This window comes from Schistocerca gregaria, chromosome 3, assembly GCF_023897955.1.
Source record: "Schistocerca gregaria isolate iqSchGreg1 chromosome 3, iqSchGreg1.2, whole genome shotgun sequence".
Classification (NCBI taxonomy): domain Eukaryota; kingdom Metazoa; phylum Arthropoda; class Insecta; order Orthoptera; family Acrididae; genus Schistocerca; species Schistocerca gregaria.
The window spans coordinates 897915140-898059318 of NC_064922.1; the positions used below are offsets into that span (position 1 = coordinate 897915140).

General features: G+C 42.7%; 1 protein-coding gene across 1 annotated transcript; it reads right to left on the reverse strand.

Moving 5' to 3' along the window:
- Positions 1–48387: 48387 nt before the first annotated feature.
- Positions 48388–105731, reverse strand: LOC126355665 (uncharacterized). The gene is made up of 4 exons (XM_050006029.1): positions 105530–105731; positions 77700–77740; positions 62260–62748; positions 48388–49085 (listed from the first exon to the last, which is right to left on the reverse strand). Exons 1-4 carry the CDS (start codon positions 105729–105731, stop codon positions 48717–48719), a joined length of 1101 nt encoding a protein of 366 aa, XP_049861986.1. The 3' UTR covers positions 48388–48716.
- Between the last annotated feature and the right edge of the window lie 38448 nt (positions 105732–144179).

Sequence of the window (144179 nt, forward strand, 5' to 3'; positions counted from 1 at the left end):
TAAATGTTTAAAACTATAATTCAATGAAATCGATCAAGTCAGGTTGCAAACACGTCAACAGAGAAAACGGTAGGGCAGTTTTTAGAGTAGGAAATGCAACAGCAACTATCAGTGAAATAAACGAGTATCAGTTGGGACGCTACATTCCATTTGCAGAGACTTACAAAAATAGCCAGTGCCTAAGTCTGTTTAGAGCTAAAAACGACGACGTCACACTGTGCATCAATTTCAGCATTCACAACGAAAATCAAGCGAAGCGACAACCTATCAAGTGATCAATGATGTAATGAATCAAGACGAAACTGTCAATTATCCAGCGTAACTCTTGAATTCTCTTGATTTGTCGCCAGGTAAGCCACCGTGTATTAACATGCCTATGAGTCTTCTCTGAAACATAAAGCCACTGAGACTTTGCAACGATACAAAGCTTTCAGTGAGAAGAATGATGAATAGCATTATCCATGCTACACAAATAAAAAAAAGGTTTTCATCACCTCAGTCCCGAGAGTTCCGGAACCTGTACATAAAACTGGAATAGAGATCAACATATGCGACACTCATCGGTGAAGAGAACTTGATGCCAATCCTGAGCGGTCCATGGTCGTTGTTGGACTCATCTGTACCGCGCTGCATGGTTTCGTGGTTGCAAAAGTAACTCTCTCCCTAGACGTCGGGAGTGAAGTTGCGCATCATGCAGCCTACTGAGCACAGTTTGAGTCGTAACACGACGTCCTGTGGCTGCACGAAAAGCATTATTCAAAATGGTGGCGTTGCTGTCAGTATTCCTCCGAAAAATAATCCGTAAGTAGCGGTCATCCACTGCAGTAGTAGCCCTTGGGTGGACTGTGCGAGGCAGTCATTGATAGTTCCTGCCTCTCTGTATCTCCTCCATGTCAAAACAGCATCGCTTTGGTTCACTCCGAGATGCGTCCGCTGTTGAGAGCCCTTCCTGATACAAAGTAACAATGCGAACGCGACCGAACCGCGGTATTGACCGTCTAGGCATGTTTGAACTCCAGATAACACGAGCCGTGTACCTCTTTCTTGGCGGAATTACTGGAACTGATCGGCTGTCGGACCCCCTCCGTCTAATAGGCGCTGCTCATGCATGGTTGTTTACATCTTTGGGCAAGCATCGCGAAAGCATCTGATTGATTTGTGTACTCAGCAGACAGAAAAAGAAAACAAAAGTATGATGCATCCGAAAAACCTCAGGTAAGAGAATTTAAACTTCATTGTATGGCATTGCAACGCATGCCGGATAGTTGCTAATAAAGTATATAACTACACGTAGGAGGGGTTTCCAAAACTAAGTTACGCGTTATTACTGCAAGCCAAGTAACTATTATTGAATGCTGAACTACACTTAAAAGAGATACCAACACATGACACTAATTTTGAATACAGTGTCCAAGTCTCTAGAACGAATGGTCGAAACGTTCTACCAGTTATTCAGTTCATCAACGACAGAGATTCGCTCTTTAGTCACGGAGCCATCGACAACCGCTGTGTGAAAGTCCTCATCATTGAAAAGCTCTCGCCTCTACGATTGCTGCTAATCAATTCCTCGACTACCTGGTCCTCGCCATCCGTTTCTGTATGTCCATCCTTGTGCCTGGAGGTCTGGGGGAGCACGGCCGCTCACTATCGTAAAAAAATGAAACCACCTACAACCGTCCTTATGTTGTAATTTATTGTGTAGCTACCAGTTTCGGCGCTTCGTTGCACCTTCTTCAAGCCCGTATGCAGAAACGGTAATGGTAGCATTACCAGTTTATCAATTACGCAATACAAAGGCAGATTAAAAACAGAATAAGAATCGAGGTCGAGGCTTTACAAGTGAATTTACAGTAATCATTTCGTAGAACGAACAGATATCCACTGTCACATACCTAAAGTACAGCACAATGAATTTTCACTCATTACATTGTACATGTATACTATTTATAAATAACTATATTAAAGAAATATTTCATCGTGTTTGTTGGCCAGTCGGATGATACATTATCGGCACAGCACTGAAATAACCTACTGAACGACAAAATAACTGTGGACAATTATAAATGTATGAAGGAGACTACAACCTCAGAAACCAGTAAAGCGAAGAAACATGATCTATGTGTTGTATCAAAGTACAGAATGTTGAGGGTTTAAACCGTTGAGAGGCACACTAACATCACACTCATGAAATTAATGTCCAAGACGTGTCAGAGGACCAAATATAGGACACCACCTATGACCATAACATATGTAGAACATACACTCCTGGAAATGGAAAAAAGAACACATTGACACCGGTGTGTCAGACCCACCATACTTGCTCCGGACACTGCGAGAGGGCTGTACAAGCAATGATCACACGCACGGCACAGCGGACACACCAGGAACCGCGGTGTTGGCCGTCGAATGGCGCTAGCTGCGCAGCATTTGTGCACCGCATGCCGCGACAGCGTGGACGTGAACCATATGTGCAGTTGACGGACTTTGAGCGAGGGCGTATAGTGGGCATGCGGGAGGCCGGGTGGACGTACCGCCGAATTGCTCAACACGTGGGGCGTGAGGCCTCCACAGTACATCGATGTTGTCGCCAGTGGTCGGCGGAAGGTGCACGTGCCCGTCGACCTGGGACCGGACCGCAGCGACGCACGGATGCACGCCAAGACCGTAGGATCCTACGCAGTGCCGTAGGGGACCGCACCGCCACTTCCCAGCAAATTAGGGACACTGTTGCTCCTGGGGTATCGGCGAGGACCATTCGCAACCGTCTCCATGAAGCTGGGCTACGGTCCCACACACCGTTAGGCTGTCTTCCGCTGACGCCCCAACATCGTGCAGCCCGCCTCCAGTGGTGTCGCGACAGGCGTGAATGGAGAGACGAATGGAGACGTGTCGTCTTCAGCGATGAGAGTCGCTTCTGCCTTGGTGCCAATGATGGTCGTATGCGTGTTTGGCGCCGTGCAGGTGAGCGCCACAATCAGGACTGAATACGACCGAAGCACACAGGGCCAACACCCGGCATCATGGTGTGGGGAGCGATCTCCTACACTGGCCGTACACATCTGGTGATCGTCGAGGGGACACTGAATAGTGCACGGTACATACAAACCGTCATCGAACCCATCGTCCTACCATTCCTAGACCGGCAAGGGAACTTGCTGTTCCAACAGAACAATGCACGTCCGCATGTATCCCGTGCCACCCAACGTGTTCTAGAAGGTGTAAGTCAACTACCCTGGCCAGCAAGATCTCCGGATCTGTCCCCCATTGAGCATGTTTGGGACTGGATGAAGCGTCGTCTCACGCGGTCTGCACGTGCAGCACGAACGCTGGTCCAACTGAGGCGCCAGGTGGAAATGGCATGGCAAGCCGTTCCACAGGACTACATCCAGCATCTCTACGATCGTCTCCATGGGCGAATAGCAGCCTGCATTGCTGCGAAAGGTGGATATACACTGTACTAGTGCCGACATTGTGGATGCTCTGTTGCCTGTGTCTATGTGCCTGTGGTTCTGTCACTGTGATCATGCGGTGTATCTGACCCCAGGAATGTGTCAATAAAGTTTCCCCTTCCTGGGACAATGAATTCACGGTGTTCTTATTTCAGTTTCCAGGAGTGTATGTACAACTCTCACAGAAATTGTCCACTCTGAATAACATTCATGTTCGACTGCGCCCATATATCATGTACTACACACACGAGGGCTCTAAGTAGCATTTGAGGATGCAGTACACCATAAAGGATGACTCAACGGTATCTATTCATGAAGTATCAGAATACTTTCAGACTAGCGAACCACTCAAAAAGACTCATTTGTATTGAAGACAAGTAAACACAAAAAAGAAAATGAATTTTTAAGTTACATAAAGTTATGAATAAATTTACTGTACAAGAACGCACATTTGTCTTTCCATATCCTGGCCATACGTATCGTCTAAAAGACAAACCACATTATTAACTGGCTAGTGAGGGGTCCACACAATCTGTAATCAGATCACAGGTAAATCCAATACGTCTGTTACAGGTAACACTACGAACACGTGAAAGCAATGTAGAGGTTGGCAATACATACACTATTACAACAAAAATACTGGCAATGACGCAAGTAATGTCCAGCGAAACTTAGGTGAGGGTAGTGCAAATCTATGTAAAATAGAAGACTGGTACATAACCACTAAATGTGTCACACATGACTAAAATAATTGCGTGTTAAAGAGAAGAAGACATTCGAGGATATCTTGTTATAATTCTAAATAATTGGGTGTTAAAGAGAAGGAGATGTTCAAAGATATTTAGTTATAATTCTAGGACTAACATAAACAGTTCTACTACCAAGCTCCTCACTAGAGGCCAATGACAGCCACGTTCACTTCAGCTAACTTCCTGACTAACAACCACTCAAAAGGTACTCATATGTATTACACAAAAGTGAACACACAAAGAAAGAAAATGAAATTTAAAATTACTTATACTCATGAGCAGATGTACTGTAACCAGCACACATATTGGTCTTACAACAACATCAAAACCAAAAGCCATTACATCCAAGCACCACATTTCAAAAGAATCATACTGGCCATAAATACGAACCACATTATTAATTGACCACTGAGGAGGCCACACAACATGCAAATAATTAAATTGTTAGTAAATCCAATTCTTCTGTTAATGTAAGACTATGAGCTTGTAACAGCAATCTATTAGTTGACATTACATCCACCATTACAACAAAAACATTGGCAATGCTGTAACCCATGTCCAATGGAACCTGACTGAGAGTAAATGCAAACTCATGTAAAATTAAAGATGGATGCACATTTGTAGATATCTAGTAGTAATTCTAGGTCTCACACAGGCAGTTCTACCACTGAGCACGGAACTGGAGGCCAATGACAACAACGTACACGGCAGCATAGATGATTACTCGACAAGCCCCCTAAAGTATGCTACGAACTACTTACCTTACACGAAACAAAGCATCGTCAGATAACCCACACTAAGTCTGGTAACAATTGAATCACGGAACGACCAACTACCAATGATAGTGGATAAGAGCTACGTAACTTTTACAGGTCGTGTTTCCGACCATTTATAACTGTTACAGCATTGACTAGGTACGTGCCTTTTACCCACTCTCACTGGTACTTGGTCGTTCCATGACACAATTGTTACTAGAGTCAGTTTGGGTTATCTGATCGCGCTTAGAAACAAGCAAAAGATCATGTTTCTTCGCTTTACTTGTTTCTGAGGTTGTAGTCTCCTTCATACACTTATCATTTTCTACCGGTATTTTGTCGTTCAGTGGGTTATTCCAGGGTTGTGCAGATAATGTATCATCCGACTGGCCAATATCCGACTGGCCAACATATATATTTATTTATGAATAGTGTACTTGTACAACGTAATGAGTGGGAATTCGTTGTGGTATAGTTTAGGTATGTGACAATGGACATATCTGTTCGTTCTACCAAACGATCACTGTCAATTCCCTTGTAGAGTCTTGTCCTTGAGTCTTACTCCGTTTTTAATCTGTCTTTGTATTGCTTTGTTGATAAGTTGATAATGCTAACGTAACTATTACTGCATACAGGCCTGAAGATGGTGCACTGAAGCCCTAAACTAGTACCACATAATAAATGCAAAGATAAGGCCGACTGTAAGTGTTTCATTTTCTTACGACTCGTAATCTGTGGTCAATGTCGGATAGCTTTCCTTCCCGATTTCCCTCATCCGTGTTTGTGTGTTCATGATCATATTATCATCATCTGACTATGGCTGGACGCAACTTGCATTTGTTACATATACCACCAGAGTTTGAGGGTGAATCTTTGTGCAATTTACGTTTTTAGCTCACAATAATCGTGCTGTGCCACGTAAATCAACTTGGAAGTATGTTCCCAGATGCTGCAACATTTTACTCTCACACTGTGACGCATCTTCTGTCGGTACTGCAACAGAACTGTGTCTGCAGCAAACCAAGAAGATTTGCTCTCTTCTGACAATGCGCGACTCATGCTGCGCAGTATTTTTAGCGTGGGACGATGTATACGAACCCGGTCGTTGTGGCCGAGCAGTTCTAGGCGCTTCAGTCTGGAACCGCGCGACCGCTAAGGTCGCAGGTTCGAATCCTGCCTCGGGCAGTGATGTGTGTGATGTCCTTAGGTTGGTTAGGTCTAATTAGTTCTAAGTTCTAGGGGACTGATGACCCCAGATATTAAATCCGATAGTGCTCAGAGCCATTTGAACCATTTGGAAAGTAAGTTCCAACACCTCGCGGAATGGAAACGACAGTGAAAATCCGATGAAGCTTTGCACAGATGTGTTGGGCAGTGCCTGTGGTATGTCTGTCGGTAGCGTCAGCTCGCTCTTTTCTGTTCTGAGCACACAATGAGCCATTATTAGCGGATGGCAAAACAGCGTCAATTACTTCAGAACAGAATAGATACGGATATTGGAATGACATAAGAGTGACGGTGGTGAAAGACATGGGACTGCTGTTGAAATACTGAGATAATTAATGGTTTACGTAGAGTACTGAGGGTACAGGTTAGGTGTGACTGTTCTATAAGAAAATTACCGAACGAGTTTTGTCTGAAATAATGTGGTGGAAGAAACGGTAAGGTTGTATGATAACGGTGCTGGAAACAAACGTGTTCAAATGGTTCTGAGCACTATGGGACTTAACATCTATGGTCATCAGTCCCCTAGATCTTAGAACTACTTAAACCTAACTAACCTAAGGACATCACACAACACCCAGTCATCACGAGGCAGAGAAAATCCCTGACCCCGCCGGAAAAAACAAACGGGAAGTAATGAGTAAAAACTCAAAATGAATAATGGTTGGTCTATTATTTCATTTAATCACGTACCTACGAATCAACAGCAAGAAAAGATCGTCACCTCTCAAACTGAATTCTTCATCTTCTTAAGGATCACACAGAGCAGACTACAGGCTTGTGTAACAGAACACTGTTTCAAGATGAACACTTTGGAATTTCGACGACACTTGTATCAGATGCTTTCACAAGCATCGCGTAGCAGTCAGATTACATCTTATAAGCACATACCAATGTACTTTGTGCAAATAAACATTCAAAAACGAAGACCTACAAGATAAAATAAATAAAAAGCAGAGAAATCCAGCAGCAGGAACTTTATACTTGACTTTCCGTGCAAGAATTTTAACTGACAGAAACAATTCAAACAGTTAAAAGTAAAACAACTGCAGCCCAAGACCGCGAAAATAAAGTCTTTTTGACCTAGGTTTCGGCCACTTCTAAGAGTGCCTTCATCAGAAATAAAACATTTAAAACTGGCGTGTCACGTGTAAAATAACTATGAAGCGATCACGCTTTAGTCACAAAATATTAAAATAGAACACATAGAGGCAGGCCACTAAAGGCTGCACCACATGTCGAGCTGCGGTAGCATCTGACTGAGGCGCCCTCGTTAGCAGTTGCGGGCAGGCGAATGTTATACCAAAAGTGTAAAATATAAACTTTCACGGCCGGAACTGTCATGATTAATAAAATTCTTTTCCGGGCTATTATGCCGTGGTCTGATGGATTTCGCATTGTAACCCGACGTTTCGTCCCCATCTGCGGAGGACATCTTCAAGGGGGTTCGTGGCTTCTGTTAACTTCCGAAACACACACTGTCTCACTACTGACTGCAGCAAATTTTTGTTTTTGCGTGCTCCCGCGCATAGGCGTGACGTCACATGTTTTGAATACGCGAGCGCAATTGGCCGTTGTCGGTTGCCGCCGTCCGCTGTTGCTATCATCCCATGGCGGAAGACTGGTACACATCTTCTTCAGCACCGGCATCCAGATGTCATTCAATTTCACGCCCTCCTCCTTCCTATTAAAATTCCTGGGGTGTTTCATAATCTCTATAGCCTCTCTGTAAAGCCTTTCATGATATCCGCTTGTGGCTGCCAGTACTTGAGTTCTATCAAAATAAATGTGGTAGTCTCCTGACTGCAAAGCGTGTTCCGCAACAGCTGATCTATCAGTCTCTCCCCTTCTACAATTGCCCTTGTGCTCTTCTAGTCGTATTTTGACCGTTCTTTTTGTGGTACCCACATATACCTCCCCACAGCTACACGGGATCCTGTAAATTCCTGCTTTTTGCAGCGGTTTACGAGCATCCTTAGCCAATCTCAGGTGTTCTTGTATCTTCCGGGTAGGTTTGTAAATCACCGCGATATTCCGTTTTTTCAATATTTTCCCTATGCGGTCAGTGACGTCCTTAATAAAAGGCAGGAAAACTTTCGATTTTGCAAGCGCTTGTGCATTGCTATGATTTTCACGCGGCGGTCTTAACGCTCTTTTTATCTCAGCAGCCGAGTAACCATTCCTGAGTAATGCATCAGTGAGGTGTTCCAGTTCCGTATCCAGTAGCCCAGGTTCACAGATGTTCCTCGCTCTATCCGCCAACGTTTTTATTATGCCTCGCTTTTGTTGTGGGTGGTGGTTCGAATCCCGGTGTAGATAACGATCCGTGTGCGTGGGTTTCCGGTAAACTGTATGGCCTAAGCTACCATCCTGTTTCTTGTAAACTAGCACATCCAGAAAATTTAGTCTCCCTTCTGCCTCCTCCTCGATGGTAAACTGAATCTTCGGATTAATACCGTTTAGATGTTTGTGAAAACGGCCTAGTTCCTCTCTGCCATGCCTCCACAACACAAACGTATCATCTACGTAGCGGAACCAGATATTTGGTTTTTTGTTGGCAGTTTCTAGAGCCTGCGCCTCGAATTTTTCCATGAAAAAGTTAGCTATAACCGGGCTTAAGGGGCTCCCCATTGCCACGCCATCAGTCTGTTCGTAGAACTCATCGTTCCATTTGAAATAAGTGGTCGTAAGGCAATATTTAAATAGTTCTGCAATGTCGGGAGGAAAAATTCTATTCAGCTGTTGCAACACCTCATTGAGAGGAACCATAGTAAATAGCGATGCCACATCGAAACTGACTAACATTTCCTCCGGCTGGACCACTATGCCGCTTAATTTACTGATGAAATGTGCAGAATTCCTCTATCGAACAGAACGTTCAATTCAGTTGCGCTGCCACCAAGACTCTATGGCTTGCCGAAGGTTCATAAACAACTTGTTCCTCTGAGACCTATAGTGAGTGCCATTGGTTCGCCCACCTATTCTATTGCCAAGTTTTTGACAACGCTATTACTGCCGCATGTGGGACGATCGAACTCCTATATCAAGAATTTATTAAGGACGTCACTGACCGCATAGGGAAAATATTGAAAAAACGGAATATCGCGGTGATTTACAAACCTACCCGGAAGATACAAGAACACCTGAGATTGGCTAAGGATGCTCGTAAACCGCTGGAAAAAGCAGGAATTTACAGGATCCCGTGTAGCTGTGGGGAGGTATATGTGGGTACCACAAAACGAACGGTCAAAAAACGACTAGAAGAGCACAAGGGCAATTGTAGAAGGGGGAGACTGATAGATCAGCTGTTGCGGAACACGCTTTGCAGTCAGGAGACTACCACATTTATTTTGATAGAACTCAAGTACTGGCAGCCACAAGCGGATATCATGAAAGGCTTTACAGAGAGGCTATAGAGATTATGAAACACCCCAGGAATTTTAATAGGAAGGAGGAGGGCGTGAAATTGAATGACATCTGGATGCCGGTGCTGAAGAAGATGTGTACCAGTCTTCCGCCATGGGATGATAGCAACAGCGGACGGCGGCAACCGACAACGGCCAATTGCGCTCGCGTATTCAAAACATGTGACGTCACGCCTATGCGCGGGAGCACGCGAAAACAAAAATTTGCTGCAGTCAGTAGTGAGACAGTGTGTGTTTCGGAAGTTAACAGAAGCCACGAACCCCCTTGAAGATGTCCTCCGCAGATGAGGACGAAACGTCGGGTTACAATGCGAAATCCATCAGACCACGGCATAATAGCCCGGAAAAGGATTTTATTAATTATACCAAAAGTGCCATCTAGGAGCCGCAAATACAAACTGGCTACTCAACTTTCCAAATATAGACAGGTGAAATGTGTAATACATGAAGTTAGAGGCTATATTTTTATCTGACAGCAGCAGATATGGTAACAATTTGTCTACATAAGAGCTTAGAAGTACAGGTTAAAGGCTGGAAAACGCCGTTGCAGAATTACAGAAGGAGCTGAATAACTTAGCCAATATAACATGACTTGTAGTTAATATAAACCATTTAGTGAACAAACAGTTATGAATCGACTTAAATAAAAGAAATATTTCGGTAACTGCACGAGGGAACACGAAATCAAATATCAAGTAATGGTTTTATACCGAGACGAAGCTTTTATTACGTAATTGTAGCTGCTCATTAAGAATGAGGCCATCATTTCGAGAAAAATGTTTAAAAATTTCTAATTATTCGAGAACATCTAATCCACGCCCTTTCTTCTCAGTGTGCAAAATGTTGATATCGTGATCAGTTTTAGGCGCGTGACTTGTAATTAGAAGGTGGTCAGCAAAAGACGAATTTTGGTTGTTAGTACCATTTTTTCTTGAAAGATGTTCTTTATATGTGATTGTAGAGGCACGTCCTGTTTCTCCTATGCAGTAAGAAGAGCAGGTGTCGCAAACGATCTTATAAATACCAGAGTTTTTCAAAGGGGAATGGGTCGATTTTAAACTGTGAATAATTTTTTTTTCAAGCATTATTGGTTGAAAAGGCGATATTAGAGTTGTATTCGTTACGGAGAAGGCGTTGGAGCTGATAGGAGATGGGCTCCAAGAAAGTAATAAAAAGAAAACTACTTCTTTAGGCTGGACTCAATGATAGAGGTGCCGAGTGTGGTAACTCTTTTTACAGTTTTCGTTTTAAGGATGTTATCCACGATTGCAGTTTAGTATTCGTTATTAATTGGTATCGTTTTTATTATATTAATTTCTTCCTCGAATTTCTCTTTCAAGAGTGGAATAGTAGTAGCTCTGTGAATAGCAAAGTGAAAGAAAGCGTTCTTATGAGACTGTGGGTGTATAGAAGATGCAGGTACGACCTGATCGGTATATGTTTCTTTACGAAAAACATGACATGAGATTTTATTATCTTCTACTGTAAGCGTCAAATCATAAAAATACAATTAACGGGCCTCGTTTTCGAGTTCGCTGGTGAAGGATATTTTCTCGTTAAGATCATTGAAGAGATTGAAAATACGGTCAATGGCATCAACAGATCCTTTGTAGATGACTAGAATATTATCGACACATCTGAAATAGGACAGAATGCCTAGCGCTGTAACTGAGAAACAGTTGAAGAACTTTTCTTCTAGAGAGTTAATGAAAACGTCAGCAATGATACCAGCTAAGGGATTTACCATAGCGAGATCGTCGGGTTGCTGATACAATTGTTCAATAAATTCAAAATAGTTGTATTTGACTACGACTGTAATTACATTCATAAAGTCAGTGATTTTTTGAAAGTGGGTAATTTTTTTCCATGACTGTAAGCGTTTCTTCTACGGGAACGTTTGTATATAAAGATTATTGATGTTTAGTGAAAACAATTTGGTATCTGGGCTGCATTCTAAATCTTCTATTTTATGGACTATGGCGCGACTATTTGGGATGGAATAATTTTTCTCGAAAGCGAACGATTTTTTTCAGAGTTTCATGAAGGAATTTGGCTAAATCGTGGTACGCGCTACTCATACTAATAGAAACCAGGCGTATTGGATGGTTAGGTTTTTGGGTGCCGAGGGTTCATGCTGATAAGTATTTTCTTATGTAAAGGGTTGATTAAAATTTTTGCGTCATTCATAGCTGACCTGACTTCCTTTTTTTTCCAGAGTCGGATCCTCATGCATTTCCGAAATATTATTTTCGATAAAAATCTAATGTATTAGAAATATATTCAGAATTGTAGGCAATAACCAAAGAGCAACCTTTGTCAGACTTCGTTATTAAAGCGCCATTTCTTTAAGTTTATTATTGATAGATTTAATCAATTTCCTCTTGTTACATTTTGAAAATAGGCCGTGTTTTTGCTAAGAATGTTAGCTATGTCACAGGTAATTCTAGTTTGACATGAATTATCATCCATTTTTATACATTAAAGGTCAGTTTTTAGGTCGACAAGCATATTTTCTATTACATTTTTGTGTGCAAAGTCCCCTAGAACTTAGAACTACTTAAACCTAACTAACCTAAGGACATCACACTCAGCCATGCCCGACGCAGGATTCCAACCTGCGACCGTAGCGGTCGTACAGTTCCAGACTGAAGCGCCTAGAACCGCTCGGGCACCCCGGCCGGCGAGATCGGCATGACATTGTACTTTAGGCCTTTCTCGAGTAAGACAGTTTCATTCTGTATAAAAGTAATGTTAGTCTTATTTAAAATTCTTTTGTAAAATACATGGCTGCTTTTCTTAAAGGTACTTTGAGGACATTTTAGAGCAAGATAGAGACAAAAAAGTTTACTAAGTTTCTTTTCGTGCTCAAGCAATATACCTTTTTTAAGGAACTTTTAGAAATTTGCAAACAACTGGTTTTGTTCTTGTCTATGGGTAACTAAAAAAAGAAATAAAGATACAAATAAAAAACGAAATAGATGTAGTCACCAGGCTTTTCTCCAACCTTATGCTTTGTCTGTGTCTCAAGCGAAACCACTGTGGCTTCCTGGAAAGTTGTGTGATTTCTCGATCCGCGCAGTGCCGGGCCGCTGCTGCCTGTCTGCGTGGCAACGCCGCCTGAGGGCTGGAGCCACCCCTGCCCGGGCCACGCCCTCTGGCGCCCCCTGCACCTGTCCTGCCGCGCTGCCGCTGCCGCTGCCGCTGCTGCTCTCTCCCACTATCTATCATTCACGTGTCTCTCCGCGAGTGCAGTCGTAAAGCCACCTCGCCTCTAACTACAATAGTTCATAGGCTAATCGCCAGGAATTGTTTCATTTTCGGAACAGGTTAACCGTCTACGTCTGCTTATACACACTAGATCGTCAGCGTTCCGGTTGGCTGGCGATTAAGCCTGAGAAGGAAAAACCTACGTTTGTACCATTTATAGATTTGTAGATGTTGAACGGAAATACCGTTTAATATCTTTATGTTTCGGCTATGAAATACACGTAGCGGAAGGTTATCTGAAACATTTGCTTCTACAGAAACCAGACTGCAGGTCTAAGAAGCTAAATACGTGAAAGGAAAGCAGCAACTGAGAACGGAGGGATGATTAACCTCTCTGTACACTAAGTAGAGGAAACGAAAGAAAAATTGGAAAAAGAACTTCAGATTCAGAAAGAAGAGAAATAAACTTTGAAGTTTTCCCGTAATATTGTAGGTCTGCCAGAGACAACAAATGACTTGCACGATAAGTTGAACGGAATGTGTGTCGTCTTTAAAACAGGCTGTAAGCCCAGCGTCAGCACAAGTAAAACAAGTATAGCGGAATGTAGTCGATGCCAAGAGAATTAGATTATATTAGATAATGTAACACTAAAACAAGCAGTTTAGTTTTGCTAATAGTAGTAAAATAACTGACGGTAGCTGAAGTGAAGAGGGTATAAAATACAGACTGGCAATGGCAGAGGGAATGTTCCTAACAAAAAGAAATATTTCAACATAAATTTGGAGTTACGAAGTCTTTTTTTAAGGTTTCTGTGTGAAATATAGACTTGGATGGAACAGAAAGGTGGACGAAGAACATGCTGAAGATTAGACAATACAAGAAGACATGAACAGGCTATGAAACGTAGTGCCACAGATAGACGGCTAGATGGTATGACCATCGAAGTGGTACTGATACAGACTCGAAAGTGAAGAGCTTTATGGTACAAATTAACTAAAAGAAGGGATGTTGATAGGCATCTAGCAATAGTTGAACTGATGATAGAGAGACGTGCCCAAGTGAACCCTATACGACAAGATCGGGGCCAGAATACAGGAAGCAGGTTCAAGAAGATGCAGAATCTATGTGAAGATGAAGAAACCTGCACAAACAAACATGGAGAACTGCATCAAAGTAGTTTTTGGATTGCAGACACCACCACCTCCCATCACCCCGACCACGACCACCACCGGTACGCCACCATCACCATCGAAACGACGATGCCGACAACAACAACAACACCAACAAGATTGCCGTAGATGTTTCAAATATATAAGATATACGTAACATATAAAATACAAGATGAAGTATGCAAAAGATCGACTGTAGCGAAACGGTATGATTTTCATACACGAGAAGTGAACGGTAACTTTAAGAGAACTTGGAAGACTGTTTACTGCGAAGCGCCCTCATAGTAGACGTCCGACGCATGTTTCCGGGACTCTTCTGGCAGTTAGGCAAACAGAGCTGGTGCTGCCACAACACGGCGACGGAGGAGGAGGAAATGTAAGTATGAGACTTTTCAAGTCTCATACATCTATGACGTAGCGCTGACCACCACATTGTACCACAAAAGTGGCTCGTAGTGAACTTGCGTGCTTATTGAATATCGTCTCAGTTATGTGACTGGATTTGCGATTTCCTGTCAGAGGGTCGCGGTTCGTAGTAATTGACGGAAAGTCATCGAGTAAAACAGAAGTGATTTCCGGCGTTCCCCGAGGTACTGTTAGAGGCCCTTTGCTGTTCGTTATCTATATAAACGATTTGGGAGATAATCTGAGCAGACGTCGTCGGTTGCTTGCAGATTACGTTTATCGACTACTAAAGTCATCAGAACATCAAAACAAACTGCAAAACGATTTAGAAATAAATATCTGAATGGTGCGAAACGTGGCAGTTGACCCTAAATAACGAAAAGTGTGAGGTCATCCACATAAGTGCTAAAAGGAACTCGTTGAACTTCGGTTACACGATAAATCAGTCTAATCTAAAAGCCGTTAATTCAACTAAATACCTAGGTATTACAATTACGAACAACTTAAATTGGAAAGAACACATAGAAAATGTTGTGGTGGAGGCTAACCAAAGGCTGCATTTTATTGGCAGGATACTTAGAAAATGTAACAGACCTATTAAGAAGACTGCCTGCACTACGCTTGTCCGTTCTCTTTTAGAATACAGCTGCGCGGTGTGGGATCCTTACCAGGTAGAACTGACGGAGTACATCGAAAAGTTCAAAGAAAGGCAGCACGTTTTGTACTATCGCGAAATATGGGAGAGAGTGTCACAGAAATGATACAAAATTTGGGCTTTAAATCATTAAAAGGAAGGCGTTGTTCGTTGAGACGGAATCTTCTCACGAAATTCCAATCACCAACTTTCTTCTCCGAATGTGAAAATATTTTGTTGACACCGACCAACACAGATAAAATAATGGAAATAAGAGCTTGTACGGAAAGATATAGGTGTTCATTCTTTCCGCGCGCTGTACGAGATTGGAATAATGGAGAATAGTGGAGGTGGTTTGATGAACCCTCTGCCAGGCACTTAAATGTGATTTGCAGAGTATCGATGTAGCTGAAGATCTAGATGTAGATGTACAATATGACCTCTGTGTTCCCCTAATGCTGCAAGAGTAGTTTCTACAGCAAAAATGTGTCTAATTGAATTTTGTCATTGTCAGTTGCAATTATATTTAATAAATGTACTTTTGATTGAATCAAAAATGCTTTATAAAACAATGGTATCAGCGTGGTGCCTTAGCGTTAGAAAATTCATATACCGTATAAAACGAAGGAGAACAATGTGGGGCTTAGGAACACTACAAGACAATCCACTAACATAATCTTTTTCTTGTGTCTTTGTCACATGTCGGTGCAGCGTCGGCACGGTTATTAAAGGCTTCCTGTTGTCACCCCGTTACCTATCTTCCTGTTACCCCTCCCCTCCGCGGGACAGTCGGACTGTCTGTGTGGGAGTGAGCGGAAGTTTCCTGTTTGCCAATCGTGTAACTGAGGCTGGATTCGGTACCAGTCCGGTATTCGCCAAGTGAGATTTGGGAAAACACCTGAGAAACCACATCCGGGCTGGCTGGTACACTGCCTCTCGTCCGTAATCCGAGGCTGACGCACCTCCCCGTCCTGGAAGCGGCGCTTTAACACGCACGAGTATACGGGTAGGTTTATAACAACACTACAAGACCAAAAGTAAATTTCAAATTTCCTCATTTTCGAAGATGACTTCTGGCGCAGTCGTTTCATCATCAGTATCATCACCGTCGTTTTCGTCGTCGTCGTAGTAGTAATAGTCAAGGGAAAAGACTTAATACACAGCGAACCACTACGAGGTGCAAGACAGATAAAGTCTCTGTGCCATCTGGAATATATGCTCTATGTGTTCATCAAAGGCACTTGGTGCCAAACGTATAAATGGTTGTTGTTAAGTGGTGGGAAGTTTGCATGTATCAGCTATCAGTTTCGATACAGGTTCAAAGTGTGTTAGGTAGCGCCTATGACAAAACACAGGTTAGCAACAATTTGCAACTATTTATTGACAGAAGTTTTCAATACTTAACTGCGGTATGAAGATTATGCATTCTAATGTATGTAGTTCACTGTTCATTTGTATTGATCTGTCTTTGAACACTGAACGATGACCATCATCATTTGTGTAATGTCCGTTTTAGCTCTTCTTAACGGAGGCTTTAGGTAAGTTCTGAGACACTGTCGTCACAATGTTCCGACGTTGCCTTGGACTGTTCTGGAGTGGAGTCAAGTGTCTGCTTATATTCGCGTTTGTGAATGGAATGCTATTTGTGTGCCGTCGGGCGGATACGTAACGTAGTCCCGTTCGTGTGCGTCCTCTCTGGAGTCTAACATTAACTATGTTGCGCCTGAGCCGTAGGCAACTCGGCGATCTTATATGTAGGCTGTGTCCCGTATCGTCTGGAGCTTTCCCCACCTGCGACTCTTTCCGAAACTTTCGCGGTAGGTGCTGCTTCATGAAGGTATTTTGAGCGTAGGATGCTACCTTAGAGCAGTTGTATCGCTACTGCTGTTTTTTTCTTTTGTCTGATGGACATGAGGCATTCGTCATTTGGTTTTTGGTAGCCAAACAAGGAGGATACATGATAAAACTTGAGTCTTATTAACGTTTAGAAATCCCCAAAGCGACGTAGATGAGGATGAGACAAGCAGTTTAATATAACACATAGGGTCGCAAATGCGGGAAAATATCCCAAAAATGGATGATAAATCTTGAACATGTTTCGGCGCGAAGGGATGATTGAGCGATACAATACCTGCATTCGAACAAAAGGTACAAATTTCGAACATCTTTTGTAATTGTGCTCTGTTGCAAACGTTTAAGTTACAAAATTATCGTCCTCGCTGTGACCAAGTGAAAGCTGTTTTTATTTTATGTTTCTTTCCTTTTGTCCCTTCTTTTTTTGATTACAGGCAGTATTTAGTAAAGAAAGAGTAGGATATTTACTGGTAACGATGCGATCTGGAAGCTTATACTCATTTACTTGTGGTGACGCAATACGGCAGGTTTTTGTTCTACTGTACTTTGCAATAAACCAGCGGAGATTGCGAGATCGGTAAACAGAATAATTCAACTTACCTCAACGTAAAAAAAAAAAAAAAAAAAATCAAGTTGCTGTCTGAAGCAATAAAGGAAAAATACTACCAGTTGGACTCGAACTCAGATCCCCACGCACTAAAGTCGCGTAACGATGTGAATAATTGACTTGGGTTAGGAAGATTAGGTGCGATAGAGCGACAGGCTCAACCACTCCGAGTGGAGCGAGGTACGACATTTGGTGATGTCATACGTTCAACATGTCATCTACTTTCGGGGTGTATCCTAAAATTTCCCGTGTCTTATATTAAATTACTTGTGGGATTGCCGGCAGCGGTGGCCGAGCGGATATAGGCGCTTCAGTGCGGAACCAGACAGCTGCTGCGGTCGCAGGTTCGAATCCTGCCTCGGGCAAGGATGTGTGTGATGTCCTTAGGTTAGTTAGGTTTAAGTAGTTCTAAGTCTAGGGGACTGATTACCTCAGATGTTAAGTCCCTTAGTGCTAAGAGCCATTTGAACCAATTGAACTTACGGGATTCTGTCCATTCATTTCTTATAGGGTGCCTACACAACATACAAGCAAATCATTTTAATGGAGTTTATTATAGTAATTAAATTGACAATACTTTACTTTCTACATGATGGGTCGCAATCAATTGGCGACATGCAAATAATCCGTGTCCTTTGATAGATACAATTTCCATGCAAACTAATCACACAGTTTCATAAGTCACTGCGGCTCTTCCAGTGCGACTCTTCTAGGTCAAATCAAATGACTCTGAGCACTATGGGACTCAACATCTGAGGTGATCAGTCCCCTAGAACTTAGAACTACTTCAACATAAGTAACCTAAGGACATCACACACATACATGTCCGAGGCAGGATTCGAACCTGCGACCGTAGCGGTCGCGCGGTTCCAGACTGAAACGCCTAGAACCGCTAGGCCACTCCGGCCGGCGATTCTTCTAATGCTCTCTCCTATTGCGTCCGAGGCTAGGCGGTGCGTCGCTTTTATTCTCTTCGTGTGGAGGCCGCTCCTGTCATGGTGACGTCCTAGTGAGCGTGCCATTGGCTGACGTCGCCTTACAGCCTTCTTTGCTGTATCGCTCTTGATCTTCGTGCCGGCGCTTGACGTTACTGCCGAAGATTACTTGTCTCATTATGATCAACGTCACTCGGGAGGTTTTTAAACATTAGTAACTATTGCCCTGTATATATGTTGGAGCGCCAGTACGCCTTATTCTCGATTGTAACTGTTGTTGTTGTTGATGTTGTTGTGGTCTTCAGTCCTGAGACTGGTTTGATGCAGCTCTCCATGCTTCTCTATCCTGTGCAAGCTTCTTCATCTCCCAGTACCTACTGCAACCTACATCCTTCTGAATCTGCTTAGTGTATTCATATCTTGGTCTCCCTCCACAATTTCTATCCTCCACACTACCCTCCAGTGCTAAATTTGTAATCCCGTGGTGCCCCAGAACATGTCCTACCAACTGGTCCCTTCTTCGTGCCACAAACTCCTCTTCTCCCCAATTCTATTCAATACCTCCTCATTAATTATGTGATCTACCCATCTAAACTTCAGCATTCTTCTGTAGCACCACATTTCGAAAGCTTCAATTCTCTTCTTGTCCAAACTACTTATCGTCCATGTTTCACTTCCATACATCGCTACACTCCATACAAATGCTTTCAGAAACGAATTCCTGACACTTAAATCTATACTCGATGTTAACAAATTTATCTTCTTCAGAAACACTTTCCTTGCCATTGCCACTCTACATTTTATATCCTCTCTACTTCGACTATCAGCAGTTATTTTGCTCCCCAAATAGCAAAACTACTTTACTACTTTATTGTCTCATTTCCTAATCTAATTCCCTACCACCGCTTCCCTTTCACGTCCCGTGACTCTTATAACTGCCATCTGGTTTCTGTAGAAATTGTAAATAGCCTTTCGCTCCCTGTATTTTACCCCTGCCACCTTTAGAATTTGAAAGAGAGTATTCCAGTCAACATTGCCAAAAGCTTTCTCTAAGTCCCTTAATCTTTCTTCTAAGATACTTCATAAGGCCAGTATTGCTTCACGTGTTCCAACATTTCTACGGTATCCAAATTTATCTTTCCCGAGGTCGGCTTCTACCAGTTTTTCCATTCGTCTGTAAATAATTCGCCTTAGTGTTTGCAACTGTGACTTATTAAATTGATAGTTCGCTAATTTTCACATCTGTCAACACCTGCTTTCTTTGGGATTGGAATTATTGTATTCTTCTTGAAGTCTGAGGGTATTTCGCCTGACTCATACATCTTGCTCACCAGATGGTAGAGTTTTGTCAGGACTGGCTCTCCCAAGGCCGTCAGTAGTTCTAATGGAATGTTGTCTACTCCCGGGTTCTTGTTTCGACATAGGTCTTTCAGTGTTCTGTCAAACTCTTCACGCAGTATCATACCTCCTATTTCATCTGCATATACATTCTCTTCCGTTCCTATAATATTGTCCTCAAGAACATCGCCCTTGTATAGACTCTCTATATACTCCTTCCACCTTTCTCCTTTCCCTTCTTTGCTTAGAACTGGGTTTCCATTTGAGCTCTTGATATTCATACAAGTGCCTCTCTTCTCTCCCAAAGTCCCTTTTATTTTCCTGTAGGCAGTATATATCTTGCCCCTAGTGAGATAAGCCTCTACATCCTTACATTTGTCCTCTAGCCATCCCTGCTTAGCCAATTTGCAGTTCTTGTCGATCTCATTTTTGAGACGTTTGTATTCCTTTTTGCCTGCTTCATTTACTGCATTTTTATATTTTCTTCTTTCATCAATTAAATTCAATATTTCTTCTGTTACCCAAGGATTTCTACTAGCCACGTCTTTTTACCTACTTGATCCTCTGCTGCCTTCACTACTTCATCCCTCAAAGCTACCCATTCTTCTTCTACTGTATTTTTTCCCCACATGCCTGTCAATTGTTCCCTTATACTCTCCCTGAAACTGTACAATCTCTGGTTCTTTCAGTTTATCTAGGTCCCATCTTCTTAAATTCCCACCTTTTTGCAGTTTCTTCAGTTTTAATCTACAGTTCATACCCAATAGATTGTGGTCAGAGTCAACATCTGCCGCTGGCAATGTCTTACAATTTAAAACCTGGTTCATAAGTCTCTGTCTTACCATTATATAATCTACCGGATACCTTCTAGTATCTCCAGGATTCTTCCATATATACAACCTTCTTTTATGATTCTTATACCAAGTGTTAGCTATGATTAAGTTACGCTCTGTGCAAAATTCTACCAGGCGGCTTCCTCTTTCATTTCTTGCTCCCAATCCATATTCATCTACTATGTTTCCTTCTCTCTCTCTTCCTACTTTCGAATTCAAGTCACCAATGACTAATAAATTTTCGTCTCCCTTCACTACCTGCATAATTTCTTTCATCTCATCATACATTTCATCAATCTCTTAGTCATCAGCGGAGCTAGTTGGCATGTAAACTTGTACTACTGTAGTAGGCATGGACTTCGTGTCTATCTTGGCCTCAATAATGCGTTCACTCTGCTGTTTGTAGTAGCTTACCCGCACTCCTATTTTTTTTATTCAGTATTAAACCTACTCTCGCATTACCCCTATTTGATTTTGTATTTATAACCCTGTATTCACCTGACCAAAAGTCTTGTTCCTCCTGCCACCGAACTTCAATAATTCCCACTATATCTATCTTTAACCTATCCATTTCCCTTTTTAATATGTCTAACCTACCTGCCCGATTAAGGGATCTGACATTCCACGCTCCGATCCGTAGAACGCCAGTTTTCTTTCTCCTGATAACGACGTCCTCTTGAGTAGTCCCCGTCCGGAGATTTTACCCCCGGAATATTTTACCCAAGAGGACGCAATCATCATTTAACCATACAGTAAAGCTGCATGCCCTCGGGAAAAATTACGGTTGTAGTTTCCCCTTGCTTTCAGCCGTTCGCAGTACCAGCACTGCAAGGCCGTATTGGTTAGTTACAAGGCCAGATCAGTCAATCATCCAAACTGTTGCCCCTGTAACTACTGAAAAGGCTGCTGCCGCTCTTCAGGAACCACACGTTTGTCTGGCCTCTCAACAGATACCCCTACGTTGTGGTAGCGCCTAAGGTACGGCCATCTGTATCGCTGAGGCACGCAAGCCTCCCCACCAACGGCAAGGTCCATGGTTCGTGGAGAGGGGATTGAAACTGTTCCTCTGAATAAATAATTAGCTCTTATTCTAAATACAGCTTTCTTTTATTGTACTAATCAAAATCTGCATACTTGTTACCTCTACATTTATGCACACATTCCGCTAGCTACAGTATGATGTATGGCGGAGGGTATCTTGTACCACTAGTAATGGTTTCCTTTCCTATTCCACTCGGGATTGGAGCGAAGGAATAATGAGTGTCTACATAATTCCGTGAGAATCCTAATTTCTCTTATTCTGTCTTCTCGGTCCTTACGTGAGATACAACGCTGACAGCAGTAGAGTCGTTGTGCAGTCAGTTCAAAATGTCCGCTCTCTAAACCTCGCGAAAAGAATGCAGTCTTCCCTCCAGTGACTCCCATCTGAGTTCACGCAGCATCTCCGTAGCACTTGAGTGTTGATCAGACTATACGTAATAAATCTAACAGCACGTTTCTGTATTGCTCCGATGTTTTCTTCGAATCCGACCTTGTGGCGATGTCAGACACTGGAGCAGTATTAAAAAAATACGTCGCACAAGTTTTCTAAAGCGGATTCCTTTGTAGATGAGCTACGCTTTCCTCAAGTCTTCTAATGAACGAAAGTCGACCACTGATACTGCATTCGAGTGTTACAGGGTGGTTTCTCCTACCACTTTTGGATTAACATACATTTCTCTACATTTAGAGCAAACTGCTGTTCGTCACACCAAAGGGTAAATATGTTTAAATCATCTTGAATCCTTTTGCAGTCACTCAACGACGATACTTCTCCACAGCAATCAGTGTCAGACTGCTGCTCACCATATCCGTCAGATAATTTATGTTTATACAGAACCAGAACGGTCCTATCACATTTCCCTGAGGCACTGCTGACGATGCCGTTTATCCCCGACGAACACAGGCCGTCGAGAACAACCTACTTAAGAACTCTTCGAGGCACTCAGATACCTGGGGTCCTAGTCTGCATGCTCGCACCTTAGTTGACAGTCTGCAGTGGGGCACCGTATCAAACAATTTCGTAAATCTAGGAATACGGACTCTGGCTGTTGCCCTTCGTCAATGGTTCGCAAGATGTTATCCGAGAACAGGGCACGCTGAGTTCAGCATGAGCTACGCGTTTACATCCTTGCTGATCTGTAGAAAGAAACTTTTCTGTCTCTAGGAAATGTGTTATAATCAAGAATTCTGCATATCGACGTTAACGATATGGGTCTGCAGTTTTGCGGTTCCATTCTTTTGCTCTTCTTGTGTACAGGCATGGCATACACTTTTCTTCAGCGTTTTATTGTTTTCTAAAAAAAGTCTGAAGGTAAATATCGGGCATTTATTTGATGACGTCATCATTTTGCTATTTTCTTGGAGTGAAGCAAAATAGGGAAGACTGGTAAATAATTACAGATATTGTACACCCATTAGTGTTTCTTTGCTTTACATTCACAATGTTAGGTCGCTGCGAGAGGATTTTTGTGTGTGTGTGTGTGGGGGGGGGGGGGGGGGGGAAGAGAACTGAAGAACATTCGAATGTTCTGCATGGATAAGTTGTTCGTGTAAGTGGGGACTTCTCTCTAATATGCACTCTAATGAGCTTTATTTCTGTAGCTCTCCCCCACCGGGCAAACAAACCTGGGAGCGCTCGGGCTGCTCTTCTTCGGATACGCCCTGTATCCCCTGACTGTCTGATATGGGTTCCAGACACACAGTTAGTATTCCAGGACAATCTGTTCAAGCGTTTTACGTGCCCCAGATTTGTCTGTTCCCGAACATCCTGCTGATAAGTCGAAGCCTGCCATTCGCATTTACTTACATCTGGACTGCCATGATGGTTCCATTTCATACTGTTGGTCACAGGTATTTGCATGATTTCACTGACACTAGCTACTGTTTAATAGCTTTTTTGGTAAGAATTGCTGCATTTTTAGTGTATACATTAAATCCTCGGCCATGAAACACGTCTGCCTAGTACCACGACGGATACCAGAGTGGGACACAGTGGCGATAGACTTTCATGAACCTAGACACTGACTATGCACTGATGTAGGCTCATGGATGTTAAATACGTACAGTGTGTATTTGGGTCTCCGTTGTGCAGAATTCATACAATGCTTGCCGCTTATGTGGCCTCACAGAAATGAGCCTTGGTGAGAACGATTAACAGTTACACGTACACTGCACTAGGGCTAGTGATGCTTATAACCGAAAGCTTCAAGGAATCGAGTACCAAAATAAATCGGCAAACATTCGACATCTGAAAACTTTCTCGAGTATGAGCGTCTGCATGGCCAAAGCGCGCGCTTAGCTTTCAGTCCCCCTGTCCCCCTTTATAGCTACGGTCTGTGATGGTCACCTAGCGTTTTTTTTTCTTTTTAAACTGCTAAACCGCTCCTGACGGGAAGGAGATTTATTATGTCACCGAAATGTCCTAATTGCCATATCTGGTAGAATAATTTTTCATATGCACTACTTTTCCGCCATTTCTTGGTAAAAAATTTCTAATTTAAGGTTGAAAAACAATAAAAAAGGCAGTTAATTTTTCGACCTTATCAAAATTACTTCCCTACTGAATACATTCATATTTTTCGATTTACCAGATTTAGCCTTACCTATTGCTCATATTCGGATCAGTTTGCAACACAGGATGGTTGTACATTGTAAGGAGTGAATACGTTTCGCCTGACTTGCGACTGACGAGATAAAAATTTCGACTAACAACTAGCAATTATAGTGCTGCAAACAGACGAAATGGTACTAGTTTAGAAACGAGTGTTCATTATCACGTCTCAGAGGATTTTTGTTAAAACTTCCTGGCAGACTGACACTCTGGGTCGGTCTGGGACCCGAGCCCGGGACTTTTGTCTTCTTGTTATACGACGGAGAATAAAAAATTCAAAGAAAATAGTAATAGTTTTCCGTTCTAAATTGCTAGTATCACTGAAAGAAGAATGAATACAAATTAATGGGCATTTGTGAGGCACTCACGTTCCTCTGATGGTATTGTAGCCTACAGTATGCCGTAAGAGCTGGTAAAGTTCAACGAAGAACAGAAGAACGTTGTAGAGCAAGTGTGGCGGTAGCTTCGAAACCTACTACAATCACACTACAACATGTTTAAGTTCTTACATGTAGGGCAGTTGAAGTCAGTCACTGCATGCTTCGGGAAAGCACTTGATTACTTCCGCGACGAGGCCCAGAGGGCCGCTCGGAGCACTAGCTCCCTCCCTGCTTTCTGCCGCCAGTCACCTTCTGTGCAGGTCTGCAGCAAGTTATCATGGATTCCGTCTCGCTACCTTTTCTTTGGCCTGCCTAGTGGTCTTCTCTAACAGGGAGTAAAATCTGTAGATTTCAAAGTCTATCAACTTTAGTACCTCCGAGCGACATGACTTCTCCACACGAACCGTTTGATTTTCATCGGGGCTACGATGTGCGGGCTGTTGCAATTTTCGTCCAGTTCAGAATTACACCGGATCCTTCCTTCACAAATGATCTCATCTTGTACTGGATCACAGATCTTTCTTAAAACTTTCCACTCAGAAACGAAAAAAAATAATTAAGCCCTTTTTCTGAATACTCGAAATTTCACATCCATACAGCCCAAAGTGTAGAATCACTGTTGTTTACAGCTAGAATTTCAAATTCGTTCATAATCTGCGAGAAATTAACGGACGAATAAAACTACGTAGATAACTTTCGATAAAAATAAATAAGCTTTCGACTTTTCCGAGAAGGAGAGATTCCGATCAAAACCTGAGAGTTTTTCGGCGAACAATGGAGAGATTCACGTCGCCAATGTAGTAGGAGTTGCAGGAAAACAAACAAATAAATCAGGGAACAGGCTGCAGTGGAAGATGTAATCATTGCCAAGAAAATGAAACGTTGGTGGGCGCGACGTGCAGTCGCGCGAATGTATGATAAATGGACCATAGAAGCTCTTTGCTGTTTTCCAAGAGACGGGAAAAGACTGAGACATTGAGTTGATAGAAGATGATTTAACAGTTTTGGCCAGTATCGAGCATAGCTATGTCATGTAACTTCTTTGCTTTATTACGCGTAATGTGACATCTGCTTCACCATGTTCCTGTTTTAAGCGTCTATGTAAATGTTTATTCATATCTCACTGTAATTAATCTGTGAATGTAATTTTCAAACCCATGCCATATTTAAATGATGTTATATCGAAACAGTACTTGTAGTAGTGGTTCATGCATAGGGCACGTAGGTTTTTACTTATGTAAGTCCTGGAGGTAAGTCCTGCCGCTACGAAACCCACGTAGCAGGAATAGGAAAAATTAATTTGGCAGTAAAACTGCAAGGAGTCTTTGTAATACAGACTGTCGGTGGCTACCATGCAACTTGTTGACGTCTTGTGTGATGGGGAATGAGGCTATGAAAACAGTAAAACCTATTAAAAATATCTCGGTTGTGGAAAATAATTGGATAATTATTCATGGAATTTATTGGTTAGCTCTGAATCACAAAAAAATACCGATGCCAAGAGCCAAGAAGATAATTTTTAGAGCCTTTACACAGCAAGAGCCACGAGTAAAATTGTCGCCTTTACTTTAGCAACAGAAGATCGCCACTTCCATTACCAGCATCTCAAGTATAAAATTAGTGCTGTACTTACTCGTATGGTCCAGTTACTTGCTTTATTTGGAAATAGTAATTGGTTTTAGTTCAACTTGGTGTCGATAATCTTGAGTCACTCTGCAGTCATTCACCTAGACAGGATCCTTATCCTAACAATGCAGTACATCCGACTGTGCTGTTTTACTGAACTGCAGACCATTTACTGCTTTAATAGTGCCCATTAACTTTTGTGCAGAAGAAAATCTCTTAAGTGCAGTTAGTTTTGTTTACGAAATATTCCACGTAAACTTGCATAGGTGGATAGTTCAAGTTTTGTAACAGTGGGAATGTACAGAAAAGAACTAATTACTTTGCTTAGATTTAATTTTTGCCAAAAACTTAATTTAGTATTAAAAGTAACTGAATAAAACAGTGATCATAATAAGCGATTATTGGTCTTTGCAGTTTAAGGTCCAACGTGATGAATACCTGATGCACAGTTTTGTTCAAATGGTACAAATGGCTTAAAGCACTGTGGAGCTTAACAGCTGAGGTCATCAGTCCTCTAAACATAGAACTACTTAAATCTAACTAACCTTAGGACATCACACACATCCATGCACGAGTCAAGATTCGAAATTGCGACCATAGCAGCAGCGTGGTTCCGAACTGAAGCGCCTAGAACCGCTCGGCCACCGAGGCCAGCCACAGTTTGGTGGAAGTGTTTAAATTCTTGAATTTGCGTTTAAAAATGTTTCCTCTTTTTGTCAGACCAGATGCATTTGGTTCTGATGTCAATCAGTTATACTCTATATTGCTTACCACTTCTAAGCAACATTTCGCCACCAGACCTCAGACGACAGAACGTCCTCCTCAAGGAATACCAAAAATTACTTAAAATTCCGGAGCTTCCAATGCACTCTGACGTTCCGCCTTCCGAATAAATCGATTAAAGCCGGCCTATGTGGCTGAGCGGTTCTAGGCGCTTCAGTCTGGAACCGCTCGACCGCTACGGTCGCAGGTTCGAATCCTGCCTCGGTCATGGATGTGTATGATGTCCTTAGGTTAGTTAGGTTTAAGTAGTTCTAAGTTCTAGGGGACTGATGACCATAGATGCCATTTGAACCATATGAATCGATTAAAATCTTGGCAGCCATCTGTCTTACTGCCAGGTTCGCTACAGTCAGCTACTTTCAGTATCAACAAAAAATGGACAGAAATCACTATTGCTCTTGAGGAACATCAGACCCTCCGAAGACCTGACACAAGACCAGCCGATGTGGAACTAACGCGGCGTGCCTGGAAAACAATTAATCGGATCCGTACAGGCTACGGCATCTGTGCTGGAAACCTCTACCGATGGGGAAGGGCTTCATCCTCTCAGTGTGGCCATGGAAATGAACACTAGACGATCCTTCACACTGTGACAAGCTGTAGCAAAAAAAGCCTACCATGGAAACTTGGAAGTTTTCTTTGAAGAGACAGAGGCAGCCCTTGAATCGATCGACAAAGTAGATATTAATTTAGAGATTTATTTTTTAAACTATCAATTATGAAATTAATATATTTTTGTAAAATTTTGTAAAACTATGTAATCCACAATTGCTCGTCGCTGTTCGTATGTAATGCCATACGCTAAATAATAAATATGCATAACTTCGTTATCTACCGTGTTATTCCATTAACTAGAGACTTTTTCCATGAAATAATGTAATTTTTAAGGGCCATCGATGACTGTTGAAACGAGAAATGCTATGGGTTTTGTAACAACGTAAGTGAAGACATTAGACGTTTTTTTTGAACCGAGGATGTGCTTTTGTCATAAGCTACTGAGCTTACTTTCCCTCAGTGCCTCACTTATTAAACTTAATAAAGCAATGTTTGAGGATTCTCTCGCACTTGCGTCTGCACGACATGTTAGTGAGGTAACACTGTGTAAACTACTCTGCGTTTCGGCAGAAGGTGCAAATTTTAACATCGTACAAGAGAAATGTGTTTGTTTCACTCAAAATTCGCCTCTCCTGGCGCTTCCATGAAAATTACAAATGGTTAACAAGCAAGGCGAAAATAAATCGCTGCTTTTGTTGCATTTTGAGTGGAATTACTACTAGATACTAATCAAAACAGAGGTGATGGATATTCATCTAGGGGTTAAAAGTCATTTTCCGCGTGCTTACTTTAACAATATATATATAGATATTTTTGAACATTCACCACGCAAGTGTGGGTGTGGAGGGGCTCCACTTAATAACTGCAAAACATGTGAGCGTAGGCTTCAGCTTAGAACGACACTTCCCGTGCAGCGTTCGCCATTTGGCCCCACAATCACCGCTGTCCCCCGCGTGCCTTGCTGACTGCGTATCCACCGGCCACGTTATTCTGCACGGACTCTTACTTGCTGGAGTGCCGGTAGCACTGTGGACTTCACAAGCGATTCCCTCCGCTAACTTAATGCAACTTTTGACAACCACTAACCACAATGATCGACTGTCCCTGTTGGACAGTACATGAGTTCTCCTTGGCCTCGGTTTAACTCTGGTTGTTTCCACTTCACAATGACATCATCAACAGTCGACTTGGCAGATTTACAAGGGATGACAGGTCGCTAATTGATACGTTACTCAGGTTGATCTTATAAAATAAATAAATAAATAAAATAAAATATTAATTATTACTTATGTATTATAGTGATTGGTTGTAATTAATATTTGCTTATCTGGAACGTGGACGTTTAATTATTTAGCATCAGACGCTTGACAATGGCTTTTTCGTAAATGCAATGTTATTCGTAGTTGACCGTGAAATAAGACTCAAATAATCGGACTTCGTATTTAAATCGTTTCCAAAGACTGCTGCGGTAGGTGCGGACTCAAAATCTAAATCTCAATATTAGAATAATTTGCCAGCCATGTCAATACGTCGTACAGAGGTATGATCTCGTTAGGTGTGTAATTTGTATGATAAATATTTAAGTTATTGTGTACGTCTTCGAAAAGACTTAGGTAGGACACCCAATTAGTATGTTTTGATGAAATATAGGTCCTCATGAATCGGTTTAGTTCTCGGAAAAGTCTCTCAGTCCGTTACATTGCGGACTAAACCTTGAAATAAATATACTTTTAATGTTATTGTCCTTCAAGAAATTTCTCCATCTGTACCCAGAGTAGTATGCTGCATAATCTGACAGAATTGCTTTGCCAAACACTTTTTCGTCCCATAATGACCCCAAACTAAGTGTGTGTGCCAAATCAAATTACGTGCAGACTCTTTGGGAATGCATACACATCAGTTAGTAGCATTTGGATGTCGTCGATAAAATAATACATCATTGTGTAACCTGTAATACTTAGTCAAAGGATGATTGTGTTTTTCTACCAATAATGTTATTATCTTATACCAGTGAGGATCAGATTTTTGTAATTTAGCCATCTTTCTGCACATAGCAATATAATATTGGTGATGCTGCTTGTCTTGCATTAAGAGAATCCTGTAGTCAATTATATTTTGAAATTCACTGTTGGTTTCATTCATACCTTGTGGAAGTCTAGACAAAGCGTCGGCAATGGTGTTGTCCTTACCTTTTATGTACTTAATTTCAAAAGAGTAGTTTTGAAGAGTAACTGCCCATCGTGATAGTCTAGGATGTACAAGTTTACAAATTAACAAAAATGTTAGGGCATGGTGATCGGCATAAATTACTGTATGTTTGCCAAATAAATAATAATTGAATTTCTCGAATGCCCAGACAATGGAAAGTGTTTCTAACTCAGTAGTGGAGTATGTACGCTCACATTCACTTAGAGTACGACTTGCAAAACCAATAATTCTTATCTGTTCCTTTTCTTTATTCTTTACAATTTGAAATAAGCAACAGCCCAAGCCAGAACATGAAGCGTCACAAGTCATACAAAAATCTAAATTGAAATATGGATGGCTCAATATGTTTGCATTCACTAAAGCATGTTTAATTGTATTAAAGTCATTCTGTCACTGTTCCGACCAGATCCAAACTTGATTCTTTCTGAGTAGATTTAACAGATGTTTACTGTTCAAAAGTGGTTGTGGTAAAAAACGTCTGAAAAATGAACAGAGCCCAAGGAATGATTTTAACTGCTATTTTGTTCGAGGGCTAGGAAAGTTTCTGATAGCATCTAACTTACTGGGATCAGGACGTATGCCCTGTGAATTAATGATATGTCCTAAACATTTTATCTCACTGCAACCAAATTTTGATTTTCTAAGATTGGCTGTGACTCCAGCTTGTGCAAATTTTTCTAAAATTCTTTGAAGTGTGTCAATGTATTCATTCCAAGACTGTGTAGCTATCAGTATATCATCTACATAGTGTGTGACTGTCTCATCTAAATCATCGCCAAGCATGTTATCCAGGGCTGTAATGAATACTCCAGAACTGACATTCAATCCGAAGGGTAGAACACAAAACTGACAGGTTCGCCCCCCGAACATAAATACAGTACATTTCCGAGAATCAGGAGTGATACCTACTTGCCAAAATGAATTAGCTAGATCTATTGTGGAAAAATATTTTGCATCTAGAAATTTCTGAAATTGCTCTTCTAAATTCTCGGGTTTTGTGTGAACTGGTAAAATTATTTCATTTATTGCTCGTGCGTCTAACACTAGCCTAATGTTGCCGTTTGGTTTTTGTGACAACTAGTAGAGGACTACAGTAGGGTGAGGTGGATAGTTCGATGACTTTCCAGTCTAACATTTGTTTTAGTTCTTGCCACACAGCAGGTCGTTGAGATAACGGTACGTTATATGTCTTCTGGTAGAAGATCTTGTGAGGCTTAACTTCAATTTTGTAGACATACGTGTTGATAACACCTAATCGTTTGGTGAAAACTTGTAAATATTTGGGTAGCACTTCATGTAGTTTCATAGGTTCATGTACACTGAGAGCTGTAGCTTATGATCAATCAATGTTTTGAAGTCCATTAGCTCTGCGTCAGATGAGTGTGTGTGCGTGTCTTGAATGTCAATGTCAACTACTAACTGAACCTTGTACCCTGTACAGTGTTTGTCATGCTTTAGAGTTCTCCTGTCCAAATCAAAAATAATTACACTGCCTTTATCATTTAAAATACATTTACCTTTGGAGAAGTCTATAATGCAGTCCTTCTCGCTCATAATATCTAATCCTAATATGCAATTTGTCACAAGGTTTTGTACAACCAGGAATGGCCATTGTACGGTTCCATTACCTATTTTAATGTTTACAAAAACTTGCTTCTTAACCCTACATGACTTATTACCTAGAGCAGTAGTTATTTTACAATTTTGGGCAGGAAACTCAGGCACAGGCTCCAATTCACACATCTTTTTACAGAAATTAAAAGACAAAACGCTCACAGCTGCACCTGTATCTAAGATAATAGTAGTTGGAATCCCACCTACTACACCAGTAGTAGACGCTAAAACAATTTCATTTGTGTTTGAACGACATTGTGTACTGTCTTGCAAAAGTTCATCTGATATATTGAGGTTGTATCTTATAAATAAAACGGGTAGTTTTTGTTTACAATTATTAGGCATATCAAAATTTTGTTGTTCAGTGGCGGTGTCAAATAACCGATTAACATTGAAGTCGCCCCCCCAAGAATTCTTCAGCCACGACCCGGGGCATAGAAGTGACTGTTTCTAGTTTGTTGGATTAGAATTTGTATTAGATATTGACACAGATTGAAGTTGTGTATCCGGTGTCACTTCTATTATATTCACATTCGGATATTGCCTGTTGTGATCTCCAAACTTTTGCGGTTGTTGTTGCAGTTGCGCATTATGACTTGCCTGTCGGTCGTAACGTATGCTCCAATTTTGTCCTGGTGGCTGCCGTGGTATAGCAGTGTTTGAATGAAAGTAGTGATCGCTACGAGTCCAGCCTTGATGTTGCCTTGGCTCGTAGTTATTGTTTCTGTTTCTGTTTGTGTTTTTGTTGTTATATTTATATCCGTTGTTACCGTTGTTGTTGTTATTACCGCGGTGCCTTTTGTGTGGATTGCCGCATGAAGTGTTATTACTGTTGTAATTGTTGTTTGGATTGGAATATGCGTGTATGTTTACTGTTTGCAAGGTCACTGCCCCCGCCGCGTCATTAGACGTGACGTCATGTATTAACATGGGCTCTGACTGTGACTTTGAAATTTTTGTGGTGGACGGCCTATTGTCAAAATTTCCGTTAACACTTGCGTCAATATTTGATGAATCGTCACTACCGGTTGCTGTCGTAAAAGTCATTTTCAAACATTTGTCTCGCGTCCGAGTCTGATTGCGTCAGAATAGTATGTCTTTGCTTTTCCATCTTTGCGTATTGTTTTCTAGTTATGACCATGCCACACGTAATATGTTTCAAGAAAATAAAGTTTGACACTGGTTTTAAAATAAAATGCAGTTGAACATGAATCGCTCGTAGCAACAATGACTGTTTGTTAATTTAAAAATGTAAACTGAATATGGGATTATTGTTAATGGCTGCTGGCCATGTTACAACGTATCGTACAGAAGTCGGCCATATTGTACACTCGGGGGTAATGGTATTGTTGGAGAAGTTATTGATTAAGGAAAAGCACTGAGAACGAAATTTATCACTGAAAACTGCTACGCGCGAGAGAAATACTACAGAATCTACTGAAAAGCTAAAGCACTGAATTTTAGAATTGGAAAATATCTTCAGATTCTTGTTATTTCTCATATACTCAAGTCCAGGTCCAGAAAGTTGATTTTTCACATGAAACAAAGAGAACAATGTAACAAATGACGAAATAACAAGTCCTGTCACAGTCGCCAATATAAAATAAATAAATAAAATAAAATATTAATTATTAGTTATGTATTATAGTGATTGGTTGTAATTAATATTTGCTTATCTGGAAAGTGGACGTTTAATTATTTGGCATCAGACGCTTGGCAATGGCTTTTTCGTAAATGCAATGTTATTCATAGTTGACCGTGAAATAAGACTCAAATAATCGGACTTCGTATTTAAATCGTTTCCAAAGACTGCTGCGGTAGGTGCGGACTCAAAATCTAAATCTCAATATTAGAATAATTTGCCAGCCATGTCAATACGTCGTACAGAGGTGACTGTCTACTGCACATAAGAAAGTTTACACACTTAGTTAAATCAGATATATTCAGCGAATAAGCCTACAGTTACATAATTCAACTTACTTTCATAAATATAAATTCTTTACAGAATCGAGTGCCAAGTAAGATTGCAACTCGCAGTGTTCTTATATAACATCAAATATGGCGGTGTGCCAGATAATAAAATATACGTGCTTCCCCGCACCAGTTCTTCTGCTCGACCCCTTCTTCTTAAAGAAAAGATAAGAGTGTCCTAATTGTATTTTGTTTTATCAGCAGCATAGCGCTGCAGTTCTGTGCCATAGGCTTTATTTATTTGTCAGAGATTAATTATTTAACTAAGATTTCGCGTTTCCGAGGAAACTCACGCACGACATGCAAATGTGCCTTTATAACCTCCAGTGACTAGTCCACATTCGAAGTCACTGAACCCTCCTGTCTGGCCCAATGTGCTGCTAGTACTTCTCTACTGACGCCACAGTAGGAGAATTTTATGGTGGTGTGTCCGCCTCTTTTGGTATTTAGTGATCAACTGCGCGTTACATAGGAGTGCCTGGATGCTTCTGATCAGTGTACGACTTGTGCGTCGCATTATCTCACGTTTCAAATATCTGGATTCTGTAAACATAAAAACTGGTAATAAATCATCGTACGAGTACAATTTACTAGCAAATTTATATAGTTTTATACGCACCACGATACCAGTAGGCCTAATGCAATGAAGTCATATGGGCCTAGCTGAAGGCTAACCTAACATAAGCACGTCGGCAGACGGTCTATGTGACGTCATATACCGGAGCTCCGTACAGGCGGAAGTCGGTGGCCGCTGAAGACCGCGGTACGGTGTGCAGTTGCGGTGCATCGCGTGCTCCGCGCAGCCACGGCGCGAATGCTGATGAGGGAAACCGCAGCCCGACCGCACAGACACGGCTCAGCCGACCGCGGGCGTATCGTAACGTAAGGTAAGTAACGGTCCGTGTGATCGCGCCGCAGCGCCAATCGCCCCTGGCATCCCAGCGCCGCTTACCTGGGTGCTCAGTGGGCCGTTATGGAGGCCCGGCCGAGTGGAGTGCCGCCCTCTCCCAGTGTTTGCCTCTCTGCCTGCTTTTATTGTGACGTGGCAGCTCTCGACAGCGGGCAGCGTTGCGGAACTTCTCCCACCGCAAGTTCTCGTTTATGGGACGATAACCACTGGTCTAGAAGTAACTTAGGCAGTACCTCAAGGTAGTGTTGTAGGGCCGTTAATGTTCAGTCTGTATACAGTGTGAGGAGAAGTCCACGCAGCTCTGTATCTCCTGTTTAGTATCAAATGTTCTTATGCAGGTTGGTAACTAAGTTAGTTATTATCAGTTGTGGGAATCAGTTGTTGCAATTCATGTTTACGTGTTTCCGCTGTCGCTGTTGCAGGCGAGTTTTAATTTGTAGTATGGCACATGCGAGCTGTTGTTGTTACGCTGTTGAGGAGAATTTAGTGACAAGTGTGTACATGAACGAACGACAACACACAGGACAGCCAGTGAGACAGATTACGGGAGCATTGCAGGAAAGACTTAATAAGGGCCCACCACGAAAGGTAACACTTTTGGATTCGGAATGACGTGATTTTGCTTTTGTCAGTGTTAAAGAAACCGTGTACCGCAAGTCTCTAGAGGAACGGAAGGTTCCAAGTGATTGGAAAAGACCACAGCCCTCCGCCACACACCGTTGGGTGGCTTGCGGAGTATAAATGTAGATGTAGATGAAAGACAGGTCGCGAAGTGGAAGGAAGAAGACACGAAACGAATCACATGCTGGAGCCTCTGCTTCGATTGAGCAATCTCCTAAGAAGTTGGGAGGTAAACATGTTTCGGAACTATTTATACCGAGCACAACATGAAAAACTACCTCCAGGTCAGACGTATTCGATGACGCTCGTAAATGAGTAACTGGATACAGACCGGAATAAGGGCTTTCTAGCATTCCGTGCTTTGTTAAGAGGGATTGAAATGGATTTTGGTTCAAGAATAGATTTTTCAAAAATATTTTTTTTCTGGATCTACACAGTTTAATCTATGTTGTGTGTGAATTTTATCGCGATAGCAGCTTTAGAAGTGGCTTTCAATTATTAAACCGATTAATTATGCAGTGGCGGCCACCCCAACATTCCCCGACATTTGGGAGAATGCTTGCTTCAGCGGCATTTTTGTCAGTGTGAAGACTACTTGCTTTCGATATTTTTTGCTGACATCTACAGGGTGATACGCGATTGCAGGCTTTCTCGGCGTATTTCATCTATGAAATCTTCACGGGTTATCAGCCGAGTGGCGTCGTCTTCCAGTCGCAACGTTTCAATGTACTGCGTATCCATCATCTTCAGGACAGGAAAAGAACACTATCAGAAGACTGTACCCGAGGGCACCAGCACCACCACGCCTGAACGACCTACCAAAAATTCACAAGAAGGAGGTTCCATTACGTGCGATTTTAAGCACGATAAACGCGCCGACATACGGCATTGACAAATATCTGGCACAGCTGTCAAAACCACTTGTAGGGAACTGTCCCCACCAAGTGAAAAACTCGGCGGAATTCGTCAAGGTACTGCAAGAAATGCTCACACGAGTGCCACTGGAAGACTCTAGCACTGCTAAAGTGTCACTTCGATGAGGACATAGCCAAACTCTTTCGGCATGTACTAACCACCACCTACTTCAAATGTTATGGGAAATTCTACGAGCAAACGGATGGAGTTGCTAAGGGTTTCCCTTAGCACCAAGCATGGCTAATTTATACATCGAATACTTGGAGGAGGTAGCGCTGGACACAGCTCCACTGAAACCGAAAGCATTTTACAGAAATATGAATGACACCCTTTTTGGCATGGGCACATGGTAAAGATAAACTACTTGAGTTCCTGCAGCACCTCAACGGTATACATGAAAACATCAAGTTTACCATGGAGATATAGAAAAATGGAAGCCTACCCTTCCTGGGCATCCTGGTTACTAGAAACGCAGGAGGCACGCTGGGACATTCGGTATACGGGAAGGAAACACGTACGGACCTATATCTCAACACTAGCAGCTGTCACTATCCAGCTCAACGCAGCTTTGTACTTAACAACTTGGTACACAGGGCGAGGTCCATTTGCAACAAGAAGAGTTTACCGAGTGAACTTCAGAAGAAACGGCTAGAACTAGAAACTAATAGGAAGAGCTTTGAGGAACAATAAGAAGAGAGAAGGAGAGAGACCAGAAGAGGACGACACAAGAGAGGGACTGATGATGACCGCAGATGTTAAGTCCCATAGTGCTCAGAGCCATTTGAACCATTTTGTCACAAGAGGTTGTGTGTTCCTGCCGTATGCGGGACCACCAACGGCGAAGATCGCAAGAATCCTGAAGAGGCACCAAGTGAAGACCGTCTTTCACACAGCAAAGAAAATCAAGGATATTCTCGGATCGACCACAGACCCACTAGGACTAAGGACATCGGGTGTTTATAGAATTGGATGCGAATGTGGAATGCAATACATAGAAAGACGCAACATTGCTTTACACAGCGCCGTAAGGAACACATAAGAAACATGCGTCTTGGACAGGTTGACAAGTCCGCGGTGGCGGAACACAGCACAACGAAAAGCATACCTTTGAATCTGAAGAAGCAAAGAAGTTATGCAGCGCCAGCGGATTTTGGGATTCGGTGATAAAAGAAGTGGCAGACATTCGTCTGCACGGAAATTGAATTAATCGAGACAGTGATTACCATCTCAGCATAGCTTGGGATCCTGCAGTTAGGAAAATTCGGGAAGAACGCTCCGGTCCGAAGGCGACCGCGGCCGGCGCTGATATGAACAGACACCGGGAATCGACGCCCGAACGCGCGGCGCCCCGCCACCGTTGGCGCCAGGCACCCGCTGCGATTCCGCTGGCACGTGACTGGTCGGCTGGCGGCATCAGCGGCTACAAAGGCGCGCGAGAAGTTAGCATCCCGATACTTCGCCTCAAGATGATGGATCGCAGTCCACTGAAACGTTGCGACTATAAGACGACGCCACTCGGCTGATAACCCGTGAAGGTTTCATATTTATGGGGTGAGTCACTAATTATTGCCACCAAGAATAGTTCTGAAAGTATGATAGGAGCTGAAAAGATTGTGGGACAAAAGTTAGTTATATGGGACAATGGGTGCGGGTTTCTTCAGAGACATGAAGGTCAACTTTTTTTTTAATGGGATGCTATAATTTGGTACTTATTTTCTGATAGCGGCTATCGAGACGAATCCAGTGATGTATAACAGTAAGGTCTTTGAAGGCCAACGAAGGTCAAGAAGGAGACGTGAACGCCCATTTACAGAAGGTGTTCGAAGTGATGAGTATTGGTATCAATGAATGGAAATGCGTGTGTCTAGGGCGTCCCGTCGGGTAGACCGTTCGCCTGGTGCAAGTCTTTCGAGCTGGAGCCACTTCGGCGACTTGCATTTCGATGGGGATGAAAGGATGAGGATTAGGACAACACAACACCCAGTCGGGAACTGAAACCGGGCTGTTAGGATTGACATTCCGTCGCACTGACTACTCAGCTACCGCGAACGGACACAATGGTATCAATGCAGTGCTGCAACCCTCTTATCATGGATTGAGTGGTATTCCTTATCACATCGGCACTTATATAAGCACGTGCTCTGACAATTCTCTCTCGCATATCTTCAGGTGTAGTTGGAACGTCTTTATAAACAATGTCTTTTACGAATTCCCACAAGAAAAAAATCCAGACGCCTCAAGTCTGGCGAACGAGCCGGCCACGACACATCTCCTCCGCGTCCAATACAACGATTTGGGAATTGCCTCTGCAACTCGTTTCTAGCCTTCAGCCCATTGTGTTGATACCACATTCTGTTCCTTGTTCCTCAAGATATTTCTTCCAATAACAGACCTAATTTTTCTTGCAGGAATGTAGTGTACTTCCTACCATTAAGATTTTCTTTTACGAACTAGGGGCCTATAATTCTGTGCTCCAGAATCCGACAACAAACATTCCCTAACCACCGTGTTTGGTGTGCAACTTGCCACAGCCAACGTGGATTTTCAGTTGCCCAATAATGCATGACTCGCAATTTAAGATTTCCATGATTCGTGAATGTAGCCTCGTAAATCAGTAAAATCAAATTAATAAATGTGTCATCCCTCTGAATCTGAAGTTGAGCCCATTGCAGAATTCAATGCAATGCATACAATCCGTACCAGTTAATTCTTGGTGGACCCAGATGTGGTAAGGATGATGTTTATGGTGATGCAGAACACGAACAACACTACTCTGTCTCATGCCAGATTCCCTTTCGATATGACCCGAACTAACACAAGTATCTCGAACCACAGAGTCAAGAGTAACAATTTTCCTTTCTTCGTTAGTAACTTTCCTTTGCTGGATATATTTCCGATGCGTTAAAGATCCAGTCTCAATTTATCATACACATATTTAAATGTGCGACATGTAGGGTGTGTACATTGAGGATATCTTTCAGCGTATAAGTCTCTAGCTCTGACTCAATTTCGTTGGCATTCTCCGTAAATGAGAAGCAGGTCGACTTGTTTTTCGAAGGAATACATAATTCACATTCGCATTATTCGACGATACTAGTCTTACCGTGTCCCACCGTTATGTCTTCAGATAAATGTGCCATTTATTGCAGCTCACCTGCTAGAAATTATAGTCCTTTGGGCCAAGGAGACTTCACATTACACAATCGAGTGAGAAAGGAACTAGCCTCATGTAATGATATGGGCAGCGATAACCATACTTTTTTGGAAGGACTGTGAATGGCGCAGATTATTTACATGTGTTGCAACCATGGTTAATACCTCAGCTCCAGGAAAGGGGCCTCACAGAATGCACATGGCAACAGCAAGACGGAGTACCTCCTCACTACGCTCTTGTTTTGCGCGATTTCCTGAATGAACACTTTCCAAGGCTGTGGATAGTTCGTAGTTCATCAGCAACACCAGCTTCCTTGAAATGGCCGCCAACAAGTCCTGACTTCACCAATCCCCGACAAATCGTCTGGAGAAGTCATTAAGTTGCGTGTATCAAACAGAGAACTGCCCAATGCTGTTGAGGAATCATTTTCCACTAGAACACCGACTTGCTCAAAAATAAGTCAAGAACAACATGGGTTCGCAGCTTGTGGTCGTGCGGTAGCGTACTCGCTTCCCGCGCCCAGGCTCCCGGGTTCGATTCCTGGCGGGGTCAGAGATTTTCTCTGCCTCGTCATGACAGGGTGTTGAGTGATGTCTTTAGGTTAGTTAGGTTTAAATAGTTCTAAGATCTAGGGGAGTGATGACAATAGATGTTAAGTCCCATACTGCTCAGAGCCATTTGAACAACATGGAAGTGTATGAATATGTGTTTACTGTGTGATGGGGAACACACTTACATATCGTACACTTAATATGTAAATAAGTACTTGTGGTACAACAAATAAAATTAATTATGATTCGAAACTAGGGGTACGGGAACTTCCCCCCATACAAATAACCTTCGGTGATAATTCTGGAAGATCCGTAAGGAAGTTGCGGACGAAATTGCGATAACAATAGACTGTCTGCAAATGCAAGAAGATCAGCAGAGGAACGAGGATGCAGCGGACTTCCAGTTGACCTCAACGTAAATAAACTTACATATTGCGCATAAACAGGATTGGGGGGGGGGGGGGGGGGGCAGGGAACGTGGGAAACAATGCAGCCGTTGTCGTAATTCGGAAACGGAGTGATTTATGTGATGTTCAAAATCTTCTTACACTCTTTTCGTCACATTGATTATGTACACCATAAAAATGCTTGAGACGGTGTCCGCATTGGGGCGGTAGTGGTAACCTCTCCATAGGATCTGCAAATGGAGACAGCTAATACGTATACAGAACATGACTAAATGTACTTCGAATAACATGTGGCAGTAGTATTTTCTGAATTATTACGTTGAAGGGTTCCCATTTCTGCTACAGGTCCAAAACCACAACTAGGAACTGGGGAGATTCACTCAGATTTTGATGAATACAGGTCCTCTGTTCAATCCAGTCATAAATCTGACATGATATTCCATATTTTGCACATGTGGTAACGTCTGAGGATAGTATTTAATACTGACCACAAGTCAGGAACACTAACTTTATGTTCAAGCACATACTGAAAATATAATCGAAGAGCAGTTAAAGAGACGTCCATTACAGACTGAATCTCTCCACAGTGATCCATCTTGCAAATTATAAGTCACAAAGAATCACCACACATTTGAAAATTAACTGACATAGAACACTTAATGAACAAAGACACATAATTATTCTCACAGTGCCGAATTTGAGAGTGGAATAGGGAAGGGAATGAGTAGCAGTGAAATAACATATACTCTGCATTTCGTTGTATGAAGGTTTGCAGTGCATACATAGCCACTTTTCTAAGTTGTGAGGCTTAGGTGAAGCAACATCAAAGTGTTGAACACCACACTCATCTCATCATACCTCAACACAGAAAACACATACTACAACACACACCAAACACAAACACCACAACATACACGAAACACAAATAGCACAACATACCACAAGGTACATCATACACAATACCACATCACACCAAACACAAAAAACACATGACACATGACTCGCCAAACGCCAGAGCACACTACAGACAACAAATCACAGAGGACATCACACACCATACCACAGACAACAAACCACATATGTCTCACATCACATGCATCAGAAGTCACATATCATACATCCAACATAAATCATACAACATACACGACACCCACCACATACAGTACATGTCACACACTACACACACCAAACACCATCACACATCACATCTCGGATAACACACACAACAACCACCACATACAACATAATCATACATCCCACACGCTATATACTACACCATACCTCACCACACACCACTCAACATCATACACAACACAGGAAACACTGCACCAGGCCATACCATACCACACCATACAACACACTACATATAACTAACCACCTATGACATACCACGCACACCTTAAATTGTTCATTGCACACCTAACCCAACTCACACACAACACTCACAAACAAACTACACATCACATATCACCCACACACCCCATCCCTCATTTCTGATGATTTGTAAATGTGCTTGTACAGGAAAATGTGCTACATAGTTCATATAGATGTGTGGGTCATTGTGGTTCAGTTGGTATAGTGATTTTAGTGGTAGTAGAAGTAGAAGTACCAATAGTAGACTCCATAGATGCAAGGAGTAGATCTTGAAGCGAATTCAGATTGCAGTAGGTTCCCAACTAGTTGCCAAGGATTCTCAGCCAGAAGTGCTGCAGTGACCCACAAACTCTTTTGAGAGGTGAGAGTATTATTTTTTTAACTAACACCGATTTTCGTTGTACATCCACCTTGGTGTGATGGAAATTTGATATCGACATGGACGAAACCCACCCAGGAACAGTGAAAATATACATCAGCCTTGATAATACCATACAATGAACTCATTTTCAAAAACCTGCCACATATCAGCGAATCCATCCAGTGTGTAACATATATTATGTGTACAGATGTTATGGAACTGTTATAGAGCCCATCCATTAGATCACTTCAGAAGTTCTCCCATGAATTTCTAGCATATTATTTGTACATTCCAGTGCATTAAACCACTGAGCAGGGTAGCAGTATACATATGACACTGTCCTACAGGTACTAACCAGTATATTTCTGTGTTTAGAATCCATGATGTATTCGACTACCTTTCACTCAAGATACCTGACCTAGGAATATGAGTGCAGTCCAAACTAGTTGTTCCAGTCCTAAGGTGCTGTAGTTGTTCATTCCCCACCACTCTTTTGTGGCATTCATGCTTACTAATAATCAAGTGAACCAATCACTTATGCCACAAACTCCATAGTGAAAGGTTGATAATTATGAATCTACCACCTTGAGCCAGAAGAAACTGTCTATCACACTTGATTGTAAGTATTAAAACCATTGCTCTCTCTTAATGCCTATTATTTGTTATGCGTGAGGATAAATGTGTTTCTCATGGTTTTCTTCTGCCTTCCTCAGGTCAACATCTCCATGGCGCAGACAATTCAGCGCCTGATATAGTTGAACAGCAGCAGTATATATCAAGCTGATATGCAGACACACTCTGTGATGCAGCTCCCAAAAAACTGGACTGTAAATCAAATATGTTTTAGCAGCAGCAGATGCAGAAATCAAGTCAGCATCCAAAAAATCTCCCCGATGCAGATCCTGATATGCTGAAGTGGAAATCAAGGCAGCATGGCAAATTGTTTCCAGACTTTGAGTTTGCACTATATCCATCACCTCCACCACCAAGTCAGTGGCAGAACAGATCTCTGCTGTGGTACCCAATATAACAGAGTAGGACATGGAGTTGTTTCCAGACTTATAGCTACCACTATGTCCAACAGTTGCACCGCTCATAAAGCCTCAGCTAAGTTGTTAATGAGTGTTCTTGTTCAATATTACTTATCAGCTGACAGCCCATGCACCAAAGCATGTTAATGTTGGTGTAGTGCCTGACACAGACTTTGAAGTTATAGAGAAAATGGGGAATGTGCAGTGGTTTACAGTGATATGGAGTGGTATAAATTGTGCAGCAAGCAGAAATCCATCGAGGACGACGTGACAGCTGGGTATAATCCATTCTCTCAATGCATTATTATCTTCACAGCAATAATGCATTCATTATCGATATGTTTGAGTGTGATATGATGAAGTTGATATCTCAAGACCCAACACAATGTGTATATTTAAAGTGTCCAAGTGTCACAAACATATGTAGCCTATACAGCACAATATGGATCCCCACAGAAAGTGAAGTTCACGATAAGGATGAGGAGTTAAATGTGTATACAGGTATTGTATGTCTGTTGTACCATGATACCTTTATTTTTCGACTGTGTGATATGTTCTTTGTAAAATGGATCACTGTGGAGAACTCAATCTATGACATGAAAATAAAGTGATTTGCCGTATATGTCAGCTGGCTCCATTTACAATTCATACAGGATGTTGGATATTATTGCAGCATAAGAAACAGCTGCAGGTCACATCTGCTTTCACTCCTGAGGTATAGCCTTCATATTCCTTCCACTAGATGGTGGTAAAGCCTGTGTTGTGTTGGAATTTAGTCATCTACCATCAGTTGGTGCTGCACTCTGCTGGAGATAACAGTTCAGATTTTTATCTTCCCATGTGTTTATTCTCATAACAAAATCATACTTCCCTGTCATATATATCTGCCATATTTTTGACGCTATGATTGGACTTCTAAATTAGTACAAGCATGTCTCATTCTCAACTGTTGCTGCTGTATGCCTGGCACATTTAAGTTTGCATGTTTGACAGCTCAGTGGTGGCTGATTTTATGACTGCCAATGATAATCCACAAATTTTTGTTGTGAATTTTACATGAGTAGTACTTGAACATCGTTTTTGGCTTTGGAGCCACCACCCAAGTACCCACTGCTAGGAAGATGTATGTGCATGTCTTTATTTTTCAGTTTCTAAGCAGAATGTAAGTGTGGGTGAGGTACCGTGGGCAGCATGGGTGTAATGGCATGCCTTGAGATACCTCCCCATCACTAGTTCGATTTTAAATAGAGATGGAGTTGTTCCTACTACACAGTGTACAGTAGCAGTACTGTACCAGACTGTCTATCTAGGCTACATGTAGGGCATAATGTCAAACTGAGATGTAAAAGAAAGAGAAAACTTTGAAATTCCTTTTTTAAACGTTTATAGATGTGAAAAAGATGCAAGAGCTTTCTGTAACAATGCAGGGAGCATTTATATTAATAACGGACAACAAGACAATATGATCACCAGTGACTAGTGGAAACTGTACAAGGGACTTTATTTCACAGCAATAATTATAATGAGAAATGGTTACTATGTATACACCAAGATGGCATAAAATTAAGTGTTGCAAATTTACGTCAAGAAATATATCATACATATGAATGAGTATTATTTAGGATCATGAGTCACCAAGGAAAGAAATGTTACTGGAATTTTGCATTACTTCTCAAAAGATAAAGAGCACATTGTTGCAGTATGCATAATGCAGTATGTTTTCATTCTGAGTAAACTACAGGAATTAACGTCAGTGGTCTTCTGTGGTCAGAAACCTACAAGTTGTGGAGGAAATGGATAAATCATTGTTGTTATGGAATGCTCATCTAATTGATTAAACAATGTCAACTAAAAAGAGAATTACCAATACTGTAATAGCTAAAATAAAAAATCATAGTTTTAAAATGTTTGTAAACCTAATAATCTATTGTCCAACAATGCAACACAGTTTAAGACCAAATAGTTCAAACACTTTCTAGCATGGAAAAACATAAGTCATAGTTTTAAGTTGTAGGTACTGTCCTCAAAACAAACTCACTGCAAGAGTCATATGTGAGGCACCCAGGTTATGCTAAATTTATTGTGTGGACAGACATTTAAGGCGGACAGAGCTAGTGGTAGAATTTGAAATGGTATTGAATAGGCTACCAAAGTGCATCATGAAAGTCTCTCCATTGAAATTTTAGGAGGGTGAGTAGAAGCAGAACAAATTCTGAGGTAGGCTGAATGGCTGGCTGCAAGTGAATGATGGTAGTTAACCAGTATCATACAATTATATTACTGATTTGCTAACAAGGGAGGCAGAGAGAAGGAAGAAGAGGTGAGTGAGAGGTACCCCAGAACAGCACAAGATGAAAGATCAAGTTTAGTTAAAAATCACGAGAAAAGCGTTAAAAGAGTGACTGCCATAAGCAGATTCTATCCATTCAATGAAGGACCATTACTAGTAACTGGAATTCCATACTCAAAACAGTAGTATTAACTAAATCAGAGATGGAGAAAGATGAAAGTATGTGCAACACTTATGATTTGAGACCAATCTTAAGTAAATGATGGAATAATAAGCAACAGAAATCACGTTCTTCAAAATTATTGGTGTAGGAGGTGTGTTTCAAAACTTCTCACAACTTACTGGGCTCTTGGGGAAAGGGTTATGGTTAAAATAATAAATAAGAGTGTTATACCTTTTTAAATATTATTCTGTATAAGGTAACAAGGAATAATTTGTCATTGTGGAGGGATAATTTATGAAGTTGCCACAACTCTAGCACAGTAGTAAGGAAGTATTTTATTAGTGGGTGCCCTGACAGAGGGGGGGTAATATGTGCACGAATGTTGCTACTCATAAGGAAACTCGACATGCAATATTAGGTTGGGTAGTGAGTCATAGACTTTATTTTAACTTTTTCTGGAATTTTTTTTTTTATTCGAGTGGTGACTAGTAGATTGTTGTTTAAGTGTGTATTCTAGTAACAGGTGTGGGAAAATGGATAATTTTTAGTGTTGAAGATTTTGCAGCTCTTATCATAGCATAGTGAATTTCTAAGATATAGCTTACTGTGCAAAATGTTTGCAGCAGGAACTATAAAGCTATTTTTACTGTGGTTAGCAAGAAGACTGAAGGAAGCCTAAACCTTTCCTTGGTCTCTCCTCTATAGATGCCTTATTCTGTGGCCGCAATATCTGGCCCACTGATACTGGAATGCTTATAAATCTATCAAAAACGAATTCTACAGGCATGTTACCTAATGTTAGATGGAATTGCTACAATTCATGGGACATACAAACTATATGTTTTCGTTTGTTTCCCTATTTATGCAACAGATCCCTTTTGGAACATACAGTGGTAGACAAAAACTCATGTATCTTTATAATGTGTGTTCAAAACATACAGGCTTCTATTGACCTGAAAAAAAACTGTAATATACGCTAGCGCAAAATGGTCATAAGGAAAAAACGAAAGATATACTGGACACAGTCCTACAGTATTTATATGATAAGAATTTGAGTAAAAACCATGTGATTAATTGGAAGAGCTTGCTTTATAAATGAACAAGCGAACATGTTTTTGCGTTTAGGTAAACTTGTGTAGGAAGGTCATTTTGAGGGCTAGACTATCCTCATTATGTGAAGATTTATTATGGAGGACGTTCTGTTGTGGCTCTTCTATTTATTTGTTAGAGACACTCCTTAAGGGTTTCATGTGGTGGTGAGAGTCGTAGCACTGTTCTTGGGGTCATGGAAATTATAGCATGCATTCACCTCCAAGGAATATCAACGACTCGAACATAATATAATGCATGATTGTCAACACAGGCTAAATCTTTTCCAAATATTTTGTTGTTCAGTTGGCTGAATATCATAGACTGGACTGGATATCAGCCTCAAGTAATGGCTAATCATTTGTCGGATGTATAGTCAACATTTAATAAATTCCGATTGTAACGCCAAGTTACTGGAATACTGATTTAGTTGACACTGGCATTGAACTAAGATTTAAGAAGGTTCCATCTAATTGGGAGTTCGACGATTCCTAAAATGCAGATGTGCAGCTTATTCGAAACACACACATTGACCGAACTTTGGCACATTCCTGCCTGAGGTAACACTACACATATAAGAACTGCCTTTCAAATGCAGCACTCTGGCTTTCGAGAACAGCCAAGCACATATTTGTATCTTGTAATGTACAATTTCATTGCAGCAAATGCTCCACGTAGAGTAAAAGAAATAATCCTCATAACGCAGTTATTCACAAATTTTCTCCGACGCTCACGACGAGGAATCCTAAAATAGCTGTATGAAGGAAACTTAGAATTAACGTCACTGGAGTAAGATTTTGCTCGGGTTGCATACCAATCAGGATGGAGATCGTTGCAATTCATGTAGTTTTCATTGTTAATCGAATTTTCGATTGCAGTTTTGTGGTTACAGTTGGTACAAGAAACGATAATTATCCGACAGCACTTCCCAAAACAAATCGATAAAACGTACTAGTATGTTCAAGGCTGCAAATGGTGCACGTACTCAGCGAATGTGCAAGATTTATTTGCGTCGCCACCGATTGCAGCAAATTTACTTCTGTCCACCTGGAACAAAGCTGTAGCACCGAGGCACGATTTATTAATTTGGAAAACAAAGTTTACGATGTGTTTCTTTTTTCTGGCTTGTGTATAGGATCCAGAATGCAGCGTGAAAGGAAAGTTGTAAGGTCGCGTAGGAACCGTAGTGCTGATGAGCTTTGAGGCCACAATTCAGCAATATGTACTTTTTTATATATACAGTTTGAAGATAACGTGCAGTAAAAATTTATTTTAGTAATATAAGCACTAGCTTTCGTTTTACAAATAATTAGTGTCTGAATGTTAAAACTGAAATAAAGTGAATGGGCCACTACCTACTTAGGCTGCGTATATGCTGAAACTGACTGCATGAACAGGTTTCTCTCAGTATTGTTTTCCCTGCACGGCAGAGTAACACAACAGCAGTTCCAGAGTTTTATTAACGTTCGGGTTCTTGGCAGACAGAACAGACATTTACTCCCTTTCGGAAGCACGACTTGTAGAGGTTGTAATACTAACAGTCGGTTACTATGGAATGCAAGCAAACTGCATCATATTATGAACTTCTGAAGTCAGTCTTCTGAACAGAAACATGTTTCGAAAATCACTCTATAGGAGTACAGTATACAGTGAAACGTCGTGATACAACATGTATGGAATAATGATCAGCGTTTTGCTTAGGGTGGAAGCTGGAAACCCGAAAGTGCATATTTAAATAGATTAAATGTTGAAGTCCGCGTGGTGACGTTGAAGAATGTGCTGGAACATGGTAGAGAAACCTACTGTAAAGCTATTGAGCTTAAATTTAGAGGAAAGAAAGTAAAAAAAAAGATATCAAACGATACACCAAGTAAAGTAAATTTTCAGCAAGCGTAATTTAAACGAATTTTAGTTGATAGACTTTATCAATTAGCGGGATACGTCGTTTCCTGCAAGGGGTGATCAACAAAAGGTGTGTTCCAGTGTAAAGCAACCATTCACTGTCTAGAATAGTGTGACGGATGATTGTAACATGTAGAAAAAAAATAAACAGTTATGGCGATGTGTAAGACATAAAAATGAGGGATACTAAAGAAGAACTACGACGAATATATTCTTCAAACGTTCCAAAAGAATTTTGGGTCCACATTCATTTATTTCCAGTGCTACAGAATCTTGCGGACGCACTCCTCAACAGCAATTTTCGGTTCGATACAGGTTACAGCCAATCATCCTCTGCAAAGTGAGCATTGCGAATGCGAGGCGTCGACAGCACGGAACCCGTAGCGTACGCCACACGTGCTTTATGTGTATAAACCACCTTTTTGTGGCTTGCCTACAGCAGTCTCAGCATCGATGCCACTCCAAGTCACGTAACTACCCACAGGTTTGTAGTGGACACACTGAAGACCATATTCGTAATATGGAAGTACGCCTGGTGCTGGAAAGCGACTGCCATGTGGACAGCATTGCACAGTTACTTGATGCGAGCTTTTTGGGTGATCCACTTGCGTAGCGAAACCACGTCCGCATAGACGCCGGGATAGCCAGGTCGCCCACAGCCCTTGCCGAAGGAGACGACTCCGACGAGTTTCTTGCCGTGGACGAGGGGGCCGCCGCTGTCGCCCTGGCACGAGTCCTTGCCGCCAGCGGGCACCCCGGCGCACATCATGGTATTCGTCAGCCCCACGCTGGGGTAACACCTCACGCACTTGTTTACGGAGACCACCTTCACAGTGGTGGCGAGCAGGAAGTTCGATATGCTGCCCCCCTCCGACGTCATCCCCCACCCAGACACCAGCACTGAGGCACCCTCCTGTGGACGGGAAGTCGCCAGACGCACTATCTGTAAGAAAAACAGGAAGTCAACAACAGCACAAAATGAAGTTTGAGGCATTTAGTGTGTTTCACCAAGTAAATGTTCCACAGCTTTACTTTGTTGTTATAACACGTTTCTCAGTTAAAACCTCGTTCTGAAAAGCTCTCGTCAATAGTTGACCGTTTATTTCCATCTAAGAAACTGCTACCTTTGCTTAAAATGCTACTGCGTGGACATGAGGTTTAGCGCGTTTTTCCATGTGTTTACTAATTTTTTCTAATCTAACCCTACCTGGACGAGCTAAGAGACAGTATGGAAATTGTAAGCATAAATACACTATGTGATCAAAAGTATCCGGGCACCTGCCAGAAAATGACTTACAATTTCGTGGCGTCCTCTATCAGTTCTGCTGAAATTCAATACGGTGTTGGACTCCCTTAGCCTTGATTACAGCTTCCACTTTCATAGGCATACGTACAATCAGGTGCTGGAGGGTTTCTTGGAGGATGGCAGCCTAGTCTTCACGGAGTGCTGCATTGAGGAGAGATGAGGCCTGTCACGAAGTCGGCGTCCCAAAACATCCCAAAAGTGTTCTATAGGATTCATGTCAGGACTCTGTGAGCCCGCATCTCGTGGTCGTGCGGTAGCGTTCTCGCTTCCCACGCCCGGGTTCCCGGGTTCGATTACCGCTAGGGTCAGGGATTTTCTCTGCCTCGTGATGGCTGGGTGTTGTGTGATTTCCTTAGGTTAGTTAGGTTTAAGTAGTTCTGAGTTCTAGGGGACTGATAACCATAACACCATCGCCTCCAAATTTTACTGGTGGCACACGCTGGCAGATGACGTTCACCAGGCATTCGTCATACCCACACCCTGCCATCGGATTGCCACATTGTGTACCGGGAAGCGTTACTCCCCACAATGTTTTTCCACTGTTGAATATTACAATATTTACGCTATTTACACCAAGGGAGGCACCTTTTGGCATTTACCAGGGTGAGGTGTGACTTATGAGCAGAAACTCGACCATAAAGCCACGTTTTCTCCCCTCCCGTCTAACTTGCAGTGGATCCTGATGCAGCTTAGAGTTCCTGTGTGATGATCTGGATAGATGTCTACCTTTTACACTTTACGACCCTCTTAAACTGTCGGCGGTCTCTGTCAGTCAACAGTCGAGGTCAACCTGTACGCTGTTGCGCTGTAGGTGTCTTTTCACGTTTCCACTTCACTATCGCATCGGAAACGGTGGACCTATGGATTGTTAGGAGTACGGATATGTCGCGTACAGACGTATAACACAAGTGACATCCAATCACTTGACCACATTCGAAGTCTCTAAGTTCCGCGGAGAGCCGCATTCTGCTCTCTCACGATGTCTAATCACTACTGAGGTCGTTGATATGGAGTACCTAGCAGTAGGTGGCAGCACAATGCACATACTATGAAATACGTATGATTTTGCGGGTGTCCGGATACTTTTGATCAGATAGTGTATTAAACAGTGGGCGATTAGAGACTATGTTAATCGTTGACAACGTATTCCACCTGTAGGTCACCAAAAGGAGGTAACTTGATGTAACATATACGATATTACAGTGCCTGTATTGTTTAGAAGTGTTGGTCCGGACAAGCATGCAGTGCATACTTCAATATCGTATTTATCTGCCGTTACCAGGTAGCGACTTTCAGATAAAATGAAATGTCCTCCCATCGCACAGGAATTACATAGTGTGTTACAACATGTAGGGAATAGCTGATCAGCGTTTTGCTTAGGGTGGAAGCTGGAAACCTAAAAGTGCATATTTAAATTGATTAAATGTTGAAGTCTGCATGGTAACTTTGAAGAATGTGGTGGAACATGGTAGACAAACAACCGTAAAGCTACTGCGCTTAAATTTAATGGAGAGAAAGTAAAACAAGATGTCAAACGATACACTAAGTAAACCAAATTTTTCCGTAAGCATAATTTAAACGTATTTTAGTTGATAGACTTTATCAATTAGCGGGATACGTCGTTTGTTGCAAGGGGTGATCAACGAAACATGTGTTACCAGTATGAAGCAACCATTTGCTGTCCAGAATAGTGTAACGCATGATCGTAACATGTAGGGAAAATTAAAACAGTTATGTGTAAGACATAGAAGTCAGGAATAGTAAAGTAGAACGCATCAGCGACGATATGTGAAAGTTTGTGACTGACTGTGAGTCGTACAGAGAAAACAAAGCGGCTAAGGTGAACGTTCGCATAAAACAGGAAATCCGGCTTGTAGTCCTGGTCCGGCCCCACATTTTCATTGTCGTCATTCCGTTATACAGCCGACGGTTGTACATATTCGCATTCATATGTTGCATGTAGCACAGACATGTAACGGAGTATTACAGAAACAATAAAATAAATTATAATTAAAAAAATATACATATGCCGGTCTAAGTGTGGAGCACAGCCATACTATAATGTTCATTGTTCGTGCCGTAAAGGAAACACAACAAGTATGTCATTAACAATGGACAGCAATGGTCTCATCAGCATATAATTTTTCCTGCGAGAGTTTGATCGGAGGTTCCCAATGTGGCATGTATCCGGACGTCTCTAGTTAACTATGTAGGAAACGGCTAGAGCAAGTGCTGTGGGTAATAGAAAAGACGCTGAGCACGAAGCATCACGCACGCGCCTCCTTTCTAGCAAGCGACTATAACTGGTAAACACATAATGAAAGCCGCAGCCAAGCACGAGAGAACTACTTAAAGTCGAAGGCCAACTTGCAAGGCGGAAACTAAATATGTTCTGCAACACCCTACGTGTCAGTCCTGTAGGTAGCGTGCAGATGAAAGGTAATGCCGTCATCTAACTGAAGGTTGGCGCCAGCCCTACAGTTCTTTACTGGGCACAGCGCTGTTGTAAGTGGTTGCCAATTTCGTTTCTCCGACCTTTGAATGACTTACCTAACCACTTAGAAGAGGACACCAAAAATGGCGGAAATGATATTTATCATTTGAAAGAACCGATTAGACGGATAAAAATCTTACGACTATCAGGAATCGAACCTCGAACATTTGGATTCGTTGTCTGTCACTCAACCACTGTACCATCAAATTTGTCAAATAACTTTCCCTATCTGGGTCGGACGGGATTAAAATGTAATAAGATTCTCGTCGGATTATAGAGTAACAAAATAAATTTCTGTAAGTTTTTGGGGCTTTGAAGTCCATACTATTGAGTATTATAGTTGATTTTTTTTCCGTTCCTGACCACATCTGGGGAGCGTTCGTATCCCTTCTATGGGGAAGTGAATACAGTTTGAATAAGTTCTGTAGGGAAAGCTATTGTGCTTCGTTTGTTTCCTGGTTTGTTGGAATGGAATGGCATGGGGTGAACGATTATATTTTAGAGGAGGGTAGTTGAACTTAGTTTTCAAGTAGAAGTCATTCCAAGTCTACTGAAAGGAGCAGCACCTTTGAAGTCTTCCAATAATCTGTTGTAGGATCTTTATACCATAGTCTGAAGTTTTCTTTTCCTCCGTTTCTCTTCACAAATAAAGCTTGGCAACTGCACTACATTTCATGTCGGCGTTCCATAGTAAGGCGTGGGTACCACTTTCTGAGAGGCCTGACGGGGGTGAAATTGATTGAAATCATTCTATAGGGTTGCCAAACAGTACTAATCTCCGTTCCACTACGACCTCATTGAATATCGGACCAGCTCTGCGACTGGATTCAAGGCTTCCTTGGAGGTAGAACACAAGTAACTCTCAACGGAACAAAGTCGACACTTGTAAAGGTAATATCCATGGTACCCCAAGAAAATGTGATAGACCCGTTACTGTTTACAATGTATATGAATGATTAAGTAGAAAGCATCAGAAGCTTTTTACGACTGTTCACAGATAATGTGGTTTTCAGTAAGAAAGCAGCAATGCCAGAAAACAGTGCTTCGCTAGTATTAGTCTTCGTCGTAGAAAAGAGGAATTTTGTTAGAATTCACTAAAGGCGCGGTTGGGCGATGAAGTCTGGGGCCGCGGCAGTGTGTAGTGATAGTCGGCAGCTAGTAGGCCAGACAGAGTAAACATGGCGCGGAGCTGTCTTGGCCTTATTGCACGCACGATGTGCTTTGAGTGGTGCAACAACGGGGCAGGAATTCTTTTAAAATCCTTTTCAACTTCAAAAATTTAGTATTTTCAATTTTTTTTCATTTGCAATTTCAAACATTTGAAAATGTGACTTTTTTCAATGTAAATAGAAGCAAAACAAAATGAACATGAATGGTTGTGTTGAAAATCTAGCAAGTGAACTTAACAGTTATAGTAATGGCTGTACACAAATGTATACTAAATTGACAGAGCTGAAAAGAAACATATCTTAGAATACTGCAAAAGCTATTTTGAACTAAATATAGTGAAAAAGTTTTATTATTCTTCCAGATCATTGTACTAAAATCTATTCAGAAGATGAAGATAAACTACTGAAAATCATTAGATTAAATTTTATTTATCGAGGTAAAAAACAAAATCTAGATTAATCAGCTCATGTTACTAAATTTGAATTAATTTTAGAATTTTTGTATTTTTTAAATTTTGGTTTTTGAATACTGAATTTTATTTTAAAAAATTTATTTTTTAGTAAAATGAAAATTTCGTTCATGGATGTAGATAAATTTTTAAATTGGGAAAGGACATTTGATAAAAAATGTTCTCTTTGTTCCAGAAATGGCATGCATATATTACCATGTCTTGTCAGCAGGTTCCGTTGGAGGGGCTGGTGGCATGAGGCATTCTGTCACCACAGTTTCTTGAGAATTACAAGCCCTTGTACACTGTTGGCAACGGTAATGTCGAATGAGCCTACCATAAGCACCTATTATAGGGTATTTCACAGATACTATCGAGAGCTTCTGTTCCAGCTAACAAAGAACAAGGTCCTCAGAGACAAAGTAACAGCTCTAATTGGACATGGGTGCAATTGGAAATCAATCATTTCAGAATTCCTCTTACATTATTTCGGAAAACATAGAACTGTGTGTTTTTCTAGAGATCTGAGTCAAGTTCCTCTCAAAGGTATCTAGTACTTTAAGCACAGCACCGCCGTGAGCCGATATTAATCTATTTTCACTGTTCCACTTTTCATCATGAACCACTTTTCACATTAAATAATGACCAGCATAGTCAAGACAGGAGTCGACGAAGCTACCATTGGTCTATAAAGCAGTTCGATTCTTCATGCAGTGAAGAGTCACAGCACGTGATACCTCCACCTGTCTAACCTAGTGGTTAGTGTCCACAAATGTTCAAATGTGTGAGTGAATTCCTAAGCGACGAAACTGCTGAGGTCATCAGTGTCTGTACTTACACACTACTTAAACTAACTTATGCTAACGACACACCCATGCCCGAGGGAGGGGCTGTGCAATCCCTGACATGGCGCCTGAAATGGTACGTAACCATTACGGCACCTCATCTGAACCTCTCGATACCAGTAATATTCTACTGTGTTTCTGTAAAGTAGTTTACATATTTCTGAGACAACAATCAGATTTGATTTCATTAATGTAGAGGTACTTTGATACATCGATATGTTTGTATTGCAATGATATTATTCTTGTGTGTATTCTTCCTTTTGTCACTATGATCTTTGACGTACTTGTATCTCTGATTTTTGGGCGCGTTAGTTGGAGAGTCGGACCTTGAAAAAGTCATATCTTGCACGCCATGTGGGGAAGACGCATATTGTAGTCAGCTTATAGAATGTGAACTTTAACAGTGAGGAAGATGTTTTCAAGTATGTTTTGTATTGTGAAGTGATGTTTTGTGTTACGTGATATTGCAGCAAAAGTAATAATAAGGAAGTGCTGATTACTTTTTTACATTACCATTGTCCTGAAAAAGTGTAATCTTCAAGAATGGTTTGTGAAACACATCTATAAAACTTTTGAATGTAGCAGAATAAAACCTAGGCGTCTTTGCATCCGAGCTTGGAATCATCACCACCTAGATTTTCGACGATTGAGCCATGATTTTACAACCAGACCAGCGTGGGAAACACGAAAAGATGAGTGCCTAGTTTATTCATTATTACATGAAATGTCTTTATTAACTGTGCTCTCATGGCACCTGCCACATAATAACTTTGTTGTTGCCCGAAAATGCAGTATTTAGCAGCGTGAGCAACACCACAGTCATTATTAAATTTTGACCTTTATTGTGGTAGGGTTGTTAGACGCCTCAAACCACGTGGTCACCCGCGCAGTTGTGTCCACAATCAGCATTGCGTTTTTCTTTTGTAATTGCATTCAGCCACTCCATCAGACAGACAGTTTACTAGTACCCTTTTATAAATCCACATTCATTTTAGTTTTCTAATGTATCAGCACAACTCTTTTGTTTGCAGTCTTCACAAATAATTTGTAATCTTGCAAATGTAAAATATACATTGATCACCCAGAACATTATGACCAGCTAAGTAAAAGCCGGTATGACCACATTTATCACGGACGCATCGTGGCATGGAAGAATGATGCCTTGGTAGGTCGCAGGGGAGGGCTAGCGCCACATCTGCACACACTAGTCTCCTAGTTGCCGTAACTTCCAGGGAGGGGGCGATGAGCTATGAACCACGTTGAGTCACATTGCAGATGTGTTCGATAGGGTTCAGATATGGCGGGTTAGGTGGCCAGCACAGCAACTGGAACTCGCCACTGTGTCCATCAAAACCACTCCATCACATCCAGGCCTTGTGACATGGCGCATTATCTTGTTGAAAAATGCCACTGCCGCTGGGAAACTTGATCGTCATGAAGGAGTGTATGTGATCTGCAAGCAATTCACGATACTACGTGGCCGTCATGGTGCCTTGCACGAGCTCCACTGGACCTACGGATGCCCACGTGAATATTCTGCAAAGCACAGTGGAGCCGTCGCCGGCTTCATTCTGGTTTGCAGTGCAGGTGTCAACGAGCTGTTCTCTTGGAAGACGACCAACTCGCGCGCTCCCATCGGCACGATGAAGAAGGTATTGGGAATCAGTAGGTCATGCAAAGCACTGCCACTACGGCATCGTCTAGTACCGGTGGTTATATGGCCACTTCTGTTGTAGTTGCCGATGTCGTGGTGTTAACATTGACACATACATGGATCGTCGGCCAGAGGCCCATTTTAGGCGTTTCCGGAGCACTGTGTGTTCACACACACTTTCACTCTTCCCAGAATTAAAGTCTGATGTTAATTCTGCCACAGTTCGCGTCCTGTCCTGTTTTACCAGTCTGCCCACTCTACGACATCTGACATCTGTAATATGGGGTGGCAGCGCAAGCCCATGGTTTCGCCTCATGTTGAAGACACTCCTCGAATATCCGAGAAGTCGCGCAGTTGCCGAAATGCTAGTGCCGAGCCTCCGGCTCATCACAGTCTGCCACACACAGCCGGCACGCTAACGGATACTGGAGGCAATCATTCCTCGCCAGGTGACGCTGCTATCTCCTGGACGGGTTTACATCGATAGTGTATGGCGGCGGTCATAACGTTCTGGCTGGTCACTGTACACACAATTACGCCATTCACGCCTGGGGGGCACCAGAATCTTCGTTGTCGACACAAACTTCGGTGGCTGGTAATTATTAGTTTTGACCAATAAAAAACGGAATGCAGGTCTCAGGGAAACATTTGATGGAATAGCATCTTCTCACACTCTGGTAACACTTTAAAATCGGGTCTTTCGTATATGAAGACGGTAGCCCCTTTCCACATGGAAAGGACACAGCATTTGTTATTTAAAAAAAGAGGTGGATCGGTTGGATTACAGTGCTTTAAGATTCGAGCTGAACCCCAAATTTCATCTTTACAGAGAAGGTAGAATGTCAGTAAAAATAAGAATAACTGGACGGGCTCTCTGAGGGTACCGTACAAACGTAATATGTACAAAGACAGTTCATCCATTTCGGTAATCAAGAATCTCGACGATCTTTGCCTGTCATCGACATTTATACTGGCAATCCCAGGGATTCCAAAAGTTTGAGAACGTTTATATTTCAAGTTTGAAGTCATATAATAAATGACAAAAGGAATTATTACAAATCCTCAGTTTTCGAGTTTTTTCGTTTTGTTGTGCAGTTCAACTTTCATTCCTGGCAAATTTTGATTCTAGATAAACGTGATGTACCCTACAGTTTTTGATGAGTGATTTTGCGAGTATCAAAATACACTCCTGGAAATTGAAATAAGAACACCGTGAATTCATTGTCCCAGGAAGGGGAAACTTTATTGACACATTCCTGGGGTCAGATACATGACATGATCACACTGACAGAACCACAGGCACATAGACACAGGCAACAGAGCATGCACAATGTCGGCACTAGTACAGTGTATATCCACCTTTCGCAGCAATGCAGGCTGCTATTCTCCAATGGAGACTATCGTAGAGATGCTGGATGTAGTCCTGTGGAACGGCTTGCCATGCCATTTCCACCTGGCGCCTCAGTTGGACCAGCGTTCGTGCTGCACGTGCAGACCGCGTGAGACGACGCTTCATCCAGTCCCAAACATGCTCAATGGGGGATAGATCCGGAGATCTTGCTGGCCAGGGTAGTTGACTTACACCTTCTAGAGCACGTTGGGTGGCACGGGATACATGCGGACGTGCATTGTTCTATTGGAACAGGAAGTTCCCTTGCCGGTCTAGGAATCGTCGAACGATGGGTTCGATGACGGTTTGGATGTACCGTTCACTATTCAGTGTCCCCTCGACGATCACCAGTGGTGTACGGCCAGTGTAGGAGATCGCTCCCCACACCATGATGCCGGGTGTTGGCCCTGTGTGCCTCGGTCGTATGCAGTCCTGATTGTGGCGCTCACCTGCACGGCGCCAAACACGCATACGACCATCATTGGCACCAAGGCAGAAGCGACTCTCATCGCTGAAGACGACACGTCTCCATTCGTCCCTCCATTCACGCCTGTCGCGACACCACTGGAGGCGGGCTGCACGATGTTGGGGCGTGAGCGGAAGACGGCGTAACGGTGTGCGGGACCGTAGCCCAGCTTCATGGAGACGGTTGCGAATGGTCCTCGCCGATACCCCAGGAGCAACAGTGTCCCTAATTTGCTGGGAAGTGGCGGTGCGGTCCCCTACGGCACTGCGTAGGATCCTACGGTCTTGGCGTGCATCCGTGCGTCGCTGCGGTCCGGTCCCAGGTCGACGGGCACGTGCACCTTCCGTCGACCACTGGCGACAACATCGATGTACTGTGGAGGCCTCACGCCCCACGTGTTGAGCAATTCGGCGGTACGCCCACCCGGCCTCCCGCATGCGCACTATACGCCCTCGCTCCAAGTCCGTCAACTGCACATACGGTTCACGTCCACGCTGTCGCGGCATGCTACCAGTGTTAAAGACTGCGATGGAGCTCCGTATGCCACGGCAAACTGGCTGACACTGACGGCGGCGGTGCACAAATGCTGCGCAGCTAGCGCCATTCGACGCCCAACACCGCGGTTCCTGGTGTGTCCGCTGTGCCGTGCGTGTGATCATTGCTTGTACAGCACTCTCGCAGTGTCCGGAGCAAGTATGGTGGGTCTGACACACCAGTGTCAATGTGTTCTTTTTTCCATTTCCAGGAGTGTATGTGGTAAAAATGGCTGTCTCTTTTGATCGCAACAAGTTAAAAGCTTACGTTTTCTACACCGGCAAGAGACTGTTGAGCTTATCATGTGGCATAAATTTCAGCTTGATACGTCTTAACAGTCGGACAGACAGAAAACAAAGTGATCTTATAAAGATTCAGTTTTTACCGGTTGAGGAACGGAACCCTAAAAACAAAACTGAAATATAAAATATGCTATCAGACAGTGGGAACTGTAACCTGACTTGAGAAAGTAAACTGACTTCGTATCCAGAGTATCAGGACGCAGCGGAATAACTTGGCACGTAGTGTTCCGGTGGAAGCCGCCTTGGCAGCAGGATGAACGTATCAGCCAGCTCCTTCCACCTACGGCACTGGTCGCAACATTATCTGGCGTGCATCTCCTTTCAAATGACGAGAACAAGTCGAGCTCAATGTCTTTCTCAGAGCCGAACGAAACACTGCATGCGTATTTGCCACTTCAGGATGAATGTTATGTGTTTCATGAGCCGGTAGGGGACGCACGTAGGAGTTGAAGGTTTATGAAATATGCACGCAAGATTCAGAGGAGGGAGGGTACGCCAATCTGACCTCCCTGTCTCGCTCACAGTGCATAATCAGCTTTCCTTTCTGTTGGGGTTGATACACAGACATGCTTCGTCAAGGACGCCTCCAGTGGTCATCCTTGGCGAAAATCGAGGAGCTGGTAAGGGACTTGTGATGCTACCAGATGGCATGAGCACAACAACATTAATAAGTGCAGTAATGCGACGTAAAAAGGAAACAGAATTCTATCACTGCGGGTCACTGGAGTGCAATCGTCGCTGGAGGTAGGGAATAGAAAATAAGTGAACAGTTCAGCCTTGACAAACGAAACGTCATGGGAATCAATAGAGCCCTTTAGTTGGCACAAGTTAGCCGTCGCGATTATGCTTCACAAGAACATCTCGAGGTCGAGCAACACGTCGAAGATACCAAGTGATCAATAAATATTTAACTTTGAATATACTTACCTGCAACAAAGTTTACGGAATCGAGTTAAGACTTTTTCAGTTACCCAGGGGCTGACATTTATAGTAAATACTACTGAACTACCTTCTTTTTCTTCCTCTTCTTCTGTTTCCTTTTCCAAAATGAGGCGTAGCTTCCTCTCTTCAGCAGCCCTCTTCATCTCCATTTATGAAAAGCATCCTATCTCACAGATTATTTTTTTCTTTAAACAGGATGTTCTCGGTCGTCTTCTCGTTTTCTTCCCAACGATCTTGCTCTCGAAAATAGTGTGTAAAAGAATACGATGTCTAATTAAGGATGCAGTCAGTTTTGCTTTCAGTTGACCTATTACGAGTACATTCAGTAATTCTTTCTGTTCTTGAATTTCTTGTAGAATTATCTCATTCGTATTTTGTGTAATTGTCCTTCACAACCATATTTCCGTAACTTCGGGGCGAGCATTCTCCTGCTTTGCTAACATGTAGGTGTCACGGCATTATGTGGGAACACTAGATGTGGTAGTCTTCACAGACGTTATCTTAGCGTGGAACCAGATGTGCTTGTTAAATAGAATTCTTTTTCTAGAAGGCGATTTTGGGCGGTGGCATTCTTCTCTTATTTTCCTTGAGACGTGTATTGTTTTTCTGCATGTTACTACAGAAGTAGCGAAGTGCCAACTAAAAGTAAAGAAGTTTAAGAGGAAGCAGCTGAACTATTGGAACCTAAAAAAGCTGAACGAATCAAACACGCAGCCTGACCACGTGACAAACACAGAAGGAAACTTCAAGGAGGCACTGGCGTCAAAGAACAAACGGAATAACCTTGAAAGAGCCGTGTTAAATACAACATAAAATGTACTAGGAAAAAAACATAAAAAGAAGCCGCTATAGGTAATAGATGATACAATGGAATTCGTAAAGAAACAAATAAACAGAAAAATGTCGAAAGTCTACATGAATGTAGGAAAATTAGCAGAGAAATGATATTCAACAGAAGTGACGCGCTAACGCAAAAATTAAAATAATGTACCATAGACATCGTACACAGATAATAATCAACAACTGTATGAGGAACAGAACAAGAAGCACATCGAATAGAGATGACAAAAGTAAACTGGTAACAGAAGCAGAAAATAGGTAAGAAAAGGCTTGATAACTGCACAGAAAAAGTGTGACGAACTGAAAATGACGACACAGTTTTAGAAGATTATAGACGAGATTCAACACTTATTTCTGAATTTCGATACGTTTTGCACGATCTATGAAGGAATAAATGCTCACATACTGATGAAATGACAGGTCAGTTTTGGCAACATGAGCCAAAGAGCGGAACAAGAACTGTCCAAGCTCATGGTGCAATGTTTCAAAATCTGAAAGTTAAATCAGGTTTTTAAAAGGACATAATTTTTGCGCATCCAAAGAACTAAACTGCGAAGGGATGTAAAAGTGCGGTACAGCCAGCACAGTATCACATTCATCAGAAATGTGACAGTACTTGGTAAAAAAAAAGGAAAAGACATAAAAAATAGATTAGGAGAAGACTAGTTTCGTTTTAGCAGTGCCTTCCAAGCGGAGAGTTGCCACTGAGTTTCTTTTGCCAGGAAATCACAGCATGACAAACGTTCGTAGACGCTCCCAGAATGTGTACAGAGGCCTGGCACACTGAGTTCTAGGGAGAAGTGTCTGTCATCGTCACGAAAAGGTCGCGCAAAACTGTCCGATGTTCCGCGTGCCGGCCGCCCGCACACAGCTGTGACTCCTGCAGTGCTGGAACGTGCGGACAGTTTACTTCGAAGTGATCGGCGGATCACCGTCAAACGCTTCGCTGCACAAGCGGACGGCTCTGTGGGCGGTAGTGACACAGGCGTCCATCAGCTGGGGCCCTCTAGCATGTGCGCCCGCTGGGTTCCTGGCTATCTAACGAAATGACATAAAGAGCAACGAAGGACCGTCTGTGCTGAATTACTTGCGAGACTTACGAGACTGATCGGGGCATATTTTGCCAAATGTCGTCACAGGCGGTGAAACATGAGTTCAGCCCTTCGAACCGTAAACAAAGCGGCAATCCACGGCGTGGCGTCACACTGTCTCTCCTCCGACGAAAAAGTTCACAGCGCCATTCTCGGTCGGAAAAGTCATGGCGACGATCTTCTGGGATTCGAAACTGGTTATTCTTTCTGAAGGAAAGAATCCGGTAGCTGGAATACATACGGATGCAGTGGGCCGCGGTGAGCACCCAGGACTTGCCTCATAGTGCGACGATCAAGTCCGAAGAGTATTCTCTTACCCTCAGGAAATTAAAGAAATGACTTCAACGCGTTCATCAGCACAAAAATGGAAACGAATTTCTCCTTATGCATGACAACGTAAGGACTCAGCCAAGTCTTCTCTCACAAAATTTTATTGAAAGGTTCTTCCTCGTCCACTCTACAGCTCGGATCTCCCACCTTCCGACTTCCATCTGCTTGGCCCAACGGGGTTGGATGTTATTGACGCAGCAAATGTGAGAAATGGATGTTTTTCCTCCTGTGAGTGAAGGTTATCTATCCAACTGTTTACCATTCTAATCGATAAGCTATATACAGATAATTCCGTTACCCCATACCTTGACTTTCTCTCCCAGCTGAAACTCTCCCCGTATTTTCAAGACCGCCACGTCGCAGTCGTACGCCAGCCCGTTGTACCTCTCGTGTATCGTTTTCCTTACGACGGGGTATAGTTGGCCTTGTTTCAAATCGGCGGTGCCGGCTCGAATCTGATAACTGTCTACCACATAGATGCAGTGGGCTGCGGTGAGCACCCAGGACTTGCTGACGATGGAACCACCACAGCGGTGAATGCCTCCTGTCTCGACCGACACCTGCCACGGGACCTGTTGGATCGACACGTTGGTGCCGCCCACGATGTGCGGGACCTGAGCTGATGTCGACGCCGCGCCGATGAGCGCCAGAACTGCCACTAGAGGCGCCAGCATCGCGTCGACTCCTGCGCAGCCCTCCTGGCTGCCGCCGTAGAACGTCAACTGAGCCCAAGCAGTCCCTCCGCTATCTCTTCCCGTCCTGCAGCCACTACTGTATGGATTAATGCATTCAGGCTAAGGAACACGTGGCTTCATAGCTGATATTATTACTGCAGTAAAGAAGGGGAACTGCACATAACTTCTGGTGCTTGGGGTCCACATTCAAAACGACTTTTTGAGAACATAATCGTTCCACCATTGACATTATACTGACTAGCGAAAGCCAGTCGCGTAGTCTGCTTTCTTAAGGGGACTAGTACGTGAATATGTGTCAAAAAATCGATTTTTTATTTTTTGTCCTAAGAAATTCTGTAGCGAAGAAAGAGGAATTTAAATGTTTCTAGACACGTGATGAAGCCCAATGTTACTCATACAGCTGTGCTAAAAACAGAATTCTGCTCTCACTTTCCTGTTTTTTTGTGACTTTTTAGTCTCTAATGTCTTAGTGACACAAGGTTATTGGACACTTAGTAACATGGTAGGACTGAAAACTCAAATGAGATTTTTAATAACTGTATACGGGAACAGATACCAAAATCGTTTCTGGTAGGACAAACTCCCTTGAAAATAGGTGTGCTGGTGGAATATTTCTGGTCTTACAGCCATCAAATTCAGCAACAAGAAGGTCTTCTTAGAACAGTTGAGAAAACAGCAGTGGGAAGATGACTTAATGTGTTCTGAGGAAACGGTGACAGATGGTGTATTTTGTGCGTGTATCGTGAGGAAGATCACCTGAATTATGGTTCTCCTCCGGAATTAGTGGCTGCTGTGTTCGGAGGTAGCGCGCCAAAATGATAAACTTATGTTATTAACATTAGAAAAACTAAACAATGAATTTAGTTTCATTTCATATAAAAGCATCTCTCAGTAGCTTGCAATCATTCCATTATACCAAAAGCGTCAATTACCAGGAGAATAATAAACAAATGGTAGACGAGAAGCCAGACGAAGCATTTCGATCTTCTGATCGCGCCTAAATAGGATGGCGGGCGAAGTGGTTCGGCTCTAAAACCAGAGTCTCGGCGGAATGACATGTGTGGCATCGTTGGTATCAATTATAGCTTAATTAACATTCCCTGGTTTGTAAATAAAACACCTGGTTCGGCAGTCTCGGAGGACACACGAATTGTCTGCCGCGGCCAGTATCAATCAATAATTAATGTCTTAATAATAATAATAATAATTAATGTCTGGTTTAAAATGTGATAGCTTGATCGGTAGACTCGGAGGACAGATATGCTGTCGGCCGCCGTCGATAGTGGTTAAGAACTTAATCAGGAATATTTGGTTTTTGGATATGTCATTGAGAACTGGTTTCATAGTAATTACGCCACACACCGTCAGGTGGCTTGCGGAGTATGGATGTAAATGTAGATGTAGACATGCAGTTCGTTATTCTGTTCATTTTCTGCGGAAGTGTGAAGCATGGAAATTACTTGGGGTATATAAAATGGACTATAATCGTCCAGTTTCTGGTATTCTGCTAATAAAAAGCGAGTAGCACCCCGTTTAAACAAACAAATTCAAAATTTAATTATTTTTATCACAGTTCCTCATCAATAGTTTATTACAGGACCCACGAACTACGTGCTATTTTCTGGCAGGGGACAACAACTATAGAAGACCGCAGGTTGGTGAACAATATTCATAACTTATGCATTCCACTCAGGGCGTTAGAAGCAACTACGTACCTAGCGTGCACTGTAATCTTAGTACAAATGAGATCAGTGATATATCATCTGTGGAAACACAGAGGAGGCATGAAGGGAGGGCATTTTGGAGGGAAAGGATTTATGACTCTCACCTAAATCCTTCTCGCTATCTATCCGTCTCTCTCTTTCACTTGCCGCACTGGGTATTCTGCTATATTTCCATGATGTGCAACGTCAAGGTTTAACGTTACGGAATTCATGGGAGTGCCTGATGGAATAAACAAGTAAAACACTTTAACTGCTATCGATTCCAGGAGACTATTCGAAGCAGAGAAATCAGTGTTGGAAGACACCAAAGAAGCAAGTATATAAAACCTGAAAAAGAAAATGGAGGGAGAACAGCACCAGAAACAAGATGAATATCGACCCGGGATGCGTTGGTGTTACGCATGGCAGGCGGAGGCACAAATTATACCTTGAATTTCCACAGGAAGTTCATTCTTTTTTGATTTTCTAGTGCACATTGGTTAAAAACTATTAACGATCGATGGTTGAAAATTTGTCTGTCTTAAAACATATTTAACTAAAAAGTAGACAATTCTAACGACTTAAATTTGAAAATTAAAGAGTGGTATAAAGAAAAACCATGAATTAATTACTGAAAGTTTTGATAATCATTATTAAAAAAAATTGTATCATAATTTATGACAGAAACATCTTTGTTAGAAGTCAGCTTTAAACATAACAGTGTACCTAACGTCAAGGAAAAATAAGCTTCTACTTTGTTCTTATTTCCAGATATGTGTACCTATGCTATAAAAATTAATTTACAAGCTTTATTTCACTTGGAATACAAAATACACTTCAGAAAAAAGTGAGAGACCAAAAGCTAGGATTCATACATAAAATCTCTTCCAAAAGGTCTGTTAAAAGATGGTAGGCATTACATGGGCTTACCACTCTTATTCTTCGAGCTACACTATTTAGAGAAGTGACAAATCTTTCAAGATTTCCTCCTTCTTTTCATGAACCAGACCCCTTGAGATGGTTAAGAATTTGCCTAACCTTCTGCTGAACCAAGATGACTAGAAAAGAGAAAAAGTTGAGCCACCTGAATTTAGAGCAGTTTATCGATCGTAGTGGTTCATGGTGTGCGTTCCTGTAGTCATGTCCTAGTTCATGAACCACAGGCAACGTATGAGTGGCCAAATAAGTGGTCCCGACAGTCGGGATACCAGTTACTTTGGAATAAGGCGGGGCATCTCGGACATATTCTGAGTCGTGGTCACCTTTGTGCTCAGACGGCAAAGACTACCAAATCCACCAGTTAGTCCCTCAACCGTTAGCGGTAAAACTCAATGGGACTCGGGGCAAGTAAGGCTAGCAACCTACTTCCCCGATACTTTAAATATGATGCTGGCAACAATCAGAGCAAAATGCCTCGGACCTTTGGAGGTGACGGAGTCCCACCTCTAACTGTCAAAAGATACGACTTGGCAAACAAATGGTAATGAAATGGGGAGCTATTAATATCAATGGGGGCTACTCTGGGAAGAAGGTAGAGCTGGCAGAGGCTGCAAGTAAGTTGGGGTTGGACGTTTTAGCTGTTAGTGACATTCGGGTAAGGGGTGAGAAAGAAGAGGAAGTGGGAGAATACAAGGTCTACCTGTCAGGATTCAAAGCAGAAATAGCACAATGGCGTGTAGGGCTTTACATCAGGAAAGAAATGGAACCCAGCGTAGTTGCAATAAGGTATGTAAACGAACGACTGATGTGGATAGATTTGACAGTGTCTAGCAAGAAAATTAGGATTGTGTCAGTATATTCGCATTGTGAAGGGACAGATCAAGAGCCGGCCGCGGTGGTCTCGCGGTTCTAGGCGCTCAGTCCGGAACTGTGCAGGTTCGAATCCTGCCTCGGGCATGGATGTTTGTGATGTCCGTAGGTTAGTTAGGTTTAAGTAGTTCTAAGTTCTAGGGGACTGATGACCACAGCTGTTCAGTCCCATAGTGCTCAGAGCCATTTGAACCATTTTTTTAAAGAATGTCTTGGAACAGTAGTGTGTAAAAGTGGGATGAAGCAAACAGCTTGGCAGTTCAAATGGTTCAAATGGCTCTGAACACTATGGGACTCAACTGCTGTGGTCATTAGTCCCCTAGAACTTAGAACTACTTAAACCTAACTAACCAAAGGACATCACATACATCCATGCCCGAAGCAGGATTCGAACCTGCGACCGTAGCAGTCGCACAGTTCCGGACTGCGCGCCTAGAACCGCGAGACACCGCGGAGCTTGGCAGTATGACACAGTCAAGGCACCCTGTAAAAGGAAAAAGAAGGCGTATCAAAAATGGCTACATACTAGAACTCAGTTAGACAGAGAAAGTTATGTTGAAGAAAGAAACAAAGCCAAACAGATAATTGCAGCATCCAAGAAGAAATATTGGGAAGACTTTGGAAACAGGTTGGAGACTATGGGTCAAACTGCTGGAAAACCATTCTGGAGTCTAATTAGCAGTCTTCGAAAGGGAGGTAAGAAGGAAATGACAAGTATTTTGGACAGGTCAGGAAAACTGCTGGTGAATCCTGTGGATGCCTTGGGCAGATGGAGGGAATATTTTGAAGAGTTGCTCAATGTAGGTGAAAATACGATCAGTAATGTTTCAGATTTCGAGGTAGAATGGGATAGGAATGATGATGGAAATAGGATCAAATTTGAGGAAGTGGAGAAAATGGTCAACAGATTGCAGTGCAATAAAGCAGCTGGGGTGGATGAAATTAAGTCGTAACTCATCAAATACAGTGGAACATCAGGTCTTAAATGGCTACACAGGATAATTGAAATGGCCTGGGACTCGGGACAGGTTCAATCAGACTGGACAAAAGCAGTAATCGCACCAATCTTTAAACATGGAAACAGAAAAGATTGTAACAACTACAGAGGTATCTCTTTAATCAGCGTTGTGGGTAAAATCGTCTCAGATATTGTTGAAAGGAAAGTGCGAGTATTAGTTGAGGACCAATTGGATGATAATCAGTGTGGGTTTAGGCCTCTTAGAGGTTGTCAGGACCAGATGTTTAGCTTACGGCAAATAATGGAGAAGTGTTATGAGTGGAACAGGGAATTGTATTTATGCTTTATAGATCTAGAAAAGGCATATGACCGGGTTCCTAGGAGGAAGTTATTGTCTGTTCTACGAGACTATGGAATAGGAGGCAAACTTTTGCAAGCAATTAAAGGTCTTTACATGGATAGTCAGGCATCAGTTAGAGTTGACGGTAAATTGAGTTCATGGTTCAGAGTAGTTTCAGGGGTAAGACAAGGCTGCAACCTGTCTCCACTATTGTTCATATTATTTATGGATCATATGGTGAAAACAATAGACTGGCTGGGTGAGATCAAGATATGTGAACACAAAATAAGCAGTCTTGCATATGCGGATGACTTAGTTGTGATGGCAGATTCGATTGAAAGTTTGCAAAGTAATATTTCAGAGCTAGATCAGAAATGTAAGGACTATGGTATGAAGATAAGCATCTCCAAAACGAAAGTAATGTCAGTGGGAAAGAAATATAAACGGATTGAGTGCCAAATAGGAGGAACAACGTTAGAACATGTGGACAGTTTCAAGTACTTAGGATGTATATTCTCACAGGATGGCAACATAGTGAAAGAACTGGAAGCGAGGTGTAGCAAAGCTAATGCAGTGAGCGCTCAGCTACGATCTACTCTCTTCTGCAAGAAGGAAGTCAGTGCCAAGACTAAGTTATCTGTGCACCGTTCAATTTTTCGACCAACTTTGTTGTATGGGAGCGAAAGGTGGGTGGATTCAGCTTACCTTATCAACAAGGTTGAGGTTACGGATATGAAAGTAGCTAGGATGATTGCGGGTACTAGTAGATGGGAACAATGGCAGGAGGGTGTGCACAATGAGGAAATCAAAGAAAAACCTGGGAATGAACTCTACAGATGTAGCAGTCAGTGCGAACAGGCTTAGATGGTGGGGTCATGTTACACGCATGGGAGAAGCAAGGTTACCCAAGAGACTGATGGGTTCAGCAGCAGAGGGTAGGAGGAGTCGGGGCAGACAAAGGAGAAGGTACCTGGATTCGGTTAAGAATGATTTTGAAGTAATAGGTTTAACATCAGAAGAGGCACCAATGTTAGCACTGAATAGGCGATCATGGAGGAATTTTATAAGGGGGCTATGCTCGAGACCGAATGCTGAAAGGCATAATCAGTCTTAAATGATGATGATGATGATCAACGATCGTAATTCTTAGTCTATTTCAAATATATTGTAAACGTCACTATTTTCAAATAAACGTGGCCTGCCTGCTTCATATTTAGACATTCGGAAAGACTGAAACCAGATTACTTTATTTGATGATTATGCAGTCTGGACTGTATTACAAAAGGAAGTCCTAAAGAACGCCAAGTCTTATGTAGAGGTTCTATTCTGCAGCTGCTGTATATCTCCCTTTGTAATAAAATAACTACAGAGTTTTGCTCCACTTCAGCAGAACATTTCTTACTGTGCGTATTTTCATTTAAAGAGCATTATCAGTGGGCGTGGGTATAACGAAGCAGGGTCATTCTTTTTCTTCATATTATTTCTAAATTCAACAATTGAGTGTATGCTTGAATCTATCTATAACGACCCGTTTGTTTCAGATTTGTCAGCGCGACAGCATCACTAATGCAAGTGTTGAAAGATGTGTCGGTCAAAAGAAAGTCAGTAAGGATAGGCCGATGCGTGCACATGGTCCCGTTGGTTAACGAATGAGACCAAATTGTTCTGTAGTTACTTTACACTGAACTTCTGCTCCTATAAGCGAAATATTGAAGAATTAAAATGAATCCGTGAAAAGATGATGACGTGTTCGAGCATCCCTGAGTCAGTGGCGTGGGTCAATAAAAGCGTTCCACAAAGGTGTAAAATACGTACTTTAAATTGACAACGTTAATTATTACTGAAAAGGACATAGTGTTTGCAGGGAGTGTTGAATTTTTATGCCGACGAATCTAAAATAGGCGAGAAATCCACCGATGTACACATATGACCAAAAGCCATCAACTGCAGTCAGTGCTTTCTTATGAACTCCCCACATGGAATCGAATTAGTTGTACTCCTCTGTTTGAGCATTAAAATACAACTTTAGCCCTTTAGTTGATAATGCAACTTGCTAAGTCTAATCCTCTCTCGTATTCCTGGACTTCTGGACTTTCCAACTGATTTACTACCGTAAATGGAACGTATCCGTTAGAGCTTGAGGACATCGCCCAAATTACAGCTGCCTTCAGTCATTGTTATAACGTTCAGCGGTGCGATTCATGGTAGCTGCAACACAGTTGGAACTATACACTGAGATGAGAAATGTGATGGGATAGCAATATGCACGTATACAGATGGTGACAGTATCGCATACACAAGGTATAAAAATGTAGCGAATTAGTGGAGCTGACCTTACTGCTCAGACGATACAGGCGAAAATGTTTCCGACGTTATTATGACCGCACGACGGGAATTATCTCACTTTGAGCGCGGAAAAGTAGTTGGAGCTAGATGCATGGGACATTCCACTTGGGAATTCCGAGATCCACAGTGTCAAGAGGGTGCCGAGGAAACCAAATTTCAGGCATCACCTCTCACCAAGGTCAACTCAGTGGCCGACGGCCTTCACTTAACGACCGACAGCAACGACGTTTGAGTAGAGCTGCAACACTGCGTCAAATAATAGTAGAAATCAATGTGGGACGTCCGCTTAACGTATCCGTTAGGACAGTGCGGTGAAATTTGGCGTTGATGGTCTATGGAAGCAGAAGATGGACGCGAGTGCCTTTGCTAACAGCACGATCGCCTGCAGCGCCTCTCCGGGGCGGACCCTACGAAGCCGTAGACCCAAGTTGTCAACAAGGCACTGTACAGGCTGGTGGCTGCTGTGGGCTGTGTTTACATGGAACGCACTGTGCCTCTGGTCCAACTGAGCAACACTGCCTAGGGACAGGTAGTGTTCGGCTACTTGAAGACCATTTGCAACCATTCGTGGACTTGATGTTCCCACACAAGATGGAATTTTTATGGATAACAATGCATCACGTCACAGGGCCACGGTTGTTCGCAACTGGCTTGAAGAACATTCTGGACAGTTTGAGCAAACGATTTGGCCACCCAGATCGCCCAACATGAATCCCACGGAACAATTATGGTACATAATCGAGAGGTCAGTTCATGCACAAAATCCTTCACTGGCAACGCTTTCGAAGTTATGGACGACTAAAGACGCAGCATGGCTCAATATTTCAGGAGGAGACTTCCAGCGACTTGTTGAGCACATGCCACTTCGAGTTACTGCACTTGCACTACGCCAGCAAAAGGAGGTCCGACAGAGTATTAGGAGGTATCGCATTACTTTTGTCACCTCAGTCCAGCTCCCAGACACACAGCCCTCGCACAACTGGCGCGATGGTTTCCCCTGGCCAGCACACGCCTCCTGGTAGGAGCTGCGTTACCCATGCTGATCTCCTACTCAATATAAACTGCCACTATGACAACTTGCGCGTTTTATCAGCAAAAACGTGATGAATTTAGTAGGTTCAGTAGATTCCAGGTCTCTATTCCATAACTTCACTTATGTTGCTAGGTTGCCAATCTACATTTGGCTGGAATTCACAAAAATTAAAATTATTCCAAAACATCAACACAGCGTAAAGTGACGGTTGGCGTCTCTCTGAAATGATTTTAAAGACATCCCTATTCCTGTCCCAAAATTAAGGGATGTGACGACTCGAAACAAATTTTAAAATTATTCTGCTTGAAGGCTTGCTTTAATTTGTATCTGTATTAGCTTAATAGAGTTTTTGTGTTCCATATTAAATTTGTTTGCATGTATATTACAGTACTACCAACCGTAATTCAGTGCAGTTTTATTTCCACAAAATGGTCTACCATTTTAGCGAAATAAATAAATGGAACTTTTGCGAAATATATACACTGAGATATCATGTGTAATTGTCTAATAATAAAACTATTTTCATACTGATGCAAAAAATGTGTAATATTTCTGGGATCATGGAGGATTTAATGTTATGATTTATCTTTGACTAATATTAATCCAGCTGATGTTGTATGTGTAAAACATGATCTTTTGTCACTGGCACAAGCGGTAGCGTGCCGTATTCCCCGTGACAGCTGCTAATGCTACCTGGTTACTCGAGACATCTACAGACACAATGCAGATGGTGTCAGTAGGTGCTTGGTACCACTGACAGGGGTCGTGCTGGGCTGTCGAGAAACGTTGAGATGCTGTGCCGGCGTATTTGTTACACTCGCCACATATTAGCTCTAGCAGCATTGAAGACCGAATGAATGTCAATAAACAACAATAAAGATTTTCTTGTATCCATAAGCTGCCTTCTGCTGTATCCATATCCATCACTGGTAGAGAGTCAGTGCCCACACCAGTCCGTACTGGACATGTCACTGCATTTGGTGTGAAAATAACTCCTGAAGATGATGATGGACAACCTATGGATGACAACAGCCAGCTCCATGGTTTTGCAAGAGGGGCATCCTACGCAGCAATATTAGAAGTGTCTACTTAGACTTTACTTGGACCGGTATGGTTTTTTCCAATCCTTTCTTCTTCCTTGTTATCCCTGGTGTACTATGTTCTTGTGGTAGCTGTAGTTGAGCGAAATATCTACGGAGATTCTGACTCAGGATAATCAGCATCTGTTGCATCAAGTAACTCAGCTTCAGTCTGATTACGTGGAACTTCATACAGTCATAAAAAAGACTAGAGTTGAAATGAAGGAACAGTCACATCGTAGTGCTCCTATGCTTGACACTAACACAACTTTAATGCTAACCCCATTTTCCGGTAAACCAGGGGAAGATACTTTTGCGTTTCTTGATAATCTGGATACAGCTGCCAGCTTGAAAATTTAGAACGACGAGCAATTATTAAACGTATCTAGACTGAAATTCTGCGGTGGGCGCCAGAATTTGTGTAATGTACCATAAGAAATTAAGAGATGAGCAGCGATTTCACAACGTGAGTGAAGGGTTTGTAAAAAGGTATAAGAGGTAAAATTCATGAATGTACTACAGTTACCAGCGCAACGAGATATTTCAGAAGCACAGAGAACCGATAGACAGTTTTGTAGACTACTTTCAGAAAACTGATATTAACGCTTATGAAATGACCAAGGACGGTAATGCTAAGAAGACAATATTACAGGAAGCCGAGAACGGAGTACCGGATGCATTTCTTCACGTTCTAGCATCGGATCTTTCATGTAGGGTATAAACAGAATCCCCAAAGGTTTTAAATGAAATGATAGATGCTGGAGCAGCATTAGACGAAACTGGTGTGGTCACTAAACCATGGGAAAAATTGGTATTTAGTACAAGTGACAACTGTTTTATCGTCCAGGTCAACAATGTCACGCATGAAAATGGTGTGGGCACTCCAAGCATAACCGTATACACAAAAGTTGACAGAAACATGGAAATTGGTCACACGGTTTACCTCGTGCCCCTCCATTAAATAAGGCAGGGGGTAGTGTGGCCATTGCACAACGCCCCTAGTAAGTGTTACCACGGGGCACTCTTTCGTGGGATTATTGGTAGACTTATTTCCGAGCAGCTACTTGAGAGGAAAATTAAGCAGATTTTTGGTAGACAGAGGGTCGTAAGTAACTTTGGCAAGAAAGTGTACTTGGTGAAGTGAAACTGCATCCACCACACTGAAGGTTAAGTGATATAGGAGAGGGTAATGTTCCACTCACTTGGTGTTATAATGCTGGAAATCCAAGTGGTGGGGAAGTAATTTACAAATCATTGCAGGAGTTCTTCCTGTTGTTGGCCACTAGAAGTATACTTGGTTTAGATTTTCTGGTTGCACATCACACCAAAGCTGACTTCGAAAGGCATATACTACAACTGGATGGAACATAATTCCATCTTGCCTTTATGGCCAGAGAACCAACACTGTAACAACGATCACTTCTAGGCCATCGGTGGTCAAGTAAACTGTGTACAAGGTTCCTCAAAGTCAGTTCACTGGATATCATACCTAAAGGTACAGGGAACTTACTCTGGGTAGATGTAGGAAGTGATCTACTGATTAAGTTTTCAAGTCTGGTTGAGCCTTTGTCTGATAATGAAGAGAGGGTAAAGCACAGTATTTTACACGATGTTGTTTTTCCAATGAACAGTAGTCTGATGGAAGGTAAATTGTGCCTGCCACGATAGATAGCTTTACTTTTACAGAACCAAAGTTATCCCAAGGTAGCAAAAAGTAGAGAAAGTTGACTAAATTAAGTGATATTATGATACTTTTGACGTTTACTTTGAAGTCAAACAGTTTATTGGTGGAAAAAATTATTACTTCGTGTATCCCATTTAGATTCAATCTCTTAAACGCTTCCTAAAACTAAAATTGTTTTAGATAGACCTCTTTTGGTTAATGATATTACCCTCCTTGAAAGGTAAGTTGATGAATGGTACTATGACTCTGGGGTATGGGTAAGATCACAGAGTGAACATTTTATTTAAAGAACAAAGACATTTCACTGCTGCTTATCTATTCATCACGAAAATCACAATACAATATTTCTCCTTTGTTTCTCATTAATTTAATCCCTGTACACTGAGCATTAGCCCATTGTTGACAGCGCGAACGCTGATACCACATTTCTCCCTTTCCAGCATCACCACGATGGATGCAGTCTTTTCCATCGACATAATCGGAACCACTGTCGGCGTACTCAATTTCGATGGATGTCTTTGAAGGCGAGTCTCAGAGGTCTCTTCAAGGATCGTTTCTTTGTTTCATTCCAAAAGTTTCGTCGAACGCAAGTTTGTGTTTAGGAACTTCTTTCATTTTTCTACCTTTGCATTCTCTTTTAATTTTTTATCTCTCTTCATTTTTCTTTCTTGTTCTTTCCTCTGATTGTCCACTTTTGTCTGTCTCTTTCCTTCGAGTTATTTTCATGGGTGGACAGGTTGTGTGTGTAGATGACAACTTATTTCTTCGTTTTCTTGGAGCTCTGTTAGATACAGATTCAGATAACAGATAACCACCAAGTTCTACATGGGGCAGTGGAGATGAAATGTAATTAGTATAGTGTTAGGTGAAGGCCCTGGTAGAGATTAATTGTAGTAACGATCTAAAGTAGAGGTAATTAAAGATATATATGAAGGCTTTGGTAGTGAATCAAATTCTGCAATTGGGTTTGCTGATATCCCAGGCAGAGCATCAGTTTCTGATGGAATTACATTGATGGCGTCTTCTGTTATTAGTGACAGTGCAAAGTGTTCATCAGTGAATATCCGTGAATTTAATGGCTCAATTCCTGTGTCTATAAAGTCCTTGATCGCATTATTTAAAGATGCAACTTCGTTAAAGGCAATGTTGAACAAAGCAATGACTTGTATTGTTATTATCTGGCCTGGATGATTAGCAAGACAGTCACTACAGGCTTTCCTACAGGTAGTCTTCAGAGGTGCTTAAAGTTACGCATCCAATATGTGGAATCAGTGGCTTCTGTGAGGTGAGAAACCTAGAACAGTTACGAAATTATCTCTGCAGGGATTAAAGTTGTGATGTTAAATATGATTTTCCATAAACAAAACGATTGGATTTCTGATGATGTTACTTTTTTAATGAAATACTCCAGTTATTTTGCAAAGCTATCAGCATTCATCCTGCCAGATTCATGGTCAACTCCTAGAGGTACAAGTTGTGCACCATGAAGATATCCTGACTGCATTCTAACCCAGAGATAAATAAGAAATGGAGATATGAACTGACCTGTGGCTCTAACACAGCAAGCAACGCTGACAGTTGCTCCCTTCCCAGCAGAGGAAACCTTCACTATCCTTCTTTTGCCAACAGGACTCAGTACTGGTGGTACCTTTGAGGGAGTAGTTGAACATCCTGTCTCATTAACACTAAACCTGGCGGGACTCAAAGTTGTATTTTATTCTTATTTCTCCGTATACATTAAAGAACAACTTAACATTCACTTTATTAAATGGGGCCATTCTAGCTGCCACCATAGGTTCTGGTTTACAAAAAGAAAACTTGAACTGTGTTATTAGAGTGTGAATAAAATATTTCCCAGTCATCTTTTTAGCTTTGCTTAATCTGTGCTCCATATTCTTAAATTCAGCATAATCGTGGATAATTAGAGTGAAATCAGACAATGTCAATCGAAAAGCTCGTCTGTCCAATTACACTCCTGGAAATGGAAAAAAGAACACATTGACACCGGTGTGTCAGACCCACCATACTTGCTCCGGACACTGCGAGAGGGCTGTACAAGCAATGATCACACGCACGGCACAGCGGACACACCAGGAACCGCGGTGTTGGGCGTCGAATGGCGCTAGCTGCGCAGCATTTGTGCACCGCCGCCGTCAGTGTCAGCCAGTTTGCCGTGGCATACGGAGCTCCATCGCAGTCTTTAACACTGGTAGCATGCCGCGACAGCGTGGACGTGAACCGTATGTGCAGTTGACGGACTTTGAGCGAGGGCGTATAGTGGGCATGAGGGAGGCCGGGTGGACGTACCGCCGAATTGCTCAACACATGGGGCGTGAGGTCTCCACAGTACATCGATGTTGTCGCCAGTGGTCGGCGGAAGGTGCACGTGCCCGTCGACCTGGGACCGGACCGCAGCGACGCACGGATGCACGCCAAGACCGTAGGATCCTATGCAGTGCCGTAGGGGACCACACCGCCACTTCCCAGCAAATTAGGGACACTGTTGCTCCTGGGGTATCGGCGAGGACCTTTCGCAACCATCTCCATGAAGCTGGGCTACGGTCCCGCACACCGTTAGGCCGTCTTCCGCTGACGCCCCAACATCGTGCAGCCCGCCTCCAGTGGTGTCGCGACAGGCGTGAATGGAGGGACGAATGGAGACGTGTCGTCTTCAGCGATGAGAGTCGCTTCTGCCTTGGTGCCAATGATGGTCGTATGCGTGTTTGGCGCCGTGCAGGTGAGCGCCACAATGAGGACTGCATACGACAAAGGCACACAGGGCCAACACCCGGCATCATGTTGTGGGGAGCGATCTCCTACACTGGCCGTACACCTCTGGTGATCGTCGAGGGGACACTGAATAGTGCACGGTACATCCAAACCGTCATCGAACCCATAGTTCTACCATTCCTAGACCGGCAAGGGAACTTGCTGTTCCAACAGGACAATGCACGTCCGCATGTATCCCGTGCCACCCAACGTGCTCTAGAAGGTGTAAGTCAACTACCCTGGCCAGCAAGATCTCCGGATCTGTCCGCCATTGAGCATGTTTGGGACTGGATGAAGCGTCGTCTTACGCGGTCTGCACGTCCAGCACGAACGCTGGTCCAAAGGAGTGGCATGGCAAGCCGTCCCACAGGACTACATCCAGCATCTCTATGATCGTCTCCATGGGAGAATAGCAGCCTGCATTGCTGCGAAAGGTGGATATACACTGTACTAGTGCCGACATTGTGCATGCTCTGTTGCCTGTGTCTATGTGCCTGTGGTTCTGTCAGTGTGATCATGTGATGTATCTGACCCCAGGAATGTGTCAATAAAGTTTCCCCTTCCTGGGACAATGAATTCACGGTGTTCTTATTTCAATTTCCAGGAGTGTAGATGAGATATTGATCTGATCCTTGTAACTGTGTAACTGGTGATCGTCAAATGTATTTTTATATCTGTCCTCATTTTGTGACAGATCTTGAAATAAAATATGCAGTGTGAAACTCAAGTGACAAATATTTTATTTTAACGTACTTTTAATAATAAATAAATAGATAAATTGTTAATTTGAAATGAGATTTTCAAGTATATTTAAATGTGAAAAATCAGGGTTTGCTTCATTGGTATGTTTTTTTACAGACTGATGTAAAATAGCTTTAGAGAGGCTGAACTTCCGAGTTGGGGACATGAACATGAATTCCATTTCTTACATGCAACATTGCCTCTTTGCTCCATGTCTGTCGATCTGTCTTCCTTACATACACTTTCCCGTATTTATTACACAGCCTGTAATCAAAATGACATCTATATACAATAAGAAAGGGATCAGAAGCATGGTAGCAGAGAGAAGTGGGTGACAAGACTAATTCGCTATCATAGCCGCGGCATAATTCACCATCTTAACTGTAGTCGAGATTGTAGATACCGATTTAAACGTGCATAAAGTCTTACAGAACAATTTTATTAAATTGTTGTTTAAGCATCAGTAAATCTATAATGCTTAAGAGGAATCAATTAGAATTCATTAATATAAAAGTATTTCTTACTTGAAACTTACTTAAACTGTGGAATAACTGTTACAAAAACATTGTCCACTTCCAAGCCTCTTACCTCCACAAAATGACCAAGTGATCCTAATTCTGTAGGCATACCTGCAGAACATGTAGAACTGTAGAGTTATTAGAGAAATTCAAAATTCTTCGTCCCTATCAACTACCTTGACCTTCTCCTACTTTGACAACCAGCTTAGAAGTAAAGGACAAGGATGAACTGAACAGAGGTTTCGTGTCGGCCCATGTGACGCGAGGACGGTATGTGTTTGGCCTACTGAAGAGAAAAGAATCACATTTACATGGACAGGATAAGGAGGACGTGGAAACACTGCTGCTGGCCGGAGTGGCCGTGCAGTTCAAGGCGCTACGGTCGCAGGTTCGAATCCCGCCTCGGGCATGGATGTGTGTGATGTCCTAAGGTTAGTTAGATTTAATTACTTCTAAGTTCTAGGCGACTGATGACCTCCGAAGTTTAGTCGCATAGTGCTCAGAGCCATTTGAACCATTTGGAAACACTGCTGAGAGGATACACTGAGTTATTTAATCCTCCTGGACCACTGCCTGACATACCATTTACTCAACATCATATTATCACTGCAATGACTCCCTGTCTACAAGAAACCTTAACAATTCCACAGCAGACGCCTTCTGCAACGGCAACACCGACGACATAACAGCGATACGGGTTGCCAACTCCGTTGTGAAGTCTGGCCGACGCAAGAGTGTTTACAAGCAAGTACCACAGTTGACAACAAATATGTCAGTGCGGCCAACGCCCATCAGAGGAGATCGACCATAAGCAGAGGAAGGGGGCGCGACGATCAACGAACTATTTCCTGGCGATCACGTGTGTGCAAATAGTCCCGGAAATATCCTTCCACTCGGGGCTAGATAAACCGGCGCCCAGCTGTTCAGCAGGTAGTTCTAGATTCGCCGATTGCGGGGAAGACAGGTGGGTCCAGCGGTGCGCCACCTCCACCATCCTCGCTTCGCAACGACTGTCATACGTCGCTTCCGTCGTGTTGGGCTGGCTACCAGCTGCTAACAGCCGACATCGACGTGGAACAGTTGTATGGGTACAGAGTCGAAGGGCACTCTGATTATAGGAAATTAGTTGTTATTTGCTTGATCCGCAGAAGGACACCTTATTGTTTTTTGGTTTTGAAGAGTGTTACTGTTGGTGGTTTATAGTAGTTTTCTTAACAGAAAAAAGTTGGCAAAACGAGTTGGTTCTTGCTCTGTAGATTTAAAAACACAGTTTATAAATCAACAACATTTTATGAGAACACAGGGCACACCAATTGTAATGACGCCTAAGACATCATGATATGGCAGTAAAGAATGCACATTTTGCTGCAACTATCGTTATGTGAACTGGTGGATTGTCACAAATACCTGCCCCATACTTAATTAATTAAATAATCTAGGACAATGTCGATATTTTACAACTATGGACATACAAAATGGATAGCACCAATAAGAGGTAACATTCGGAGACCGTCCTAAGGCTGCATTCACAGTTGTGTCTGATCGCTATCAGTATTGCTGTATGCCATGTGGACTGAAAAATGGATCAGCTACTTTACAGAACCAATTAGAAGTGATATTACAGGGATTGAAAGCAAAGTAATGTGTGATCTACTTAGATGCCATCATAGTGTTCTCCCTGGATATCCAGGGGTATGTAATATGTTTACATGACACCCTTGATCGTTCGTGTTCAGCACAAGTAACATTTAATCTGGAAAAATACCAGTTATTATTACAAAAAGTCCATTACTTGAGCCATATTATTGTCCAAGATGGTGTACATGCCAATCTGCATATTATTGATATCCTGAGGAACATCCTGACACCCACTATAGAAACGGAATTGCAGTCATATTTAGCTAATTTATATAGAAAAATTATAGCAAAATTCGATGAAATTGCAAAAACCTCACACTGTTATTAAAGCATAGGTTGAAAGTTGAATGGTCTCTGAACTGTAAAACTACATTTGTAAGACTGAAAGATTTATTGATCACTGGTCCAGTTCTTTTAGGGACTATCAATAGCAATTCAGACAATCATGTCATGCCAGCAGTTTTGCCTCGTTCAGACTAGAACACTAAACAGCACACATGTCAAAACAACTCAGTAAGGCAGAAGAAAATTACTTAACTTTAGAAAAGGAAATGCTAGTGTTAATATATGAAGTAACTTTTTTCCACTGATAATTGTACAGATGATGCTTTTAAAGTAATAATTGATCATGTGTCAGTGAAATGGCTAATGGGACTCAATGATCTTTCAAGTCGTTTAACTATATGGACATTACACCTTTGGGTGTTAGATTTGGAAATAATGCACAGATCGATTAAGTGAAATGGTTTTATTCACATTTTTAATTAATGTTTCTATCTTCTTCACACTAGAACACATAATATTTAACCCAGATTCTGTAAGACCTGTAGCACTCCCTCCTCCCTGACAGCTAGTAAAATGGAAATAGTAAATGTCCGCCAGTCTTAGGCTAATTAGATCTAGTTGCTCACACCTGTAAATAAAATCTCAGAACGTTTCCTGCGGTGCTTTACCTCCAACAGTGAGCACTGCATCTCTCTTCTCTCATCTGATCCAGGTCGAGCAGCCACCCACTTCCTACAAGCTGATTCTAACTGATCATAACAAAGTATGCACTTTTCGTTTGTACCTGTGGCCCTGACTCTGGACCGCCACCGACTGTCTTCACTACCTCTCTAGCTCCTTTAGCCTATTACACGTATCCTCACCTTTTCCCTCTTCTCGTGGGTCATCTCATTAAAAATCATTCAGACGAGCTCTCGTTAGTAATTGCTATCGCACTGCCTAGCTTGCTCCTCCCATACGAATTTAGCTGTATAACAATGGTCCAGCAACCACAGCGATTACAATTAACAGGAAAATAACACTAGGAAGCTGCTTACACACCTCAATTCTTTGTTTGCAAAATAGTCTTGAAACCATTACAGGTCCATAACAGCTCAAGGAATCACACAGGCATCTTGAGTTGTGACAAACACTTGTGTGAACAGGTTAAATTTGACTGTGTTCAGTGTTCTTATGGGCCTTGCCCCAAGTGTGCAGCAAGCTGGTCTCGTGGCTTCCCTGGCCATTGTACAATACAAAATGTTTCCAGACTTTTACACCAAACCGTTATTCAGGGAGAGATTCTCCTGTTGATCAGTGTAGCCAGTTTACCACATTGCCCCTTTAGCCAAAGTGCGACCAGTATGGAGCTTACTTGTAACTCCAGACTAAAGACCTCCTATATGAACTGTCGCAGGCACTCGAGACATCCTGACACAGTAGTGGTCTGTTCAGTAGGTTCTCATTACTATTGACTAGGCCAGCGATCTGAGGCCAACACACTGTGAGACGCCATGTCAGTATATTTTCTGCACCCACCAGGGATCAACTTTAGCAGCAACAAAGACTGAAAAATCTTAATAAACAATAATAAATGGTTTCTCGTCAATAACGTGACAGAGCGTTTCCCCGGGCAGATTTCATTGGTGCCTAATCTCTTATCTCACCCTCCAACAGTTCTCCCCCACCTCTTTACACCAATTGTGTGACTTGGAAGCGGGGGGAAAGCTCGTACAGACACATCATTGCCTGATTTTCTGTCCCCTTCTGCCTTATCCAGGCATGCTAATGTCAGATGGACTCGTTAATCATGTCCTCATCATTAAAGAGAAAGGATCATGGAGCGCCAGCACCAGCAGAGAACAGCCAACACACTCAGGCAGAATAAGAGGGGAAAACTGCCATGTAATCATTAACCCATTCCTTCCACATAGTTGCCAGACTAGGTCAATTGACCCACCAAGATGGTTAAATTGCAGCTAAGCTCAAGGTTTACAATTTATAAGCCCAGTTACTGATGCATTATGCTCATAGCACACAATGATACAGTCTAAAAACGGCTGTAATTTTATTACCACACTGCATCATATATCAAGTACACTTTATCCTCTGCACAATCACACCGTGCACACACCAGTATTAGCGTAAAAAACACGCTGCAGCAGATTGTATAATCCTACAAAGCATATTAAGCAAATCCTTGTCACTGAACAGTCACACTAGATACGCAGCAGTATTATGTTAAAAAACCACACTGCAGCGGCTCTTATAATAACAAACTGTAGGAAATACTGTACTAGCCTTGCGCAGAGCAGCACTGCAGATATTACGTTGTGATGTTATTTGTAAACAATGAAGCACTTTGACTGAAAACAGTTAGGGTCATAACGCCATAACTTTGAAGACAGCCACTCCACGCCTCATGGACGCTGTATGGCCAAAGTCACGTGTGTTTGCCATAGCTGGTAGCCGGTGCTTGTGCTGCTTCGATCGTCTGCCTAGTGGATGTATTTAACTTTGCAGCTACATCGTATATTATGAGGCCGAAGCCCGGGAAAGGATCACCACAGCCGACACGTGGAAGAATTGCTGCGAGTAACACTTTTCTAATAATGAGGAGCAGCCGCGCAATCAGATTAAGATATGGTGAGCGACGTCGTATTCACGGTTGCGGGAAGGGACTGTTTCCGCTCTGCTATATAGCAGCCTTAATCCGCTTTTTGAAAGCATTTCAAGGCCATTACTATTATAAGTAATTTTCAAGATTACTCGCAAACAACACATATCGAGCGCACGACTGTCGTGATGCCAGATATCGATTTTGTTTACTGTGTTTAATGTGTTTACTGTGTTCTTCCCAGTTATCATGTCAGCCCTCACCACAACTGCCACTACTACCACCACTGCCATAGTGTATACTTCGCGCTCCGCATCCACCACCACCATTACATGGTGTGCCCAGTCGCCCCCCCCCCCTCTTTCCATCCCTCCTCTTCTAATTCTCCCTTCTCCCTCGCTCTTTGCCGCCCCCTCCCCAGCTTCTTCCTCCCGCTCCTCTACCTCTGATCCTTTCCCCCCAATCCCCCAGCCTGTCACTGCAGCTCCAGCTAGGGTGGTGGCCCGATGGGCCACTGCCCATGCCCAGCTCTTCCCATCGCAATCGCCTTCGCCATCACTGCCACCGCCATCGCCTTCACCATCACCATCTCCGGTGCTGACTACTGTGTCCATGCCGGGACCTGCCACTTCCCGCCACCTCCCTGTAGTTCCCGTTCCTCATGTCACCACTCACCCTTCCGCTGCCCTTAAACGCCCTAGTGGCACCACCACCCTCCGCTCCCAAAAAGGCCCTGCCCCGTCCTCCTCCCCCCCCCAGGATGCCATGGATGTCTCCCTGCCTTACCCTGCTCCCTCTGCCTCCTCCTCCTCCTCCTCCTCCTGCTCCTCCTCCCCCTCCTCCACTCCCTCTTCCTACAAATACGTCCTCTCTCGTCCCGATCCTTTCCTCCTTGAGGCCCAGAACCTCTCCCTCCTCCTCCGCCAACACTTCCCTGGTGTCCCTGTCTCACTCCTCACTCCCAGAGGGGACTCAGTCCTCATCTCCTCCTCCAGCCCCACCCTCCATACTGACATCATCTTCCACATCCCCATCACCCAGTTTGGACCCAACGCCTCCCTCACCCCTGCTTCTTCCCCATATCCTACCCGCCAACCCAAACCCCACGTCACCCGCCGACCCTCACCTCCATCATCACTTGCCTTAGTCCGATGATCACGGAGGATGAGGTGTTGGCGAGCTCAAGGCGCATCCCTCGCTGGAGGTGCGGGCGGTCTGCTGCATTTTTAACTCAGCCGGCCCCATCCGCCTTATGCGGGTTTTCTCAGGGCACGCCCCCTCCATTGACCGCCTCCTGGAGGAGGGTGCCCTCCTCTTCAACAGAAATATAAGGTCGACTCCTCCCACTCCTCTCCTCAATCCCTTCGCTGCCAGAGGTGTCTGCGCTACAATGCCCACACAACAGCTGAGTGCCACTAGGCCCCCACCTGCCCGCATTGTAAGCAAGTGCACTTCCTCCGGCAGTGCCCTAACCTTCAATCCCCTCCCTCCTGTTATAGCTGCATCTCCCCCATCCCACCTACTCCCAAAAATGTAAAGCCCGACCTCCTCTGACCACTCCTGAACTCACCATCCCTGTCGGCCCTCTGGACGCCCCTTCCCCACCGAACACCTGATCCTTAGTCTCTTCTTCCCTGGCCTTACCGTCACCTGCGCCACCATCTATGTCCGCTCTAACATCCCTATTCTTTTTGACTTCCTCTACCACATTGACCGTACCTTCTCCTTCTACATGATCGCCGCCGACCTCGACATGCATAGTCGTTCCGCCGCCCAGTTATGGCGGTGGCATCGGTTCCTCTCCTTCCTCCAAGGCGACCTCCTCCCCATTCCCCAGCACACCCGCCCCAAATCCACTAGATGTCATCCTCTCCTCCCCTAACCTCCTTGGCCGCATAACGGTGGATGTCCTGGACCCCATTGGTAGTGACCATCTCCCTGTCCTCCTCACCGTTTCAGACGGTCGTCGCCCCCAATCCGACCTCCTTCAACACCCTCCCCTGAAGTACGTCCATGATTATTCCCGAGCCGACTGGAATGCCTACCGGGATACCCTCTCCACCCAGGTTGATGGCCACACCTTCATCTACCTCCACCCCAACGATATTACCCATGCTGACTCCTTTCTCCAGCCGACCTTGTCTGAGGCTGTGGAGGCCCACGTCCCTTCTGTTGCCATCCACACCCACCGTCCTACCTTACCCCCACAGACCGGCCTCTTCCTCCGTGAATCCCGCTGTCACTACCGTGCCTTACTCCGCAGGCGTGACTCGGACACACTACGACCCACCGGCAGCTCCAGAGAGACATCCGTAACTTGCTCGCAGCTAAGAAACGCCAGGACTGGCGACAGACATGCACCCATTTAAACGCTACCCTTCCTATCAACTCATCCAAGTACTGGTCAACCTTCCGCCACCTTACCGGATCTAAACGCCCTCCTTACTCTCCTATCCTTCATGACAACGAGCCCTTCCCTGAGGCCATTAGTAAGGCCAATCACTTTGCCTCCTACCTCTCTGATGTCTTTACCATCCCTGACGATCCCCAGTTCAATTACTCCCTCTTCCCAGATGTCTGCGATCGAACTGCCACCTCTGTCCCTCCCCTCGCACCTGGTTTCCAGTACTTGGACAACATTGCACACACAGAACTCAATGAACCTATCACTACACAGGATCTCATCGCTACACTCTGCACGAAACGCAACACCGCTCCTGGTCACCATCGTGTAACCTATCGCCACCTCCGCAAAGCTCCTGCCTCTTTCCTCTCTACCCTGGCCAGGCTGTACAATGTTGTCCTGTCCACCGGCTACTATCCTGACCTGTGGAAAACTTCCCGTATCCTGATGTTCCTCAAACCCGGTAAACCACCATCTGGTGTCTCCTCCTACCATCTCAGCAGCCTTACCTTAATCTTCAGCAAGGTCCTGGAATCCATCCTCACCCGACATATCCACCAACATCTCCACCAGCACCACCTCCTTCCTGTTACCCAGTGTGGCTTTCGGCCGTCCTTCTCTTCCGATGACCTTCTCCTTTACCTCACTCAACTCCTCTCCAAACAGCTTAATTCCCGTCGTCCGCTATCAACCTCTCCCTTGACCTTGAACGAGCCTATGACTGCGTGTGGCATTCCGGCCTCCTCTTCAAGCTCCAAACATTCGCCCTTCCTATCTCCTACGTTCGTCTGATCATCTCCTTTCTTTCCCACTGTCCTTCCTATGTCACCATCCACAACATGGATTCCTACACCTTTTTCCCCTCCGCTGGCATGCCCCAGGGTTCCGTCCTCTCCACTCTTCTGTACCTCCTGTATACGACGGCCATGCCGCTGCCTTCACCCCCATCCACCTTCTCCAGTACGCCAATGAAACCGCCTTCCTTGCCCTTGCCCCCACCCTGCCCTGCTCCCAACATCTTCTCCAATCCCATATTGACCGGTTCACCACTTGGTGCAACCAGTGGTTGATTAAGGTCAATCCTTCAAATCCCAGGGGATCATTGTAGGCAAAACCACCCCTTCCTTCCTCCGTCTCCTCGATTTCTACAACACCATCTATGGCCGTCCTATCGCCCTCACCCCCACCATGAAGTACCTTGGCGTCTCCCTCGACCGTCGCCTCTCCTGGACCCCCCATCTCCGGACAGCCCAAGCCAAGGCACACTCCTGACTCCGTCTCCTCAAGCTCCTTTCCGGCCATACGTGGGGTCTGGACCCCACCACCATACTCTGCACCTATAAATCCCTCATCTGCCCTATCCTCTGTTAGACCCATTCTGCATAGATCACCGCCCCCCCGCCCACATTTTATAACTCCCATCAGATCCTTGAACGCCATGCTCTCTGGCTAGTCTATCGCATCCGTGTCCCATCTCCCACGTGGATCCTGTACGACCTCATTCCGTTCCCCCACCTCCTCTTTTTCCTTGATAGGATACGGATCCTCTACACCTCCTGTAAACTCGATCCTTCTCACCCACTTGTCTCCCCCATCCTCTCCCACCCCCGCCTACTGCCATGCCTGTATTCCCACGTCCCTCCTTCCCTCCATCTCTCCACCCTCCTTACCCTCTCCCAAGGTGGCTTCTGCCAGATCCCCCTCCCTGATGATGCCTTCCTCCCCTCCATCCACCCCTCCTACCAACTTTGATCCTCCCTCCCGCATCCTGCGTTAGTTCCTTTGGGCTCCCTGCCTCCCTTCTCTCCCCCTTCCCTCCCTCCTCCCTTTCTCACCACTCCTCCCTCGGGCTTCCCCTCCAGCCCTTCCTCGATCTCCTACTTCCGTCTCCTCCACCATTGGCATCCTTGCTCACCCCTCTCCCTCCCACTCCCCCTTCTTCCCTCTTGGCAGGTCCCCGGACTCGTACACGCTCTGTGGATACTCGCGTGCTGGAGATCATCGCAATCAGTTTCGCGTGTGTGTGCCATCGTTTTGTGTTTTCAGTGTCCGCCGTCACGCTCATACGTTCACTTGTGCCTTCGGACTCATCAGTGTTATGTACGCCATGTCAATATGTTTTCAGTGTCGTTATCGTCGAGTGTGGACGGCTCCGTGTTTTATTGTATTTCTGTGTCCACTATTTTTTGCCTGTCACTTTGTTTATTCTAGATCTCCATTCTGTGTTATATCATTGTCAACTCTATGGCTGAAGAGCGCCGTAGCATGCCGTTGACAAATGGTTCAAATGGTTCAAATGGCTCTGACCACTATGGGACTCAACTGCTGTGGTCATTAGTCCCCTAGAACTTAGAACTACTTAAACCTAACTAACCTAAGGACATGACACACATCCATGCCCGAGGCAGGATTCGAACCTGCGACCGTAGCAGTCGCATGGTTCCGGACTGCGTGCCTGGAACCGCGAGACTACCGCGGCAGGCCTCACTGACAGCCTACATGATTGTACAGGTATGAAAATAACAATAAAGGAAAAAAGAGAGAGAGAGAAAGAATCAGATGCGCAAGCAGTTGCAGCATGTTGACATTACCTGAAAAGCCGCTTTTAGTGAAGCTGTATTATGAGAATGGGGAATGTGCTAGTTCAGCGTTACGATCCTATAGCCATAGGAAGGGGATTCGAATGGGTAAAGGTCAGTTAATAAATGCAGCTGTGGCAAGAATGATTTTGAAGTTCGAAGCCACGGGTTGTTGTTTAGACGATAGACCCCGTAGTGGCCGACCGAGCACAAGGCGTAATGCTGATGAGACAGTTCAGGAAAAATTGGAGGCTGTAGCGGGTTCGTCTATGCACGGGGAAGTCAGCGCTCGTGCAGTCGCATTCCACACACTACTGTTTGGTTGGCACTGAGGCGTACCCTCTGGTGCTTTTCAAAAGATGGCAGAAGATGACGATTGGCTGAGTAACGTGTTGTGGACCGACGAAGCTCGTTTCACGCTCCAAGGGTCTGTCAACGCCCACAACTGCAGAAATTGGGCTACCGAATATCCTAGAACTGTCATAGAATTCCATTGCACGACGAGAAAGTCACGGTATGGGTTGGATTTACCGCATCTACCGTTATCGGGCCTTTTGTTTTCGAGGAACTGCGTGATTCTGGTTTTGTAACTGCTACCGTGATGGGTGAGAAGTTCGCCGATGTACTACAGAATCGCATCATCCCCAGCCTGGCTGATAAACACCTGCTGGAACGTTCGATGTTTATGCAGGATGGCGCTGCACCCCATGTTGCTAGATGCGTGAAAGATCTCTTGCTCCTGTCGTTTGGTGATGATCGTATGCTCAGCCGCCACTTTCATCATGCTTGGCCTAGCAGGTTGTTATGCTAATTATTGCTGTTCTTTTGTATTTTTTTGGTTCCAATAAAACCCCATGTCATTCCAAGCATGTGTGTCAATTTGTACCTGTCTATCTACATTATTCCGTGATTTATTCACATTTCACATTTATACTGACTTTTTGATCACCCGGTAGACATACTTAAGAAATGGAAAGGTATTTGTAAATATTTCGAAAAGTTCTTCACAGATTTCATTCGAATTTTTATACGATACTCTAGTAATCTTTGGGATAGACATAGAGTACATACTTCTTTAATATAGAGGGTGTTCGGAAATTCTCGTTAGAAACTTGTGGGACTTGCAGGGGTGGGATAGGAACCAATGTTCGGAAACGTCATCCAGCGATTGCAGAACGGCAAAGTTATAAGCACCAGTGCCTGTAAATATATGTATATACTGGGTGATTCCGTGACGGTGTTGCAAACTTTCTAGTTGGATGGAGACGGATAAATGTATCAGTTTGAGGTAAGGATTCCCGTACTGGAAGCGAACGAGTCGGCAGTTACAGTGAAAACCGTGATGTTACGTCTGACAGTGGAATACTATCGTTGCTAAGACTGTAGGGTAGGCAACTTTCAGAGGTGGTAGTAGGGACCAAAACAAGGAAAAAATGACCAGTAAACGTGGGCTCCAAAATGCATACCTGAGAAGCTATGAGCACTTATTCTTTTTTCGTACTAAGAAACCCTCCTTCTCCACCGAACAAGTGCTCATAGCTGTTAAGGCATCCATTTTAGAGCCCATGATTTCCAATTTTTTTGTTGGTCCATACTACCACCTCTGGAAGTTTCCTGTCCCAAAATTTTAGCAACTACAGTACCAATACATGTATTACGTCAGAGGTATCGGTTTTCGCTTATAAATTTCGACTCGTTCTAGGGACCTTCAACTCACAATGGTACATTTATCCATCACCATCATTATAGAAAGTTTGTAATATCATGGAATCACCCTATGCATGCATACATTTTTTGCATCACTCCGTTTCCAAGAACTCCTGAAGAGAGACGTTGACTGTGGACATTGTGTCACAGACACAGTCGCTTTGACTGTTCAGAGAAGTCACTGAACCCGTTAAAAGATGTAAACAACCATGTATGAGCAGCACCTATTAGACAGAGGGGGTCAGACAGCAGATCAGTTCCAGTCATTCCACCAGGAAAGAGTTCAACCTTGCCTAGACGGTCAATGCCGCGGTTCGATCGCGTCTGCATTGTTACTTTGTGCCAGGAAGGGCTCTCAATAAGAGAAGTGTCCATTCGTCTCGGAGTGAACCAAAACGCTGTTGTTAGGAGATGGAGGAGATACAGAGAGACAGGAACTGTCGATGACTTGCCTCGCTCAGGCCTCCCAAGGGCTACTACTGAAACTGATGACCGGTCCCTAAGGATTACGGCCCGGAGGAACCCTGACATCAACGCCACCATGTTGAATAATGCTTTTCGTGCAGCCACAGGACGTCGTGTCACGACTGAAACTGTGCTCGATTGGCTTCATGATGCGCAACTTCACTCCCGACGTCTATGGCGAGGTTCATCTTTGCAAGCACGACATCATGCTGCACGGTATAGATGAGCCCAACAACATGCCTAATGGACTACTCAGTATTGGCATCAAGTTCTCTTCACCGATGAGTGTCGCATATGCCTTCAACCAGACAATCGTCGGAGACGCGTTTGTAGGCAACCCGGTCAGGATGACGTCTTAGACACACTGTTCAGCAAGTGCAGCAAGGTGGAGGTTACCTTCTAATTTGGGGTGGCATTACGTAGGGCCGACGTACGCCGCTGGTGGTCATGGAAGGCGCCGTAACAGTTGTACAATATGTGAATGCCATCTTCCGACGGATAGTGCAACGATATCGGCAGCATATTGGCGAGGCATTTGTCTTCATAGACGACAATTCGCTCATCCATCTTGCACATCTTGTGAATGACTTCCTTCAGGATAACGACATCACTCGACAAAAGTGGCTAGCGTGTTCTCCAGACATGAACCCTATCGACATGCCTGGGATGGATTGAAAAGGGCTGTTTATGGACGACGTGACTCACCAACCACTCTGAGGGACCTATGCGTTATCGCCGTTGAGGAGTGGGATAATATGGATGAACAGTGTCTTGATGAACTTGTGGATAGTATGGCACGACGAATATATGGCTACATTAATGCAAGAGGACGTGCTACTGGGTATTAGAGGTACCCCGGTGTGGTGTGAACCACCACCTCTGAAGTTCCCAACAGCGGCTCAAAGGAAGTTTGCGACCGTTTCAAGCTGAAGACAACCAACCCAAGTGTGCTAACAATCAAGAAATTCATTCGCAAGTTTGAGATAGCAGGTAGTGTTCGTGATGACAGTGTTGGCAATATTATGCATGTGTCTTCTCGATGTTCTGAGGCGTTTTCTCCCTTTTTGAAAAAAAGCTCCAGGAAATAGATCAGACGAGCTGCAAAACAGATGGTAATTAACCGGGAGACAATGCGACTAATTGTTGTTGAAGACCTGCGTCTCTTCCCATATAAAATTGAAACCCATCAGCCATGAAGCCCCAGGGAGATGGAACTGTGGTTGTGTTTCACCAACATTTCTGTCCACACAACTGCAGAACAGGACTTTGATGTGAATATGGCTTGGTTTAGCTACAAAACCCACTTTCATTTCGATGGGTTTGTAAATAAGCAAAACTGGCGCTTTGCGGGGATATCACTATCGAGAAGTCTCTTCACCCTCAACGAGTGACTGTGTAGTGCGCAATGCCCAGTCACGGAATAATAGGTGCAATATTCATTGATGGCCCGGTGACTACCGAACAGTATGTGAAGGTTTTAGAAAATGGTTTCCCATTATCCAAAGTGACCCAGATTTCGGCAAGATGTGGTTCATGTAAGACGGAGCTCGATTCCTTTAAAGCAGGAGAATGTTTAACGTCCTGGAGGAGTACTTCCACTGGCATGGGCCTCGATTGGTCGCCATATTCTGCATACGACTCCTTTTTGTTGGACTGGACGAAAGACAAAGTGTACAGCAATAACCCCAAAACCATTGCTGAACTAAAAACAGTCGTTCAGGAGGCCACAGGCAGCGGATATGTTCCGACACTTCAGAGGGCCGTGCAGGATTTCGCTATTTGTCTGCGCCATATCATCGCCAATGATGGCAAGCATATCGAACATGTCATAACCTAAATCCGAATACCTGTAGTGACGTTTACATGTTCAATAAAGAGTGTGCACGCCGTAGTTTGAATTGTCACCCTGTATATCGAGGCTATCTGCAAATCATTCTTCATGTGTGTTTTTCCTTTCCACACGATGACTGTTGATAATGGAATTGTTGCGAAATGTACCTGCTGTACGGACAATAAAACACGATTCTAGCTCAGAAGTATTAAACGTGGTGTCTTTAAAGTGAAGTGGTAAACATTTGGCGCTACGTGTGAGGAGCAGCAGCCGTGGGAGTGAGGGGGCTCGCGCCAGGAAGCCACCTCTGCACCGGCTGCTATCGCGTCGGACATCTCGCGCGGGTAATTAATGGCCGCGGCCTGCGCTGCGCTCGGCAAGGATCGCGCACACTCGCCGCTGCTCGGCTCGCCTCGGCGCAGGCGCACTTGCGGCGTTGCCGCTGCGTCTTGAGCGCCTCCTCTGAGACGTACGACGAAAACGTAAAAGAAAATTAGACATTTACGCTTAGGTATAAATACTACGTCCCATCCTTTGTAGATTTTCAGAAGATGGGTGACTCGATGCACCGTGAGATCTTGTTAAACGCCCTCAATGAATTCCGAGCTGAGCGGAAACTCAATTTCGCTCATCATAATCGATGTTTTCAGAAAGCCTGGAACTGTGTCATTTATGATTTAAATAATGATAAACTGCATCAGTTACTTATTCATTTCATGCATAGTACAACTGATTCTCAAGTGCATATCTTTAAGTAAACAAATACGCTTGAAATTGAGAATAAATTCTGAATCGAGTTGTGCTAAACATGAAGGAAACAAGTAATAGTGCACTTTTTCATCATTTACATCATGACCGGAAACCTTTACCCTTAATTATAGCTGCCCCACTAAGAGACACGAACGAGATGCACAGCGAAGTTCCCTGGCTATCTCTAGCTTTCGATTGAATCAGTGCACGACGACGTAATGGCCAGTCTCTGTTGTTTTACATCTGTCTTCTAAAACACCATCGTAACTTGCTGGTCAAAACTAATAAAGAATGCTAATAGCCTGCCGGAATGGCAACAAAAATTAAAATGATCGCGGCAGATTGTTAGCCATTTCCCAACGACAATGCCTTCGTGTCATACGGCGTAGAACCAACCAACTTACAGATATTCTACCAGAAAACACAACGAACGGGAAATATCAAAGGGGCCCAATCAAAACTGCAGACTAAATCCCAAGACATTAGAAAAACGAAGAAGAAGAAGAATTTATTACCTGAGGGAGATAACCAAGAAAATCTGGACAAACGGTCGTGGACAAGCCGTTCGAAGAATCGAAGCTGGTCAAAGTGTCACTACTGTGGTAATCGGTGTTTATTTTATTTTATTTTTTACAAGTATTATCCGTAGGACCAAATTGAGGAGAAATCTCCAAGTTCATGGAACGTGTCAGCACATGAAATTGCAACATAAGAGTTATAATAGATACAATAAAATGATTTCTGTAGAGTGTTAACTGAGTGAAAGCTGCTTATTAAGCTGCTATTGTTCATTGGAAACTAGAATATATATATATATATATATATATATATATATATATATATATATATATATATATATATATATATATTGAGAGGCCAGTGTCAGAATACCCAGACCAGTGAGTAGTAGTCGACAAGAGCCTCGAGAACTTATATCCCTTATTGCCCGAACTGCCCGTATGTGAGCCAAAAATATCCTTTGAGAATGGGAACAGTTACCCCAAAATATAGTACCATAAGACACAAGCGAATGAAAATAAGCAAAGTCGACTAATTTGCGTGTCGAACGATCACTCACTTCAAATAGTAAAAATGGCAGCATTCTACATCTACATGCATACTCTGCAAGCCACCTGACGGTGTGTGGCAGAGGGTACACTGGGCACCTCTATCGGTTCTACCTTCTATTCCAGTCTCGTATTGTACGTGGAAAGAAGGATAGTCGGTATGCTTCTGTGTGGGCTCTAATATCTCTGATTTTATCCTCATGGTCTGTTCGCGAGGTATACGTAGGTGGGAGCAATATACTGCTTGACTCTTCGGTGAAGGTATGTTCTCGAAATTTCAACAAAAGCCCGTACCGAGCTAAAATGATCCTGTAACGAAGCACGTTGTTGCTCTCCGTTGGATCTTCTCTATCTCTTCTATCAACTCTATCTGGTACGGATCCCAGACTGCTGAGCACTATTCAAGCAGTGGGCGAACAAGCCTACTGTAACCTACTTCCTTTGTTTTCGGATTGCATTTCCTTAGGATTCTTCCAACGAATCTCAGTCTGGCATTTGCTTTACCGACGATCAACTTTATATGATCATTCAATTTTGAATCACACCTAATGCGTACTCCCAGATAATTTATGGAATTAACTGCTTCCAGTTGCTGACCTGCTACTTTGTAGCTAAATGATAAGGGATCTATCTTTCTATGTATTCGCAGCACATTACACTTGTCTACATTGAGATTCAATTGCCATTCCCTGCACAATGCGTCAATTCGCTGCAGTCCTCCTGCATTTCAGTACAATTTTCCATTGTTACAACATGTCGATACACGACAGCATCAGTGGTGTTGGGCCATTGTGCTTAATGCCTGCCCACACCATAACGCCTAGGCCATACTGGTGAAGTTACTGAACATTCTTGCCACAGTGAAGTGGCATTCGTCGAAGAACTTAATTGTGGACCACAGTTTCTCATTCCCAACCAACACTCTCCCTACGTGTCTCTGACAGAACCATTTGGCGGCGATTAAATGATGCTGGTCTGTATGCTCAGAAACCTGTTAAAAGCATCCCCAACATGCCATCGTCGAGTAAGATTTCATTTGTGTAGGGAGCGTGTTGGTTGGGAATGAGAAACTGTGGTCCACAATTAAGTTCTTCGACGAATGCCACTTCACTGTGGCCAGAATGTTCAGTAACTTCACCAGTATGGCCTAGGCTTTATGGTGTGGGCAGGCATTAAGCACAATGGCCGAAAACCACTGCATATCTTTGCACGAACTGAGTTTACGGCAGTGCGACATTGCGGGGAGATTATTCTGGATCATGTCCGTCTGTTCAGTGGTGCGGTAGGTTCTGAATCTTTGCTTATGGACGATAATGCTCGCCCTAGCAGGACCACTGAGGTGTCGGACACACTGGAAAGTTAGGATGCAGTACGTATGGAATGGTCTTTCTACTGCCCAGGCCTACACCCTTTAATATATGCCTGGAATTTTCCTGGCAGATGTATTTCTCAACGAAGAACCCCTCCTCGAACAGTGAAAGAACTGAGAACCGTCTTGAGAGAGGAGGACAATATCTATAAAGGATTCCTCAACAGTTTGGTAGCCAGCACGAATAACAGATGCAAAGTGTGTGTTAGTGCCAGAGGAGTGCATATTCCTTACTGAGAGTCCGATACCGAACTTTATGTTGGGATTCCGAACATGAACGTTATTTATATCTCTTATCTGTTCTCAGGTGGTGAAATCTGTACTATTTTCCGTTATAAATACATCACTACATCTCTATTACGTATGTACTGCGTTTCTTGTCGCCCTTCACTGCCTGTAATTATTCTTGTCCGACAAAGTCTCTGCTCCGTAGCTGTTGTCAAGCACTGTAGTAGTTTGACGTGCACCGGAAGCACTGTTGCTTTTTGTCGATAAACGATTGCTTGCAGAGATGAGACACCGCAAAAATATCCGGCTAATAATAAGTTTTTACAGTTTCTAACACACAATCAACAAAAACCGACGTTTTAATTTCACAGAATGGGCATATGACTAGTGAAGCTGAATAGTTCAAATTTCTAGGTGTTCAGATAGATAGTAAACTGTCGTGGAAAGCCCACGTTCATGATCTTGTTCAAAGACGTAATGCTGCCATTTTTGCGGTATAAAAGTATCCGGATACAAAGCAGAGAAACGTCAAACGATCCACAAAGGCGAACAGAGTACGATGGCTGGAGGTCTGTGCGGATAAGAGAAATTTTAACCACATCGCAGGTCTTTTATCCGAATCTATGGGTATTAAAAAATTTTAAACCATTTTAATCCGTTTTGAATGCTGTGGCTTTTACTGTAGGATTATCTCTGGACCAAATTTCCGTCTACTGATGTCGGTCGTTGTAATTTACAGTCCACTGACCATGAATGTAGTGATCTATCGCGACAACATTGTAATATATTGCGTATCATACATTTGCTAAGTCACGTAAGTGACAACTTTCTGGTGTAGTAAAACGAATTTTGTAAAATTGTGTGTGAAAAAATTTCTGGAAACATCCCCCAGGCTGTGGCAAAGCCGTGTCTCCGCAGTATCCTTTCTTTCAGGATTTCTAGTTCTGCAAGGTTCGCAGGACAGTTTCTGTAAAGTTCGGAAGGTGGGAGACGAGATACTGGCAGAAGTAAAGCTGTGAGACCGGGCGTGAGTCGTGCTTCGGTAGCTCAGATGGTAGAGCACTTGCCCGCGAAAAGCAAAGGTCCCGAGTTCGAGTCTCGGTCGGGCACACAGTTTTAATCTGCCAGGAAGTTTCATATCAGCGCACACTCTGGTGCGAGTGAAAATCTCAATCTGCATAATGGTATGGTTTACAAGCACCAAAGAACACCGCTATACAAACAGGAATCAAATAGCATCTCTACAAGTGCAGAAAGAATACGCAACTTACGTTAAGCTGTAGACAAGCAATGTCAAATGATAAAAATAGTAGAAGTTGCTGTGAAAATGTTTCGCGTCCAATGACATCATGAGAAAAATGGGCGTGTCGTAATTATAAAACCTGTACAATTCGATTCAGTAGAACTGTTAACATTCTTTAGCTTAGAAAAGCTATATTCTGAGCTGTTTCAGAATTTCATTTGCAGGTGTATTAACATTTGGTAGTTTCAGAAACATTTGATAACGGCGTAATATCAAGGCCGAAACCAGTTGAGTGGACTTAATAAATTCTAATTAAGAATCTGGAGCAGGTTCTCACTAACTGAACAACAGTCGCGGAATTAGCACCATCCAAACACGGTGATACTAATGTACAATAAATTGAAGTCGGACTAGATAGGCACAGTTGAACATTCAAAGTTGTCGAGGTGTTGTTGAGCAATGGCTGTGTTTGAGCTACTGTTTGTGTCAAATAAACAAAGACTGTGAAGATACAGAAGAAAAGCACGAAAGTGGAGTAGAAGATTGAACTGTGGAGAGAAGCATTTAACGGGGAAGATTCACGAGAGAGAAGACGCAAAGACATTTTGGAGACATTCATAGCGAGTAGCAACTGCTTTAAGTTCGAGATATTCAGTAGCTGCTGGACACTCAGCAAGGCGTATGGGTCGAAGAACAATGGAACAACGATTAGAAACAAGTGTAAATAATTTTTTAGCGAGGTGCGGACGTATACAGGGACAGTGACAATTCGATGTGCTGCCCTTGTTGAGTGTAAAATACAGGGTGTTTCAAAACGAATCATCGATTTGGCATGCCCATATTTCTGGAACTAAAAAACATATACAATTAATTTTGTTTTTTGATGAACCGGAAACTCAAAAAGTCTTTTTCTCATACCTTTTTCATAGGAGTTCAATATCCCCTTGTTATGCACTGCATATACCAATGTGGTGTTCAAATTGTTTCCGCACTGCAGTGAGCATGTATTGAATTGATTTACAGCTTCCACAGTCGCTAGTATGCCATGTTCCAGTTTATTCATTGTTGTTTGCAACGGAGTCACATAAACAGAGTCTTCTATAAATTACCAAAAGAAATAATCTCATACAATAAGGTTCGGTGACGTTGGAGACCAGTAATGTAAGGGTGAATCATTTGGTCCAGTTCGACGCGCAAGTCGCCGAAGTGGCGTCAAATCGAAAGGCTTGCACCCGGCGAACGGTCTACCCGACGGAAGGCCCTAGTCACACGACATTTTTTATTTGGTCCAGTGCGACCGATCCATGGTTTAGTGATCCTTTGATTTAAAAATTACCGCACTTTCAGATGCCAGTGTGTCGATGCCACGTCCTGTTTGTAAATGAAGTCGTTCGAATCAGTAAACAACTATGGAAAAAGAAAGTTCTCAAGCATATCGACATATGTGTTTCTTTAACAGTGTTCACGGCAAAGAAAAATGGGCCATACACATTTTTCGCGGAACTGCACAAAACACATTAAATTTTGGATGGTCCCTCTCATGTTGTACAACTTCATGTGGTTGTTCAGTACCCCATATTCTCATATTATGACAACACCTTCACGAAGAGCTTGCAGTAGCTGACTTTTGTGTGGTTTCTTGTGTAAACGTCGACGCAACACACGCCAGACGGACATCGGGGGCATGTTGAGCTTTCGAGGTGCGCGGCAAATGGATTTCTGGAAACTCCTTGTGAAACTCTCCGTTCGACGTCTGTGTCAGACACTCGCGGACGCTCCGGCGATTTGCCTTTACACAAACAACCTGTTTCTCCGAATTGTTCATGGCATCGTCAAATGCTCTGTGCTGTAGGAAGATGCACACCATACGTAGCGCGAAAGTCAGGCTGAACAGTTATTTCTGAGCCACACTGTGCAAAATGTAGACCACAAGACTCTTTTTGTTGTACCGGCAACATTTTTACTTGAACTGAAGTGGGCCAACACTGCTGATACCTAGCGGGAACCATGTAAAACGCGAGAGTTTGCTCTTTCCAACAGTACTTTATTCCGCACATATCTAGTATAATAACATAATAGTTATAATTTTTTTAAAAAATCGGATGATTCTTTTTGATACACCCTGTACAACCCAGACATCTTAGTTTTGAAACCAAATTGGAGCAGTTTACAGCTGTGACGACATAGCACGAAGTTTTGTGTGAAGTGAACTCCTCAATAAATTGCACGCAACCAAACTAATAAATCTAGCCTGGCGTGTGAGGTCTATTACAACGGTCCCAACGTACCCACCAAGCCCACCTCGACCAGTTCACCACTTAGTGCAACCATGGTTCCTCAGTATCAACCACTCCAAGACCCAGACAATCATCATAAGCCGCACCACCACTCCCTCTGTCTCCATCATTTCTACCTCACCATTTATGGCCGTCCTATCCACCTCACTCCTACCCTCAGATACCTTGGCCTCACCATCTCCTTACCATCCAACACAAAGCTCACAATAGACTCCGCCTTCTTAAACTCCTGTCCAACTGGACATAGGGTCTGCATCCTTCCACCATTCTTCACACCTGCAAATCCTTGATCCGCCCCATCCTTTGTTATGCCAGCGTTGCTTGGATTTCCGCCGCTCCCAGGTTCTGTAAGGCCCTCCAAATCCTGAAATGCCTTGCACTCCACCTCACCTTCCGCAGCTGCCTCCCATCCCCCATGAACATCCTCTACGACCTCTGCCCATTCCTCCATCTTCTCCTTTTCTTTGAACACATCCACACCCTGTATACTGTCCGCTGCCTTGATCCCCCTTACCTCCTGGTGTCTCCCTTCCTCTCCACCCCCAGCCCGTTGCCGCATCTTTACTATTGTGTCCCACCCTCTCTCCATCTCCACACCCTCCACCTCCTTTCCCAATGCAACTTCCACTATCTAACCCTCCCAGATGATGTGCTTTGCTCTGAGATGTACCCATCCTACCAACTCTAACCCCATCTTCCTCCTGCCTCCTCCTCAGGGCTCCCTATCCTCCCCCACCCTCCCCCTGAGTGGCTTTTCCCCTCCTACACCTCCTTCCTCTCCTGTGGCCCACTGTGTCTCTGCACTCCCTCCTGCCTTGTCTTCCCTCTTCATCTCCTGCCCCATCTGTCTCCTGCCTCTTGGTGATCCTGCTGACGCCCCTACTCTTTTCATTCCCCTCCTCCGCTGCTGCACCTTGCTCTCTCCTCCTTCTCCATCTTTTCCGGCCTCTCCCTTGGCAGGTCCTTCCTGGCAGTTTTATTCTTCATCGTGTGTGCTTAATCTCTTCAAGTGGTATTAAAGTGTCTTGTTCTGGAGTGTTTTTAATACTCTTAACCAGTACGTGTGACTTCAGTGCCCTTTTCATGCTCTACGAATCGCCAATTGTGTTTTTTAACTTTATGCCAACTTTTTTAATTGTCCCCCCATGAACGTCTCCATGTCAGCGTATTTTTACCTCCATTATCTCCCCTTACTCTGTTTTTATGTCCCCCTTTTTATCGCCTTTATATGTATAATTTTCTTCTCGTATTAGCTGCCATGTCACTGAGCTGAAGAGCGGTGGATTGTGCCGCTGATGGCCCTCCCCTGTCCATAAGGGGCAGGGGAATGAAATCACAATAAAGAAAAAAAATAGAGTCCACTACCACAATGCGATGTTTTCACCGAATTAACACTCAAATCCTGAACTGCATTTTCCCTTAAGTCATTTGAATTTTTTATTTGCATCTAATATGTGTATCTACTATGTTCAGGGTCAAGTTTTTGTTATTCTTAACTTTGGACGTATTTTGTTGAAATTGGATGTCAAAGGCTGTGACCTATAGATGATGAGCATGATTGGCTACAATAAGAGAGGACCAGACGTCACATAGGGCAGAAGGTTAACAACCTTCCTCTGTAAAAATCACTTGGTGCGAATGCTAATAAAGGAATAAGCCGGACAGATGATTTGATAACGACCGCAGCAAATCAATGGATGGAACTGAAGAAGACTGGAAAAAGTTGTGTGTCAGAGGATAGAGACGGAAAGCCATGGACGGGATAGAATGGCAGGATATTGTGATACAGGCCAAGGCCCTTCAAGGGCTGTAGAGCAGAGGAGTAAGTAAGAGTTCACGTGGCATTCAGTGGCAGCAGCAGGTAAGAAACTTAGAAACACACGTCATCATGGGTCCTAAAAGAATAACAATAACAAACCATTCTGTATGAGATGTGGATTCTGATGAGAATGTCACAAATATTGCAGATCTTATTGAATTACTAAACGTTAGGATTTAAGTACTGGCATCAGGAATTTTTTAAATGAAATAAATTAGTTTCTTAAAGCGTGATATTGCAGTGGAAATCATTGTGACTCTACTCAATAGAAAATTTTTGATCTGATACGGTCAAAGCAGGAACATTTCGCGTATGTAAAACCTTATCAAAACAGTATATAATTATCGCTAAACTCACACTTCTAGCCGAGGACGTTAATAAAATAGGACGATTGGCGCTGATTTTTACAGTTTGGCGTTGTCGATTAGGATTGAATTACGAAATATATCCCAATGAATGAATGCCCGTTTATTGTGTGGTAATTTGCCCCGTGCACTCCGCAGCCCCCATTGATAACAGTATTCTTCACTCACAATTAACTTCAGAATAGATTTTAATTTTATTCTTGCATTCATTGTTTAACATGGCCGTGTTAATTTCTATTCCGACATCAGGCATTCGTCATACGTTTCAGTGAAGGGACACGTGTGTGTGTGTGTGTGTATAATGTCTATGTGATAAGAGAACAAGTGGTACATAAACAGAGGTGGTCATCCTATGAATATCAATTTTAGTTAACTTTCTGTGTATAGAAGAGTACAGAAATTTTGTCAAAGTTCCATTTAATACAGAGCAGATGCACAAAACAGTCAGTTTACTTGTGATGCTAGAACAATTTACTACAGGAAGAGAACATGGTCATGATAAACGAAAGCGCAGAAACAGACCGAATTAAAGGATGTTTGACTTTTTCGACCGAAATGACAAGAAATCGTGGAATTTTACGCGAAGAACAAATTTATGTAATTGCAAAGTGCAACAAGGCTTGACGTGATTGGAGTCAGGGCCAATGAATAAATAAATGCAAAGCATCCCATCTGGTCCAGGAGGCTAACGTTTATAGCAGTTTACAGCTGTGAGGGCATAGCACTACGTTTCATGTAAAGTGAAATCCTTAACAAACGGCACGCAGCCACATTAATAAAGAAGCCTTATCCACACCACACACACACACACACACACACACACACACACACACACATTGCTGTGCACTCTTCCTCTCTGCCGAACCAGGCATACCTCATGGACGTGCGATTGGACCGCTACTGATTTCTTTATACACGTATGATCTATCGGACAGGGTGGGCAGGGATCTGCGGTTGTCTGCTGACGATGCTGCGGTGTACGGAAAGGTGTCGAAGTTGAGTGACTGTAGTAGTGTACAAGATGACGCAGACAAGAATTGACAGTTGGTGTAACGAATGGCAGCTCACTCTAAATGTAGAGAAATATAAGTTAACGCGCACGAGTAGGAGAAACAAATCCGTAGTGTTCCGACACAGCATTTATAGTCTCCTGCTTGATAAAGTCATGTCGTTTAAATCTGTGGGTGTAATGTTGCAAAACGATATGATATGGAACCAGCACGTGAGGATTTTAGAATGGAAGAAGAAAGGCCGACTTCAGATTATTGGGAGACGTTTAGGAAAGTGTGATTGATCTGTAAAAGAGATCACACATGGACGCTAGCGCAACCTATTCCTTAGGACTGCTGGAGTGTTTGGGATCCGCACAAGGCAGGATTAAAGGAAGACATCGAAGCAATTCAGAGGCCGTCTACTAGATTTGTTACCGTTTGGTTACCACAAGTATGACGGATATGCTTCGGGAACTCAAATGGGAATCTCTGGAGGGAAGGGGACGTTCCTTTCGAGGAACAATATTGAGAAAATTTAAAGAATCGGCATTTGAAGACGACTGCAGACCGATTCTGCTGCCGCCAACATACATTTAGCGTGGGGACCATGAAGATAAGATACGAAAAATTTGGGCCCATCGTAGGCATTTAGATACCCATTTATCTCTCGCTCTGTTCGTGGAACGGGAAAGGAAATGGCGAGTAGTGGTACAGGTATGACCCGCCACCTACGTACGGTGGCGTACGGAGTATGTTTGTAGATGTACATGTAAAACCATTCGTTCATTTCACAGAGGAGAGAACGTAGTGTCGAATTGTCAGTTTTTGCGCTTCCTGTGGGATTCTTGGAAAGACTAAGCTAAACAATATGTCGACTCCGTACGTCATCTAATTTCTATGCATTTACTGTCATATGTACTACAGATGTCTCTTGATACGCATTACAGTGACACGAGACACTATAGTGCCCATAGGCGCTTCTCTTGTACAATCTTCCACTATAGTTCCTGAGTACTTCTGTGGCGCTATCGCTCTGACTACATAAATCTTGAAAAATCCAGCAGATCTCATGAAATTCCCAATTTTGCTTGTTAATTCACACTAGATTTGCTTTCAGTTGGATGGTAGTTCAAAAACCCGTGTACTTATCCACATTCATGTTTTACAATGTTTCCTTGATAAACTCTCCACCCGAACAGGCTTCGGAAGGCCCATCGGTGTCGACTGACCGCAACGTAGTCCTCAGCCGGTATGTGTCACTGGATGCGGACATAGAGGGGTATGTGATTAGCACACAGCTATCCTGGCCGGTGTCAGTCTTCGTGACCGGAGCCGCTGCTACTTCTCAGTCAAGCAGCTCCTCAATTGGCTTCACAAGGGTTGAGTGTAAACCGCTTCCCAACAGCACTCGGCAGACCCGAACGGTCACCTATCCAAGGTCTAGCCAATCCCGGCAACGCTCAACTTCGGTGATCTGGTGGCAACCAGTGCTACAGTACAATTTTCCTTAAACAGCCTGCAGCAAATATGGGATAACTCCATTCAAATCTCTGCCGCTAATTTGCTTCCCCAGGCCGACACTTTAGCCTGCTTCTAATGAAGTTAAACCCTAATCGGACTTCGGTCCTCACTTTCTACTGCTAATCCAACTTCCGAAGGATCCACACTGACGGACAGTACTTAAGAATCGTTCGATCGAGAGTTTCCTAAATGAAATTTAGTAGGGATACTTCCAATGAATCTCCCGTTGATGTCTGCATTTCCCACTCCTACATTTGTCTCGTTATTCTATATTCCGCTGGATGCATCACCGAGAGTATTAAATAAAGCTGACTGGTTGCAGAGACTGCGTGGTTATATTGACTCAAACAAAATCAGATCTCTTCGTCTGCATATGGAAATGGTATTCCATTGGCTTGTATTAATAGTAAAGTTTTGTGTAACATAAGATTTCTCTCTATTTCGCATCTATTTTGTCTCAATGAAATCTTCTGGTATACAATACCGTCATCCTCACTATGAAATAGGACAGTAGTTATTCATTACATGTAAACAACCATGTTATGGTGCGAGTATATAAATATGAAGCAAACAGAAAACAAACATATTTCGAGTAGACAACACATAGCGTATGTTAAGTCAGTAGATGGGCAGTACCTAACAAAATAGAGATAAACATAAAAAAGTTCGACGACGTCTTTAAGGGGAGTCGTACCGCCTAACAAAGCACCTCCGCTAGGAGCTTGCCTAGTACAGTGGTGCGGGTCTCCCGCAAAGTACCCTACGCTCTGTCAAGGACTTCATCATCAGCATACGGCACAAAATTACTAAATTCGACATTTATACTTTTGAGCAGATCGTTAAAATAAGGATGTTTTTGCTTAATTTGGTGTTTCTTTTTTGAAATATTCGAATATTTACTATTTGAAATAGATATTTGAAAATAATCATTTCTGGGAATTTTTTTTCACCATTCGTAGGGAGTAAGACCTTTGGTGACTTGTCAATTACAAAACTAGAGTGCAGAAATCACATACAGAAGAGGGTAGGCACGAGACTGTGTGGACTAAATTGGCAATTGAGAAATACTAAGTTATCACATGGTCTAAATATAAGCCGTCGACCGACTGAGAAACAAATTGATCATGTTACACAATATTATGGTATGGCTATTAGAAGTGACAGGGACAATGTAGAGAGTATGAAGAGAGCTATTTGGGCAGTTGATTTCCACAAGCTGTCTACAGATGCAGAACCAGTTCACAGCCTGTGTTCCAATGAGTGCTGTAAACACGTGAAATCAAAAGAGGAAGATTAGTACACATTCCCTCTAAAAGTGACTATAACACATGTTGTTTGTGCTTGCCATGAAATCTGTTTTTTTTAGCATCTTGCTCATCCAGAGCTGTTAAAGAAATGTCTGAAAGGCAAAACACAAGCCAACCGAATCTTTTAACAATGGCGTATGGTCAAGGATACCAGAAATTGTTTTTTTGGAAGGTCAATCTTCGAACTTGGTGTTTCTAACGCTCCTCTTACTTTTAATAACGGCTTTTCCGGGAGACTACAGGTTTTTGAGCGTCATGGAATTCATAAAGGTTAAAAGACCACTAAAAGTGTGTTGGACGTCGACCAAACAATAAGTCAAAAATGATTTCTATATTACAGGCGCCGTGACAAACCGTGAATGGACGCACGGAGCATACGAATTCCGCCACGTAGTGACAAGATTCTCCGTGAATGGATTTCACCACAAACGGAGCAACACCCAGAGTTTTCACGAGCCCAGCACGAGCTGTGTATGTGAAACGTGCGGAGACCAGTGTCAGAGATTTAATTTGTTAATTTGTAGCATGAGAACAGAATCGTTGCTGAAATTCTGTACTGACTAAGCATAATAATAGTGAATAGAGAATAATTCCTGTACTTCACGCAATAAATGGTCAGTTTAGCTGCAATAAATCTATTATATTATATATGTCAAAAAGAAACCAGAACCAAGGAAAGGTATGTAGCATTAGGTGTGGAAGACGAAGAAACAGATGATGTCTACCAGTCCCAGTGTTCGAAAAGGATTTAAAAGTGTGTTTACAGCTGGACATCGCTGTAGAAGAAGCCATGGCCAACCTCTCGCTGGACAGCTTCATCGCATGCCACACCACAGTGGACACAACCCTCAGCAAGATCCTCGACTCGGTGTGTCGCGGTTCACTGCCAGGCTGCAAACAGATCCAGCAGCTGTAGGTTCAGGCCCAGTGGCACCACACTGAACCGTCCTACTGCATCACGGTCAGTACTTTTAAAACAAAAATTTTTAAACTTCACCATCACCATCCTCTGGAGGAGGCTGCCACCCTTTTTCTGACAACTCGCAGAGCGACCCTACAGGATGGCTCATCTCCTGCTGGAAGACTTCACAACCAGCCTCATCCGTCCCAACTTTCTATGATTGACTCCAAATTTCAGAACCCCTTTACTATGTGATCTAACCAACACTGTTTTCCACTGAAAGAGTCAGTGTTTTTATTAAGACACGCCATTATTAATTTCTGGCAGTAATTTCCACATTAGTGGGCAAAGTAGGAAGGCCCCTGATCAAGGTGACCCTTCAGGATGGCACACTGTGCCACAAACATTTCAAACAATTACAGTCTCACAGTGGTCCTCCTCCTAACACCGAAAAACTACCACTTTCTTTTGGTCTCCCGCCATCTCGAACCTGGTCCCCACTGGGCCATCTCAACTGCTGTGGGAGGCCAGCTCACCAGAGGAAACTTCAACAGCTCCAGAAACCACGTCGGGACCAACGCCAGTGGATGTGGATGTCATGCCCCCAACCACCCCAACTGCCAGCACGGAACCTGCCTCTTCCAGGGGCGTTGAATTGAGCTTCGCCATCTCCTCTGCAGATGGTGGTGTTGGTGGTTGGTGTGGTGGTGGTGGTGGTGGTGGTAGGAGTGGGGGCATGTAGTATTGAGGAATAACGTCTGCAGTGTCAACAAGCAACATCACATCAGAGCTTCGAAGACGCCTGCCACAACGATACATTTCCGAGAAGACAGACGACCATGTTCCGACCATCCACCAGGAGGCAACTATAGCACTGCTAGAAGCTGCAGGGCGCGTGTACCCATTACGTTCTGCGAGATACATTGAGAGTGATCTGTCAGATCCCTCTCATATCTTTCATTTTCTGAACTGTGCATGTTTGTTAAATAATAATCTGGGTCCTCACTTCTAATTCCTTTCCTAATCCAGCTAATATGCAAATTCAGTTCGATAACGAACGACAAAGAGATAGATTAATGTAATGAGCATGGGAAGATGCTGGCATGTGTCTCTCTTTGACCGAGACCTCCGTGTGCTATGATTAAAAATCGGTTTAGATTGGCTTCCATCTGTAATTTCAATTTGAGCAGAAGTAATTTCAGTCGCTTTCGTAATTAGTTCTTTTTAATAGGATGTAGATAGAAATTTCACATGCCTCTTAACAGTTCAAGGAACAAGGAAGTGAGATATTATTGATATAGTAGTTTTCATTCGTGTGAGGTAATGTTTGGTTGGCTGAATTTTGCAAGCGAGTAGCACGCCTCTTTCGGCAAGGTGGCCTATTGTGCTCACTTAATGTATACAGCAGAGCCTGAGGCCTGTGTGATCACTTTACAAGCCCTCTAGAGGTTCGTAATTGTTAGTTCTCAGTGGTACGTACCCAGGAGGACACTTCACTGATTAACGGTGGAGACACACCTCTTGCAGACACGATGGCTCCTGCAACAAAGAGACAGTTCAGAAACTGGCGATCGTTTACACTCCCAAATAATATGCCGGCGCCAGTCGAGCGTTGACAGTCAGCTGATGAGGTAGGAAGCTATGGCCTCACAAGACTGTGAGACGAGTTAAGAAGCTTTCGAATAATAGTCGGAATGGTAGGGGGAGAAGCGAGCATTTGCTGACGGCAAGACCAGACCTCTCATTGGCCGCTAATAAGTGGCGTGCTTCTTTATGAGCGTTATAAGGTAAGAGAAGATGACTCGTGTGGAAAAGTTTCTCTTCTTTTATAGGTCAACAAATAAGCATAAGCTCCGGTTGGCAGATGCAGCTTTTCTGGTAAAATTATTTTTGGTGGGACGCCATAGTTAGGGACACGAAAAGGAGAGAGAACATTATATTCTGGATAACAGTGGAGAGAACGTTCTGTTCCGGAGAGCGGAGGAGAACAGATTAAGTATTGGAGATCACTGGAAAACAGCAGCTTCCTGTTTCTGAGATCGATAGAGACTAGTTGGTGTTCATTCGAGATCCTAGTCGGTAGCCAAAGTAGTGAGCATTCTCGATGCGATGAGGTTTGAACTTTAGGGACCTTGCGACCAAATCAGACTCGTTTCAGATCCGTAGTCACGATTCTGCATTTTTATTTCAGTTCATTCACGATTCGGGACTCAACGTTTGTTACGGTGTATCTTGAGCTACCATGACTTGCTCCTTAATTTACACCGTCACGTTTTTATTCTGGCGCAAGTCTAACTTCTCCTTAATACCAAAGGTACAGCGGTTATCTCTGTCACTTTTAAAAGTCGATTCAGTCACGATCTGTGGAATAACGCCTCTTTTCTACTGTCTTTTCCAGTACCTTGCGTACCCACCATAAGTCTATTACTTGTATCTGCGACAGTTTAATACATCATGTATTTCTAGTTGTTTTGAAATAACATGTTCACCATGTTGAGTTTTACCAATGTGTGTCGATCTCAGTAAAATAAATATGTAGTAACCCCATCTCACTTGAATATCATTTTTAACCAAGTCCATCAGCCATACTTACATCAGAGTTGTTAAGACAACTGCAAATTTTCTTTTGAATAACAGATAGCTTCCAAACAACATAAAGGCCATAGGATATATGTCTTTATTTTGTATTACTTACTTACTGATGCTCTCGCACCTGACGACCCTGTACTGAATCATTAGCTCCCTGCCGCCGTTGGATAAGCAGCTGCTGCAGCAAGTCGTATGCTCTTAGCTCACTTATTCATTACATAGTTTAATTCTTAATTTCTTTGCGTGTTTTTGGTACTTGTATTGTTTAATTCATAATTTTCGGGCTTCACTCCAAGCTTAAAAAAACAGAAGCTAAACGATGTCAAAGTTGGCGTAAGCAGGGCTATGCGTGAAGCGTTCAGTGAATTGGAAAGTAAAATTCTATGTACCGACTTGACAGGAAATCCTAGGAAGTTCTGGTCTTACGTTAAATCAGTAAGTGGCTCGAAACAGCACATCCAGACACTCCGGTATGATGGTGGCACTGAAACAGTGGATGATACGCGTAAAGCTGAAATACTAAACACCTTTTTCCAAAGCTGTTTCACAGAGGAAGACCGCACTGCAGTTCCTTCTCTAAATCCTCGCACAAACGAAAAAATGGCTGACATCGAAATAAGTTTCCAAGGAATAGAAAAGCAACTGGAATCACTCAAGAGAGGAAAGTCCACTCGACCTGACGGGATACCAATTCTATTCTACACAGAGTACGCGAAAGAACTTGCCTCCCTTCTAACAGCCGTGTACCGCAAGTCTCTAGAGGAGCGGAAGGTTCCAAATGATTGGAAAAGAGCACAGGTAGTCCCAGTCTTCAAAAAGGGTCGTCGAGCAGATGTGCAAAACTATAGACCTATATCTCTGACGTCGATCTGTTGTAGAATTTTAGGACATGTTTTTTTCTCGCGTGTCATGTCGTTTTTGGAAACCCAGAGCCTGATCTGTAGGGGTCAACATGGATTCCGGAAACAGCGATCGTGTGAGACCCAACTAGCTTGATTTTTGTTCATGAGACCCAGAAAATATTAGATACAGGCTCCCAGGTAGATGCTGTTTTCCTAGTTTTCTGGAAGGCGTTCGATACGGTTCCGGACTGTCGCCAGATAAACAAAGTAAGAGCCTACGGAATATCAGACCAGCTGTATGGCTGGATTGAAGAGTTTTTAGCAAACAGAACACTGCATGTTGTTATCAATGGAGAGACATCTACAGACGTGTCGGAAGTTCCATGCGGCTTTTCGCGGATGATGCTGTAGTGTACAGAGAAGTTGCAGCATTAGAAATTTGTAGCGAAATGCAGGAAGATCTGCAGCGCATAGGCACTTGGTGTAGGGAGTGGCAACTGACCCTTAACATAGACAAATATAATGTATTGCGAATACATAGAAAGAAGGATCCTTTATTGTGTGATTATATGAAGCGGAAGAAACACTGTTAGCAGTTACTTCTGTAAAATTCTGGGAGTATGCGTACGGAACGATTTGAAGTGGAATGTTCATATAAAATTAATTGTTGGTAAGGCGGGTACCAGTTTGAGATTCAGTGGGAGAGTCCTTAGAAAATGTAGTCCATTAACAAAGGAGGTGGCTTACAAAACAGTCGTTCGACCTGTACTTGAGTATTGCTCATAAGTGTGGGATCCGTACCAGATCGGGCTGACGGAGGAGATAGAGAAGATCCAAAGGAGACAGCGCGTTTCGTCACAGGGTTATTTGGTAACCGTGATAGCGTTACGGAGATGTTTAGCAAACTCAAGTGGCAGACTGCAATAGAGGCGCTCTGCATCGCGGTGTAGCTTGCTGTCCAGGTTTCGAGAGGGTGCGTTTCTGGATGAGGTATCGAATATATTGCTTCCCCCTACTTATACCTCCCAAAGAGATCACGAATGTAAAATTACAGAATTTCGAGCGCGCACGGAGGTTTTCCGACAGTCGTTCTTTCCGCGAACCATACGCGACTAGAACAGAAAAGGGAGGTAATGACAGTGGCACGTAAAGTGCCCTCAGCCACACACTGTTGGGTTGCTTGCGGAGTATAAATGTAGATGTAGATGTAGCTTACTTAGTTTCTACCCTGATAGTAACAGATAGGTTTGAACGTGATCGGAAATTGCCCCGGCTGAGTTCTAGCACCAAGTGGTATTTAGGTCAGCGCTCGGGCCACGACTTTTCGCTCCGAGTGAGTTTTACTCGGCCAGGCATCGATTCCTTAAGACTTCCATCAATCAGGATTCTCGCACAAGAGCCGCCTGCACCATGTCACTGCCGTTCACTCCTGACTTCCAACAGCAGTTGCCAGCTGTGGATTTACTTGTTACAGTGTTCATGGCATTCCTTACAGGACTTAAACGTCGTTCATTCAGTTTGTACTTTGAGCACCCTACGGGACATTTTATAAACTGTGTATTAAATGAACTTAGACTAAATGACAATCTAACTGCCAGAAGTATGATTGTTGTATTTCAAGAAGCAAACTTGTTTATGTTTATTTCAATCCACATCGAAACATATCTTTGATAAATAAACTCTTTCATTCATTACTACCTGGATATTTTTGGTGCCACCATCGGCTAACGTATCAACCCTGGCACACAATATGGGGGTTGGAGACATATATAGGTCGAAGTTGTGTCGGCAATTAGAGCAGTCTTCACCACTCCACCGTTGAATGTGTAAAAGTGATTAATAGGTAGAGACAATGTTCGATTACCTACAATGTTGTCGTATGCCACTGTTTGTAAGCCATATATACAACCAGAACAGACATATTTACTTCGTTAAAATTTCAATTAATTGTTATTGAGAGGGACAGGCAGTATGAGCGCGCTCGTGACCCCTACGATGTAGACGCGGCGACCACATTATTCAGTGATAACTTTGAAAGTCCCTGACGATAGGAATATAGTTTCAAATTGGTATCATCGCACAGTAGGATGAGTGTCACTAAATGTGGGGAATTGTACCCCGCTGCAGGTAAATTTAGCGATTAGAGCAAGTGATAAATTTTTGGCACACAGGTAGTCTTCCACTACCAAGACAAGAAACCACAAAGATTCCCCTGTAAATGACATTATGACATTATGCATATCTGCTAATCAGTCTCATAAAATTCATTAATATACAGTGCAACAACACCCACTTTCAATATGCAGTCTTCATAATGAACAGCTTGTAGAGTGTGTAATCTGCAAATATAACAATGAATGCTTCTTTGTTCGTCCAGTATGCGTTCCTGTACCATTCATTTGACTGAGATGAAACTTTGGTGAGTTCTCGTACGCACTGCCTGAAGGTTTATGAATTATTACATTTCTATCCAAATGCAATCCCAGATGGCACGAAATAAAACAACAGTTAACTGTACTGTCACCATCGGATCGTCGCGATATTTCCGCTCGTGTATTCAAACAAAAATTAAAATCTGTAATGGATTACATTGCGAAGCACCACGTTTTTGTAGATAGATAGAGCTTAACCTATTCAACTGAATGCCACAAGAGACTGTTGCCACGAGCACACATTTTGATTGGCTGATCGAAAAACCCACACCACATCAAAGCGATCAAGTCACCCCAGCAGAAATACCAGATTTCGACACTCATGCAGACTTACTGTATTTGAAGCCATCAAACATGATTCAAGGTCAATGTGATTTATTCAACACGCCTGGTGTGTGACGGAAAATGCACGAAACTTATGTGCCGACATTATCACTGTCAGAGACGGATATCCACTGTTTCGTCGACGATGAAGTGAAGATGGTGGCAAATCCATCACTTTAAAAGTACGAAACAATGTTGTTGAAGTTGATAATCGTTGTATTGTACCGTATTCCTAGCTACTTTCGAAAACTTACAATGCACACATAAATGTTTAAAACTGTAACTCAATTAAATCGATCAAGTCAGGTTGCAAACCCGTCAACAGAGAAAACAGTAGGGCAGCTTTTTAGAGTAGGAAATGCAACACCAACTATCAGTGAAATCAACAAATATCAGCTGGGACGCTACATTCCATTTGCAGAGACTTACAAAAACAGCCAGTGCCTAAATCCATTTACAGCTAAAACACGACGACGTCGGGCTGTGCATCGATTTCAGCATTTACAAAGAAAATCAAGCGAAGCGACAACCTATCAACTAATTAATGATGTAATGAATCAAGACGAAACTGTCAATTATCCAGCGTAACTCTTGAATTCACTTGATTTGTCGCCAGGCAAGCCACCGCGTGTATTAACATGCCTATGAGTCTTCTCTGAAACATAAAGCCACCGAGACTTTGCAACGATACGAAGCCTTCAGTGAAAAGAATGACGAATAGCATTATTGATGCTATACACATCAAAAAAAGGTTATCATCACCTCGGTCCCGAGAGTCCCGGAACCTGTACATAAAAATGGAATAGAGATCAACATAAACATCATTTCCGCCCTTTTTATAGCTCATGAAAACCACAGATAGCATGTTATACCACCATACAGCGAGACCTTCAGAGGTGGTGTCCCAGACTTCCGTACACACCAGTACCTCTAATACTTGCCTGTATTCGTCGTGCCGGCCGCGGTGGTCTCGCGGTTCTAGGCGCGCAGTCCGGAACCGTGCGACTGCTACGGTCGCAGGTTCGAATCCTGCCTCGGGCATGGATGTGTGTGATGTCCCTAGCTTAGTTAGGTTTAAGTATTTCTAAGTTCTAGGGGACTGATAACCACAGCAGTTGAGTCCCATAGTGCTCAGAGCCATTTTGAATTCGTCGTTGCATCCACAAGTTCATTAAGGCACTTTTGGTCAATATTATCCCACTTCTCAACGGTGATTTGGGGTAGATCCCACAGAGTGGTTGGTGAGTCACATCGTCCATAAACAGCACTTTTCAATCCATCCCAGCATCTTCGATAGGGTTCATGTCTAGAGAACATGCTGGCGTCTGTAGCCGAGCGATATCGTTATTCTGAAGGAAGTCATTCACAAGATATGCAAGGTGGGGGCACGAATTGTCGTCCATGAAGATGAATGAATCGCAATATGCTGCCGATATTATTGTACTATCGGTCAGAGGATGGAATTTACGTATCGTACAGCCGTTAGGGCGCCTTCTATGGCCACCAGCGACGTACGTCGGCCCCACATAATGCCACCCCAATACAGCAGGTAACCTCCACCTTGCTGCATTGGCTGGACAGTGTGTCTAAGGCCTTCAGCCTGACCGGGATGCCTCCAAACACTGGTTGAAGGCATATGCGACACTCATCGGTGAAGAGAACTTGATGCCAATCCTGAGCGGTCCATTCGGGTCGTTGTTGGACTCATCTGTACCGCGCTGCATGGTTTCGTGGTTGCAAAAGTAACTCTCTCCCTAGACGTCGGGAGTGAAGTTGCGCATCATGCAGCCTACTGAGCACAGTTTGAGTCGTAACACGACGTCCTGTGGCTGCACGAAAAGCATTATTCAAAATGGTGGCGTTGCTGTCAGTATTCCTCCGAAAAATAATCCGTAAGTAGCGGTCATCCACTGCAGTAGTAGCCCTTGGGTGGACTGTGCGAGGCAGTCATTGATAGTTCCTGCCTCTCTGTATCTCCTCCATGTCCAAACAGCATCGCTTTGGTTCACTCCGAGATGCGTCCGCTGTTGAGAGCCCTTCCTGATACAAAGTAACAATGCGAACGCGACCGAACCGCGGTATTGACCGTCTAGGCATGTTTGAACTACAGATAACACGAGCCGTGTACCTCTTTCCTGGCGGAATTACTGGAACTGATCGGCTGTCGGACCCCCTCCGTCTAATAGGCGCTGCTCATGCATGGTTGTTTACATCTTTGGGCAAGCATCGCGAAAGCATCTGATTGATTTGTGTACTCAGCAGACGGAAAAAGAAAACAAAAGTATGATGCATCCGAAAAACCTCAGGTAAGAGAATTTAAACTTCATTGTATGGCATTGCAACGCATGCCGGATAGTTGCTAATAAAGTATATAACTACACGTAGGAGGGGTTTCCAAAACTAAGTTACGCGTTATTACTGCAAGCCAAGTAACTATTATTGAATGCTGAACTACACTTAAAAGAGATACCAACACATGACACTAATTTTGAATACAGTGTCCAAGTCTCTAGAACGAATGGTCGAAACGTTCTACCAGTTATTCAGTTCATCAACGACAGAGATTCGCTCTTTAGTCACGGAGCCATCGAGAACCGCTGTGTGAAAGTCCTCATCATTGAAAAACTCTCGCCTCTACGATTGCTGCTAATCAGTTCCTCGACTACCTGGTCCTCGCCATCCGTTTCTGTATGTCCATCCTTGTGCCTGGAGGTCTGGGGGAGTACGGCCGCTCACTATCGTAAAAAAATGAAACCACCTACAACCGTCCTTATGTTGTAATTTACTGTGTAGCTACCAGTTTCGGCCCTTCATTGCACCTTCTTCAGACCTGTGTGCAGAAACGTTAATGGTAGCATTACCAATTTATCAGTCACGCAGTACAAATGCAGTTTAAAAACAGAATAACAATCGAAGTCAAGGCTTTACAAGTGAATTTACAGTAATCATTTCGTAGAACGAACAGATATCCATTGTCACATACCTAAAGTATACCACAATGAATTTTCACTCATTACATTGTACAAGTATACTATTTATAAATAACTGTATTAAAGAAATATTCCATGATTATTATTGGCCAGTCGCATGATACATTATCGGCACAGCACTGAAATAACCTACTGAACGACAAAATAACTGTGGACAATTATAAATGTATGAAGGAGACTACAACCTGAGAAACAAATAAAGCGAATAAATATGATTTATGTGTTGTATCAAAGTATAGAATGTTGAGGGTTTAAACCGCTGAGAGGCACACTAACATCGCATTCATAAAATTAATGTCCAAGACGTGTCAGAGGACCAAATATAGGACACCACCTATGACAATAACATATGTAGAACGTATGTAAGACTCCCACAGAAATTGTCCACTCTGAACAACATTTCTGTTCGACTGCGCCCATATATCATGTACTACACACACGAGGACTCTAGGTAGCATTTGAGGATGCAGTACACCATAAAGGATGACTCAACGGTATCTATTCATGAAATATCAGGAAAACTTTCTGACTAGCGAACCACTCAAAAGAGACTCAACTGTATTGAAGACAAGTAAACAAAAAAATAAAATGAATTCTAAAGTTACATAAAGTTATGAATAAATTTACTGTAAAAGAACACCCATTTGCCTTTCCATATCCTGGCCATACGTATCGTCTAAAAGACAAACCACATTATTAACTGGCCAGTGAGGGGGCCACAAAACATGACAGTAATCAGATCACAGGTAAATCTATTACGTCCGTTACAGGTAAGAGTACGAACACGTGAAAGTAATGTAGAGGATGGCAATACATACACTATTACAACAAAAATACTGGCAATGACGCAAGTAATGTCCAGCGAAACTTAGGTGAGGGTAGTGCAAATCTATGTAAAATAGAAGACTGGTACATAACCACTAAATGTGTCACACATGACTAAAATAATTGCGTGTTAAAGAGAAGAAGACATTCGAGGATATCTTGTTATAATTCTAAATAATTGGGTGTTAAAAAAGAAGGAGATGTTCAAAGATATCTAGTTATAATTCTAGGACTAACATAAACAGTTCTACTACCAAGCACCTCACTAGAGGCCAATGACAGCCACGTTCACTTCAGCTAACTTCCTGACTAACAACCACTCAAAAGGTACTCATATGTATTACACAAAAGTGAACACACAAAGAAAGAAAATGAAATTTAAAATTACTTATACTCATGAGCAGATGTACTGTAACCAGCACACATATTGGTCTTACAACAACATCAAAACCAAAAGCCATTACATCCAAGCACCACATTTCAAAAGAATCATACTGGCCATAAATACGAACCACATTATTAATTGACCACTGAGGAGGCCACACAACATGCAAATAATTAAATTGTTAGTAAATCCAATTCTTCTGTTAATGTAAGACTATGAGCTTGTAACAGCAATCTATTAGTTGACATTACATCCACCATTACAACAAAAACATTGGCAATGCTGTAACCCATGTCCAATGGAAATTGACTGAGAGTAAATGCAAACTCATGTAAAATTAAAGATGGATGCACATTTGTAGATATCTAGTAGTAATTCTAGGTCACACACACACAGTTCTATCACTGAGCACGGAACTGGAGGCCGAAGACAACAACGTACAACGGCAGCATAGATGATTACTCGGCAAGCCCCCTAAAGTATGCTACGAACTACTTACCTTACACGAAACAAAGCATCGTCAGATAACCCACAATTGAATCACGGAACGACCAACTACCAATGATAGTGGATAAGAGGTACGTGACTTTTACAGGTCATGTTTCCGCCCATTTATAACTGTTACAGCATTGACTAGGTACGTGCCTTTTACCCACTCTCACTGGTACTTGGTCGTTTCATGACACAATTGTTACTAGAGTCAGTTTGGGTTATCTGATCGCGCTTAGTTTCGTACATGATCAACAGTTCGTAGTGTATTTTAGAGGGTTTTTCGGGTAATGATCTATGCTGTCGTTGCTCCAGTTAGGTATTCGGTTGTAGAACTGTTTGTGTTAGCCCTATAATTACAACTAGACATCTGTAAATGTCTCCTTCTCTTTAACATGCAATTATGTTACTCTTATGTGACACATTTAATGGTTATGCAACCGTCTTTAAATGTACATGGGTTTGCATTTACCCTCACTCATGTTCCGCTGGACATGACTTATGGAACTGGCAGTGTTTGTGTTGCAGTATTGGATATATGTTCAACCCATAGCTTATTGTAACGTGTTCACAGTCTTACATTAAATACAAGCATTAGATTTCCAAACGATTTCATTATCGGCATATTGTGAGGCCTCCTCTTTGGCCAGTTAATAATGTGATTTGTCTATCAGACGATATGTATGGCCGATATGCTCCTTTAGAAATTTTTCTTGTTTGGATGTAATGGCTTTTGGTTTTAATGTGGTGCAAAGGCCAATGTGTGTACTGGTACAGATTTATTCATAATTATAGGTAACTTTAGATTTTATTTTATTTTTTCGGTTTCCCTTGTCTTTAATACATACGAGTACTTTTTTGAGTACATTTTCTGACTGTTGAGTCATGATTTATGATGCACTGCACCCTCGCAGGCTAGTTAGCGTCCACATGTGTTATTGTTTCAGTGTCGTACATGATATATGGACGCATTCGCACATGAGTTGTTCACCATGGACAATTTTTGTGTTTTTTTTCATATGTTTTACATATGTTATGGTCACAGGTGGTGTCCTATATATGGTCCTCTGACACGTCTTGGACATTAATTTTATGAATATGACGTAAGTGTGCCCCTAAATGTTTTACCCATCAACATTTTAAACTTTGACACAACCCACAGATCATGTTTCTTCGCTTTGCTTGTTTCTGAGGTTATATATATATATATATATATATATATATATATATATATATATATATATATATATATATGAATAGTGTACTTGTACAACGTAATGAGTGGGAATTCGTTGTGGTATAGTTTAGGTATGTGACAATGGACATATCTGTTCGTTCTACCAAACGATCACTGTCAATTCCCTTGTAGAGTCTTGTCCTTGAGTCTTACTCCGTTTTTAATCTGTCTTTGTATTGCTTTGTTGATAATGCTAACGTAACTATTACTGCATACAGGCCTGAAGATGGTGCACTGAAGCCCTAAACTAGTACCACATAATAAATGCAAAGATAAGGCCGACTGTGAGTGTTTCATTTTCTTACGACTCGTAATCTGTGGTCAATGTCGGATAGCTTTCTTTCCCGATTTCCCTCATCCGTGTTTGTGTGGTCATGATCATATTATCATCATCTGACTATGGCTGGACGCAACTTGCATTTGTTACATATACCACCAGAGTTTGAGGGTGAATCTTTGTGCAATTTACGTTTTTAGCTCACAATAATCGTGCTGTGCAACGTAAATCAACTTGGAAGTATGTTCCCAGATGCTGCAACATTTTACTCTCACACTGTGACGCATCTTCTGTCGGTACTGCAACAGAACTGTGTCTGCAGCAAACCAAGAAGATTTGCTCTCTTCTGACAATGCGCGACTCATGCTGCGCAGTATTTTTAGCGTGGGACGATGTATACGAACCCGGTCGTTGTGGCCGAGCAGTTCTAGGAGCTGCAGTCTGGAACCGCGCGACCGCTAAGGTCGCAGGTTCGAATCCTGCCTCGGGCAGTGATGTGTGTGATGTCCTTAGGCTGGTTAGGTCTAATTAGTTCTAAGTTCTAGGGGACTGATGACCCCAGATATTAAATCCGATAGTGCTCAGAGCCATTTGAACCATTTGATATATACGAGGGCCATTCGGAAAGTAAGTTCCAATACGTCGCGAAATGGAAACCACAATGAAAATCCGATGAACCTTTGCACAGATGTGTTGGGCAGTGCCTCTGGTATGTCTGTCGGTAGCGTCAGCTCGCTCTTTTCAGTTCTGAGCACACAAGGAGCACGCAAAGGTGCCTAGAACTGTGGTGTCACTGCCAGACATCATACTTGCTAGGTGGTAGACTTTAAATCGGCCGCGGTCCGTTAGTATACTTCGGACCCGCGTGTCGCCACTATCAATGATTGCAGACCTAGCGCCGCCACACGGCAGGCCTAGAAAGACTTCCTAGCACTCGCCCCAGTTGTACAGCCGACTTTGCTAGGAATGGTTCACTTTCTACATACGCTTTCATTTGCTGAGACGACAGCATAGCTTTCAGCTACGTTATTTGCTACGACCTAGCAAGGCGCCAGTATCCGTACTATTGATATTGTGAATCATGTACCAGAAAGAGTGACGTTCTCCGTTAATGGATTAAAGTTAAGTATTCCACCAGCTACGTCCGTTTTTCTCACTTCTAATTCCCTTGTCATGTTCCAGAACTCACGCCAGCCTTCGTGAGCTAAAATGCGTGCATATCGGCCTCCTTCAACCATACGGTTGGCTCTCCTGCCAACCACAAGAACAATAGTGTCTCCCGCTAAGATGGATACCCGCTGCGAGTTTCGCCTGATCTCATGCAACCCCACATTACGTATGTCATGCATTTCCTTCTTCATGACAATTGCCGGCCGCACAATGCAGGGGCCATGAGAACGCCCTTGCAGCGTTTTCAGTGGAAAGTGTTTGATAACCCACCATACGGGCGTGGGCTTTGCTCCTGCTAATGATCATGTCTGTTCACATGAACCGCTGGTTTAGCAGACAACGTTTTGGCACTGACAACATGTAGAGAGGTGGCGGAAAGAGTAAGCCGTTCCTTCATACAACGCCACGATAGGATGGCGACTGTGTAGAGAACTAGCTGGAAAGCTCATTAAACTGTTACAAATAAAAAAGTTGTGATTTTCACTTTGGTATTCATTTCGCGATTAATCTGACCTTACTTTTGCCGGCCGCGGTGGTCTAGCGGTTCAGGCGCTCAGTCCGGAACCGCGCGACTGCTACGGTCGCAGGTTCGAATCCTGCCTCGGGCATGGATGTGTGTGATGTCCTTAGGTTAGTTAGGTTTAAGTAGCTCTAAGTTCTGAGGGACTGATGAACTCATATGTTAAGTCCCATAGTGCTCAGAGCCATTTGAACCATTTTTTTGACCTTACTTTCCGAATAGCCCTCGTGTAACTTACTATCAGCAGACTCTAAGGAGGGCAGAGAGAGTCTCAGTTGCGTTTCCTCCCTTCCTACTGCTTTTGAGAATTGCCTGCGAAGAAAGGAATATCTGGTAGCTATCTCCTGTGTACGAACCCCAACGTCTCCGACTTTGGCGTCGCGGCTATAATGAGACACACATACTGGAGGAAGTAATATGTTTGAGTAACTTTGAAACTTGGGCACTTCTCATCTTGTATGTGAGGATCTCATCGATAGCATTTCTACTCACATGTTGAAGCTATACCACACAGTGAGTGAACACTGACTAAAGTCAATGGTTTGTGGTGATGTTAATACATTGTTGAATTAGAACTCTGTCATTTGTAAGTAGTTACTATATAATTTCCAGGCTGACTATAAGTACTAGTTCCTCTCCAATAACAATAAGACTTAACGTAACAATATCTTTGGGAACACTTTTATTAACTGACAAATAAATGAAACTCTTTATAGGTAGAGCCAAAGAAAATTTTATGTGTAATTTCGGTAAGAAAAAAACTTGTAAGAAATGGAAATTGTTTAGAAGAACGCTATGTGGTACAAGTCAGTGAGAAGCATAGCGTCTGAAGCCATTATTAGCGGATGGCAAAACAGAGTCAGTTACTTCAGAACAGAATAGATACGGATATTGGTAGACATAAGAGTAACGGTGGTGAAAGACATGGACTGCTGTGGAAATACTGAGATAATGAACGGTTTACGTAGAGTACTGAGGGTACAGGTTAGGTGTGACTGTCCAATAAGAAAATTACCGAACGAGTTTTGTTTGAAATGATGTGGTAGAATAAACGGTAAGGTTGTATCATAACAGTTGGTGCTGGAAACAAACGGGTTCAAATGGTTCAAATGGCTCTCAGCACTATGGGACTTAACATCTATGGTCATCAGTCCCCTAGAACTTAGAACTACTTAAACCTAACTAACCTAAGGACATCACACAACACCCAGTCATCACGAGGCAGAGAAAATCCCTGACCCCACCGGGAAAAACAAACGGGAAATAATGAGCAAAAACTCAAAATGGTCTATTATTTCATTTAATCACGTACCTACGAATCAACAGCAAGAAAAGATCGACACCTCTCAAACTGAATTCTTCATCTTCTTAAGGATCACACAGAGCAGACGACAGGCTTGTGTAACAGAACACTGTTTCAAGATGAACACTTTGGAATTTCGACGACACTTGTATCAGATGCTTTCGCAAGCATAGCGTAGCAGTCAGATTACATCTTATAAGCACATACCAATGTACTTTGTGCAAATAAACATTCAAAAACGAAGACCTACAAGATAAAATAAATAAAAAGCAGAGAAATCCAGCAGCAGGAACTTTATACTTGACTTTCCGTGCAAGAATTTTAACTGACAGAAACAATTTAAACAGTTAAAAGTAAAACAACTGCAGCCCAAGACCGCGAAAATAAAGTCTTTTTGACCTAGGTTTCGGCCAGTTCTAAGAGTGCCTTCATCAGAAATAAAACATTTAAAACTGGCATGTCACGTGTAAAATAACTATGAAGCGATCACGCTTTAGTCGCAAAATATTAAAATAGAACACATAAAGGCAGGCCACTAAGGGCTGCACCACATGTCGAGCTGCGGTAGCATCAGACTGAGGCGCCCGAGTTAGCAGTTGCGGGCAGGCGAACGTTATACCAAAAGTGCCATCTAGGAGCCGCAAATACAAACTGGCTACTCAACATTCCAAATATAGACAGGTGAAATGTGTAACACATGAAGTTAGAGGCAATATTTTTATCTGACAGCAGCAGACATGGTAACAATTTGTCTACATAAGAGCTTAGAAGTACAGGTTAAAGGCTGGAAAACGCCGTTACAGAATTACAGAAGGAGCCAATATAACATGACATGTAGTTAATATAAACCATTTAGTGAACAAACAGTTATGAATCGACTTAAATAATAGAAATATTTCGGTAACTGCACTTGAGAACACGAAATCAAATATCAAGTAGCGGTTTTATACCGAGAAGAAGCTTTTATTACGTAATTGTAGCTGCTCATTAAGAGTGAAGCCATTATTTCGAGAAAGATGTTTAAAAATTTCTAATTATTCGAGAACATCTAATTCACGCCCTTTCTTCTCAGTGTGCAAAATGTTGATATCGTGAACAGCTTTAGGTGCGTGACCTGTAATTAGAAGGTGGTCAGCAAAAGACGAATTTTGGCTGTTAGTACCATTTTTTCTTGAAAGATGTTCTTTATATGTGATTGTAGAGGCACGTCCTGTTTGTCCTATGCAGTAAGAAGAGCAGGTGTCGCAAACGATCTTATAGATACCAGAGTTTTTCAAAGGGGAATGGGTCGATTTTAAACTGTGAATAAAATATTTTTTCAAGCTATTATTGGTTGAAAAGGTGACATAACAGTTGTATTTATTACGAAGAAGGCGTTGGAGCTGATAGGAGATGGGCTCCAAGAAAGGAATAAAAAGAAAACTTCTTCTTTAGGCTGGGCTCAATGATAGAGGTGCCGAGTGTGGTAACTCTTTCTTTTTAAGGATGTTATCCACGATGGCAGTTTAGTATTCGTTATTAACTGGTATTGTTTTTATTATATTAATTTCTTCCTCGAATTTCTCTTTCGAGAGTGGAATAGTAGTAGCTCTGTGAATAGCAGAGTGAAAGAAAGCGTTCTTATGAGACTGTGGGTGCATAGAAGATGCAGGTACGATCTGATAATAATCCATAGGCTAATCTCCAGGAATTGTTTCATTTTCGGAACAGGTTAACCATCTGCATCTGCTTATATACACTAGATCGCCAGCGTTCCGGTTAACTGGCGATTAAAACCTACGTTTGTACCATTTATAGATTTGTAGATGTTGAACGGAAATACCATTTAATATCTTTAAGTTTCGGCTATGAAATACACGTAGCGAAAGGTTGTCAGAAACATATGCTCGTACAGAAACCAGACTGCAGATGTAAGAATCTAATTACGGGAAAGGGAAGTATCAATTGAGAACAGAGTGAGTCAGGGCTGTTTGACCTCTCTGTACACTAAGTAAAGGAATCGATAGAAAAATTGGAAAAGGAACTTCAGGTTCAGAAAGAAGAGAAGTAAACTTTGAGTTTTCCTGTAATATTGTAGGTCTGCCGGAGGCAACAAATTACTTGTACGATAGGTTGAACGGAATGGGTGTTGTCTTTAAAAGAGCTGTAAATCCAGCGTCAGCACAAGTAAAACAAGTATAGCGGAATGTAGTCGATGCCAAGGGAATTAGATTATATTAGATAATGTAACACTAAAAGAAGCAGTTTAGTTTTGCTAATAGTAGCAAAATAACTGATGGTAGCTGAAGAGGGTATAAAATACAGACTGGCTATAGCAGAGGAAATGTTCCTAACAAACAGAAATATTTCAACATAAATTTGCAGTTACGAAGTCTTTTTTTAAGGTTTCTGTCTGGAGTATAGACTTAGATGTGAGAGAAAGGTGGGCGAAGAACAGTAAGACAAGAAAAGAATAGAAACTTCCGAAGTGGGGTGCAACAGATGAATCCTGAAGATCAGACAATACAAGAAGACATGTACATGCTATGAAACGTAGTGCCACAGAACAGTGCTGAAGATAGTTGGCTAGATCGTGTGACCATCGAAGTGGTACTGATGCAGACTGGAAAGTGAAGAGCTTTATGGTACAACGTAACTAAAACAAGGGATGTTGACAGACATCAAGGAATAGTTGAACTGATGATAGAGAGACGTGCCTGAGTGAAACCTACAGGCAAAGATCAGGGCCAGAATACAGTAAGCAAATGCAAGAAGATGTATGTTGCAGTAGTTACGTGAAGATGAAGAAACTTGCACAAACAAACATGGAGCACTGCATCAAAGCAGTCTTTGGATTGCAGACACCACCACCTCCCATCACCCCGACCATGACCACCACCGGTACGTCACCAACACCCCCGAAACGACTGTGACCACAAAAACAAGACCAACAAGTTTGCCATAGATGTTTCAAATATATAAGATATAAGATAATTATAAGATACGTAGCATATAAAACACAAGATGAAGTATGCAAAAGATCGGCTGTGGCCAAACAGTATGATTTTTCTACACGGAGAAGTGAACGGTAAGTGTAAGAGAACTTGGAAGACCGTTTTTGCGAAGCGCCCTCATACTAGACATCCAAAGCACGTTTCCGGGACTGTTCTGGCAGTTAAGCAAACAGAGCTGGTGCTGCCACAACACGGCGTCGGAGGAGGAGGAAAGTAGGAGACTTTTCAGGTTTCACACACCTATGACGTACCGCTACTCACCACACCACCCGCCACGGTCTGCCTAGTGAGCACAAGGCGCAGGCTCGAATTCCAGTCTTGGTGCAAAGTTTCATTCGTCGGTTCAGTCTGCATAAACGAAAGTGTCCAACTTGGAGGATACGCGTTCTTATCCGAGGGGCTTTAGAGGCTTCAGAAGCGTGTAATAGGGTCTTCTCACAGCACTATCCGGTTGTGGAGAAACTATTAGTGAAACTATTTATCAGGTAGACTGCTACGATTCACAGAAAGTGTAAGTTTTGACTCTTGCCGATTTATGACCTCCTGGCGTGTTGAGCTAATCGCTGCTTTAGTGCCATATGGTGATCTTACTTTTTCTGTGTACGTTCTTTACTCGGATGAAGCCAACTTGATTAGAGAGGGAGTGCTCTGTAATCACAGTATTCACGTGTGATCCGTTGAGGATATCTACGTTCTTGTTGTAGAGAGCCATCAAGAGAGATTTCTCGTAAATTCGTGGGCAGGCATCTTCAGTTCTGGTTAACAGGACAGTATCTTCTCCGCTTAACTGCCCCAGTACGCACTGTGTTTCTGACAGACATGGTTACCACACTGAAGGAAGATACCACACTTTATCTTCCTGTAAGTATGAGGTGACAACAAGATTTGAGACTCGGTTCACACTTTGCACATCTTGTTTGTGAACACTTCCATAGTCTCTCCTTGAAAGATTGTTAAATAGAGAACCCGTTGTTTCTTACCCAGCTCGTTCACATGATCTGACCCCGACTCTTTTCCTCCATGTGATGTCACACGAGGTGTACAAGACACATATCAAGGCTAAGACCGATATCCTGCCAAGAATATGCTGTGACGTTTTTCAAACAAGACCGTCTGTGACGTTATCATGCTTGCATAGAAGCTGGGAAACTCCAAGATACTCGCATTGTGAATGCCATTATTATAAATAACCAGTATTTCCAGTGAATATTTGAGACTCAGACAACACAAATGGTATCATTACAGGTTTCGTCATCATTAGATGAGTTGATACTGATAGCATTTGTGTGATCTCAGGCTAAAATATGCAAAAAAAAATAAAAAATAAAATAAAAACGTTATAGCAAATTACAATATGGCCACTGTGTTTCCCTAATGCTGCAAACGTAGTTTCTATAACAAAAATGTGTCTAATTAGATTTTTTCATTGTCAGTAGCAATTATATTTAATAAATGTACTTTTGATTGAATCAAAAATGCTTTACAACACAATGGTGACAGCGTGGTGCCTTAGCGTTAGAAAATTCATACATTTTATAAAACGAAGGCGAACAGTGTGGGGCTTAGGAACATTACAAGACAATCCACCATCATAATCGTTTTCTTGTGTCTTTGTCACATGTCGGCGCAGCGTCGGCACGGTTATTAAAGGCTTCCTGTCACCACCCACTTACCTACTTTCCCGTTACCCCTCCCCTCCGCGGGACTGTCTGTGTGGGAGTGAGCGGAAGTTTTCTGTTTGTCAACCGCGTAACTGAGGCTGGAATTCGGTACCAGCCCGGTATTCGCCAAGTGAGATTTGGGAAAACGCCTGAGAAACCACATCCGGGCTGGCCGGTACACGGCCCCTCGTTCGTAATCCGGACGGATTCGATCCGAGGCCGGCGCACCTTCTGGTCCTGGAAGCGGCGCTTTAACACACTCGAGTATCCGAGTGGGCTGATAACAACACTAAAAGACCAAAAGTAAATTTCAAATTTTCTCGTTTTCGAAGACGACTTCTGGCTCAGTCGTTTCATCATCAGCATCATTTCCGTCATTTTCGTCGTCGTCGTCGTCGTCGTAGTAGTAGCAGTAGTAGTAGTAGTAGTAGTAGTAGTATGCAGCAGACCTCAGTAGTTAGGGCGGTTGGAACAGTTGCAAAGTCGAAGAGGAAGAAGAAGGCTCTGCTGTTAGGTAGTTCTCATGGCAGAGGTGAAGGCCAGCAGTTGCAGGAAGTGCTGGGGAGTGAGTACCAGGTCACCAGCATTGTGAAGCCTAATGCAGGATTGGCTCATGTGACTGTTAACATAGGTGGGATCCTCTTGGATCACGTAGTGCTTGTGGGTGGGGCTGGTAATAGTATTGATAGGAATGGGGAGTATGACATAGATGGTGACCTGGAAAAGATAGCCACTCAGACTGGCAACACGAATGTGCATTTCGTGGAACTGTTTCAGCGTCACGATCGGCCTAATCTTAATACAGCCGTCAGGCGCAATAACATGAGACTTGGGGGTGCGCTGATGGCAGAAATCATGGGTCACTTTTCAGTGGTGTCGGTGGAGTCTATCAGCAGGACGGGTTTCACTAGACATGGCCTGCACCTCAACAGGTATGGGAAGGGGAGGTTGGCAAAGCTTATAGGCGACAGCATAGGTGGGGTTGGTGGGATCACTCATGGGAAAATTCCTGCGGTGGTTGGTGTTACAGCTGCACCTTTTAAGCACTTTTGACAAAGGTTAGGTATCCGAGTAATGAGGGAATTAGTATATTTCATCAAAATATACAAAATATGAGAGATAAAGTTAGTGAACTGCTTATAGATGTTGACTCTGAAATTATTGGTATATCTGAACACTTCTTAAATAAGGAGATAATTCAGAGGCTTCCTTTACCAGGATACAGGTTGGCTGGCAGCTTTTCGAGGAGCTCTTTGCGGTGTGGGGGAGTAGCCAAGTATGTGAAAAACGGCATCCCATTTGAGTCTGCACTGAAAAGATGTTTGAATGTTGTGCAGGTGTGGTTAAGTTTAACAGAGCTAAACGCCTGACTGTTGTTATTTATAGATCCCCAGACTCCGATTTCACAACATTTTTGCTAAAGCTAGAGGAGGTTCTTGGTAAACTTTATAGGAAATACAAAAAGTTTGTTATATGTGGTGACTTCAATATTAATTGTATAAGTGAACCATGGACCTTGCCGTTGGTGGGGAGGCTTGCGTGCCTCAGCGATACAGATGGCCCTACCGTAGGTGCAACCACAACGGAGGGGTATCTGTTGAGAGGCCAAACAAACGTATGGTTCCTGAAGAGGGGCAGCAGCCCTTTCAGTAGGTGCAGGGGCAACAGTCTGGATGATTGACTGATCTGGCCTTGAACAATAACCAAAACGGCCTTGCTGTGCTGGTACTGCGAACGGCTGAAAGCAAGGGGAAACTACGGCCGTAATCTTTCCCGAGGGCATGCAGCTTTACTGTATGATTCAATGATGATGGCATCCTCTTGGGTAAAATATTCCGGAGATAAAATAGTCCCCCATTCGGATCTCCGGGCGGGGACTATTCAAGAGGATGTCATTATCAGGAGAAAGAAAACTGTTTGTTCTACGTATCGGAGCGTGGAACGTCAGATCCTTTAATCGGCCAGGTAGGTTAGAAAATTTAAAAAGGGAAATGGATAGGTTAAAGTTAGATATAGTGGGAATTAGTGAAGTTCGGTGGTAGGAGGAATAAGACTTCTGGTCAAGTGACTAGAGGATTATAAAGACAAAATCAAATAAGGGTAGTGCAGGAGTAGGTTTAATAATGAATAGGACAATAGGAATGCGGGTAAGCTACTACAAACTGCATAATGAACGCATTATTGTGGCCAAGAGAGATACGAAGCCCACACCTACTACAGTAGTACAAGTTTATATGCCAACTAGCTGTGCAGATGACGAAGAAATTGAAGAAATGTGTGATCAAATAAAAGAAATTATTCAGATAGTGAAGGGAGATGAAAATGCAATAGTCATGGGTGACTGGAATTCGGTAGTAGGAAACGTAGTAGGTGAATCTGGACTGGGGCAAAGAAATGAAAGAGGAAGCCCCTGGTAAAATTTTGCACAGAGCACAACTAATCATAGGTAACACTTGCTTTAAGAATCACAAAAGAAGGTTGTATGCATGGAAGAAGCCTGGAGATACTGAGAAGTTTCAGATAGATTACATAATGGTAAGACAGAGATTTAGGAACCAGGTTTTAAATTGTAAGTCATTTCCAGGGGCAGATGTGGACTCTGACCACAATCTATTGGTTATGACCTGTAGATAAAAACTGAAGAAACTGCAAAAAGATGGGAATTTAAGGAGATGGGACATGGATAAACTAAAAGAACCAGAGATTGTACAGAGTTTCAGGGAGAGCATAAGGGAGCAATTGACAGGAATGGGGGAAAGAAATATAGTAGAAGAAGAATGGGTAGATTTGAGGGATGAAGTAGTGAAGGCAGCAGAGGATCAAGTAGGTAAAAAGACGAGGGCTAGTAGAAATCCTTGGGTAACAGAAGAAATATTGAATTTAATTGATGAAAGGAGAAAATATAAAAACGCAATAAATGTAGCAGGCAAAAAGGAATACAAACGTCTCAAAAAAGAGATCGACAGGAAGTGCAAAATGGCTAAGCAGGGATGGCTAGAGGACAAATGTAAGGATGTAAACGCTTATTCCACTAGGGGTAAGATAGATACTGGCTACAGGAAAATTAAAGAGACCTTTGGAGAAATGAGAGCCACTTGCATGAATATCAAGAGCTCAGATGGAAACCCATTCTAAGCAAACAAGGGAAGGCAGAAAGGTGGAAGGAGTATTTAGAGAGTCTATACAAGGGCGATGTACTTGAGGACAATATTATGGAAATGGAAGAGGATATAGATGAAGATGAAATGGAAGATACGATACTGCGTGAAGAGTTTGACAGAGCACTGAAAGACCTGAGTCGAAACAAGGCCCCCGGAGTAGACAACATTCCATTGGAACTACTGACGGCCTTGGGAGAGCCAGTCCTGACAAAACTCTACCATTTGGTGAGCAAGATGTATGAGACAGGCGAAATACCCTCAGACTTCAAGAAGAATATAATAATTCCAATCCCAAAGAAAGCAGGTGTTGACAGATGTGAAAATTACCGAACTATCAATTTAATAAGTCACAGCTGCAAAATACTAACGCGAATTCTTTACAGACGAATGGAAAAACTAGTAGAAGCCGACCTCGGGGAAGATCAGTTTGGATTCCGCAGAAATGTTGGAACACGTGAGGCAGTACTGACCCTACGACTTATCTTAGAGGCTAGATTAAGCAAGGGCAAACCTACGTTTCTAGCATTTGTAGACTTAGAGAAAGCTTTTGACAATGTTGACTGGAATACTCTCTTTCATATTCTGAAGGTGGCAGGGGTAAAATACAGGGAGCGAAAGGCTTTTTACAATTTGTACAGAAACCAGATGGCAGTTATAAGAGTCGAGGGACATGAAAGGGAAGCAGTTGTTGGGAAGGGAATGTAGTCTCTCCCCGATGTTATTCAATCTGTATATTGAGCAAGCAGGAAAGGAAACAAAAGAAAAATTTGGAGTAGGTATTAAAATCCATGGAGAAGAAATAAAAACTTTGAGATTCGCCGATGACGTCGTAATTCTGTCAGAGACAGCAAAGGACTTGGAAGAGCAGTTGAACGGAATGGATAGTGTCTTGAAAGGAGGATATAATATGAAGACCAACAAAAGCAAAACGAGGATAATGGAATGTAGTCGAATTAAGTCGGGTGATGCTGCGGGAGTTAGATTAGGAAATGAGACACTTAAGGTAGTAAAGGATGTTTGCTATTTGGGGAGCAAAATAATTGATGATGGTCGAAGTAGAGAGGATATAAAATGTAGACTGGCAATGGCAAGGAAAGCGTTTCTGAAGAAGAGAAATTTGTTAACATCGAGTATAGATTTAAGTGTCAGGATGTCGTTTCTGAAAGTATTTGTATGGAGTGTAGCCATGTATGGAAGTGAAACATGGACGATAAATAGTTTGGACAAGAAGAGAATAGAAGCTTTCGAAACGTGGTGCTACAGAAGAATGTTGAAGATTAGGTGGGTAGATCACGTAACTAATGAGGAGGTATTGAATAGGATTGGGGAGAAGAGAAGTTTGTGGCACAACTTGACCAAAAGAAGGGATCGGTTGGTATGACATGTTCTGAGGCATCAAGGGATCACCAATTTAGTATTGAAGGGCAGCGTGGAGGGTAAAATTCGTACAGGGAGACTAAGAGATGACTACACTAAGCAGATTCAGAAGTATGTAGGTTGCAGTAGGTACTGGGAGATGAAGAAGCTTGCACAGGATAGAGCAGCATGGAGAGCCGCATCAAACCAGTCTCAGGACTGAAGACCGATACAACAAGAACAAGTGCAAGGAAGAGGATGCTGGTAGACCTTAATTCATTCAATCTTATGCAAGCCGTATTCTTTCCAACGAGAGTGCAAGGGAACAGTAGTATAAACATAGACAACATTTTTGTTCATTCCTCATTACTAGAAGGGCATTCTGTTAGCAAAAAGGTGAATGGCCTTTCAGATCATGATGCACAAATTTTAACTCTAAAAGATTTTTGTTCTGCATCACGTGTTAAATATAGTCATCAGCTGTTTAGGAAAGCTGATCCAGTTGCTGTAGAGACCTTTGTAAACCTCATCAAGGAACAAGAGTGGCAAGATGTTTATAGAGCTGATACAGTAGACGATAAATATAATGGTTTTCTCAAGACTTTTCTCATACTCTTTGAAAGTTGCTTTTCGTTAGAATGTTCAAAGCAGGGTACTAGCACAAACAGGCAGCCTGGGTGGCTGACTAGAGGAATAAGAATATCTTGTAGAACAAAGTGGCAATTATATCAAACCGTTAGAAACAGTAAAAATCTAAATGCAGCAGCCCATTACAAACAGTATTGTAAAGTGCTTAAAAATGTTATTAGGAAGGCAAAAAGTATGTGGTATGCAGATAGAATAGCTACGTCTCAGGGTAAAATTAAAACCATATGGTCAGTCGTAAAGGAAGTGGTTGGTCTGCAGAGACAGGTCGAGGATATAGAATCAATGCGTAGTGGGAATGTCCGTGTTACTGATAAGTCGCGTATATGTATAGTATTTAATAATAACTTTTTGAATACAGCATGTGGACTAAATAGAAACCTAGTCCCAACAGGAAATCATATAGCGCTCTTAGAAAAAAGTGTTCTGAGACTGTTACCTGAAATGCTCCTCCACGATACTGACAAGAGGGAGATTGAGTTAATAATTAAATCACTAAAGACCAAGAACTCTCATGGATATGACGGGGTATCTAGCAGAATACTGAAGTATTGTTCTATGTATGTTAGCCCAGTCCTTAGCCATATCTGCAACTTTTCCTTTAGGAGTGGTCGGTTTACTGACCGATTAAAGTACTCGGTAGTGAAGCCACTTTATAAAAAGGGAGACATAGATAATGTTGACAATTTTAGACCTATTTATATGCCATTGGTGTTTGCTAAAGTTATCGAGAAGGTTGTATATACAAGGTTACTGGAGCATTTAAATTCACATAATTTGCTGTCAAATGTTCAGTTTGGTTTTAGAAATGGTTTAACAACTGAAAGTGCTATATTCTCTTTTCTCAGTGAGGTTTTGGATTGATTAAATAAAAGGTTGCGAACGCTAGGAGTTTTCTTTGATTTAACGAAGGCTTTTGACTGTGTTGACCACAAAATATTACTGCAGAAGTTGGACCATTATGGAGTAAGGGGAGTAGCTTACAGTTGGTTCGCCTCTTACTTTAAGAACAGAAAGCAGAAGGTAATTCTCCGCAATATTGAGAGTGGTAGTGATGTTCAGTCCCAATAGGGCACTTTTAAGTGGGGCGTTCCCCAAGGGTCGGTGCTGCGGCCACTGCTGTTTCTTATTTATATAAATGATATGCCTTCTAGTATTACAGGTGATTCAAAAATATTTCTGTTTGCTGATGACACCAGCTTGATAGTGAAGGATCTTGTGTGTAATATTGAAACAGTATCAAATTATGTAGTTCATGAAATAAGTTCGTGGCTTGTGGCAAATAATTTGATGCTAAATCACAGTAAGACTCAGTTTTTACAGTTTCTAACTCACAATTCAACAAGAACCGATATTTTGATCAGACAGAATGGGCATATTATAAGCGAGACGGAACAGTTCAAGTTCCTATGCGTTCGGATAGATAGTAAACTGTTGTGGAAAGCCCATGTCCAGGATATTGTTCAGAAACTAAATGCTGCTTTATTTACTATTATAACAGTATCTGAAATAAGTGACACTTCAACACGAAAAGTAGTCTACTTCGCATATGTCGTATGGTATTATTTTTTGGGGTCATTCTTCTGATTCAAAAAAGGTATTTTTGGCTCAAAAACGGGCTGTTAGAGCTATATCTGGTGTAAGCTCGAGAACCTCTTGTCGACCCCTATTCAATAGTCTGGGAATTCTGACATTGCCCTCACAGTATATATTTTCTTTAATGTCGTTTGTTGTTAGCAATATTAGCCTATTCCCAAGAGTTAGCAGCTTTCACTCAGTTAATACTAGGCAGAAATCCAATCTGCATGTGGAATGCACTTCCTTGACTCTTGTGCAGAAAGGAGTGCAGTATTCTGCTGCATCCATTTTCAATAAGCTACCACAAGAACTCAAAAACTTTAGCAGTAGCCCAAACTCTTTTAAGTATAAACTGAAGAGTTTCCTCATTGCTCGCTCCTTCTATTCTGTCGAGGAGCTCCTGGAAGAGCTAAAAAATTAAGCAAATTCCATTGTTACATTGTTGATTTTCTTTATTTAACCTTAAGACTTGTCACCTGAATATGTTATTTTTTGTATTTTATTTTATCTGTTTCTAATATCGTGTTATAATTTCATGTATGGACTCGTTCCATGACCATGGAGACTTCTCCTTAATTTGGTCCTACGGCACAATAAATAAATAAATAAAATAAATAAATAGTCATGGGAACAGACTTTATACACAGCGAACCACTGTGAAGTGCAAGATAGACAATAGTCTCTGTGCCACCTGGAATATACGCACTGTGTGTTCATCAAAGGCACTTGGTGCCAAACGTATAAATGGTTGTTGTTACGTGTTGGGAAGTTTGCATGTATCAAATATCAGATTCGACAACGGGTCAAAGTGTGTTAGGCAGCACCTATGACAAACACAGGTTAGCAACAATTTACAACAATTTATTGCTAAAAGTTTTACAGTAATTAACTGCAGTATGAAGATTATGCATTTCAATGTACAGAGTTCACTATTCATTTGTCTTGTCTGTCTTTGAACACTGAACGATGACCATCATCATTTGTGTAATGTCCGTTTTAGCTCTTCTTAACGGAGGCTGTAGGTAAGGCCTGAGACGCTGTCTTCACTATGTTCCGACGAGTGTGTTAGAGACTGCCCTGGAGAGGAGTCAAGTGTCTGCTTATACTCGCGTTTTGCGAGTGGTTGTTCGCTGTAGAGCTATTTGTGTGCCGTCGGGCGGATACGTAACGTAGTCCCGTTCGTGTGCGTCCTCTCTGGAGTCTAACATTAACTATGTTGCGCCTGAGCCGTAGGCAACTCGGCGATCTTATATGTAGGCTGTGTCCCGTATCGTCTGGAGCTTTCCCCACCTGCGACTCTTTCCGTAACTTTCGCGGTAGGTGATGTTTCATGAAGGTATTTTGAGGGTAGGATGCTACCTTAGAGCAGTTGTATCGCTGCTGCTGTTATTTTCTTTTGTCTGATGGACATGAGGTATTAGTCTTTCTGTTTTTGGTCCCCCGACAAGGAGGATACATGGTACAAGTTGATTCTTATTTACGTTTAGAAATCCCCAAAGCAACGTAGAGGAGGCTGAGACAAGCAATTTAATATAAGACACACAGGGTCGCAAATATCGGAAAATACCCCAAAAATGGATGATAAATCTTGAACATGTGAAGTCACCAGATGACGTACTTCATCGCACGTGCAGCGGTTCGGTTTTGACGCGAATGGATGATTGAGCGATACAATACTTGCATTCGAACAAAAGGTACAAATTTCTAACACCTTTTGTAATTGTGATCCGTCGTATACGTTTAAGTTACAAAATTATTGTCCTCGCTGTGACCAAGTGAAAGCTGTTCTTATTTTGTGTTTCTTTCCTTTTGTCCCTTCTTTTTTTTGATTACAGGCAGTATTTAGTACAGAAAAAGTAGGATATTTACTGGTAACGATGCGATTCGGAAGATTATACTCATTTACTTGTGACGTCACTCAATACGGCAGGTGTTTGTTGTACTGTACTTTGCAATAAACCAGCGGAGAGCGCGAGACCGGTAAATAGAGTTATTGATCTTACATCAATATAAAAAAAATGGCTGTCAAAAGCAGTAAAGGAAAAATACAGCCTTTTAGACTCGAACTCAGATCCCCACGCACTAAAGTCGTGCACCTGGACCCGGAGCCACACCGATGTTAATAATTTACTTGGGTTGTGAAGACAGGCTCAACCATTGTGCGTGGGGCGAGGTACGTTATTTGGTGACGTCAGATGCTCAAAATGTGTCATCTACATTCGGGGTATTTCCCGAAATTTGGGACCCCGTCTCTTATATTAAAGTATATAGTATAAAGTATAAAGTATATATAGGGTGCCTAAGAAGCTGTTTTCTCGGGTAGCTAGACAACAAAATGGTTCAAATGGCTCTGAGCACTATGGGACTTAGCATCTGAGGTCATCAGTCCCCTGGAACTTAGAACTACTTAAACCTAACTAACCTAAGGACATTACAGACATCCATGCCCGAGGCAGGATTCGAACCTGCGACCGTAGCGGTCGCGCGGTTCCAGACTGAAGCGTCTAGAACCGCTCTGTCACATCGGACGGCAGCCAGACAACGAAAAAGCAAAGCATTTGAACGGGCTTTGTTATAGTAATTGAATTGACAATACTTAACTTTCGTTTCTACATGATGGGTCGCAAGCAGTTGGCGACATGCAAATAATCAATGTCCTTTGATAGACACAATTTCCATGCAAGCTAATCACACAAGTTCGTAAGTCACTGCGGCTCTTCCACTGCGACACTTCTAGCCATCTCTTCTAGTGCGCCCGAGGCTAGGCGGTGCGTCGCTTTTATTCTCTTCGTGTAGATGCCGCTCCTGTCGTGGTGACGTTCTAGTCAGCACGTTATTGGCTGACGTCGTCTCACAACCTTTTCTGCTGCATCGTTCTTGGTCTTCGCGCGGGAGCTTGTCGTTACCCCCGAACATTACTTGTCTCAGTGCCATGTGCGTCACTTTAACTATCACCCAGTATATATGTCGGAGCGCTAGTACGCCTTATTCTGAATTGTATCTGTACCTCTGAATACATAGATTAGCTCTCATTCGAAATACAGCCTTCAGCTTTCTTTATTTGTATTAATCAAAATCTTCATACTTTCTACCTCTACATTTACGCACCCATTCCGCTAGCAACAGTACGATGTATGGCGGAGGATATCTTGTACCAGTACTAATTGTTTCCTTTCCCATTCCGCAGGGAAATGGAGCGAAGGAATAATGAGTATCTACATAATTTCGTGAGAGTCCTAATTTCTCTTATTCTGTCTTCGCGATCCTTAAGTGAGATGCACGCTGACAGCAGTAGAGTCGTTGTGCAGTCAGTTCAAAATGTCCGCTTTCTAAACTTCGCGAAAAGAATGCAGTCTTCCCTCCAGTGACTCCCATCTGAGTTCACGCAGCATCTCCGTAGCACTTGAGTGTTGATCAGACTATACGTAACAAATCTAACAGCACGCTTCTGAATTGCTCCGATATTTTCTTCGAATCCGGCCTTTTGGGGATCTCAAACACTCGAGCAGTATTAAAAAAATACGTCGCACAAGTTTTCTAAAGCGGATTCCCTTGTAGATGAGCTACGCTTTCCTAAACTCTTCTAATAAACCAAAGTCGACCACTAATACTGCATTCGAGTGTTATAGGGTGGTTTCTCCTACCCCTTTTGGATTAACATAATTTTTCTACGTTTAGAGCAAACTGCTGTTCGTCACACCAAAGGGTAAATATGTCTAAATCATCTTGAATACTTCTGCAGTCACTCAACGACGATATTTCTCCGCAGCAAACAGTGTCAAATTACTGCTCACCATATCCGTCAGATAAATTATGTTTATACAGAACCAGAGCGGTTCTATCACACTTCCCTGAGGCACTGCTGATGATACCGTTTATCCCCGATGAACACTGGCCGTCGAGACAACCTACATAAGACCTCTTCAAAGCACTCAGATATCTGGGATCCCGGTCTGCATGCTCGGACCTTTGTTGACAGTCTGCAGTGGGAACCCGTATCAAACATTTTTCGGAAATCTAGAAATACGGTCTCTGGCTGTTGCCCTTCGTCAATGGTTCGCAAGATGTTATCCGAGAACAGGGCACGCTGAGTTCAGTACGAGCTACGTGTTTACATCCTTGCTGATCTGTAGACAGAAACTTTTCTGTCTCTAGGAAATGTGTTATAATCAAGAATTCTGCATATCGACGCTAACGATATGGGTCTGCAGTTTTGCGGTTCCATTCTTTTGCTCTTCTTGTGTACAGGCATGGCTTACGCTTTTCTTCGGCGCTTTATTGTTTTTAAAAGAGGTCTGCAGATAAATATCTGGCATTTGTTTGATGACGTCTTCATTTTGCTATTTTCTTGGAGTGAAGCAAAATAGGCAAGACTGATAAATAATTACTGTTATTGTACACACATTAGTGTTTCTTTGCTCTACATTCATGGATGAAACGCTTATATGTCTATGCTCTAACTTCACAGTTGTCAATAGGAGAATGTTAGGTCGCTTCGAGAGGATTTTGTGTGTGTGTGTGTGGGGGGGGGGGGGGGTGAGGGTGAAGAGAACTGAAGAACATTTGTATGTTCTGCACGGATAAGTAGTTCTTGTAAGTGGAGACTTCCCTCTAGTGTGTACCACCTGGAATCCTCTCTTTCTGTAGCTTTTCACCACCAGGCAAACAAGCCTGGGAGCGCTCGGGCTGCCATTCTTTGAATATGCCCTGTATCCCCTGATCGTCGGATATGGGTTCCAGGCACACAGTTAGTATTCCAGGATAATCCGTTCAAGCGTTTTACGTACCCCAGACAAATTATATTTCCCTAACACCCTACTGATAAGCCGAAGCCTGCCATTCGCATTTATTTAAATTTGTACTGCTATGATGTTTCCATTTCATATTGTTCGTCACAGGTGATTGCATGATTTGACTGACCCTAGCTACTATTCAATAGCATTTTAGATACGAATTGCTACATTTTTGCGTTTTGTGAAAAGCACAAATATGTATTTCTCCACATCAAGAGCTCGTCGGCAGTCGTTAGATCATGTTCATATTTACACATATCTGAGTGGCAAACTACTGCAGTTTCTATCAGATAACGTTTCCTCATAAACAGTTGAATTACCTGCACTACGGTGGAGACTGCCATCAACTAAGTCATTCTTTTACTTTTGTACATATCAGGTTTTGCTGTTACTCCTAATTATACAAATGAATCAAAATCCTTCCATCGTGTTGTGGGTCTTCCTATGTTTCTTCGTCTTCTTGGTTTCTATTTATGTAGCATTAATGATAACTTACCAGTCTCCATCCTACAAATGCGACCTTTACATTGTCTTTTATATCTGTGTATCTTTTTATTTGGAGGCTGTTAGCCCAAATAAACTATTTCTATATTTTGTCTTCGATGTTGCCTCGTGTATCCTAGGTATTTAAGAAACTTCAGAAACCACAGAAAAATGAGACATAGTGTTCTGATCTGGGACTGTCACTTACTTTATGCTACACATTGTAAGGGATCCAAGGTCTCTTCCACAGAGATAACCGTAAATCGCTCACACAGGCAACGAGTACGTAAAGGACCGATTGTTGAGAGCCGACAGCTCCGTGTGGGTGACACTGTTGTCACTGAGTTTAACGAGCTGTTGATGTGATGGCATAGCGGAAGGTGATGGATGGGAACTAGGAAGTTGTATCGCGTGAAGTCTGGTGACCCTTAGTAAATTGTCACTGACTGGTATAAAAAGAACCCGTATCTGCTTTGATTAAAAAGTGAACATATGAAAAATATTGAGTTCGCGACGACCGTGCCTTCTAATGAATTGCATTGTGGATCATACGTGGACGTTATTATAACAACATTTCAAGATATTTCTACGTAACCTGTGTCGAGAGTAAACATTAGTAACCGTGAAAGCCAAATTTCGTGACTGACTCCCATTGCCTTCAACAAGGATATATTACTTTACACAGTGCACAGTTATTAAGATCTCGACTACCCCAAAGCCTATACTTCCGGAGTATAGTGTTATTGAAAAGACAAAAATTCGCTGCAGCACCTTTCGTGACAAATCCAATCTCCTTTAACCATTAGGCCGCAGTCACAAAGACCAAATATTAGGCTGTTAAATTATTTCAGATTTTAACAAAAAGATTTTAAATCGGGGTGTTAATACATTATTTTCTTACAAATGAAAACGTGGTACAATGAAGGCTGTTTCTTAATATTCTTTTTTAATTCGTACGAATAGTTCATCTTACACATATACACTATATATATACTGATATATACACTATATATATGTATATGTGTAAGTGGCTATATATATATATATATCCACACGCCGAAATCCATAAACACTTGTGGGTAAGATCGGGATCATGATCCTACACATCACATGTTATATAAGAGCAACATGTGCATGAATTGTGTAGTTATGATTTGTATTCTGCGACTCACTTGTATTACTATCGTCAACTATCGAAATATTGCTCGAATGTATGAGGCCTACACTTCATTAGAAACGTGGAGTAAACATAACAGCCCCCACTCAATGGTAGATATAGGATTTTTAGTTGCTAGGTCGTACTTTTTGGCATATAATTTGTTGTAAATGACTTACTAAGCAAATAAAGCAGGAAACAGGTACTATTAACTATAAATATGTTGAAAGGTTTTATACCTTTTTCAGCGTCAACACCTTTGCACATTCTTTCAATGTCAGTACCTTTTGTAGCATTTATACTTCTTCCGCGCCAGTAACTCTTTCATGACAGATACCGCGTACCCTATTTTTGAGACACACTGATGAATGTTTGGCTTTTGGCCTGAAAAAATTTATGATGGAAGATAGTTTTTCAAAAGCTTGCCCACAATTTTCATTTCTGAGAAATAGTAAGGAGGACATACATGTTCCATTGGATATCAGGTGGGCTGTTATGTGGAGGACGTATTCTGAAAATATGCGTTACCTCATGGAATGTTCATGGTTTCAGTCATCAATGACGAGCTGCAAATATTAGCGATATTTCGTTAACAGACTTGTATGGATCGTATGCCATTTTTGTTTGTTTGTAGAATACTATAAAGGGCCCACTTATCCCACGAGTTTCTTTCCATTTCGGCGCTTTCTTTCTTGATTATATTCACAAATTGTGTTGTCACTATTCCTCCAGGAACTTTTAACAACTACTCATAGCGAGGTTAGGCCTGCATTTTAGTTTCTCCGTCTGAAATGCTCATTCAACCCTAATGGGAATCTTCTACCACACTATTTGGCACTTGTAAGTCTAAAAGCCAATCTGCTGTTTCTCGTCACCCTCCTCCTCTTCTACCTCACGTTCATTCCCAGAGAGAGAAGAAAGATATGCAGGAATATTCTTATACAGAGTGTTTGTAAATTTGTTTTATAAAAGTAACCTTTAGTTGTGAAAAAAGTAAATAACTTAAAGAAATGTTTGATACAGCAGTGAATGCAGTATGTCTTCAAGTTTTGCTCGCATCTAACAATGTTAGTTCTCAACGTTCCTGCTAGGTGGCACGCGCGATTGAGTTATTTCAACAGTCATCACGAAGTCGTATAACTGTCAACGGCGAGTGCAGTGTTGTTTATGGTTTCACGAATCCAGATCTGCTACTACAGTTGAGGTACAATTCAAGATTAAATATCGCAAGCTTTATGATTTGGTACAATCGTTTCACCGAAACTAGCTGTGTAGCATATGGGACACCAGGTCAGAGTAGGCCACCAGTCTGTGACGCAGCTATGGAACAAGTTCGGCAGTCTCACATTCGCAGTCCACGTAAATCAACGAGTTTTCCCAGCTTAGAATTGAATATGCCTAGTCTTAAAGTGTAGAAGGTATTACGGAAACACCTGTCAAACTCTGCAAATTGGAATTGTTGCAGGCTTTAAGGGAAACTGACAAAGAAAAGCGAGTGAGTTTAGGGTAGAAATGTTTAACAAGATGCAAACTGAAGATGATTTTCTTAATAAAACTGTGTGCAATGAGGAAGACTCGTTCCATAGCTGCGGTAAAGTGAATGGGCATAATGTTCGGATGTGAGATGAACGGAAATCACGTCACGTAATTGAATATATAAGGGACTCGCCTAAGGTAAATGTTTTTTGCACAGTAAGCTGTAACACGATTTACGGTCCTTTCTTTTTTGTCAAGTCAACTGTAACTGGCATAATGAACCGGGATGTGCTTGAACATTATCTAATGCCTCAATTATAACTGAATAGGGGCACATAATTTATTTTCCAGCAAGATGGCGCGCCTTCACGCTATGACCGTGAAGTTGTTGCACATCTCCGTAGGAATTTACCGACTTGGAGTCGACGTGTTGGATATTATCCCGACCACTACGATCACCCCATACAACTTCTGCGTAAAGACAAAGTGTTTATTCCTCCGCTTCCTCGAAACGTCGACGAGCTGTGGCAACGGATAACACAAGCAGTTGCCACCATACATCAAGATTTGGCAGGAAACTGATTACAGATGGGATGTTTGTCGTGTTACAAAAAGTAGCCACACTGAACATTTGTTAATAAAACGTGAAGATACGCTGCATTCAGTGCTGTATCAAACATTTCTGTAAGTTATTTACTTTTTCACAACTAAATGATACCTTTTACATGTAATTTATAAACGCCATGTATTTCTAGCAATTTATTTTCTTTGTAGTTGATCTAACTGAAGTAAAAAAAAGAGGCATCACAACCCTTTCTACATCTACATCTACATCTACATCTACATCTACATCTACATCTACATTGTTTCAGGGCTTAAAGTAGTGCAGACGTTAACAACTAATATAGGCCAGTTCTGTCACATCATGATGATTAACGAAACAAATACGCAAAATCGAAATAACATCGTAACACATCATTTCCCGGCTGCGCGTTTGTGTTGACCCTGTGGTTGCTGAGCATGCCGCAGACTGTTTCCGGTACGAGGGGGACAAGATTTTGCCCAGCTTCAAGGTGGTGTGCTGGTCTTTCCCTAATCCTCCTAAATGGGCTGTGGAAGAGATGTTCAAGGGCTGTTTCGAGGGGTAGTGAGTTTCCCAAGGATGACAGATGTCCCTGGCTCGTTCCGGAAATAAACTTGTGTAAAAACCTGTCAGGAAGGAGCATTTTTTACCGCAACCGAGATGGGGCCAATGAAACTATATGCAGGAGTCCACTAACTCTGACTGGATGAAAGGCAGGGATGTAAAAGCGATCTTGTGGTGGCGCTTGGAGCTAGCGAAACCGAAGAGTCGCCTGGTAGTTCTTAGGGGGTCGTAATTGTTAGTCGTGGGCCCTATGGGTCGAAGTTAGAATTTTGAAGCGTTTTCTGAAGTCACGAGTTAGCGTGATCCACGAAGTTACTTTTCAAATATGGAAAGATTACAAGAACTGCAAGTACGTTCCGATGTGCTGGCGTGGAATTCTGTTTTGTCCTCCTTCAGCTTTCTAGATGAGTGTTGCGTTTCGGTGAGCGTGCAAGTGCTCAATAAGAAGACGCACACGTAACAGTGGACATTAATATGGGATGAGTACACACTTCGCTTTTATGTATGCTTGAACTCTACTAAGGACAGTTTCATTGATATGTCTGAACGTCTGTGGAGGAATGTCAGCCCATTCTTCCTCAAGAGCCGAAATCAAAGGAGGTAGTGATATTACACGCTAGTGTCTGGACAAAGTCAACATTCTAACTGATTTTAAAGCCCTTCGATTGGGTTCACGTCGGGACTCTGAGAGATCAGTCCATTTCAGGAATGTCCACTAACTACTGCCACACAGATGCTACTGTGTGACAAACAGTCATCTCCGACCTGTTACTGTACTTTACATAGTACACAATACTGTAAACTGTGTTCAAACCCTTCCGCATTTTGCGTTTTCATAAGCGCAACAACTGTCCATTCCTTAGCCATGAAAGACGCCGTGCCATATTGCAACACCACCGGCATTCTTCACTGTTGGCACTGCACATAATGGCAGGTAACATTCTCCAGGTTTTCGGTAAACCCAAAAATCTTAAGTGTTGCTTACAGTTTACTAAAGAAATACGTGGCTTATGAAGAGGTGCTCGACTATGGTACTTCATTCTTTTTAACACCCCACCCACAGCCATGGTGCTAGTGGGACTGGTGAGAGCACTTTCGAACTCATGAGTGATTCCTTCCGCTGATTCCATGTGATTTTTTTCAACCACCTACCACAATGTTCGATGCTCCTTGGTCGTCAGTACATGAGGCCTGTCTCGACTTGTTTGTTTCTGGGTTTTACATCACGTTTCCATTTCGCAGTCACATCACTGGCAAACCTTCAGTCCACAAACAGCATTCTGGACGGCGCCCAAGCGTCACAGGTCCATGGTAGTAGAGCTGCGATACCAACGCAAGTGACTTTAGTACAAAATGGATGGGTATTTATAAGCTTTCAGGCTGCGCGTGCTTGGGCTTTGAGCCTTCCGGTACGTATGCTAAAAACACTTCAGCAGCTGATGGTGTGGAAAGGCTTCCGCCTTTTTCCGCTGTTGTATCAGCTGTTCCCACACCTAATCAGGCTGGCTCGAATCGCAACACTGATATGGTTGTGATGTGTTCGGTGCGCTATTCGCAGGAGACATTTGATGACTAGTCTACGCTCGAGGTCACTGGACTCTCCTGACGGAGCTGTTTTTATGTCATTGGTCCTCTATTAAAAGTGCAACACTCCTGTCTTGGGGTCCGCCCCTCATAACGTCAAGTGGCCAGTTTTGCACTACATAGGAGTGTCCGGATACTTCTGATCAGATCTGTAAATTAAAGCGTGGAGTCCTTAGCTAAATGGAGGTAGTGCTCACTGAACGAAGCTAACTTGGTGATGATTAACCGAAGGAAATAAATTTCATTCGTTTCTGTGTAAATATTAGTGACGCTTTTTTCCGTGTTTTATGATGTGCCGACGTTGGACTTTATTCCTGTTTTGTCGGGTTGAGATTATCGGAGGAAGTTATTAGGTGCCAATGTATGAACAGTTAACGATGTACATATTCAAGTTCAGTGATCGCATCTCAAAATCTTTCTGAACGTAATTAGATGGCTACAGGGTTTGAGTGATTGATATTAGAGTTGTGAGAAGTTTTACCATATCTCGTTGGTCAAAGTGATGATGGTGATCCTCGGTTAGACAAACTGGATACTGTGGCAGTGCAGGTAAATACTCGGGCCTGCAATAAACGCCTCCAATTAAATCCGCGGAGCAGTAGGTCACGTGATCTGCCTCTCACGCATCGCATCTCCAGGAGTGGGTGGGTAGTGGCAGTGGTGGTTAAGTGTGACGTCACGGGCGCTCCGTAGCGCAAACGAAGTACCATTTTCAAATAAGCGAGACAAAAATGAGGATCTGAAAATAAAATATCAGTAAGGCAATAAAAAATGAACTATAGAAACAAAATATTACCATCACCTACTTACGCTACAAAATGACGAAAATTCTTGGGAAGTACGCTACTTAAGTATGGCAGTTATAAAAACAGTTGCTGCGCTGATAAATTGCAGGGAGCCAGTCACGAAGCCACTCCACGAGTTGCAGCAATTTGCGGCTCAGTACGTCACACACATTGATGAGTGTAGCTTATGGAACATGTGGTGCTATTCTACTTGATTCATTTTTTATTTTTGTCTGCACCGAAGACGTGAAATCCTAAATGAGCACACATTGTTAAACAGTCACTATTCAGTGTGAAAGAACAGCTGAAAAATGCAGCATTTGTAAAGTCTCAATCAGTTGATGAGAAACAACAATTAAATCGTACTAATCAACACATAGAAAGCGCAAAGCACTCCAAGAAGGAACTACAACTACCAACAGGGTTGTGAGATAGCAGGTTATTGGTGAACCACTGGTGTCTTCAGATTGAAAAAGTAGAAGACACAACTACTGTACTTCTAGAATATAGTAGATCATATGCCACATTCAACAGTTCCATTATGGAATCGTATCTGGAGTACATCGGAAAGCCAGTTCCCCTCAAGAGTATTTTAAGAAAGTTATATCTTCAGCTTCAATGAAAGTATTGCAGGTCAGGCGAGTGGTGAATGGCAATCCAGTGTTATTCTAGATGAAATCATTGACAGGCAAAACATATCATCGTGTAAAAATGTAGTTACACGATTAAGAGAAGAGGCATGTGTGATGCCAATCGGCCGACATATCATCCTCTGCGACATGCAGATGCAGTGTGGAAACACATGTGGTCAGCACACCGCTCCCCCTGCTTCTAGTTCAAGTAAATCCTCAAATAACTCTTCAACTGGCACCACAACGATAAGAGGACTGTGTTACAGTCATCCCACTAATGAAAAATCCCTGACACTACTAGCACTGCAACGAGGATCTCCTGCATGGCAGTCAGCCACGCTGACCACTCAGAT

Coding starts and splice junctions, on each gene's coding strand:
- LOC126355665 (XM_050006029.1), bottom strand. CDS start 105,731: ATGCCCCCACTCCTACCACCACCACCACCACCACCACACCAACCACCA. Junction 77,741..105,529: donor AGCTGTTGAAGTTTCCTCTG/GTGAGCTGGCCT, acceptor CATGTTCTGCAG/GTATGCCTACAGAATTAGGA. Junction 62,749..77,699: donor CACTTGGTCATTTTGTGGAG/GTAAGAGGCTTG, acceptor CGTGTTCCTTAG/CCTGAATGCATTAATCCATA.